The sequence below is a fragment of the Cervus canadensis genome, chromosome 23 (assembly GCF_019320065.1).
Source record: "Cervus canadensis isolate Bull #8, Minnesota chromosome 23, ASM1932006v1, whole genome shotgun sequence".
NCBI lineage: Eukaryota > Metazoa > Chordata > Mammalia > Artiodactyla > Cervidae > Cervus > Cervus canadensis.
Window position 1 is genome coordinate 13469720 of NC_057408.1, and position 142557 is coordinate 13612276.

General features: G+C 47.6%; 4 protein-coding genes and 1 non-coding gene across 5 annotated transcripts; 1 reads left to right on the forward strand and 4 right to left on the reverse strand.

The window, feature by feature from the left end:
- The first annotated feature begins 7854 nt into the window (after positions 1-7854).
- Positions 7855-20611, forward strand: LOC122425555 (gastrin releasing peptide). Its single transcript, XM_043444032.1, has 3 exons — positions 7855-8130; positions 14822-15046; positions 20409-20611. Exons 1-3 carry the CDS (start codon positions 7992-7994, stop codon positions 20444-20446), a joined length of 402 nt encoding a protein of 133 aa, XP_043299967.1. The 5' UTR covers positions 7855-7991; the 3' UTR covers positions 20447-20611.
- Positions 20612-42608: 21997 nt separating this feature from the next.
- Positions 42609-47093, reverse strand: RAX (retina and anterior neural fold homeobox). Its single transcript, XM_043443739.1, has 3 exons — positions 46805-47093; positions 46257-46513; positions 42609-43455 (listed from the first exon to the last, which is right to left on the reverse strand). Exons 1-3 carry the CDS (start codon positions 47091-47093, stop codon positions 42949-42951), a joined length of 1053 nt encoding a protein of 350 aa, XP_043299674.1. The 3' UTR covers positions 42609-42948.
- Positions 47094-65306: 18213 nt separating this feature from the next.
- Positions 65307-91402, reverse strand: CPLX4 (complexin 4). Its single transcript, XM_043444237.1, has 3 exons — positions 90422-91402; positions 81751-81838; positions 65307-65534 (listed from the first exon to the last, which is right to left on the reverse strand). The coding sequence occupies exons 1-3, from the start codon at positions 90586-90588 to the stop codon at positions 65307-65309; spliced, it is 483 nt and encodes a 160-aa protein (XP_043300172.1). The 5' UTR covers positions 90589-91402.
- Positions 91403-93835: 2433 nt separating this feature from the next.
- LMAN1 (lectin, mannose binding 1) lies at positions 93836-115823 on the reverse strand. Its single transcript, XM_043444003.1, has 13 exons — positions 115562-115823; positions 112067-112221; positions 111876-111983; positions 111065-111126; positions 110016-110115; positions 106444-106567; positions 104836-104894; positions 104288-104420; positions 102507-102700; positions 102280-102350; positions 99187-99340; positions 97344-97465; positions 93836-97049 (listed from the first exon to the last, which is right to left on the reverse strand). Exons 1-13 carry the CDS (start codon positions 115797-115799, stop codon positions 97013-97015), a joined length of 1557 nt encoding a protein of 518 aa, XP_043299938.1. The 5' UTR covers positions 115800-115823; the 3' UTR covers positions 93836-97012.
- On the reverse strand, positions 108749-108871 carry LOC122425920. Its single transcript, XR_006265069.1, has one exon. It is a non-coding gene; the product is annotated as a small nucleolar RNA SNORA26 (small nucleolar RNA).
- Positions 115824-142557: the final 26734 nt, after the last annotated feature.

Genomic DNA, 142557 nt, shown 5'->3' on the forward strand with positions numbered 1-142557 from the left:
GTGTGTTGACTGAAAATAGTTCACTCGAGTGTGTATCTGTTCCTTTGTCATCAAAAGAGCACTTTGCCTAACAGAAAGGACTGACAGTGTGCAAGATGTTTACAGTCCTTTGTGAAATTGCAGTTTATCACTGGTGTGTATCTGCCAGTTACTGTTACAAACATTACCTGTATTTTTTACTGTTAAATATTAGGTGCTGCGATAAGTGGTTTTAAGCAACTTCCAGACGGCTCATTTGAGCGGACATTGCCGTCATCACCATTGTCCGTGGGCACTCATGCCGGCAGGGGACTGCTCTCCCGTCAGGACCCAACCTCTCCCCCGTGTCCCCGGGGGGCTGTGCTGGGAGGCTCCGTGTGTGTTCTTGACCCACCAGAGCCCCTCGTCTCTGCGGTAATGTAATATGCCCGTCTGAATACCTGGGTGCCTTAGTGCTAGGCGCCATCCAAAGGAGTAAAAGAGAGATAGACAGATGTATGTTGATTTGATAACTCAAATCAGATTAAGCTAATGGAATTTCAGAGATTTTCCTGAATAATGTTTTCCTTATGAACTTGCTACTGAACTCGGTTGCAGCCCGGTCTGGCTAGAGTTGAGAGGCTCCGGCCCAGAGAAGTCGACTGGCGAGGGGGACGGTGACTGGGAGATAGCATGTGGCCCACGGGTGCAGTCAGCCCTTCACCTGGAGCCCGCAGAGTGGTTTCATGTTCATGGTCTCTCGTATGCTGTCCTTACAAATATCCCGAGGGAGAGGCAAGCCGAGGTGCGCAGCCTCTGAGGGTAGGTCCCTAGAAGGAAGAGCAGAGCTGCTCCAGCCCAGAACGGCCCCAGCCTCTGCACCATCACCGCCTGCACTGGGCCTCCCTCCTCCCTGCGGCTCAGCACTCTGCTCTCTGAAGGGTCGGGGCAGCGTCTGAAGCCTCCGAGCCTTCCAGGCACGTTTGACCTGCAGCTGGCAGCTGCTTGCACTGTAGCTTTCATTTCGCCAGAAGTGACATAGGCGTGTACCTGTGGAAATTTCTGGAAAATAGTGCCCCTTGCTCACCAGATCCTCTGGTCGGTGCTCAGCACCCCTCTCTCACTTTCCCAGGCTCAAAGGGAACACAGAGGATGCATGTGCCCTGTGTCCACAGAAGCACGGTTTATAGTGGAGAAAACACAGATGCAACCTCAGTGTCCACTGACGGATGCATAGAGAAAGATGTACTTTATGTGTGTGTGTATACAGTGGACTACTACTCAGCCATAAAAAGAGCTAAAATAACGCCATTTGTAGCAACCTGGATGGACCTAGAGATTATCATTCAAAGTGAAGTAAGGCGGACAGAGAGAGACAAATACATATGATATCACATATATCTACAAATGAAATCTATAAAAAAAAAGTGATACAAATGAACTTACTTACAAAACAGAAATAGACTCACAGACATAGAAAGCAAACTCACGTTTACCAAAGAGGAAAGGGGGGGATGGGGAGAGAGATAAATTTGGAATTTGGGACTAACAGATACACACAACTATATATAAAATAGATAACAACAAAGACCTACTGTATAGCGCAGGGAGCTATATTCAGTATGTGTCTATCCATTCAATATCTGTCTGTATCTATATAAATATGTAACTGAATCACACTGCTGTACACCCAAAACACTGTAAATCAACTATGCTCCAACGAAAAGTGAAAAAACACAAATAAAAAAATAAAGGGGACCCTCAAGGACATTGAGATCAGTGAGGACGGGAGAGGAGGGGCAGCCCTTGCCTCTGAGGAGGTGCTGCAATACAGAGGACACCCAGTGAAGAGAAGGACGGGGCGGGCATTATGAGGTCTGCAAACACGAGGGAGAGTCAGGAGGACGGGGCAGAAGAAGCGGCCCACTCGGTCCAGGTGAGGGCAGGCTGGAGAGACGTGTGTGAACTCATGCCAGGGACGAGTTTCCCAACACCAGCCGTCTCCAGAGATGATGAGGAGTGAGTTCTCCAGCACTAGAGATGTTCAGGTGCAAGGAGCACCAGGGGAGGCGGGAGCTAAGGATGAGACGCTGCGTTAGGGCAGACCCTCAGCGGGGCCAGATTCTCCAGGGGAGGCAGGAGCTAAGATGAGATGCTGGGTTAGGGCAGACCCTCAGCGGGGCGTGATTCTCCCCGCCGCAGGGACATTGCAACGTCTGCGGGCCTTTTGGCTGTCACCCCGAGACACATTAGCAGCATCCACTGAGTAGAGGCCAACTGTCCCGTAGGGCCCAGGACAGCTCCCCACAAAAAAGAATCATCTACCCCAAACCCGAACAGCACTGCGGTTGAGAAACCCTGGAGCAGGTAAGCTGGAAGGCTGGAGTCTCGGGTAATTGTCCCTGCAATCTGTCTAGAAGCTCAGAAGACCATGGAAGGAAATCAGTGGAATACCAAAAAGAACTGGAAGGAAGATTTCAAAGTCAGATGTTCAAGTAGACATCAGAAATATACTTGCAGTTTCAGACATCATGGGCTACATTTTTGGACTCTGGCCGTCCCAGCTGTAGCTAAACTAGGAGCCTGTTATTCTCCAAAAAAGCAAGTATACGTCCCCACCACCTCTGCCTACTTCCACGTACAAGTTGGCAGGCTAGGTGCACAGATCTAGAGGTGGGGTGGGCAATAGCTGAAAGCAAGCAAACAGAGGTGGTTTCACCAAAGGCCTGTAAAAATGATCCCCGATATCACCTCTAAAAGTATTTTAATATACATTTATACCTCCTGGGTGATGAAATTTACTGACCCACAAAAAACTCCTATAGCTACAAGAAACCCATCTTTGCCAGATTTATCACACTCAGAGCTTGAAACTCAGACGGCTCTGACGTCGACTCTTGACTTTGCCAGTTACCATCGGATCACTGGGCAAGTGTTTTGCTGGAAGATTTATTCCTTTTTTAAAAATTTTATTATTGGCTGTGCTGGGTCTTCATTACTGCAGGGCTTTGTTTCTCTACTTGTGATTAGCGGGGGGCTGCCTCCAGCTCCGGTGAGCGGGCCCCTCACCGGGGCAGCGTCCCCTGCCGTGGCGCACAGGCCTCAGGGAATGGGGGGCCCGGCAGTTACAGCACGTGGGTCACCAGCTGTGGCTCCCGGGCTCCAGAGCACCGGTTCAGCCGCCGTGGCGCACAGGTCCAGCCGTCCCACTGCATGTGAGATCCTCCCAGACCAGGGACCGAACCCGTGTCTCCTGCACTGGCAGATGGACACCTCACCACTGAGCCACCAGGGAAGCCCCTACTTTCATTTTAGGTTTAAGGTCTTCATTAACAAAAGAAAGCATTCGTTACATACAAATAAGCAATTTCAACTTTTAACAGAAGATTATTTAAGTTAATTTCAATATACAGTCATTAGGAAAAAAAGAAATGGAAACAGTAAAGGGAAGTAACTGTATATATACATCACCAAACTGGGCCAACCTGCGTCCAGACTTGAACAGCACTGCGAAGTCCCTCCTTACCAGCAATCTGGGGTCCCAACCGGGAGAGGGTCCTGGGTGGTGCATCCACCCCATGGGTGAGACTTCAAATTGCCGTTTTGGGGGCTCCTGCTTAAGATCCCAGTCCTCAAACTGGTATCATCATCAGTTTGTGCGCAAAATTGCAGCTCCGGTTTTACTTTAACTTTTACAATTCTGTTTGTTTCACCCTGTTAGCCATAAGATGTCTTAGATCCTGGAGGGTGGGCCAGACCTCCAAGGGTTCAAGAATTCCAAGACCCATTCCCTTTCTTATCTAAAGTACCACCTGCCTTGCTGTCCTTGCAGGCAGGTACAGAATCCGGACGGTGTCCAGGCAGGTTGGAAGTGGGTCAGAGGTCTGCTCTCCTGCTTCTGAAGCCTGAATAAGATTTCCTCCATTTTAATTTCCCTAAGAGCAAGTTATTTAACCCTCCTGTGCCTCCTCGTCTATAATGTGTTAGTCACTCTGTCGTGTCTGACTTTTTGCAACCCCATGGACTGTAAACCACCAGGCTCCTCCGTCCATGGGATTCTCCAGGCAAGATTACTGGAGTGGGTTGCCATTTCCTTCTCCAGAGGATCCTGCTGACCCAGGGATCGAACCCAGGTCTCCTGCATTGCAGGCAGACTCTTTACCGAGTGAGCCACCAAGGAAGCCATTCGTCTATAAAACAGGACAAGTAACATCCATGTCAGGGGACAGCTGTGAGGACCACACATGCACCCATACACAATGCCTGGGACACACTAGATGCTCAGTGAGGGCAGTCCTCCTTGGCGGATCAACATAGCACATGGCATTGGGTTAGGCAATGAGCGAGGAAATTACACCATCTCGACACTCACATCTAAGATAAAAATTAGCTTATCCTAATTAAAGTTCTCCATTATTATTAATTAAAACAGAGAAGCAGCTGCCCGTCAATAGAGACATGACCTCACTTGATCCTCCTAACACCCTAGGGAGGGAGATGTTGCCAAATCAATGGAGAAACCGGGATGCAGATGCTAAGTCACTGGCCTGGGTCACACAGTAGGTCCTCAGTGGCAGAGGCAGAACTGGAACACATGTGCGTACAGGACACCAGTGCCTCCCTGCCAGCCCCTCCACCAGCTGCTTTCGTAGGCTGCTTCCTCGGCTTTGGACTGGACCTGGGGCTCGAGGGGCATCTTACTGCAGCAAGACCTGCCCTCAAAGCCTTCCTAGACACCAAGGTATAAATGACCAGTGACAGCAAAACTAGCCCCTACACGTTGAACAGAGACACCCGCCCCCCGAACCTAGACTCTCCTTAGGACAAAGTTAGAGATGCATGAGCTATCTTCCGTAATTCAAAAGGCCATTCATTTAGCCCTGATGAAGCTGCAAAGATGAACTAAGAGGCGATGTTTCACTGATGTAAGCTAGAATGACATCGACTCTCTAAGGTAATACTGGTAACTTCAACCTGATTAGAAACTGTGATGGACAGACAGTCCCTATGTCTTTGATGAGTGAAAATGAGATTGAAGCAATACGGCTTGTTTCACAGCAAAAAAAAAAAAAATCAAAACCTAAACTTATGGAAGAGAATAATAATAATAAACGCCCTTAGTGAAGTCTGGGAGTCACTGAGCTAAAAAGAAACAGCAGAAGTCATGAGCTGTCAGGTATAAGCCTGTGTCTGAGCATCCGGGGAGGAGGGCCGTGGTGTGTGATGTTGGGGTGCCTGCCCCACCCGCACCTTCTGTTTAGGGAACACTCTCCTGAGCAGAGCCCTGCCATGTCTGTCACCACGTGTCCTGACCCCGATAAGAGCGCATCGGACATGGACCTGTGCTTAGTCAGTCATGTCTGACTCTGTGCGACCCCATGGACTATAGCCCACCAGACTCCTCCGTCCGTGGGGTTCTCCAGGCAAGAACACTGGAGGGGGTTGCCATGCCCTCCTCCAGGGACTGAGCTGACCTGGGGAATGACCTGCATCTCCTGTGTCTCCTAATTGCAGAGGGATTCTTTACCTGCTGAACCATTGATGAAGTCCCGGACATTGTAGACTCCCTCATCTTTAAGCTGTTGGGTGATCTAGAATCCATGTAGTGTAGCTGGGTCAAAATAATGTGCTGGGCCCATCACGTTTCTCTCTTGGAAATCAAGAGTTGGGAAACAGAGATGGAGGCAGTTTCCAGTAGAGTTGGAAGACAGGAGGCCGGGAACCCAGCCCACCTACACACACATGCAAAGCAAATGCCACTGAAATATCATGGCTGTTGGATACATCAGTCTTTTGTGGAAGTAGCTAAAGGGTTGAGATCCATTTAGAAAGATTAGATGAAATGTTCCCAAATGGGGAATTCAATGAAGGAGTACCCTAATTTGTGCCATGGTGATAAGAGGGTGCAACGCCCCACTAAGCCAAAGCAAGTGATGTATCTAAGCTGGAACCTGGGTGCAGAAAGCCTGTAGACTAGGGGTTTAGAGCAAGAGCTGAAACGAATGGAGGAGCCCAGGTGCCTCTTGGCCTGTAAAAGACCTAAGAAAGAGTGGCCTGCCTGAATTAGCTCTTTCTGTAGAACCATTCCCACATTTTATTATATTTACAGTTGCTTTCCCTTGGTCTCAAAGTGGGAAAAACTTTATTAAAAGATTCTAAAATAATCTTGATTAAACTAAGGGGAAAGGATATTTTTCTATAGCTTAATCTGGAGAGAGAAAGGTTTTAATGCCCCTCCGAAGGCACGGGGTTGCAGAAGGCATTTAGACGCGAGCATTTCTTAGGTTAGCTGTTCATTCATCACACAGTTGCTGGGCACCACTGTGTCCAGGCGCTTTGCAGGCCCGCGGGGGGACGAGACCACGTCCCTGTGTTCAGGCGAGCTCACCGCCAAGTGGGAGGCAGTGAACCTACAAATGGTCATCTGATGGTGGAACATTTGCTTCCTAATAAGCAGAGCCTGGGAGCCCAGCAGGATGGAGTCCAAACTGACGTGGGCTCCCCCCGCCTTAATTTTCACTTGGGGGCATCCCTCAGGATCCTTTTCTATTGCCTGGCTAATAATAGTGCTCTTGAAATTAGTGCTTGTTTTAACCTTCTAGCCAGACACATACACGGAAATATTCTTCCAAGCTCAAGAACACTCAGTCATGCGACATGCACATGTCATCATCTGAGACTGGCTCAGGTGCACTGGACCACCAGATAGAGAAGAATGTATGCTTTCAACTTTAATTGGTACCAACAGCCAGTATTGACACGGAACACCAGCAGGGACCCACCAGCCGGTGATTCACCAGCGCTTGGTGAGGAAGAGGCACCAGGAGCGCAGCAACACCCCCAGCTCTGGCAGCCGCATCGTGGGCAACAGCATCCTCCCCGCTTCCAGTCACTGCGGCCTGGCTACGGCGCCCACCTGCTTTGTATCCATGGCGCTGAGAATCTCTGGAGTTGAGCCGGCGGCCCTTCCTCATCTCCGAGAACAGGAGGCGCAGGGCAAAGACGCCCAGCTCTAGAGGAGTGTGTAAGCAGCAATGGAGGGACAGTTTGAGCCGTCTGGTAGGCGCAGCCCAGGGAAACCGGAATAAAAGCTTCATCCGCTACGCGGACGCTGATGAAGGGAACCAGGAGGGTAGTAAAACTGTTGTTCGTTCCCATCACATTACAAGTCTTTCCCGCTCCAGCTTCCATTGCACCTCACGGGCAGGGACAGAAAACCCAGGTGGGGTGAGGGTATTTGCTGGAGGTGGCGAGTTACGGGTGGGGTTAGGGGCGCTCTGCAGGAGGGAGGCAAAGGTCTGGAGGTTCGTGGGCTGGGACGCGAGGAGGGAGGTGGTCCCCAGAGCGGGAAAGGTTTGAGAATAAAAAGTGCTTTCCAAAAAAAAAAAAAAATTGCCAAAAAAAAAAATAATAATAAAGTGCTTTGCAATTCGGGCTCCAATCCCCTCCAGCAAAGCCCGGCCTGAAAATATCCATCCTCCGCGCTCACCCCTCTCTACGGCCCTCACTCTGCCGCGCCCCTCGCCCCCGGGGTCAGGCGGCCGCGTCCTTGCTCCCCCTTGCTGGATCCGAAGGCAGCTAGCCAGGAGGCGCCCTGGACGGGCTGGGAAAGGAGGGGTTCACTATATTGTGTTGGAGCGACCGCGTCGTGGGTGGAAAGGAGTCCAGTGTGGGGAGGCGGGCGGGTCTACGCGGGAAAGAGAGAGGTGCGCAGGATACATCCCGCCTTTTCACCCCTGGGCGGGAAGATGGGTGGTTTTCGGAGACCGCGGGCCCAGCGCCCTGGCTCTCGCCACAGGGAGACGTCAGAGCGCTCTGGGCCGCGGCGGAGGAGCCCCCCACCTCCACCCCCCCCCCCCCGCCCTCCCGGGCTTGCATATAAAGCCCCGGCGCGGCGGCGGCCGGAGCAGAGGCGGGCGGCGGCGGCGGCGGCGGCGCTCCTCCGAGCTACGGGTCTTCGGCTCGCCTCCGCGGGGAGAACGCGCTTTCCGTCAAGCCTCGCCTCGGCGCTCCGGACGCTTCCCGTAGGGACCATGCGCGGCCGCGAGGTCCCGCTCGTCCTGCTGGCGCTGGTCCTCTGCCTAGTGTCCCGGGGATCGGCCGCCCCGGTGACGGCTGGCCGAGCAACCGCGCTGGCCAAGATGTACACGCGCGGCAACCACTGGGCGGTCGGTGAGTGTCCCGCGCGCTCGAGTCCCTGCGGGGCCAGCCGGCCGCCGGCTCGCGTCTCCGCATCTCCCGCCGTTCCTGCGGCTCGGCCTTGGGGGGCTGGGTTTGCTCCGACCTTTCGACCCAAACGCCCACCCTGCCCTTCAGCATCCAGGGAGGCCGTCGGTCCTTCCCGCTGTCTTCCCTTCTCCCCAGGACACCCACCCAGCACGCAGCGCTTCCAAATCCCAGAGATAACTCTCCGCGGCATCTCCCTGCACCACCCTAATCACAACCCTGTCTGGCACGAACAATTTCAGGGATCTGGGTCCCCAGGGCGTCCCGGAGCCCTGGTCCAGCCCGGTGTCTGCGCCTTTGCGCTTCACAAAGCCACAGGTGTGGGCCCGGGGCGCGGCGCCCACCCCGCCTTTCAGATCCGTTCAGCGCTTGAATCCCACCTCGGTTTGGGGCCCGCCTGAATTTCCTCACTCTTTTTTTTTTTTTTTTTGCCTTGAAGCGATTTTCTTTTCTCTGCCCTTTTGCCTCTTTTCCCTTTTTCCATCCAGCAGGCTCTGCGCTCGGGGAATCACCCGGTCCCCACGCGGATCCCGTGTCTCTGTCCCCAGAGTCCTAATTTCCCCCGCCTCTCTCGCCCTCTAACCTCGCTCCTTCCCCCTGCCCCTCCGCCTGTAAGTCCGGCTCTCCCGGCTTGGAGATGTGCGGGTCCCGGCCTGGCACCGAGGCGGGTTGGGCGCCGGGCCGCGGAGCGCGCGCTCGCTGCCTTCCCGTGCCGCCCGGAGCGACCCCGCCGCTTCGACATCACGCCGGAGCCCTCTGCCGTGCGGAGCAGAGGCTTTGGCAAACAATGCAAAGCGTTCGGCTTGCTCGGACACCTCCCCTCTACACCACAGCCAGCTACAATAACCCAGCATTTCCCCGGAAGCCAGTCGATCCCTGGAGAGATGTCAGGCGGCGTGTTTCACGATTTCCTTAGTCATCTACTTAGGAGAGGTGGGAGGGTGTGTTGGAAAGATACCTGCTAATTCAACCCTTAGAGGCGTTACAGCATCTCTGTGTGAAGACTAGGGTGCGTTATGGGGGCGGGGGGCGTGGAGTGTGAGGTTAGAACTTCAGATGCTCAGGTCCGGTGCCTTGTGTAGGGTTCCCGCAGAGAAATGGAGAGCTCTGGGTTGCAATAGCATAGTTTTCATGACTACTTAAGGAATCATTTGCCAAGTCCTCAACCCCAGACAGGAAGGTATTTGTCATCTTTGAGGGACAGCGAAGCCCAGGAGCCGGGTATAGAAAGGAAAGATGGGGATGAGTGAAAAGCCCTGCACACCCAGAGAGAAGGAGTCTTGGAAGGTATTAAGGAAGCCAAACCTAGAATTGATACTGAACCAGCTGGGTGTGTTTGGGGGCTTCTGAAGACCTCTGGTTCCACAGGCCCTTTATGTCTTAGTGCAGAAAAGAATTCAGGGAGAGGCAAAGAGATAGATAATAAGTGATTTATTATAAAAGGCTGCTTGTGAGGTTGACAGGTTGGCCAGTGAGAAATGCTGCACCTTGAGACCTTACCGGACTACGGTTTCATGATCAAAGGAGAAACAGGGAGGGGGAGAAGAGCTTCTTTGCTTTGAGTAGAGGGTCATGCTTCCACCATCAGCTCCTCCTCCAGGTTGGGGAGGGGAGTTCTGTGGTCCCTATGTGGTCAAACTAGGTCTACAAACTGTTGTTTTTTGTGTGTCCCCAGAGCATGTCCTAAGGACCATTAACTTACCGAGCTCACTGGCAGGATGTGGCTCTCACGCCACCATTGTTTTATTGTTTAGGGACACGTCTCATACTTCTGTTGTGTGGTTTTGTTGTAAGCAAGCCTGCTTGGTTTTGTCATTAAGCAAACCTGCTCTCTTGAGTAATTGTGAACTTCCAGGAGTCTCCCATATTTTTCCTACTTACAATCCCCTAGTAGGGTTAACTATTTAATTACCTATTTTGTCCCTTTAATCTGTCCCTATCAATACTGAAAAAGGGCTCCTGGGAGTTTAGATCAAGTGGTCATTGCCTAGTCTGGCCAGCAGCCAATGGGCTGAGAAGGTGGAAACCTCCAGATTTCTAGCCTCTTTTTCCTCATACATGTTTTTGTACTAAAAAGGCTCATCGTTAGGTAACCCTTGAAGGCCAAAAGCAGGACAAGAGAGCTAGCAGGAAAGCTATAATTAAGTTGTTTCTTTTTAAAGGTTAATTTTGGGGACTTCCCTAGTGGTCCAGTGGTGAGACTCCATGCTCTCAACTTAGGAGTCCCGGGTCTGATCCCTGGTCAGGGAGCTAGATCCCATGTGTCGTAATTAAGGCCTGGTACAGCCAAATAAATACAAGTAAATAAATAAAAATAAAAATGCCCTTCTAATTTTTATTGGAGTATACTTGCTTTCCAAAGCCGCCTTAGTTTCTGCTGTGGACACAGTGAGTCAGCCGTGCGTATCCATTATCCGCTTCCTTTTGGAGCTCCTTCCTACTCAGGCCACCACGGTGCCTTAAGTGGAGTCCCCTGTGCTTCACGGCATGTTCTCATCGTTGTCTATTTTGTGCACAATATCAGCAGTGTTTCTGTGTCCATCCCAAGCTCTCAGTTCCTCCTGCCCTCTCTTTCCCTCTTGGTATCCGTATATTTGTTCCCAGCTCCAAAGAGTACTGACCAGCGGCACCCCACATTGTCTTATTTTGTGTTTGCAAACACACTCATCTTCCTTTTTCAGAGTTGTGCAGAGTTGATGAAGGGAAAGAGGGAAGTGATGTAGAGAATCACATTTGAGTTGAAAGTGACTCAACTTTTCCTGCAGTGGCAAAGAAGTTTGCTTTGGGTGGATGTGCCCTCTATTGGCCTGCAAGCATTCACAAGCATGAATAACACGCTAGGTTTTAAACTGAGCTTTCTGCTCTAAGTAAATGCCTGTCCTCCTCAATCACTGAAGACATGCAGTTTGCTTTTAATTAAAGCAAACGAAAGCCACATACCGCTGACTGTGAAGAAGCTGTCAGCCCAAATTTGCAGGTTTGTTAAGTGATTTGCTTCTTCCAGCTGAGAGGAACGTGATGTGGCCGTGGAGAGGAAGTTAACAGACTAAAAACTTAACCAGTTCTTACCTGGCTTGATGTTCATGGAAATGTTTTCTGTGTGATGAAAATACAGGTCAGCACTAATACTGGGGCCTCTCCCCTCTGTGCCCTTGAAGTGTTTCTGGCCATGGTTCTGACTCTGATGTCGAGCGTGCCATGGAAGGTTCAACTCCAAACACCAATGTCCCGCTGCAGAATGGTTTACATTCTGCAGCGGTCACTGTGAAACACGGCTGAAGTATCACTCCCCCCCCCCCCAAAAAAAGAAAGAAAAACCAGCTCTTATACTCAACACTTTCTGTCTTAATAGATATTGTCTGAAGTTAGGATAATCTTCAAGTTTGCAGTTCAAGAAAATTCTTTTCTCTTGCAAAACTGCTATTTTAGTGATATTTTTAAGTGATAAAAAAGGATAAAACCCACCTTCCCACCCCCAGCGAGGGTTTATTTTTTTCTAGTGCCTGTCTTTTGTCTCTGCTGAGATCTCCATTAATGTGATATGGACACATAACAAATGATGATGAGAGAAGAGATGGAAGTGGGCATATCATCCATGTTGTCATGGAGACGATTATTTGGTTGACGGTAGCTAGCTAAGTAGTGCATTAGGACCCAGGGGATGTGTGCTTCCCTGGGATGTTATAGGTGATGCACTTTCCTTAGAAAGGTAAAAAAGTCTGTGGTCTGGGGAAGGGAGTCTGAACACCCAGCCACCAAAATGGCAAATACTGAAATTCAGTACAGGGTCCCAGTAGCTGTGTGTAGCTATGTGCTAGGCTCACCGTGTCCGACTCTTTGCGACCCCATGAACTGTAGCCCGCCAGGCTCCTCTGTCCAGGGGATTTCCCAGGCAAGAATATTGAAGTGGGTTGCTATTTCCTCCTCCCCCCCGCCCAGGGATCGAACCTGAATCTCCTGTGTGTCCTGCATCGGCAGGCGGATTGTTTACCACTGAGCCACCCAGGAAGCCCCCAAAGTCCCAAGAGTCTACGTTAAATCACCCAAAGAATGGAGGCCTGCTTTAGCCTTCCATTTTAGAAAAGTCACAAAATTATTCAAGCATGACAAAAACAAAGTCCTTCTTTGTAAAAACATCTCCATTGTCCCTCCGCTTCAGTGCCAATAATGCCTTTCTCATTTCCAGGATCCTAACTAGATGACAGGCAATGACCAAGAGCCACGAGGTCATTATTGGGAGCATCAGATTCTAACCCTGCTTTCCCATTATCATGATTCAATTTCCTCCATATTAATAAAGCCAAGTGACTTGCTACTTCCTGGGAAGTTGTGCAACATGATCGTTTAGATGGCTGAAGGCAAGGTTATTTAGTGCATGTCCAGACACCAAGGTCACCCAGCAGATAAGTGGGGAGCCAGCCTTTCAAGACTCCAATCCCTCACTTGGGACAGTGTCCTCAATCGAGTCTTAAAATTGTGTGAAGCGTCAGGCCCTAAGCGACTTGGCAAAGCTCACACTACAATGCAGGAAAACCTCATTTTTAGGCTTCCCAATGTGCACAGAATCAATTTTTCTGAGTTACATAATGAGTCATGACATAGTGATATATGATCACCATTCCTTTTGATGACATTAGAAAGCCTTTTGTAAACTTTATCCTTATTTCCAAGCCCCACAATGATTTCTAACTGCCTTCTATTCTTAGGAAGTTCAAAGACACTTGAAAAGCCGTATAATACCGTAGAGTCGGGACTGCAAGCTGCTTTTAATCCCAGAATCTTTACTTGTACATGTGTGACCTTTGGCAAGCCTCATTTTCATCAAACTGATTGGGGTGTGGGTCAAATGAAATAGTCCAAATTTAAACATCCTGTGGACTGTAAGTCACACACACAAGCAATGAAGTCAAGGTCTGGGCTTCTCTCTTGGTAGACAGAGCTGTTAGGAAGGAGCCTCCTTCCATTTCAAGTGGTCTCGGGGTCTGTCAATACCTTTTTCATGGTCTTTGCCTTACATACTTCTAATGCCAGTCAACACTAAAGCCACAAAGAGCTCTTTCCTTGTGAACTTTAAATCAAATGCACCATAGTTTTATTAATGTGAGAAATTAAGTCTTCTGCAACCCAATTACACAGACTTCCCTGGTCACTCACTGGTAAAGAATCTACCTGCAATGCAGATTAGAGTTTGATCCCTGGGTCAGGAAGATCCCCTGGAGAAGGAAATGGCAACCCAGTATCCTTGCCTGGGAAATCCCATGGACAGAGGAGCCTGGGGGCTACAGTCCATGGGGTCACAAAAGAGTTGGACACAGCTTAGCAATTAAACAACAACAAAATCCAATTACAGAGAAATGAGGAAAATCAACCGAAGAAAGTAAATAAGATACCGTGAGTATATTTAAGCCATGGGCTAAAGTGTTAGGAATGCAGTCGTTAAATTTTATACCCCTTCTGATCCTATGGCTAACCCCATTTGCGTACATGAATTTTTATGTTTTTAGTGGTTTGGCCTCTTGCATAGCAACTTTTATTTGTTTTTTGTGGCAAATGCTCATCTCTGGAGCGACTGATAGACTTTTGTGACCATTTTAACCTCCTAGAGAAAAATCCTGCATCTTGGTGGCTGAAATGCATTGGCCAGAACTTGTCTTCAACTTATTTTTCATTACAAACTGTAATTTCTAGGTGCAATTTTAGGTTCAGTCTCAGCTAAAATTCTAAGGAAGCTTAAATGAAAAATTCCTTTGGTACAGATAAGAGGAAAGCAACACCTTTTTAATCACACAAAGAAGAGCATGGAGACTTTTCTTTTCAGGAGAAATTCAAAATTGACTGGGGAAGATGTTCAAATGCCATCCTTTAGCTGGGAATAGAATTCTACGCAGGCAGAACTGGTGATAGAATTTTAGATATGAAAAAAAAAAAAGAATTTTAGATATGGAAGGCTCCTTTGATGTCATGTGACCCAACACATTCATTTATGGTTGATAAAATTGAAGGCTGGGGTGCTATATGCCTTGAGAGAGGTCACCAGGCTAGTGAGCAGAGGGACCAGACCCAGGGCTCCTGAGTTGCGGTTCTGAATTCTGTCCATTCATTAGGGATTTTGAGCTGGGAGCAAAATCTGTCAGTTGTTTACAAACTAACTCCTCCTCCTAATAAAGTGCAATTTATATTGCATTTAGGAGGAAGAAGCACAAACACAGTTGGTGCCTTTTTTAATTTCTCGTTTATTCATTCCCCTGGGTTAAATTAGTGGCATGCTGTTTTTGGTTTTGTTGGGTATTTTTTTTTTTTTGAACCAGAGTATATGCTTATTTTATTTTTTACGAATGTGTCATTGAACATCCTTTTTTAAAATTGGGGTATAAGTGACATCCAATGTTATGTAAGTTACACGTGTACGAGATAGTGACTCATAATTTTAAAGGTTAGACTCCATTTCCAGTTATTATAAAATACTGGCTCTGTATGGTTTCTGCTTTGCTCCTGCTGCTGCTAAGTTGCCTCAGTCGTGTCCGACTCTCTGTGATCCCATGGACTGTAGCCCTCCAGCCTCCTCTGTCCCTGGGATTCTCCAGGCAAGAACACTGGAGTGGGGTGCCATTTCCTTCTCCATTCTGCTTTTGAACAGGACACTTAATGGGAAAAAAAAGAGCAGATTCCCCACAACTTCAGGAGGAGGAGAGCCTGAAGGAACAGCTGAGGGAGTACGTCCAGTGGGAAGAAGCAACAAAGACCTTGCTAAGCCTCCTACAAGCAAAGGCGGCCCAAGGCCACCAGCCACCTCCACAGGAGCCCCTGAGCTTTCACCAGCCTGCCTGGGATTCAGAGGACGTCAGCAACTTCAAAGACGCAGGTTCGAGACTCAGGGGTACAGTGAACATACCGGGGAGGTGGAGGTCGGGAGAGGTGGGCTGGGACGGGAGTGGAAGGCGCGTGGGGAAGTTGGAAGGAGGGGAAGTCTTTGCGCGGGGAAGGACAAAGCTGCTCCTCACAGCGGCTCCTGCAGGCTGACGCTGTACACACTCAGAGGACGCGTGGCCGGTCCCCACGCTAGCTTTTCTTTTCGACGTCATCAATCATCTTTCCTCCTAACACATCGAACTCCTGTTTAGGAGTTTTGGTAGCAATTGTGCGTTGGTAGGGTTTTGTAATCTACCACATCCTTCCCCAATATTTTTATCATGAGGCCGTAGATTATTTGAGTTGATTCCTGTGGAACTCTAGATATGTTTATTCATGTGTATACATTTTAAAGATTCATTTACTTGGCTGCGCTGGGTCTGAGCTGCAGCACACAGGATCTTCGATCTTCATTGCAGATCTCTTTAGTTGCAGCATGTAGGATCTCTAGGTGCAGCATGTGAACTTTTAGCCTTGGCATGGGGGTCCTAGTTCCCTGACCAGGGATCAAACTCTCGTCCCATGCATTTGAAGGCGGATTCTTAACCCCTAGGCCACCAAGGAAGTCCCAAGATATGTTTACTTTTTGATGAACACTAGTGGAAGAGCCTTTTGCAAGAGAGCAGTCTTGTTTGCTACTTCGGATGCAAGCTCGTAACCCTTCATATTTGTTTCGAATTTACCTAGTTTGAGTCTCATCCGAATATTTTAAAACTTGGTGAAAATATCTCAGGTCAACTAACTCATTCTGTATGTGATTTTACAGAGGACAGAGGAAAAGATTTATACCAAATTGGCACTGTTAGGTACAAAGACAGTAAACAAGATGAAAGAGAAAGTAAAATTTATAGGAAGAAAGCAGGGCAACTGAAAATGAGATGTCTTGCTAACTTTTAAGAAGTTTCCATGAAATTTATGACAAAAGGCAAACGTAATCATTAAAATCCTAATAATAATAGCCAAACTAACACAACATTGTAAATAAACTATACTCCAATAAAAAATTAATTAAAAAGGATAATAACCACTAGTGTTAGTAAGTATTTTCCATAATCCAAGTACTGGGTAGAAGAGCTTACCTCTACCCATTTCCTCGAGTGGATGCTCACAGCAGTCTTAGGAGGAAGAGTCAGGAAGATTCTCTTCCTCTCTCCATTTTAAAGGTGAGGATACTTGGAGACCAGCCATGTAGCCTTTCACGGGAGAAGCCAGTGCGGTCCGCCTTGGACAGTCTGCCGCCATTCGAGGAGAGGCATGGTCCTGCTGATCCTAGAAATGAAGGGTTCGGGGGGCAGTGGCAGCCTTCCCTCTTGCTGCTTCCCCCGCAGACCTTGGGGAGCCCTCGTGGTGGTTGCCCCGACTGGAGGCCCCTCGGCAGAGGCTCCGGGCTGGCGCGGCCAGGCCTTGGCTGGTCTCACAGCCTTTCTGCATCAGTCTATTGTGGGTTCTCTGTTCTAAATGCAAACAAAAAAAAGGTTATTTGTTGCATGAAGCACCTGGAGAGGAAGTCTCTTCTAAAGCCTTTATTCAGAAAGAAAATCTGGATTACATCAACCGATACAGAAATAAGTACCAACTTTGTGCAGAGCCCCGAGGGCCTGAGTCCCTGGTCCACACCGGTGTTATATAAGCTCCCGTGTCTGCTAATGAATCACGTGGCTCTGGGGGTTTTGGGGATTTGTGATTGACTTCTTGGGCCCTGGCTGGCCTGGGGCTATTCTTGGTCAAGTGCTTTGCTTCCCGTGGGTGGATATCCAATAGCAGGGCCTTCTCCGTGGTCAGAAGACTAACCGTGATCACCATGGTAAAACCCTCTAAAATAGCAAACACTGAAATGGACTTACCCTCACAGAGCATTCATAGAATACCACCCCGGCTTCCCAGGGGTCTTAGTGGTAAAGAAGCCGCCTGCCAATGCAGGAGACCCGGGAGACTTGGCTTCGATCCCTGGGTTGGGAAGAGCCCCTGGAGAAGGAAATGGCAGCCCACTCCAGTATTCTTGCCTGGAGAATCCCATGGACAGAGGAGCCTGGCGGGCTATACAGTCCGTGGGGTCGCACAGAGCTGGCCACGACTGAGCACACGGGCAGACACACCACATCCTCCCTTATTAATCCACAGTGCTTCATTTTGACTCAAGCAACAACATCTGCTTGAGTTGCTTTATTCCCCCAAACCTAGCTCTGCATAACTCTGGAATGTTTGGAAAAGTGCAACTCCTCCCTCAAGGATCAAAGTTTTTGGGCCATCTTCAGAAGGACATTCTGTAAACTTCAAAAGCAATTGCAAAAGAATAGCTCCAAAAAGGTCTTTGAGTGGCATTACTATACGATGGATTGGGTGGTCAGTTACAGAGAGTGACTGTTTTAAGGGGACAATATTTATCAATATGCAGTGTGAGCTGAAAAAGTCATCTTTTTCTAATCAGGCCCTGCTTTTCTATTACATCTCTTTATGCTTCGTTTCGTTCCTCTTTTTACAGTTTCAGAAAGCCCATCTCATTTAATTCCACCTCAGATTGAATAATTAGCTATTGCACACACTGGTCCCATTCTTTTGGATATATTTCCCAGCAGCATGAAAGACAAATTCAACAGTTAGTCTTTGCAGAGACCAAAACAGTTGATCACTTCTCTTGCTTTAGAAACTCCACCTCAATGAAAGTATGTTGATACAAAAATTGATAACATCCTACAATTATCTTACACAGAGGAAGTACCAAGAGAATCATTTTATTAGAAATCCTTATATCTCTCAGTGTTAGAAGAAGTTTAACAATTCAGCCAAGCATTATCAGAATTAACAGCAGGACTTTTCTTAAAATTAAAAACTATCCACATGCTCCCCTCTCCCATTTTAGGAATAAAGCATCAAGTCCTGTTGCCAAACCTCCCAGACCTGTAGTTGAAACTGAGCATCTTCCTATGTTTCATGACAAAGATATTTACTTGATTCAGGAAAAGATTTGTATAAAGGCGCACTGAACCTAGAATAGTATATCATGACCAACAGGATCCAGAACTTTATTAGAAATTATGGCCAGGAATTTTTCAAGGTTAAACCTGTATCTTTTAACTCTTCCCTTCTCACAAAAGTTAATGCAATTTTTACCCTATGGTTTCTATAACATGAAAGTGTTCAGCTCAGCCCCAGAATCTAATCCATAATCCTGGAGGTGGCTGTGGTTTGTCCTGAGTTTCAGTGAATGTTGAGGTTGGTCTTTGGGTTCCTTTTGTAATCTGGACCCAGTTCACTGGTTTTTTTTTTTCCTCTTCTTCTTCTTTTTTCAGCCTAGCATTTTTTCTCTTATTTGGTTGACATGGGAGAAGGGACATGGAGAATGAATTGCAAGGAGTGTTTATGGAAAGAAAGTAAACGTACAAATTTGCCCTCACTTAAAAATTTTTTTTCTTTTTAAGTCAGTACTATTTTAATTTAGTTTGGCCTCACCACGAGGCATGCAGGATCTTAGTTCCTGGACCAGGGATGGAACTTGTACCCTCTGCGTTCCAAGTGCAGAGTCCTAACCACTGCGCCACCAGGGAAGTCCCTGCCCTCACCTTTAAGGGATTGCTCTGACTGTTCCATCAGATCAGCAAAGGGAATAACTTTATTTATTAATATGTGAAATGCTCTAAAGGTAGCCAAATATCATAAAAACAACATACAATTGAGAATAACTAAAAAGCTTCTGATTACCCTGACCATTTATATGAAGGAGCAGAGAGAAGCCGGCCCCCACCTCAAGTACAGTTCCTTCCTACCCCTAACCATGGACCCTTCTCCTGCCCTCGGTTACACAATTTGTCTTTTTATTGTCACTTTACTTCCATCCTCTTGAGCCAAACTCTCAGATTCAATATTCTGAGCCAACGCCGGGGACTTCCATGCGGCTTGACCTCGGCTGACCCCGTGTGTGTGTGTATGGCTGCATCTTCAGGCAGGCTGGTGACCCTGAATAGTGCAACCTGGCCTCCTGGAGGAAAGCAAAGCTAATTGGCCTGTGTGGGAATTGAACCCCAGGCCCTGGCTTCATTATCACCTGGTCAAAACAATCGAGCCCCTGAGCAGGTAATAACTGACCTGAGAATCTCAGTAATTCCTTTATTAGGAACAAATGGCTGGTCTGGATGCTGGGGAACCTGAATTGCCGGAGAATCTGGGAAGGTGTAATAAGCTCTCGTCTGGATGAAAAGTGTTTTCTCATCTCAGTGGGTAAAGGGTGCTGTATGGGAACAAAACAAGTGGTTTAAAATCAAAGCTACTCATCCTTTCTTCAGTCTTAGCTAATTTGAACAGAAGCCACAACAAGCCAGCCACAAGCAATGTAGAATTGGCAGAAACCCACATTAGCTCCTCTTCCCAAGTTGCCCACACGACTGCCATTTACAGTCGTGGGTTTATAATGTGTAATTGTGTAATTCATGAGCTAGCTTTGACTTGTGGAAGGAGGCTTTGCCAGAGAAGCAAAGTAGCAATTAAGATTCCACATTCTCTAGCAATTCCCCCATCCAGCTGCCACTTTAGTAGCAAATTCCTGGAAATAATACATTTACATTTCCAATGTTAGTCAAACTATACCTGTGTAAATGCACTTATCTGTGAAACAGAGACAGAGTGACAAAGAGATGGGACTTGTAGTTGCCAAGGGTGGGAGGGGGTGGGGGACGGATGAATTGGGCGTCTGGGATTCGCAGAGGCAGTAAATTGTTCCACACGGAGCAGATGAACACAGGTGTATGGCACAGGGAACTGTATTCGATATCCTGTGAGAAACTATAATGGAAGAGAACAGGAAAAAAGAATGCATATATATGTGTAACTGGATCACTTTGCTAGAGTGCAGAAATTAACGCATTATAAATCAATTACGTTTCAATAAGATACATTTTTAAGAAAAGTTTCCTTAAAACTTTGTGAATATGCAGAAAACTTTGTGAAAATATATATGTGACTACATCTGTGTAGTCACATCAGGGCATAAAGTAAGCTAATGTAACAAAAAGACCTGAAAATATAGTGGCTTCCCAAAAAGAGGAAGTTAATTTCCCTCTTGGGAGACAGCTGTGGTTCTAAGGATTAATGTGTTCAGAGTCACCTGGAGGTCTTGTGAGATCGCAGATCACTGGGTCCCATTGCCAGTATTTCCAGTTCAGTAGGTCTGGGGTAGACCCAGGAATCTGCCTTTCTACCAAGCTCCCAAGTGATGGTTTGTTGGGAATGGATTTACTTTCTAGCATTAGACTTCAGCATCACTAACTCCGTCTGCTTAACTCTTTCTAATATTTTTTAACTTGGTGGACTCTTCATTGCAGGTTCTCAGCATGAAGGAATGAACCCCCAGCTGAACTGACAATGACGATAGCCGCCTCCCTCAAAGAAGCAAAACAAAACCCTTAAGAAACTGCGTTCTATGGGCATCAGTTCTACTGGATCATCAACAAATTTCCTTTGTGCAAAATACTTAACTATTCTTGTACCTTTCAACTTTGACTAAAGTCATGATTTTCAAGCAGCATCTTCTGGTTTGAACTTGTTTGCTGTGAAAAATTGTCCGTAAAGAGTCTTCTAATTAATGTTCTTTACATCTAGGCTATTAGATTCCAGTCCCCAACCTGTTGCCATTCACAATAAAAGCTTAAACACATTGTCCAAAGGGCAGGCAGTTCTCTTATTTCAGTTCCAGATAAGAGGCAGTGATTAGCACTGAGACTAACAAACAGCTTGGGACTTCCCAGTGGTTGACTCCACGCTCCCATGCAGGGAGCGTGGTTTCGATCCCTGGTTGGGGAACTAAGGCCCCATGTGCTGCAGGGCGCAAACACACACACAAACCCCAGAAAACAACAGCAAAAAGGAAACAAACAGCTTGATAATGAACTTTGGTGCTTATGGATGAAGGCGGGCTGAATTTTTAGCTTTCCCCCCTGAAAGCCACAGAATCCTTTATAGATGCCACTACTAGAAGCTCAGACTTGCTTTATTACCAGCAGATGGGCTAGGATGAACATAGAAGCTGGCCTTCTTTATCATGTAATAATTCCCATCTTCACAGTCCTTACCATGACCAGGTATTTTGTCGATGTTACTGATATTCTCCTCAAGAGTTTTGTAAGCTGAGATGACTCTTCTCACTTAACAGCCAAGGAAACAGAGAGTCAGGTCTGCTGACTTGCCCAAGGTCACACACTCAAGGGAACTGGGATTCAAACTTCTACAGTCATCAGATATTCTGTAGCATTTCAGTGTTTCTATTACCTCATTTTGAGACCCTCTGCCAGGATATTTAAGCCTAGCAAGCAGCGCCATTTCTTCAATATTCCACCACCACCCCGCAGCCAGATTTAGTCAGCTCCACAGCAGAGGGAGAAGACAGGCTTCCAAGAGCCCCTTGATTCTCTGAGAACATGGCCTGGCAGTTCACGACGCTCCCCAGTTCCATTTTTATCATGGCATTCACACATTAACAGATTTTAAAGCTTCTTGCCATATGTTTAGATTTCTTTCATTTAGATTTCAATCACATTTGAAACGGTGAGGAGATGTATCTTGCCTTTGCTTGATTATCAAAGAATCACACAAGTTGTGCTGTGTTGTGATTCTTTTAAAACTACATTGGCTCCCAGCTTATTCAGCGCCAGGGGAACCCTTCCTCTTCTTGGGATAGCCTAGGCCCCTTTTCTCAAGAACTCAGTCCTGGGCTGAGCCCACTAAAGCCTCAGGCAGCCGATGATAAGGGAAAGCGCCGTCACCAGCATTTACCCTCCAGGGGGCTTCCCTGGTGGTTCAGCTGGTAAAGAATCCGCCTGCAATGCAGGAGACCTGGGTTCAATCCCTGGTTGGGGAAGATCCCCTGGAGGCGGGCATGGCGACCCACTCCAGAATTCTTGCCTGGAGAATCCCATGCATAGAGGAGCCTGGCAGGCTACAGTCTGTAGGGCTGCAGAGTCAGACACGACTGAAGCGACTTAGCACGCACACACACAGGACACTCATAAAGATGGAAACAACCTTTCCAGACCCAGGGGACACTTCTCTAGGGGTGGCGTTTCAGGTCGGAAGAGGAAGGCAATACTTCTGGAATAACCCCATCTAGATGTCACTTGATTGGTTGTTTCATGAGAGCGGATGTGAGCCTTGTTTGGGTTGCAATTATGTTTTCCTCACCTGTCCTGACCTAGACACAGGAACTGCTCACTCAAAGGCCTTGACACTGGCAAGCTCCCCTGCGTCAAGCCTTGGTTCATCCGTCAGCGAATAGATAAAGACGACGTGGTGCATAAATACAGTGGAATATTACCTAACCTTAAAAAGAAAGAAATAATGCCACTTGCAGCAGCATGGATGGCCCTAGAGATGATCACATTAAGTGAAGTAAGTCAGAAAGAGAAAGACACATCTCGCTTATACGCGAAATCTTTAAAGATGATACAATGAACTTGTTTATAAAACAAGGTGGGGGAGTGATAAAATAAAAGTTCGGGATTAACATAGACACACTATTATATATAAAATAGATCATCAACAAGACCCATAGTACAGGGAAGTCTACTCAATACTCTGTGATAACCTACATGGAAAAAAGAATCTGAAAAATAACAGATAGACGTATATGTGTAACGGAATCACTTTGCCATACACCTGAAACCAAGCAACACTGTAAATCAACTATCGTCCAGCAAAAAATAAAAATTAAAAAAGAAAGCTCAGAATCCCGTTCGTGAAAAGATAATACATTTCTTGAACCCTTGTTTTGCAAGTGGAATCCTATCCCCTATCTGTGAGTGCCTGCTGAGTCGGGGATATTTCAGCTGCAGGGAACGGCATCCGCTTTGAGTTGCCTAAGGAGGAAAGGAAAGCTCTGTGAGCAGACAGTGAGCGGGGAAGCCCGGAGCTCAAGGCTGGACTTGCGCGTTCAGGGCTCAAAGCCACGTCTCCGACAGGTCGATGGGACAGTTGCCCCTGCAGCCTCCAACAGAACCACCGGAGTCAGCGCTGTCTGCCCCTCCCCGTGCCCACAGCACTGGGCACCCCCAACTCTCTTCTGCCCTCGGCTTGCTTCTGAATCCAGAGTTGTGATGTCTGTGTCTGACTGGCAGAACCTAGATCACATGTCTGAATCTGGCAGTGGGGGAAGCTGGGAAATGTAGTTACGAAGGTTCTGCTTTGGGAATATGGGACGAATGTTGTGAGACCTGAACATGGGTCCTTGCCATCTGCGTCTGCAGGGATGAGCTTCACCGGCTGCTGCAGTGGTTGGCTTCAACACACCCTGAAGGAGTGAAGGCGGATCAGGAGGGAGGCGCTCTGGGCTCTGGGAAGACGGGCAGGACAGGCCTTCAGGTAGTTACTGACAGATGTTTCCAGGACAGGGTTTTATGAGCTCGGTTTCTTGCTCATACCTGGAAAAGCACTAAAATCATCAACGGACGCATCTGCTCTTCGTGACCAGAGGCCACCTTCTTGTGACCAGCGGCCACCTTCTGCCAAAACCTATGCTTGACTGTCCTTAACTCCCTTCCCCAAAACCACACATCCTCCAGGCTTCCTCCTACCCCTTCGGAGCAGCTCCTGGAGATATCTGAGCACTGTCCTCAGCGCTGGAGTCCCCATTCTGCCCCCAAATAAAGCTTAACTCACAACTCTCACATTACACCTTCCCCCCCTCCCCAGTCCACAGACCCTATCAAAGAGGAGACAGTGTGTTCGAAAGTTGTGGTCAGGCTTCCCTGATGGTCCAGGGGTTAAGACTCTGCTCTTCCACTGCACGGGGCACGGACTCAATCCCTGCTTGCTAAGTTCCACGTGCCATGGGGTGCAGCCCAAGAGGGGAAAAAAAAAGGAAAATACATAAATAATAAGAAATAAAAGATGTGGTCAGCTCCAGGTTACAGATGTCCCCTGCCCCTTGCAGTTCTCAAAGAAGAGTTTCCTCTTTGATTTCTGCCCGTTCTTATTCTAAAGAACGATTCAGCCCCAGCCTGGGACTCTGGGGAAGGAACAGGCTTCTGACTACTCCCAGCACCACACAGGCTGGGTGTGTGCGTGCCCACAGCGAGGAGAGAGGGTGGCTTTTAAGAGGTGACAGTATGTAGGCCTCCTTGCAGCAAAGCAGGATAATTCAGAGGAAGAATCCAGAAGGGAAGAAAGCAATAACTGCCTTCAAATCTGTTCTTTTAAAAACCACAGTCTTTTTTTTCCTATGTGCCACAGGGCGGGTTGCTGTGGGTGATTCAGCAGTCTTTGCTTACGATCAGAGGCTCAGCCACTCACTAAGCAGACACTTCACGCCGCGCAGCACGATTTCTAGCCCCCCAACACCCACCTTTCCATTCCTCTTGGGGTGTTTGGTCACCACAGGCATTCTAACCTAGCTCGGATGCATAGGAGTGGTCTAAGCAAAAGATGGGGTTTACATAACTCATTTCCTCAACTACAGGCTGCCTCATCAGAGATTATGAGACAGCCCTTCAAGGGAGACCCACAATGACAAACTATCGCTATTCCCAAAGCAGAAAGACCAGGTGCATAATGCTACAATGGATGTGAGAATAAAGGTATCTCTACGAGATGTGGATTTCATTTCCTCTGGGTTCCCACAAGTGGGATTGCTGGTAGTTCTAACCGTAGCCCTGCCTCTCTTTGCCCTGTGATCAGACTCATTAAACTAAGCAGTGAATAATGAATGAATGAGTCCACGTGACTCTAGATGGGAAAGAGACTATGTTGTAGACCTCCAGGAATGGCCACTGTGCCCATTAGGATACCTTTGGCTGTTAGTAAAAGAAAACCCTCAACTCAAATTGGCATAAAAGATCCGATTTATTATCTCATATACTAGAACACCAGAGGGAGGTAGGATTCAAGGTTGTTGCGTTCAGTTTAATTCAGTGACTCAACAATACCCTCAAGGAAAATTGTCTTCCTATCTTCCCACTCTGACACCAGGGTTCAGATTTATCCTTGAGCTGACGACTCCCATGGTCACTAGCTGGCTGCTGGAGTTCCAGCTGTCACATCCAGACAAGACAACATTTCAAAGAAGAGAGGCCATCTCTTTTTAGGCCTCACCTTATTAATAGTGAAAAGTCCTTTCCCAGAGGTCTCTAAATCTCTCGCACCTCAGTGACCAGCTGGGTCACATGCTTGCCCTAATCCTACCACTAATGAAGATGACCAGACCACTGCAGCTGACCTCGCCGATTAGGATTTATCCACGAGTCATGTGGAAGGAGGGGCAGGAACCTAAGCAAAGTCAAGACTCCCTCAGTGAGGACGTGGGAGGAATTTTCAACAGTGTTTGCAATGGGCATGAACCTCATTTCCTTTGACCGCACACAACCCTGGTTCCAGCCAGACAGCAAGTTCAAAAATTAGTCACTGCTGGGTGTTATTCTGTTCTCGGATGCTCATGGAAAGTCCTTCTGATGGTCTTAGGGCCACGAGTCCTTTAGGGCGACAGTCTGTTCCTCTTGTTGCAACACCGGGCTGTGATTGCAGTTGACAGGATGCCCCTCACTTCTGACCCAGCTTTTCTCATCCTTTCTCCTTCCTTGCTTTGCAAGATGAGTGCAATCAACATAACAGCTCCTCTGATACACAGAAATGGAAAGGACATCGAGAGCTTGAAATGGTACTCCCTGCGGCCTGGCAATTTTCCCAAGATGCCTCAGCTACAGATGGCCTCAAAGAAGAGGCTGGGGAGTGAACTTGATTTTGGAAAAAACAAAACCAAACAAATAAAAATGCGTAGACTTGAGAGAACATCCCCGCTTGCCCCCACACCCTACTCCCACTTAACTCCTGGGGACGGATGGAGAAAAGAAACGTGAATAATGTGAAACACAATTTATTAATAACTTAGCAGTCATGAACTGGCGGCCTCCTGGTTTGGATGTTTGCCTGGGGAGTGTCTTAAAAATGAAAATTAGGGATTTCCCTGTTGTTCAGTGGCTAAGACTCCATGCCCCCAATGCAGGGAGCCCAGGTTCAATCCCTGGTCAGGGAACTAGATCCTACATCCCTAAACTGAAGATCCCACATGCCACAAGGAAGACTGAAGATCTCGATTGCCACAACCAGGACCCAGTGCAGCTAAATAAGTGAATAAAAGAAAATAAGACAAAATAATGACAATCGGTCACAGATATTTCAACATCAAGGGATTTCACCTACAAATCCAGATTGCAAGCCTTTGCAAAATCAGAGGATCTGCCACCGGGCCTGCTTTCCCAGAAGACAACCAGTGCTGCCGCGGCCGCACAGCAGGGAGGGGCCCACATTGTCCACTTTGCCACAGTCCCCACCGCGCCCTAGGGCCACCCAGCCCCTTCATTTGTTTACATCATCTGCCCGACCACCCATAGTGAGGGCCGAGAGGACACGCACCTGCCAGTCCATCATTCCTCTTCTGACGCGCGACACACGGCGTGCTATTCGGCATTTCAGGTCCCCGGTGAAAAAGCACCTCCTGCTGGCTCAGACGGTGAAGACTCTGCCTACAGCGCCAGAGACCCGGGTTCCTCTGGAGGAGGGAATGGCAACCCACCCCAGTATTCTAGCCTGGAGAATCCCAAGGACAGAGGAGCCTGCTGGGCTACAGTCCACGGGATCACAGCGGACAGGACTGAGCGAGTAACAACACTACACTACAGTGAAGAAGCAAGCGGCCTAGGGAAAGGGAACCACGTGTCCTCAATGTGTTAGCCGCATAGCCCAGGCCAGGAAGCCCTGCCAAGGTCAGGGGGTCGCCGAGGGAAACAGGCTGTCTTTGCCCCCTTCTCCTGCCCGACCCTCTCCTCGGATGAGACCCTTCCTTCTCATCCCCACTCAGCCCCGAGAGGAAGCCGTCCCGGGACGAGCCTTCGTCTGCCTCTCCACCCTCCAGACACACAGCTGACTGCGTAGGCCCCGCTCCTGGTCCTATCTCTGCCCCTCCCGGCACCGACTTTCCCGCATCACTTCCTGTATCGTCACTGGGGTCACTATGGCACCGTCTTCACCACTGGGGCCACTTCTTCACTTTCCCATGAACTGCTTCCCTCTGGCCTTCCCACACTTGGGGGGAGGTTATGTCTTCGACATTTCCTCTCCCAGGGCGGGCAGATACCAATTTAGCATATATAGAGGCCAGACTTGGAGCAGCTTGCCTGGCGTTCCAGTGGTTAAGACTCCATGCTTCCAATGCAAGGGGTGTGGGTTCGATCCCTGGTCTGAGAACTAAGATCCCATATGCCAAGCAGAATGGCCAGGAAAATAAATAAATAAGTAAGTCAAACTTGGAAGTTCTGAATAGGTTATAGATGATCTCACACCAATCACATGCAGACTAGTAACGTGTGGTGTATAATTCCCGGTCTCCTGTCCTACAGGTGGATTCTTTACCAACTGAGCTGCAAGCGAAGCCCAAGAGCTAGCTCAAGGGCACCTAGTTTGTAAATTGGAAAAAAAAAAAAAAACAAAACAGAATAAAACCCATCCTTTAAACTCTAAGGCAAGTTCTAGTTTTTATATCACATCTGCCTCCTGCAAATACTTCAGAGTCAAAATGGTAATTCCCCTCCTGGGACAGTTAACGTCTGTTTTCCTAGGAAGGAAGTGAATAAATGGAACAATTCTTAATCTGCTTTCTCTTCTCTGAACTTTAAGTATCATCAGCATCTCAGCCATTAGTGGGTGGCCGAAAAGGTCACTGAGCTTCAAAGTATCTCCTGACCAGATAGATGTCTTATACACCTAAACGCTACTGTTAATTCTTTGGGCTGGCCATTGTACCCCCAGAAATTGACTCTTAGAATGTAAATATTTCTAGGTGGGTGATATATTAAGATATTTAAGTCATAAATACCTTGGCATTAAATACCAGGTATTAGAAACTAACCTGAGAGGAAGTCCTATAGTATATAATGTCTAGTGGTAGCACTAAGCTTATTATCTATCTGTGTGATTTGAAAGGATACCAGAAAGAAGATCGCTTGTATCAATATTTTTTACTCCACAGGCATCTGAAGTTCTACCCTTAGTATAATTTTTTAATTAAATTTGAATTAAGAATTGCTCTACTTCAGTATTGACAGCAGTATTGTGCTACGATCATCCACCCTGCTAGGAGACTGAAACTTGATTATCTCAACCACTAAAAAGAGAGGAAATTATGTAATGTGATAGAGGTGCTAAATATCACTCATATCACAATATGCTAATTGACACCTTGTACATCTTCAGCATACTCAGTGTTATATGTCAAACACATTCAATTAAAAGAATTTCCCTGCTTCAGGGCTCATTTCATTATAACATCAAAGTATTTCCTCGTGAAAGTGATAAGAGGTTAAGGCATTCATGCTTTGAATAACTTGATTTAGAACTAATTTCCTTCCAGGCTAAATGATGGAGGAGCATGAGAAATTTGAAAGCATAACCTTTCTCAGCTTTAGTGACAGGAGGGTCCCCTGGGTTGGGCTGACCTGCGTGGGAGGGAGTCTGCGTGGAAAAGCAAGGGTTTTCCATCACAAGGAGAGTGTGAGGCCCACGGACTTGGGAGGACTCAGAACGGAAGACTGCTACTTGGCTGAGGAAACGCCCTTCTCATTGTAGACGGCTCTGAGAAGGGAGGGTTCTACTGGAAAACTGTTGGTGCCCAATCAGAAGGTATGCAGATGACACCACCCTAATGGAAGACAATGAAGAGGAACTAAAAAGCCTCTTGATGAAGGTGAAAGAGTGAAAAAGCTCACCGAAAACTCAACATTCAAAAAACTAAGATCATAGCATCTGGTCCTACCACTTCATGGCAAATGCATGGGAGAAAAATGGAAATAGTGACAGACTTTATTTTTTTCGGCTCCAAAATTACTGCAGATGGTGACTGCAACCATGAAATTAACAGATTGCTACTTGGAAGAAAAGCTATGATAAACCTAGACAGCATATTAAAAAGCAGAGATATCACTTCCAACAAAGGTCCGTCTAGTCAAGGCTATGGTTTTCCCAGTAGTCATGTATGGATGTGAGAGTTGGACTATAAGGAAAGCTGAGCACTGAAGAATTGATGCTTTTGAACTGTGGTGTTGGAGAAGACTCTTGAGAGTCCCTTGGACTGCAAGGACATCCAACCAGTCCATCCTAAAGGAGATCAGTCCTGAGTGTTCATTGGAAGGACTGATGCTGAAGTTGAAACTCCAATACTTTGGCCACCTGATGTGAAGAATTGACTCACTGGAAAATACCCTGATCCTGGGAAAGACTGAGGGAAGCAGGAGAAGGGGACGACAGAGGATGAGATGGTTGGATGGCATCACCGCCTCAGTGGACATGAGTTTGAGTAAGCTCAAGGAGTTGGTGAAGGACAGGGAAGCCTGGCGTGCTGCAGTCCATGGGGTCGCAGAGTCAGAGGCGACTTGGCGGCCAATCAGAAGGTGAAGTTCCCAAGATGACCACCGGGTGTCGCCATCAGCCAAATTACGAAGCACTCTCTTCGCTGAGTCAGAATGTTGTAGCTGGGAGGATTTTCCAGTTCCTCTGGTATAATATTTTGAATTGTTTTGTTTCACTTCACTTCATTTCCTTTTAATTTAGTTTTTGTTTTTAGGCCATGGCTGTGAAAGCCCAGAATCTCAGTCACGAGGCCACCAGGGAACTCCTTGTTCTAATAACCCTTTTATTTCACAGCGGGGGACGCGTGGTTTCCTGTTCAAGCTGTCAAGGTCAGGTGTTGGAGCAGAGGGTCTCTAGTACCCGGGAAGTCCCTGCGGGAAGGAAACAGGTGGGTGTGAGACGCAGGTGGAGCCTTGACGGCAGAAAGAGAAGTCCAGGTTTGAAACTGCGAAACTACCGGGGTGAAAAGGCGGTGGCTGAACTGGGGTTCCTGTGACCTCCTGAGAAGGAATCCAGTCATCTCTCTATGACGGTAATCTGAAAGAAAACTCCTCACCCCACGTGCAACAAAATACAGAAAAGACAGGAGGAGCTGCTGATAGAGTCTGCGGACAAAGTCTTGCCTGAGCAAGGTTTTGGGGCAAGGGTCAGGCAGTCCCATTTACTGCAGGCTTGTTTGCTCTGAAAAAGGGCCTGGAGTCGGCAGGGGGAAGGAGTGGGATTTCAGAAATACAACAGGACAGACTGACCCCGGGAAATAAGAGGACAACAGGCAGGGGAGACCGAGGAGAGAAGCCTTGAACTAGGGACAGAAGGCTGCGTGGAGAGAAGAGGTGATTGAGACAGAGGACAGTCGGTGAAAGAGCAGGACCAGGTCCACCCTGCAGCCTCCCTGGGCCCTGAGGTCGCGCTATCCTCACACCTGCCCCTCCCCAGCCTCACCTCCCTGACCTACCACTGCAGAAAATTTTTTCCCAGCCAGGCGTCACAGAGTGAATTTCAGCCATGGTTCTCTTTCCCAGCAGAGCTGGCATTTTAGGACGGCCACTCCTTTTGAAGAAAAGGTGTGGTCCAGGGACTTCCTGAGACCATCCAGTGGTTAAGACTCTGCTTCCCCTGCAGGCGGCGTGGGCTCCAGCCCTGGTCGGGGAACTAGAATCCTACATGTGACGTGGTCTGGCCCCGTAAAAAGGTGTTGTCTGCTTTGAACAACAGCATAGAGGGGCGTCTGGGGAGAGCGAGAAGTTGGCAAGGTCAGTTGTCCAGAGCAGAGGGTCTCTACCACCCAGGAGTGAGACACGTGGGTGGAGCCTTGAAGGCAGAAGAAGTGGGTGGATGTATTGAGTGCTTAGGACAGTAGTAGCTCATTATCTGTTAGCTGAATTGCTACGTCTTACTGACTTTGAAGAGGCTCCTTGGCAAGGGAGCATCACGGCATTTAGGAAAATTCTTCCAGTGTGAGTACCTACCTGAAATGGATGGAAGCTGCAAGAGCCTGGTGGGAATACTTTTACCAAAAAAAAAAGCTTTATTGAGATATAATTCACATACCATACAATTCACCCATTTAAAGTGCCCCATCCAATAGTTTTTAGTATGTTCAAAGACATATGCAATCATTCGTCACCACAGCTGAGTTTAGAACACTTTCATCACCTCAAGAAGAAACCCCATACCCTTAATCTCCCACCGCGTCCCCATTCCCCCTGCCTCCCAACACACAGCGACCATGATTCTGTTTTCTGTCTCTATAGATTTCCCTTTTCCGAATTTCATCTGAATATCCATCTACACGGTATGTGGGTCTTTGTGTCCGGCTTCTTTCACTTCACATAATGTGTTCAAGGTCTTCCCACGTTGAAGTGTGTATCGGTACCCCATTCTTTTTATGGCTGAATAATACTTCATTTCACATATTAACATTTACCACATTGTGTATTAATTCATTTTTTGATGAGCATTTGGGTTGTCTCCACTTTTTAGCTGTTATGAAAAATGCATGTTATAAATATTCATGTGCAGGTTTCTGTGTGGATATGTTTTCCTTTGTCTTGGCTAGAATTGATGGTTCCTATGGCAACTTTGTGTTTAATCATTTGAAGAGCCAGATGGTTTTCCAAAGTGACTGCACCACTTTACATTCCACCAGCCATGTGTGTTGGGTTCTGGTTTCTCCACTTTGTCACCAACATTTCTTGCTGCTGACTTTCTGATTATAGTCATCCTAATGTCAGGGAAGTGGGATCTCATGGCTTTACTTTTCATTTCCCTGATGGCTCGTTACATGAAGTATTTTTTCTCTACTGTTTTTCTCCTCTCTACTGTATTCATTCCCATTCGAATCTTTCCTGTCTCCTCCTTTTTGCTCACTTCAGGTTTAGTTCGATCTTTTTTCCCGTGTGCCAGGATAGAAGGTTAGGTTCTTGATCTGCGATCTTCTTTTCTAATAGAGCCAGCACTGACAGCTGTAAAATTCCCCCTAGGCGCTGCTTCAGTTGGATCCCGTAAGCTGTGGTATGCTGCATCTTCATTTTCACTCATCTGAAAGCATTTTCTGTGGGGGAAGATATCCCGGGTAGAAGGAAGAACTTGGGTAAAGGCACAGAGGTAGGAAAGCGTGGGTCAAGTTTGGTGGACAGTTTGGCAATAGCAGAGGGTGTGTGCAGAAGAGTCTGAGTGACGGAGGAAGGTAAGCTGAAGCTATCTTTAGTGAAGCACTAAAGCCTTCATCCAGAATAGACTTCAGAGCCTCAGTTGCCATTTCTAGGACTGTTGTGTTATTTCTTTCTTCCTAGATGTGGAGTGAGTGGCTTTCTGAAGGTGCAAAAAACAGCTGGGGAAAAGTTTAGAAGGAGGGACAGGCATGGGGTCAATACAAACAGAGAAATAGGGTCAGTGCAATCCTGCGCTGACCTCCCAGTCCTGGAGAAGTGACCGGTTGGGGTCCGGCCACCACCGCGATCTCTTCCCAGGCAGCAGGAAACGCTGATGGGGTTTCCCCATAGCTGCACCCCGTCCCCCCGCAGGAAGCAGAAATTGTATATCCTTGCTTCATCACTGGCTAAGTGTTAAGTTTTAAAAATAATAACCTTCTGGTTGCTCATCCTCTCCCTTTGGAAACTCTTTCTTCAGCTTCCATGTCACGACACTTGCCTGAGCTTCCTTCCCCCACTCCCTGCCTCCTCCAACACTGCCCACGAAGCCGGAGCCGCCAAGGCGCTGACGTCAGTCTCCTCTGCTCACGCCACAGTCCCCCTCTCTCTGCAATCTCGTCTCAAGTCTGCCCAGGGCTTCGATTATCACCTGTACCCTGATCTTGAGCTCAAATAGCAGCCAGCTCTCTGCTCTAAGCTCCAAGCCAGTACCAAGAGTTGCCTACCCAGTCTGTCCACGCCAACTCATTTGATCAAGACTAAGCTCACAGTCTCCTCATTCAACCTCAGACCCGGCCTCCTTGCTACCGGAAGAGGCGCTCACGCTGTCCTCCCTTCGTCACCGCAGTAGCCTTCTAACTGGTCTTCTAGAACTCTCTCTTGCCTCCTTCCCAGTTCTTCATACTGCAGACAGGATGATTTACTTGACATGACCTTGTCACCGCCTATAGCAGACATTAGTTACTTTTTGGCTGTCCAGAGCAGCTGAACACACTTCCTGTGTTGGAAAATTCCCTTCCTTATGAATCCTGGTTGGACACAGACCCTACCTCCTAAGACCGTTTTTACTCGTAGAGACTCTCACTTCTCTGGGTTGTCCTTTGGCCTCTGCCCGACCAGCCTTGTTCTGTGAGCCTCACACTGGCCCTGGTCCCTTCTCCTCTGCACACACCCTGCCCTCCCCTCCCCTCTTGCCTGGCTAACTTGTTTTCCCTTCAGAGCTCCGCCTGAGTGTCCCTTCTTCAGAGAAATCTTCTGTGACTTCGCGGGCTGGGGCAGATTCTTTGCTGTAAGCCCTACGGGATGGGGAGCTTTCTCTGGGAATCACGTATCTGTGTGCTAGTTACTGTGCATCAGTTTGGGTGCCCCCATCAGGTCGGGCACTGAATATGCAGGTAAATCAGACAGCTGCCCTTCAAGGACCCCACGGTCTTCCTGGGGGCCACGGGCATCACCACGGGATGAGTGCTGGCACAGTGCTCAAGACCCCACCGGCAAAGTGCCCTGGGGGGACAGCAACAAGGAGCCGACTGCTGCAGGCTCACAGGCTGGCTGCCTGGAGGCAGCGGCACCTGAGCCTGGTCCTGAAGGGGTCTGGCAGAAAGGGGAGGGTGAGAAGCCCTTCCAGGCAGAAGGAATGTGCACACCCAAAGCCAGGAGGTGGAAAAGCACATGGCAGACCAATGAAATGCAGAGTGCACGGTGTCCCTTGAGCAGAGGATGAGGAGGGAAGGGGAGTGAGGAGAAGGACCTGCAAAGATGGGTTGGGTCAGACTCAGAAGCTCATCAGGTGCTCCCATGAGCCATAAGGAACTGTTTTAAGCACCTAATTCTGCCTACAGTGTGAAGGACAGATTGAAAGAATTGAGGGACAGGGAGACAATATGGAGGATGTATCTTTATCTTTATTATATTTGGACTGCAGGGAGATCCAACCAGTCCATCCTAAAGGAAATCAATCCTGAATATTCATTGGAAGGACTTATGGTGAAGCTGAAGCTCCAATACTTTGGCCACCTGATGCTAAGAGCCAACTCATTGAAAAAGACCCTGATGTTGGGGAAGATTGAAGGCAGGAGGAGAAGGGGATGACAGAGGACAAGATGGTTGGATGGCATCACTGACTCAATGGACATGAGTTTGAGCAAGCTCCGGGAGATGGTGAAGGACAGGGAGGCCTGGCATGCTGCAGTCCATGGGGTCACAAAGAGTCAGACACGACTGAGTGACTGAGCAATCTTTATAGCTCAGAATCTTTATAGCTCCAGAATTTAGCAAAAGGAGAACTCGATAAATATAATAAACAAGTCAATGAAGAAATAACCCAGTAAGTGTGATGGGTAGATGAATCAATGAGTAAATAATCATAAAATGGGACCATATGTGGTAAGTACCGTGAGAAGCACTGCACGCCACGGGAGGCCATGCACCATGGTGAGAGTCGATAAAGCCCTGAGCTAGAGAACTTGCTGAGAGAGACAGGGCTAGGTGAATTTAGGAGACATTCTGAAGTAAAATCCACGGGGCTGAGTAGTTAACCACATACCAGCATTGAAGGAAAGGAATGGATGAATGAAGGGTAGGTTTGGCTTCCCTTGTGGCTCAGCTGGTAAAGAATCTGCCTGCAATGTGGGAGACCGGGGTTCAATCCCTGGGTTGGGAAGATCCCCTGGAGAAGGGAAAGGCCGCCCACTCCAGTATTCTGGCCTGGAGAAGTCCAGGGACTGTATAGTCCTTGGGGTCACAAAGAGTTGGACACAACTAAGCAGCTTTCACTTTCACTAAAGTGGAGTGCCCAGGTGGCAGTCCAGAGCTGGCCTGGTGTGCCAGCCTCAGGGAAGTATCACATACGGTCCCTTCAATCCTGTTATTCAACATCCTCACCACATGCCCTCATGACATGGTCCAAGATGGGGGCTCCAGCATCACGCCTGCCTTGTAGCCAGCAGACTGCAGGAAAGAGACAAGTGTAGGGCATGCTGGTGACTTTAAATATATATACATAATTTTTTGGCTGTGGTAGGCCTTTGTTATGGCGCACGGGCTTTCTCTGGCTGCAGTGAGCAGGGGGTACGCTCGAGTTGTGGTGGGCGGGCTTCTTTTGTGGGGGCCTCTGTTGTCGGGGAGGACGGGCTCCAGGCGTGCGGGCTCCCGTAGTTGCCACACGTGGGCTCAGCGGTCGTGGTGCCAGGGCTCAGTTGCTCCATGGCCGGTGGGAATCGTCCCAGACCAGGGGCTGAGCCAGGGTCCCCTGCATTGCAGAGCGGATTCTGAACCCCTGGACCACCAGGGAAGCCCTGCTTGTGACTTTTAAGAACTTACTTCCTAAAATTGTTTTCTCTTACATAACATTGGTCATTATTTAATCATAGCTAATTTAAGGGAGGGTTGGGTGATGCCTTTGTTCTGAGCAGCTAAAATTTGGAAGATGTATGGCTAAGAAATAAGATTTCATTTTATTTGAGAAATAAGATTTTAAAAAACTGGAAAATAGCTTGCCTCAAGGGGTCAAGAACAATTTCCATCATAGCCATTGGAGGACTATGAATGCAGAAAGAGAGGAGACTTCTAAGAAGGTTTTTAGAACGCTTCAGAGTAAGGGCAAATGTTTTATTTGGAACATATCTATTTTGGGGTGGCCTGTGGAACCTCAGGTGGAAAACCAGGAGGCATTGGAGAACGTGTGTACAGTTTCATTCTCATTTCCTCTACCTAAGCTATGCTCCTTGAGGATGGTGACTCTGGGTTATCCATCCTGACATGTCCACCATGCCTTGCAAGTTTCAGGAATGGACAAAGATGGCAGGAAAATTAAGATGGTGAAAAAGACTAACGGCTAATTTTTAAATGACAAATGGGAAAACTACAGAACCCAGCTACTGTAAGCCCTAGAAAGAGCTTTCTCAGGCCACTCTGAACAGGAAAGGTAGCCTGTACACACTTCATTCAGAACCTACTAACGTAAACACACGGACACACTCATACCATGGACAGAGCAGACGAGCGCTGCTTTTAAAACAGAACATTCCATTTCGGGAGTCTATGGTGGGGTGATGAGGGATAAAGGGAGATTTAGGAGATCTAGCTTCACAAGGGGACCTGTCCAAGGTCACATGACTAGGCAATGTCACAGCCATGACTGGACCAGAGACCTCAGGACTTCCAGGCCGAGGGAAGATGTTGTACCTGCCCTTAAGAAGATGACCCACCAGGCTAAAGGAACCACATTCTAGAGATACACACAGTGGCTTGAAAACAAGCACGCCAAGGGGGAAGTCATGACAGGCTTTCCTTGTCAGATGTGAGCATTCCTGATGAGCAAAATAGTCCAAGAGAATCCCCCGCCAGACCCTTTAGTCTACATGGATGATTCTAGCATGAACTTCCAGGATGATTCACAGATACCAGCTGGCGCCATCTATTAACAAGTTTCAGGTGAACGGCGAAGGGACTCAGCCAGATATATGCACGAATCCATCGCAGTGTATACATGACCTTCCCAAAGCCCCCAACGAGTCCTTCCCCTGATGGTAACCATGGATTCGTTTTCTATATCTGGGAGTCACTTTCTGTATTGTGGGTAAGTCCATTTGTATCATTTCTTTTTAGATTCCACATATAAGGAATGTCATATGATACTTCTCCTTTAAAAAAAGAGATGGCCCTCCTATGGTAAGGGAACCCAGCCCTCGGTGAGTCTTCCAGGGCTGTGAGAGACTGGGGCCAAGGACCTGGATGATTTAATCCGGTTTTTACCAAGGGTGTTTACAGTGAGCAATTAAGGCACAGTTAAGGAATTAATCACTAATGAGTCATTAACTCTGCCCACTATTGTAGCATTAATGAGCTGAGACCAGATTATTAGAGCCCGTTCCCAATTAAGGGGACGATGCAGAGCAGAAAGCGCAGCACCGGCCTCTTGAACAGTCGGTGAGCCCGGCCTCCCCTTTCCAAGGCAGGTCAGGACGCAGGCTGAGCCCCCAGGGCTTGCGCTGGCTGGGCAGAGGAAAGGCCAGTTTTTCATTAATATTACCTTCCCCAAAAGTCTTTTTTTTTTTTTTTTGATGGCCTCCTGGAGGCTTCAGTTCCACTAACGTAGTAAAGGTCTGTGGGCCGAAAGGAGCGCGTGGACCTGAGACAGAACCACGCGGGGCCAGGCTGGGGCTGGGGGCGTGAAACACTACAGCCCATGCTAAAGGGGTGCATCAGAGGCCCGAGATCCTGCAGTCCATCAGCTGTGTGAGGGACGCGGGAGGAGCCTGGGGGCGGCCCTTCATTCCCTAACTGGGGGTACACAGAGGGCTCTCTGCAAAACTTTCAAGTAACTGATAAACTGAGTGAAAAAGCTGGCATAAAGCTCAACATTCAGAAAGCTAAGATCATGGCATCCAGTCCCATCACTTCATGGGGAATAGATGGGGAAACAGTGGAAACAGTGTCAGACTTTACTTTTGGGAGCTCCAAAATCACTGCAGATGGTGACTGCAGCCATGAAATTAAAAGACGCTTGCTCCTTGGAAGAAAAGCTATGACCAACCTAGACAGCATATTAAAAAGCAGAGACATTGCTTTGCCGACAGAGGCCCGTCTAGTCAAAGCTATGGTTTTTCCAGTAGTCATGTATGGATGTGAGAATTGGACTATAAAGAAAGTTGAGCACTGAAGAATTGATGCTTTTGAACTGTGGTGTTGGAGAAGACTCTTGAGAGTCCCTTGGACTGCAAGGAGATCCAACCAGTCCATCCTAGAGGAAATCAGTCCTGAATATTCATTGGAAGAACTGATGTTGAAGCTGAAACTCCAATAGTTTGGCTACCTGATGTGGAGAGCTGACTCACTGGAAAAGACCCTGATGCTGGGAAAGATCGAAGGCAGGAGGAGAAGGGGACGATGGCACATGAGGTGGTTGGATGACATTACTGACTCAATGGACATAAGTCTGAGTAAACTCTGGGAGCTGGTGATGGACAGGGAGGCCTGGCATGCTGCAGTCCATGGGGTCGCAAAGAGTCGGATACGACTGAGTGACTGAACTGAAGTGATGAACTTGGCCTAGAGAACCAAGCATGAGGACTTCCCCGCACCCCCTCGTGGGGGCAGGGATCATCTCCCTTCGTGTAACATTTCCCATCTCCCCAGAAATTAGCTATACATTTAAAATAAGTGAATAAGGGCTTCCCTGCTGGCTCAGCTGGACAATGCAGGAGACCCCAGTTCCATCTCTGGGTTGGGAAGATCCCCTGGAGGAGGGGGTGGCAGCCCATTCCAGTATTCTTGCCTAGGAAACCCCACGGACAAAGTCTGAGCCTGGTGGGCTACAGTCCATGGGGTCGCAAAGAGTCGGACACGACTTAGCAACTGAGCTGGAGCAATCACATATAATGCGGCACTAGTTGGTAAAGAACCCGTCTACCCATGCAGGAGACTTAAGAGACCTGGGTTCAGTCCCTGGGTTGGGAAGATCCCCTGGAGAAGGGAATGGCTATCCACTCTAGTATTCCTGCCAGGAGAATCCCATGGACAGAGGATCCTGACGGGGTACAGTCCATGGGGTCGCAGAGAGTCGGACACGACTGAGCGACTGACACGTCACAATAAGTGGATACAGCGGGGCCGCCCCAGTCCAGGGGCTGACCTCTGGCCGAAGCCCGCCCCACCCCAAGGGCTCTCTCCTAGTCCTCCCACCCCGTTTCACCCTCCCCCTCCCCGCCCCCTCCCGGCAGCACGGAAGGGAGCTCGGGCCAGCGGGAGGCAGGACCGGGTTCCGAGAGCGGCAAGCCCACGGCGGAGGAACAGCTGGACCCACGGCGGAGGAACAGCTGGACCCACGGCGGAGGAACAGCTGGAACGGGCCTCGGGCCACAGCGCAGGCGGGGGCCGAGCGAGGAAGACCCCGCGCGGCTGCGGCCGTCTCTGGACGCCGGGGCTCCGGAGACTGGCGACCCGCACAGGCGGAGCCCTCGGTGCCCCGGCGCCCCCGAGGGAGAGAAAAGGCGCCACCAGCAGTCTGGAGCCACTCCGCCGGGGACAGAGGCGCCACGCTCACGGGCGGGAAGAGACGCCTCCAAAAGGGAGATAGGCGGAAACGGAAGTGTCCCCAGCGCGGCGGGCGTGGCTGACCGAGTCTGGGCCAGCCGGGCGGCCGGCTCGGCGCGGGCAGGGCTCTGGGCATCAGCCGCGGTCCTCGCGGAGCGGCCGCCGCTCCCCGGGCTGCGCCGGGCCCCGCCCTCCCTGCGGAGCCGTCCAATCCGAGGCGCCCTTCCCCGCCCCGCCCCCGCAGCCCGCCCAGTCAGAGGCGCCCTCCCCACCCCGCCCCCGGCAGCCCATCCAATCCGAGGCGCTCTTCCCCGCCCCGCCCCCGCGGCCCCACAGCCCGGCGCTGGGGGCTCATATCCCGGCTCCCGGGAGCCGAGGGCCGCGGTCCCGACTGTCCCACCCTCACTCCCCAGCCCGCTGCGGGTCAGACCCTCCTTCCTTCGAGGGAGTCCCCCAGGCCGCCCCCAGACTGCCTGGATCCGAGCTGGCCTGAACCAAGGCCTGCTTAGAGCCCACACTGCCTTTTCTCCCCGATCCCCGTGAAACCAGTGCCAACAGTTTCCTGTCCCCCGGCGGTGCACACACGGTAGCATCGTCTGGACCAATCCCGCAGCCTCATCGTGGAAGAGGCAAGGGCCACTTCCCAAGGGCTGCAGGTTTACTGGGGGCGGGGGGGGAGGGGGGTTTCCCCAGAGTCCCAGAAAGGCGGGTGCCCGTCCTCCAAATCACAGCCAGGAGAGTCCAGTTTCGGAAGCTGGGGCCCTTCCTTGGCCGCCGCCTCCGCAAACTGCTTTCCATAGCTGTGAACTTGCGCGGCGGCCCCAGGTATTTCTGGATCGTCTGGGGTTTTAACGCTCTTTACCGCAAGCCATTCTCACGTCTAGCCTGAGTAAAGTACCCGCTGCCCGCCTCACCTGCACCCCTCCTCCGGGAGCTGGGAGCTTGACTCACTGCGGGCCCTGAGAGCCGCCCTGGTCGGCGGCCCGTAGGACTGCAGGGGGAGGGGCCTCGCCTCGCCCACATCTCCCCCAGGAAGCCCAGGAAGGCACTCACAGCTAGCATCCATTCCTCAGCATCTCAGTTCCCAGTGTAGCCTAATGAACTGTTCGTGGGAACTGGAATTAAGGAGTCCTTATTCAGCAAATATTTCCTAAACATGCGATATGATCGTGAACTGAGAGGACTTCTAGTTATTCCAGCTTCAAGGCTTACAAGCAGAGTTGATTGGTGCAACCTCTCCAATACCTCAGTCTCCTCATTCATAAAATGGGGCTAGTTGAATCTTCCTGGTAGAGTCCTTGTGAGGCGTCACTGAGATGAAAACCAGTTAGAAGAGTGCAGGCACATAGTAAGCTTTCAATCCTGATTAGCTATTAGGATTTTGATCATTCTCCAGGGACTTGTTCCTGAAATCCAGATATAGTTCAGTCTGTTGGTCCCTAAAGAGATGGTTTAGAATATTTATTCTCAGAGTAAAAGAAGAGAGGAAAATGATGGAAAGCTGCATATGAAAAAAAAAGGAAGGAAAATGGCAGAGAGGAGACAGAATGAGTAATGGAAATGACCTAAAGAAATCAAAGTAGATGCTACTGTCGAGATAGGTCAGAGGTGCCCAGGCCTAAGGTGAAAGAGTGCAGAGTAAGTGTGGTACTCACCTGGGGCCACTGAATTTGGAAGTTTTCTGAATAAATTATTCCCCAGTGAGGATGAAAGAGAAAAGGATCCAGCTTGGATCCTTCCTCATTGAAGGATGAAAGAGAAAACAGGCCAAAGTGAAAGAAATTACTTATTTATCCTGAGTTAACCTATTTTTTTCCCTGCGGATAGCTGATATCACTTGGGCCACTCCATTCATTTCTCTTATTAGAGAAAAGCATTAAATGTATTACTCCCTACCTTCTGGGAAAGGGGCTTCCCAGGTGTCTCAGTGGTAAACAATCCGTCAGCCAATGCAGGAGACGCAGGTTTGATGCTCCAGGGTTTGACCCTCCAGAGTCAGGAAGATCCTCTGGAGGAGGAAATGACAACTCACTCCATTATACTCGCCAGGGAAATCCCATGGACAGAGGTGTCTGGGTAGACGGCCCTGGGGTCACAAAAGAGTTGGATATGACCTAGAGACTAAATAGCAACAACAACCGCTTGGGTAAAACAACCCACTCAATAAATTCTTACTGACCAGCTTACTATGTTAGGCTCCAGAGGAGGGCCTAAGGGTACACAGGCCTGTTATGCCGCAGACTCTAAGGACCCACAGGGCAAGGACTGGGTCCTGTGATGACGCTTCCTCTATTTCCAGCCCCAACAGTCCTCCTTTTCCCGGGTAGGTTTCAGGAACCCAAGGGCCGCACAGGGGTACTCTGGATCAGAGAAGTGGGATCACAAAGTATATTGCCTCCTGCCAGGTCGCCGGGAGTTTACACCATGCGGTAAACGACCCATCTTTCCCATTTCCCAGGGAGGCCCGGCTCGTCGCAGGAGGAAAGGGGGCTGGGGTGGTTCACTAACGTGCTAACGACCCTCAGACAGTACTCCGCGAGTGCCCCGCGAGATGCTCACGCCCTAGAGACTTCCGAATTCCTCCCCCAGTCCCGGGGACGGCGCCAAAGAACTGCAATCCTGTCCATGACGCGCCCGCGAGGACGTGCGCTCCGGGTCGCGGCGCAAAGCCCGACGCGCGCCACGCCAAACAGCTGGGCTGGGGGGAGCCGAGCCGTCCAGGGAGGAGAGACTGAGACGCGGAGCTTACGAACGTCGGTCTGCTCCAGCCTCCGGAGCACTAATGCCATCAACCCTGGGTAGCAGGGGCTGGCCCCGAGTTGGTGACCTGGACACCTGGTGATCTGAAAGGCGTCTGGGGCCGCTGCGGGCTGGAAAGAGGGAGGCGGGGCCGCCAGGAGCTTCGGGAAGTTCAGCTCTTACCCTGGGAAGATGGTGTGGTTGGATGCTTCCTATTGGAGTCAGTCCTTCCAAGTAGCGGCTGCAGCCCGGCTATTGGAGTATCGAGGGGCTGGGAACGCACAGGCAGCTGAGACTTCGGCTCCAAGCACCCAGAACCCCGCACGCTCGTAGGGGCCCGTCGCGCCAGGAGAGGGGCGCTCCGGTCTAGGGCGCCGCGGGGTCGTGGACGCGGGCGCATCCTGGCGGCAGCGCAGGGTCCGTGAGGATGCGCGGCGGGGAGGCGGGGGGCATTCCGGCTCCTCCTCCGCTGTCTGCTTTCCTGCAACCCCGGATCCATCACCCGAGCACGCCCCCCCCCCCCGAACACGCATTCATACACATAGCTTCGTCCGCGCCCCCGCAGTCCTGAGAGCGCTGAACCAGAGTCAAACCAAAACAGGTCAATCTTTAATTCTCCCCGCCCCCCTCAATTCTTTGAAGCTACTTATTACAAATAGTCCCTCAAATTTTCTCCGTCTCCCCTTCCTCCCAGTTGTTCTTCATCGGGTTGCCACGCCGCCCTGGAGGGGCCGAGGTCAGAGGCTTTGGGTTCCTTGAACCTGGCGGCTCCGGGGCCCGCCGGGTGGTGGTAACGTGGCCACCTGTCTCCGTCCAGCAGCGAGGCCAGGGGTCCGTGGGGACGTGGGGGGGTGGCCAGAGGCCCTCGACTGGCCTGAGAGTCAGCCCTCCGGGGTGAGCCAGGCGCAGAAGCCCGACCCGGACCCGGATCTTCCGGTGGTGCTGGGCAGGAGGGGCCGAGCCCGGGGGACCAGGGAGAAGGGGTGCGCGCGCCTGCGGCTCGGGGTCGGCTCCCGGGACGGCGTCTGGCCCGACCGGGTCCCTGGGGCCCCTAGAGGGCCTGCCACGGCTTCCCGATGGCCTGGATGTGCTCCTTGGCCTTCAGGCGCAGCGCCGCGATGCTGCTGTTGCGCGGGTCCGCCTCGTCCAGCGGGAACTTGTCCCCGAAGCCGGGCCCGCACGGGTAGGCGGGCGGCGGCGGCGGCGGCCCGAGGGGCTGCAGGCCGGGGCCGAGCGGCGGGGAGTTCAGGAAGGGCGGCGGCGGCGGAGGCGGCGTGTAGCTGGCGGGCAGGCTCTGCGCCGGCGGCCCAAAGCCCGGTAGGCTCTGCAGCGCCGTGGCGCCCCCGGCCGGGAGCGGCGGCCCGAGCCACGACTCGAGCGGCAGGGCGCCCCCCGCCGGCCCGCCGCCGCCGCCCGCCGTGCCCGCCCCGAGGGGCGCCAGGGCCGCGGCGGGCGGAGAGCGGCTGAAGGAGAGCAGGGGCGAGTCCTGGAGCTTCATGGACGACACCTCCAGCTTCTCCTGCCGCCGCCACTTGGCGCGTCGGTTCTGGAACCACACCTGCGGAAGGCAGCAGAGCGCCGTCGGGGTGCGGAGGGCGCAGGACTCCCCGCCCGCGAGGAAAGCCGGGGCTCCACGGCTCCCGCTGCGCCTCTCATCCCCCGACCCCTGCTGCACACCCGCGGTGCCCTTCTGTTCTGTCCCGTCTGCCCAAGGCTACCCTCCTCCCTCGCGCGCTCTGAGACTCTGTCCCACCCGGTCGTCCGGGGTGGTTCCAGCTATCCTTGTTTCACCTCACCCCTAGCTGTGGTAGTTTCCACCTCGTGGCACCAAACAGGCGGGGGGAAAATGAAGTTAACCCCGGAGCCGGACCGTGGGGCGTGGGAAACCCGATCTCACCAAGTTTCTGCGACTGCTGGCTGGCGCCCCATGCTGACACTTCGCTTTGGACCCGGCTTCCTCCCCGCGTGGCGCGGCTCACAGTGCCTATCTACCTCTGCCTCCGTTATAAACATAGGTATAAACGAAGGCTCGAAGTACTCCAACTGGCAACACTGGCTGTCAAAATGGACCTGTCTCCCCGTTCCTGGTTACGGTAACTGACAGGACAAACTGGGTTGATTTTCTTATCCCCGGCATACTTAAATATGCATGTTGCTGCTCTCCTAAGATTTTCATTTTTACTTGATATCTGACTCGTATTTCTGATGTTTCTTAAAAGTGGCTTTCGAGGATTACAATAGTTCAAGTTTAATAGTCTACTTTTATTGTATGGAGTTAGTTTTGACATGATCCTAAGATGAATTCAATGAGTTCAAGTTTTTCTTTTTGTTTTAGAGAGTCCATGCCAAGAGTGAAGTCTCTTTTTTTAAAGAGTGAAGTCTCTTAATGCTGAAACTTCCCTTCTGATTTGATAAAAAGCACAGGAGGGGGCATAATTAAGGCTTCACTACCGAGGTACCCCCCCACCCCGAAAAAAAACAGAACACAGAGAATTGGTCTAGTTTAATGCAGAATCTAGGAGGAACTTTGGCCAAACTGGGGGCCTCAGCATTGAATTTATGAAGGAAAATGGGGGGAAAGTTGACACCTCAAAAGGGAGACAGCAGTTCTGAGTTAATAATGAGAGGGACTCCCTAGGAAAACTGAGGGGAAAAAAACACCCAACACCTGAGCAGAGCAGGGCAACTGTCTGCAAGGCTGGGATTCGGTGGGTGGGAGGGGGAGGGAGAGAAAGAACAGAAAATGCAGATTCCCTGGGCCCCTTTCTGTAAATGATTCATCTGTGTATCTCAGGCCAGAATTTCCCCAGAAACATTAGATATATAAGCACTGGCACATCTCACTGCCCCCCCACCCCAAATCCCACTCCATCCCCTAAAATATCAACTATAGGCTTTAGGTCCAGTATCCAGAGTTCAAGGGCTAAAGCCTGGGGTAGTCCGCTCTCCTGCTCTCTGCTCCCTCAACACAGTGGGGACCCTGTCTAGTCCCCCCCCCCCATCTGATGACATCATAGCCATGTGTTAAGCACACACCATATGCTGGGCCACTGTGCTGGCCCCCTGATACAGAGAAGTCAGACACTGTTCTCAAGAAGCACATATCTTAAACAAGAAGCAAACATCCCCGAGCAAGTTGAGAGGGAAGGAACAAGTAAAGGAGAAGGAGGGTGGGACAGCGGTGTGAAGACAGCCCTTGAGTGGGCTGGGCCTGTATCCCAGAGAGGCACTGGGGGGCTTTGCCCTTTCCTTTTTCTTCATTTTTCACTTGTTTTCTTCCCTTCTCCCCACCCCACCCTCCCTCCCTGTAAAGCAGGTGCTGACATGTCCACCCCTTCCGTGAAACCCCTGCAGCTCCTCTGCCCCGAATTAGGAGAAATGGAACTGTCCCTGCCCATTAGTGCTAAGTCACATTAGGGAACTATGTTTTCAAACCATGACATTAACCCATTAGTTTAACCCCTTTAACTAAGCAGAAAAGACAAAAGTAAGAGTCTGTCTGCTTTTACTTTTTAAGACAAGGCTAAAAGCCCCAAACGTCTGAGTTTCCTCCCTTCCTGGAAATCCAAGTCATTAGACACACACAGAAGTCCCATCTCAGCCCCTCGGCCTTACAGATACGGCGAAATTTGTTCCCAATGTCTCCCTTTCAGGCCTCTCCCAATTTGGAAATCCTCCCAGATTTTTCACAGATGACTAGCAAATATTTAAGGCTTTCAAATATTTTAATGATCAGGGATTAAAGATAATTCAGCCTTAATTAAAGCAAAAACCCCTTTAAATAAAAAAGAAAAGGGCCTCCGCGGCAGCGGGAAGTTTGGCTGGAGGTGCCCCAGAGAAGCAAAAGTCAGTTTCTTAAACAAATCCTCCGAAAGTTTCAACTGCGAGGCGCCAGGCTCCCGTAAGAAGACAGGGTTTTCGCTTTCAAGGAGGTGCGCGCCGTTAGCGAATAGGGAGGCATCTGGGGCCTCAATCCGGTTACACTGGAGCCGCTTCCTACACTCCCTCTCCACTCAGGGTTTCCCTGACCACCCCCCCCTCACCCCGTCCCCAAGCCCCCTCCCCAGTCCAGGATGCTGTCGCCTCTCCATCTCATCAGCCATTCCCAACTCCTCTCTTTGGTTTAGAAGGAGGGGACCCCAAAGGGGAGATGCTACTATGAACTCGAACAGACCGTCCAAGGGCCGGTGCGCGGGGCGCACGGAAAATCTGTGACGCTCCCGGGGGGCTCTGGGAGAGCCAAGTCGAGGAGGGCCCACGGGGAAAGTGCCATAAACGCGAGGTCCCCCGGGGATTTTGGGGAGCGCCGGCCGCAGCCTGAGCCACCCGCCCTCCCCGGGGCCGGTCTGCGCGCTTTACCTGGACTCGGACCTCGGGTAAGTTGACTTTGCCCGCCAGCTCCTCGCGACTGTACACGTCGGGGTAGTGCGACTTCTCGAACGCGCGCTCCAGTTCGTGCAGCTGGTACGTGGTGAAGGTCGTCCGGTTCCGCCGATGCTTCTTTTTGGGCTGCTCCTCCTCCGACAGCTTCGAGTCGCCGGGGGCGGACGGTCCTCCAGGCAGCCCAGGGCTCGGCCGAGCCTCCCCGGTCTCCTTGGGGCAGTAGGGGCGGGGGGCTGGGACGAGGAGACCCCCGACGGTCAGAGACACTTGCTCGGGGTACCCGGGGGCCACCCTGCCTCCCTACAAGGGCTCCGAGCTGGCCCAAGGAGGAGGGGGGTGAGGGCTGCGAGGGGTCCCTAAGCTTTTCCAGAGAGCAGGTGGGAAGCCCTTGCTATGCACACAGCCCCAGCCCCGCTCCCAGATGCTTTAATAACAGCGAAGGCAGGGGCTCTCTCCTCTTCTCGCAGAGCTCCTGAGTCTGGGAGCCCTAAGAGGGTCTCGGGGCAGCCGGGGTGTGCACTCACCTTCGTACTCCGGGGCTGGCGCCGGGGCGGGCGGTGGGGACGGTTCGGCGCCTCCGGCAGGCGCCTTGGGGCCGGCGGGCCGCGCGCCCAGCCTCCTATCTCGTTCCTTGGTGCCCCGGGCGGCCCGCTCCTCCGGGAAGGAGCCGAGGACCCCGTCGTCCTTAGTAAATCCCAGGATGGCTTCGATGCTGTGCAGCCGTGAGGTGCTCCCGCCGGGGCTGCGGAGCAGGTGGCCGGCGAGCGAGAAGCTGCCGTCGGCCATGGCTGGGGCGCAGCCCGGCAGGTGCATGGGGGGCGCCGGGGCCGGGAGGACGCGGCCCGCGCTCTCGGCTTCGCCGCCGGCCCAGAAGACCGCGAGCAGAGGCTCGAAGTCGGCTCCCCCGGGGGCGGCCGTCCAGCCCGAGGGGGACCGAACCGCGGCCAAGAGCTGCGAGCGCCGCCAGCCCCGCCTGTGCGCACTAGAGGCGGGTGAGCGCCGGGTCCGCGGGCGCCTGGGCCCCGGCTGGAGTTGGAGCTCCGCCCGCGGGTGGCCGGGACTCGGGGTGCTAAGGCTGGGAGCGCGCCCGCCCCGGCTCCTCCCCTCGCCCGCACCGTCCTCTGCCCTGGCCCCTCCCTGCAGCGGGGCGGGTCCTTCCCCGGTCCGTCCTCGGGGTCCTCACCCCCCCCAGCCCCGGCGGCGCGCGCTCGGAACCTTCCCCCTCCCCTCTCTCCGTCCACCGTCCACAAGCTGGAGGCCCGCGGTGGCCTGTTTGACGGGCCCGGGCGCCCGGCTCCGGCTCCGAGGGCCCGCTTCGCCTAGGCCTGCCCCCGTGGGGCCGACGCCCTCCGTCCCACCTACCCCGGAGGCTCACCTGCCTCCTTCAGCCCCCTCCCCTTCTCCAGACCCGCCTTCCCCCAGGCTCCCGTCCTCCGCTGGACTGAGCGCCTGCGGCGACCCTTGAAAGACCGGGAGAAGGAAGGCTACCCGGCTTTACGGCGTCGGAAGTCTGTCCACGCTCCTTAACTTTGAATTTCCCCCTCTCTCTCCCTCTGTATGTCCCCCCGCCTGCGCTCCTCTTTCTCCGTAGTTCGAAGCCTCGGGTTTCAGGTTGATTGTGTTTGACTTAACCGCTTCTCCCTGTCCCCTCGGATCGCGCGCCCGCAGCTCCCTGACGACGGCGCCCGCTCCATGGGCGGTGGGGCCATCCGCGTCCCCAGGCCCGGCGACCTCCCGGGCCCACCGCCCAGCCCAAGGCTCGGGGGCACCGAGTCCGACGCGCGGCCGGCCTCCGGCCGGTGGGAGACTCGTCTGGGTGTTTGTCCCTCTGTTTGTCCTGAGGGACCCCTCCCCACCGAACACTGTTCCAGGCCGAGATGACCCCACCTCAGGCTGAGGACGGAAGGACCTTCCCCCCGGGGCAAGGTCTCGCCTCTCTGCGGGCTCCGGCCGCCGTCAATCGCATTTCTTTCCCCTTTGGGGACTCCACGAGGCTGCCATGGCTCAGAGTGGCTTCCACAGGCCAAGTGGAAAGATGATTTGTGCGGATGAACTTCCCCCACCCCCTTCTCCCAGTGCTATGAACAACACTGCTCACACCTGATGCTAGATCCGAGGAAGCACCTTCATTGAAATGCTGGCAGGAAGTGTGAACCAAAACGCTTTCCTAATAAAAGCCTAAGGACCTAGAGATTCTTTTCCTTTTGTTTCCTAGTTGTGCTGACTGCGTAAGTTTAAGGTGTGAAGCATAATGATTTGAGACATATACACATACATACATAAATGATTACTGGTTTAGTTAACATCCACCATCTCATACAGATAGAAACCTGAGATTTTTAAAATTCCTTTGCAGAGGCCCTCTGATCTCCAGGTCGACGCGTCTCCCCTGCCCCCATGTTGACTGACTTCATCTTGCACTAAGATGGGCACTTACTGCGTCCCTACTGAGAGGGGACACTGATGTGCGCCTCCTTGACATCACAAAAGAAAGAAGAGCCTGGGGCCCATGGCCTCAAGGGCTTTAACTTCCAGTAAGAGAGCAAGACAAAGGAGGTTGCTGCTGGTCAGTCGCTAAGTCGCTCAGTCGTGTCCGACTCTTTGCCACCCCAGGGACTGCAGCACGCCAGGCTTCCCTGTCCCTCACTATCTCCCGGAGTTTTCTCAAATTCATGTCCCTTGAGTTGGTGATGCTATCTAAGCATTTCATCCTCTGCTGACAACAAGAGAAAAACTCAAATCTTAGGATCCTCCACCTTTAAATTAATGTTAGAAGGACATTTAAAAGGGCACGTGACAATGTTAAGGATCTTTAAATGGCAATGGTTATTTCTCCAAAATGGGCACATGGGAGGGATTCAGTCCACTAATCTCTGTTTTTAATAAAACTATAAAAAGGTAAATTAAAATAGCAAACATATGAGTTTGCAGTAGGTAGACTTGAGCTACTGATTTATGTGAGAAACTTTTTTTTTAAAGCTACATTAATGAAGATCAATACACACTTTACAGTTTTGCATATCACTTTATGGCTTGCAGCACATTCTTCATACCATCCTAGCCTCATAACCCTGTGAGGTGAGCTGGAAAAATATATTTACTCCCATTTTACAGAAGAGAAGACTGAGGCTCTAAATGATACAGCCCTTAAGTGGCGCAGACAGGACCAGAACTCAGACTCGCTGGCTCCTTATCCAGTGCTGTCTGGCTGTCCCTCATTTGTAATCATTACGGCAGAGTGTGATATTTTTGAACAGATTCAAGATGCATCTTAGTATGCAGTCTGTCTTTAATCCTCTCTGGACCCTGAATCCTGTGTACAAGACACTGAGGCAGAGGCAGCTTAGTTCCTCAAAGAGATGCAGTCGAGCCTGTAGACAGTGGCCTTTGGGCGCCGGTGTCCAGGAGGAAGGACAGACCCTCGGGAGGGCCCTGCCCCAGGGCAGGAGAAGCCTTCGGCCAGCCTCCTTCAGCTCTTCTAGGCTGTCCAAAGCACCCTCCCTGAAAACGGGCTGGTGGCACCCACACGGTCCCCCACCCAGTTACAAAGAGCCGGGGGCGGGGTGGGGGGAGGGGGGGGCGGAGCGACGACCCCTTAGTGATCCGAAGGCAGCCGTAGGGATAATCGGTTGCTATCTGTTGTTTCCCCTATGAGTATACTTTTTACGTCAACTTCCCCAATGTTACATTGATCTCTGTAACCACCGCTAAACAAAGATTGGCAGCGTTTTCTTAAGCTCCTGCCCACACGCTAAGGGGCTTACCGGCCTTGTTTTCCAAAGTTAATTCCCTCTGGAACTGCCCCGCACTCCGCAATAGGTGCAGGTGAGGTTAGCTTCTATTTACAGTTCGTTTCAGAGTTTATTTCAGAGAAAAGCAGAAAGGACTTCAACAGCCACTGGCAAGGGACCAGGGGGAGACAGGGCAAGGCAGGACGAGGGGAGGCTGGGCCTTCTTTTGTGCGTGGCATAAAGAGCTAGTCAGCGCCATTGTGGGCACAGTGCAGGGTCCTCCAAGCAATCAGCCGGGGGCCATTGTTAGGGGCTAATCTACATGTGTGTTTCCCAAGAACTCGATTAGGGAAGATGAATGGACTCGGCCATGTCCCTAATTCTTCTGGCCCCAAGCTGCATTTTTCCAGCAGTTTTGCCTGCTGGTAATCAGCCCAGCTTCAGCAAAAGTAAGGAGCCTGGCTTCTGAACTCCACTTTTGTTTAATTCATTAATTCATTAGGTAGATCAAAGAAAACCCCCCTCCTCCGCACCCTCCCCCACTCCTTGTGGACTGAATCTTATGCTGCTGAACCCCTTCAGTCTTGGTGTGGTTTGGGGAAACCTTTCCGGAAGTAAGGAGAAAGAGGGTCGTTAGGACTTAGGGGGTGTCTGAGAGTCGGAGGCTGGGCCTGATGTGGGGTAGGTAATCTAGAACGATAATCGCAGTTGGGAGATTTTGAGGAGAGAGGGGCTAGGGACTGGCAAGCTTGCAGAAAACAAAGTCCAAACAAAGTCCAAACGCCAGCAATTGTGGTGGCTCTTCACCTTTGATGTGTAAGGGGGTCTCCTTTCTGGGTGGACCACTTTGCCCACAACACTCCTGAGGAAATGGGTGTTTACAGAGAGACTTTTATGTGCGCTGGGTGGCACGGGGCATACTCGCAAAGTGAGCTCATGGCATTGGAATCTAGTAATCTCACCTTGAAGAGGTGTTTCAAGTTCTGGTGGATTAAGTGCCTGTTGGAGGACCTGCGGGTTATGACTCCATAAAGTGTATAAAACCAACTCAATATCTTCATGGAGACTATCCCCTTAGTAGATACCTTTTAATTCTGGAATAAGTCCATCTGTCTCATACCACACCGTCTCCTCCTGCAAGCTGATACATGTTCATTTGGGCAAAGCAACTTAACTTTAGTTATACCCAAAGCAAAATTCAATGCATATAATCATTGAAAACACACGCGCATGCACACACAGACACACTGGAGTTCAACGAATTCAGTCATCAAAAATTAAAATTTATTCAATATTGTCAAGTAATTAGCCTCCAACTAATAAAAATAAATGGGGAAAAAAAGCAGTGTTGACAGTGAAAAAAAAAAGTTAAAATTTATGTATACATGGCACATTATTTATTGAACACTAGCTATATGCCAGTGGACACTCTTCTGAGTCCTTTATGTAGATTACCTGTTTAGTTCTCACAATAACCCTGTGAGGTAGACACTATTATTATCTCCACTTTCCAGATGAGGAACCTGAGACACTGGGGACAAGTCACTTGCCAGAGGTTTACAGCTGGTTTCGGGTGGAGCTAGGACTTGAACCCTGGTGCTTTTTCAGGAATATCCATCTAATCACTTCATGTACCACCTCCCACATTTGTGCGTGCTAAGTCGCTTCAGTCATGTTTGACTCTTTGCGACCCTATGGACTGTAGCCCACCAGGCTTCTCTGTCCATGGGATTCTCCAGGCAAGAATACTGGAGCGGGTTTCCATGCCCTCCTCCAGGGGATCTCCCCGACCCAAGGACCAAACCCACATCTCTTACACCTCCTGCATTGGCAGGCAGGTTCTTTACTGCCTAGCAGGCTCCAGTCCATAGGGCCGCAAAGAGTCAGACATGACTGATGCAACTTAGCACGCACACATACATTCTCCTCTATACTGTCTATTACTGTATGTCATCCGTACAATATACAAGCTGCTGACAGTCATTCCCAAAAAATCAACAGCAAAACTCACTTGTTAATACTGACATATTGAGTCCAGAGATAAAATATCCTATCTCTCACTATCAGATCTTCCCAACTGATGAAACATTTCCCTACTTGAAGCGTCACAGAAGGTATATCAGGAAAATGTTCTTGGAGTTCTTATCACAAATTCCATTTTTTATAAGTAGACAATCCCTCACCACTTCCACAAAACTGGCCCAAATGATCAACACACTTCCTAAATTCCAGTTTATTAGCCAATATGACCACCTAAATCCTCTCTACTCTTTTCAGGCTACATTGAAATAAGTGTTTGGAATTCCCTGGTGATCCAGTGGTTAGGACTGTGGGTTTCCACTTCAGAGAACATGGGTTCAACCCCAGTTTGGGGAACTAAGATCCTACAAGGTGAGCAGTGCAGCGAAAAAAAAAAAAAGTGTTGATATAAGTGTATTGCAGTGAATAAAAATCCTATAACATAATTGTGGCTAAAATACATAAGCCAATGAAGAGACGGGCCTCACAGGCATGTCTGGCTGAATTGAGTGCCCTGTTGGAAGAACAGATGAAAACAGACATCTCATCTACTAACAAAAATGAAACATAGCCCAGTTGGGGACAGTTGTGTTTCCCAGCAGCAGGCTCCATTTGAAAGTCTTCCTCTGATGTAGGAACAGGGACCACAGCTCTCTGCACACCATCCAGTAATTAGCAAGAAGTCTGTCCTCTTTGGCACTCCCCTTGCTTCCCAATTACATTATTTTGGGAACAACAATACTTAAAACTAACCTCTGGTTTAGTTTTCTGTTATCTCAGAGGACCACGAGCTTCCCAGATGGCTCAGTGATAAAGAATGTGCCTGCGATTCGGGAGACCTGGGTTTGATCCCTGGGTGGGGAAGATCCCCTGGAAGACAGCATGGCAACCCACTGCAATATTCTTGCCTGGAGAATCCCGTGGACAGAGGAGCCTGGCGGGCTACCATGAGGTCACAAGGAGCTGGACACGACTTAGTGACTGAGCGCAGGCTTAGGAATTAGAAGACGGAGCTTGGTGTCTGCTCATTTGCTTCTAGCTGCCATTTTTCCTTACTGGGTGTGGAAACGTGGATCCAGAGAAGTTGAGTGATTCACCCTAATGAGACAGAGCGTCTGCATGGAGCTGGGCTGGAGGCCAGGCTCCAGGCTCCCCGACTCCAGCAGGCCGCTGTGGCTTTGCCATCGCCCCTCGGCTCGCAGGACCCGTCACTGGGTGCCCCACGCTTGTGCACAGACCTGGTCCACGCTTGAATCCCGGAGGAATATGTTTGTTGTGCACACGCAATGAAGCTGCTCCTCAGGATACTCCCCAGTCACTTGTCAACAGTTACCTCTGCCCTGAGCTTGCTTTTGCAGCCGGTGCAAATCCGGGTGGCCTTTGTGGAGGAGAAAAGCGCCCTTGGCAACAGATTTGCAGGGCCTTTGGGCAAACAACTGATATCCCGACCCACTGTTGCCTTAGAACCAGCTCTCCCTGGCTTGTGCTCGGAAGGTTAGCACCTCTCACCAGCTCTGAGTTCCTATCAGTGGCTTGAATCAGCCATAGTGGGAGTATTTTTACAACCCAAATTAGCAAACACTGCAAAATCAGAGCATTCTTAACTCTCAATGTCCTTTACTGTTTTTTTTTTAATTTGATTTTTATTTTTTTTTCATTTATTTTTATTAGTTGGAGGCTATGTTTTTAAAATATTGACTAGCATATCAATACTCCTACTTCATTCAAGAGTGAAAAAATCAGAGAGTGTCATTACTTCTAAAAAGTAAAATATGACCTCTTGGGCAAGAGATGGTCACCTTTTTGCCCCAAAAGTGGGACATTTACATCATTATCTCATAATAAGTAAATAAAGGGAAACTTGGATTTCTGCCAAAGAAATGGGCCTTTTTTTTTTTCAAATTGTTAGAAGCAAAGCAAAGCTATATTCAGATAATTCCTCTTTACTTGTTTTCTAATTAAACTAATTGAATTCAGAGTGTCTAGGGGAGGCACAAGAGACATTTATCTCAAGGGGATGATGGTCTTGAAGCCCATCAATCCTCTTAGGTGCTAAGAAGGCAAATCTGAGGATGCCCGCTTTGCAGCAGCCTTGACCTAACTGCCGCCCAGAGTTTGCTCGTCTCCAGGGTTCTTCTCTTCAGAATTTTTGTTTCCTTTATTTCTGGCTGTGCTGTGCCTTTGTTGCTGTGCCCAGGCTTTCTACCGTCTTGGAGAGCAGGGGCTGCTCTCCAGTTCCCGGGCTTCTCTTAGCAGTGGCTTCTCTTGTTGCCGAGCAAGGGCTCTAAGAGCACGCGGGCTCAGTACTTGTGGTACATGGGCTTAGTTGCCCCGAGATACATAGAATCTTCCCAGACCAGGGATCGAACCCATGTCCCCAACATCGGCAGGCCGATTCTTAACCACTGGACCCGCAGGAAAGTCCTCTCCTCCCCTTTTTGAAAGGGCAGTGATCAGGGAGTCAGTCCTCATTTCCTCTCCCAGCGCCCTGTCAGGGCAGCATTGTTATAGGCCTGTCTGTCTCTCCCCCAGTTTCCGGACGGCCTCCTGGAGTACTTCCGGCCACTCTCCCATCTGCTCCCACTTGCTCACTGAGCCGCAGCCTCACTGGCCTTTTCTCTTGAGAACGCCCAAGCCCCTTGCTGCCTCAGGGCCTTTGCACTGACCCCACTCACTGTCTGCAATGCCCTCTCTCACACGTTCCGTGATTCTTCTTCCTCATTTTATTGGTCTCACAGCACCTCCCACTCTCCAAAACTGCCTTCCTCTTTATTGATTTCTTTGCTACCTGTCTCCCCTCATTAGAACCTATGCTGCATGAGAAAGGGGACCTTGTTTTCAGATCGCTAGCTTTTAGAACATGTGTGACGCACAGTGGTGGTTGATTTAATGAATAACTGGGAGGAACTCTGTTTCACTGACGAGGACACAGATTTAGTAAATTGTCTCACTTCACACAGCTGTTAATGAGTATGGGTATACTTTCTCCACCCCCCCCCCCACATTCTTTTATTCAGTCCTTTGGAGCTTTTCTAAAATATTAATTATTTCCCAGACTTTTGGAAACGTCAAACTGTTTCGCTTGTCCTTCCCAAGTAGTCCATAGAAAGCATTTGATCGCTTTCAAAAGTCAGTTCAGTGCACTCCGGTCTTGTTAGCATCAGCGCTGGCTGGGGCTGCCTGCTCCGCCTTTGATGTGAACGTTCATCAAACCGGGGGCCTGGGCTCCACGCAACGAACGCCACTGCCCACTGCCGTCTGCGAGAGCCCGCCCTGCGCCGTCCTCTCTTATCGGGGTGCACCATCTCAGGGAACGCCGTTCTTTCCTGCAGAGGAGCTCCTCTGTCTCTGCGGCAGGCTATTAGCTTTTACAGTTGACTGCAACTTTATGGACATTTGTTTGTCAATTTTTATTGTACTTTCTCCTTTGACCCTTTAAGCCCTAAAAATGCTGATCTTATGTCCTAACCAATCTAATTAGCCCCTTTTAACCACAAGGGGTTAAAAGATGCTTTCAAAGGGGTTTTCAAGATGCTCCCCATAAGTCATCTTTAGTCAAATGTCAGGAGCTTGCCACACTTACTGAAGGGTAGATGTGTTATAAGTTAAAGGAATGAAAGTTAAAGAAACACAACTTGGAAATCTTTTAAGATCTCTAAAATGACCTAAGAAAACAAGCAAGCATCACTGTGTTTATTTATATTATCCTTCTATAGCTCAAGGGCTTAGACACCATCTAGGAATGATGTATTCAGTTTATGGACAGAATTTCGACAGTATAGAGTTTTCCAAGGACAGTGGCTCTGGGTAAAGTGCCATCCAAATGCTAAACTTGGGTCCATGTGGATTTGTTATACTTGTATTTCTACTTTTGACTAGATTTGTAATTTTTCCATAGTAAGAGTTTTTTAGGAGGCAAAAAATTTTCACAATTTCTGAATCTGAGTTTAATTTATATGACATCTTAAGAATTAGTAAACTAAAATGGACAGGAATGGGTGAATTTAAATCAGATGACCATTATATCTACTACTGTGGGCAAGAATCCCTTAGAAGAAATGGAGTAACCCTCACAGTTAACAAGAGTCTGAAATGCAGTACTTGGGTGCAATCTCAAAAACAACAGAATGATCTCTGTTCATTTCCAAGGCAAACCATTCAATATCATGGTAATCCAAGTCTATGCCCAAACCACTAATGCTGCAGAAGTTGAAGTTGAATGGTTCTATGAAGACCTACAAGACCTTCTAGAACTAACACCCAAAAAAGATGTTCTTTTCATCATAGGGGACTGGAATACAAAAGTAGGAAGTCAAGAAACACCTGGAGTAACAGGCAAATTTGGCTTTGGAGTACAGAATGAAGCAGGGCAAGGCTAATAGAGTTTTGCCAAGAGAACGCACTGGTCATAGCAAACACCCTCTTCCAACAACACAGGAGAAGACTCTACACATGGACATCACCAGATGGTCAATATTGAAATCAGATTGACTGTATTCCATGTCTTGGCTATTGTAAATAGTGCTGTTATGAGCATTAGAATGCATTAACTTTTCTATTTTAGTTGCATTAAAAGATGTGAAGTTCTTGTAGAAAGTTTCGTCTTTTGTGGGAGTGATATTTATATATTGTTCAATGCTCTGAACTCTTAAATGAAAGTCCTACATATGAACATAAGAGTATGAAGCAAATATCTGTTCTCTATTTGAACACTTAGGCAGAGAAAGTGAAAGATTAAAGTGTGGACAATACTTTGCTTCACTTGTTTGTTTCAGCCTTTCTTCCTGTCATACATTTTTCACTAGAGTTGCCAAAAGGAGAGAAGTTTGCACATTCTGCCCCAGAATATGATTATAAATATAAAATATATATTTAGAGAAATTTAAAACATATAATAAAGTTGAAGGATTATAAACATCATGTACCCACCACCTAGATTTTAAAATTAATATTTCGCTATATTGTTCTATTATATCTCTCCATCTACCCATCACTGATCTATCAATCAATCTCTTGGTTTTGTTTGCTTGTTCCTTTTGGTATTTCTTAAAGTAAGCTGCAGGTCTCAGTGCATTTTATCCCCAAATACACAGTTGCGAGTATATCGTTGGCTAGAGTTCAATAGTTTTTTAAGGATTCTCTTTTTCTTTTTCAGTAAAACATACATATGGTGAAATGTATACATCTAATGTACTATTTAATGAATTTCACAAAGATGTATACCTTAATATGCTTTTTGTAGCAAATCCCTATCAAGACAGTGTGCGTTATAATCACCCCAGAAAATTCCTGCCTGCCCCTTCCTGGTCAGTGCTCACCACCATTCCTGTGCAGACAAACACTTTGCTGGTATTTTTCACCATTGACTAGTTTACCTCTTCAAGAACTTAATAGAAATGGAGTTGCATTCGCACGTACTTTGCACAAGACGTCTTTCATTCAGCTTGATGTTTTTGAGATGGATCTATGTTGTTTTCTGTATCAGAGGCTCTTCATTCTTGCTACTGAGTTGTGGGAATATTTCATGGCTGTTTACCCATTCGCCTGTTAATGGACCCCTGGACTCTTTCTACTTCCCAGCTGTTATGAATAAAGCTGCTGTCAACATTTGTGGACACATCTTTTTTGAGGACATGTACTTTCAAATCCTGCGAGCGGAACGCTAGGTCAGAGGTAGTTTGGCTGACTATGTTATTTTTATATGAAACTTCCAGAACTTTCCCCAAAATTTGTTGTGTTAGTTAATACTCCCTTGCAATAATATATGAGCAGTCCAGTTACAACACATCCAACCAACACTTGTCGTTGTCAGTTTTTAAATTTTTAAACACTTTACTGGTAAAATGTCACTTTGTTTAAAAAAAAAAAAAAAAGGAGAAAAAAGGAATTCCCTGGCAGTCCAGTGGTTAGGACTCTGCATGTCCACGGCAGGGGGTAAGGTTTGACCCCTGGTTATGAAACTAAGATCCCACAAGCCATGCAGTGTGGCCAAAGGGAAAGAAAGAAGAAAGAAAAGGTCATTTTGTGGTTGTTTTTAATTTTCATTTTCATGACAGCTGGAGTGGGCACCTTTTCATTTGCTCAACCATTGGTGTATCTTCCTTGCTCAGTTATTTTGCCTTTCTTTTCTTGTTTTTAAAATTCTAATTATTTTGTTGCAAGAGTTTAAATATATATTTCTACAAATTATATAATTTATACCTGACAGAAGACTGGAATCTAAGCTATGTATGTAATCTATATAAAATACATTAAACTATATATTTACATGTAATTAGATCTGAAAAAAAGACACATATTTCTCCCAGATTCCTGTCTTTCATCAGATACACATTTTGAAAATATTTTCTCCCAGTCTGTCACTTAAATAAAGCTTGTTTATAAAGCTAACTTGTTTATGATATATTATCCTTTTTCTGTATTGCTGAATTTGATTTGTTATTAGTTGCTGAGGATATTTTTTTAATCTCTATTCATCAGGGATATTGGCCTTCTTATAATGTTTTGGTCAGAATTTAGAGTCAGGGTATTTGCCTAATTAATTTGCTTGGAAGAAGCCCCTCCTCTCATATTTTCTTTCTTCCCTGATATCTCAGCAGGTAAAGAATCTGCCTGCAAGGCAGGAGACACAGGAGACTTGGGTCTGATCCCTGGGTTGGGAAGATCCCCTGGAGAAGGGAATGGCATCTCACTCCAGTATTCTTGCCTGGAGAATTCCATGGACAGAGGAGCCTGGCTATAGTCCATGGGGCCGCAAGGAGTTGGACACGCCTGAGGATGAGCTTGGTCAGGGACTCACCTGCTAAATTTAGGGCCGAGATTTAGACCAGGCAGCCCAGCTCCCAGTCCATGCCCTCCACTCCTGTTTCCTGAGAGGGTCTCTGTAAGGCTGATGTTGCTTCTTCCTTGAATATTTGATGGCATTTACCAGTAAAGTCACATGGGCCTGAATTTTTCTTTGTGGATAGAATTTTGAGAATTATTTCTATTTCTTTAATAAACATGGAGTTATTCATCATGTGTCAGTGAGGTGTGTTGTGTCAACGATTTGTCAAGTTTGCAAAGTTGTCGAATTTATTGGCACAAAATTCTCCATAATAATCTCTTATTAAACTTTTGTTTTGTTTTCTGCTTATTAAACTTCCCTGATAGCTCAGTTGGTAAAGAATCTGCCTGCAATGCAGGAGACCCCGGTTCGATTCCTGGGTCAGGAAGATCCCCTGGAGAGGGGATAGGCTACCCACTCCAGTATTCTTGGGCTTCCCTGGTAGCTCAGCTGGTAAAGAATCTACATGCAATGCGCAAGGCCTAGGTTCAGTCCCTGGAATGGGAAGACCCCCTGGAGAAAGGAAAAGCTACCTGCTCCAGTATTCTGGCCTGGAGAATCCCATGGACTACACAGTCCATGGGATTGCAAAGAATCAGACACGACTGAGTGGCTTTCGCTTTCACTTTCTTGGGTTTCCCAGGTGGCGCTAGTGGTAAAGAACCCGCCTGCCGATGCAAGGGATGTAAGAGATTTGGGTTCAATCCCTGGGTTGGGAAGATCCCCTGGAGGAGGGCATGGCAACCTACTCCAGTGTTCTTGTCTGGAGAATCCCAAGGACAGAGGAGCCTGGTGGGCTACAGTCCATGGGGTCGCAGAGTTGGACACTACTGAAGCGACGTAACATGCACTCTAACTTTTTATTAATATCTGGAGGGTCTGTAGTGTATCCCTTTTGTTTCTCATGTTGGTATCTGTGTTCACTCTTTCCTCCCCCTTAAGCAGTCTTTCTAGCATTTGTCAACTTTGTTGCTCCTTTAAAAAAAAAAAAACTTTTGAGTTTATTTTTTTCTATTTTTTTGTTTTTTTTTTATGGCATTGATTTGTGCCCTTTATTATTTCCTCCTTTCTACTTATTTGGTGAGTAATGTTTTTTAAAGAGTATTTTTGTTTGTTTTTTTTTGTTTGTTTAGCTGTTAGTGAACTTAGCTGGATGCAAACTACAAACTGTTTCTCTCGGATGGGCAGTGACAGAATTCTTAGTTCAGTTAAGAAACAGTTAACTGGGCTGCTTGCAGTCAGCCTAACACATGCATAGGTCAGGGATTAGCCAGTATCTACATAGATTTCCTGGTGGCTCAGATGGTAAAGAATCTGCCTGCAGTTCAGGAGAACTGGGTTCAATCCCTAGGTCAGGAAGATCCCCTGCACAAGGGAATGACAACCCACTCCAGTATTCTTGCCTGGAGAAGTCCATGGACAGAGGAGCCTGTTGGGCCACAGTCCATGGTGTCGAAAGAGTCGGACATGACTGAGCAACTGACGCTGACTAATTACACAGATTTCAGAATTGCCCCCTTAGGTCTCTCTCCCTTCTGGGAATCGCTCTTCTATCCCAGACTCCGCTGGTTCTTGGAGCCCTTACGGCTGCAGCCAATACGCCTGCACGTTTCCTGAGTTTTAACTAACTTGGCTTGAGTGGGGCGAGCCGGCAGTAGTAACCTATAAAGAAAACAAAAACTCACGCATGCTTTGTTTTCCTTCCGAGTGTAGACCTGATTCCCCTCCAGGGCAGACCTGCTTTGGGCTATTCTTTGGTGCCTGCAGGCTGTTGTTTCTCTGTGCTTTGCCCAGAGCTTGCAGTTCTTTCCAGGGGGAGGTTTAATTCCGTAGGAAAGTGTCCTGTCATCAGAAGCTGTGATCACGTCTAGTCTCACTCCTCTCCCTGTCTCTGACGGTTCTGTTTGTAAGCGGTGATCTAGCAGGTAGACAAAGAGCGGAGATGAAGTGCTCATACGCCTCACAGACTGGATTAGTTGGTCTCCGAATGGCTGAGATCCCTGTGTCAATATTCCTTCAAAAGAAGACCGCCTGTTTCATTACACTGGAAAGGTGCATATCTAATTGAGGACTAAACTAACTCCTGGAAAATTGGAAAGTCCATCTCATTTGTCTTCTACCTCTCCCCAGAGTCACCTCGGTTCCTTCTGCCTGGCTAGAAATACTCCCTGGACCCCTACATTTTCTCTCCATGGGCAATCCTCTGTGTTCTTGATCCCTTTCCTTTGTAGTAGCTACAAAAACTCTGTCCCCTGTCCACCCAGGGGCCTGCTGTCCTTTTGCTCAGCTGGAGTTAGTAAAGAAAGCCAGGTCTGCGACAGTGATCATGGGCCAATCTGCTGTGTTTCACAAGATAAATCTGCATTGGATATTGACCATCCTTGAAAGCATTGCATGAATCAGAGAATGTAAAGTAACCCAGCCTCTCCATCTTTACTCTTGGGAAAATGAACTTGAAGATGAACTTCCAGAGGCAATCAATGACTGGGTCAAGGTCACGCACTGGCAGAATTGGTGCTGGAATCCTAATTCCCGACTATCAGTTGGCTCAAACATCAAGTCCAGAGGCCAGGTGTGGACAGCGATAGCACCAGAGCCTCCTGCAAGGCTGGCTTCACCTGGGGACAGAGACGGTGAGGGCAGGATTGCCCGGTGGGTTAACAGTGTTGACACTGTGTGGTGAGAACTGAGGAAAGAACTGAAGTCATCTTCACGGGAAATGAGGAAACTGAGTGGGGGCATCAGCAGGGGCCTGAGTGGGACCCGAGGCTCAGCTGCGGAGCGTCATACAAGAGCCAGGGCCAAGGGGTCGGAGGTGCTGCCGATATCAGCTTAAGACACGGAAGGATTTCCTAACAATCAAAGGTGTCCACAAACCCACAGACGGAAGGGCTGGTGGCTGAATTCCCTTGCAGCAGCCGAAGGTGAATTCAGCACCACTGGGCTTCCCTGATATCTCAAAAGGTTAAGAATCCGCCTGCAATGCAGGAGACCCCGGTGTGATTCCTGGGTCAGGAAGCCCCGCTGGAGAAGGGATAGGCTACCCACTCCAGTATTCCTGGGCTTCCCTGGGCTCAGCTGGTAAAGAATCCGCCTGCAGTGCAGGAGACCTGGGTTCGATCCCTGGGTTGAAAAGATGCTCTGGAGAAGGGAACGGCTACCCACTCCAGTATTCTGGCCTGGAGAATACCACGGACTGTACAGTCCATGAGGTCTCAAAGAGTCGGACACGAGTGAGTCACTTTCGCCATCTACCTCAGGGAGCTTTCAGATTAGGCTCCACTGGGCTATTGTAGAAGGGATCCCTTTACCATATGGGAGTCTAGAATAGATTCCTTCTGGCCCTTTATAGTTGTTGGATTCTGTGTTTTGTGTCTGTCCCGTGGTATAGACACGTCTACCTTCTAGAAGGAAGAATGCCTTCTGAATGCCCTGATACATGCCCTTCCCTGCCCCGCCACCCCCTGCGCCCCGCCCCCCACGCACGTGACGCCGTCCTGATGGGCTGGTAGTGCCTGGTGTGCTGCGGTGTGGTGGGATCTGCCCTGGCGTGGGGCTCTGTGGTGTGTTGTCAAATGAGAGGAATCAGATAACCGTGGCCAGAGTCCTCTACGGTTATGCAACTCCAAACGGTATTGGAGCAGTGTGGGTTGTCAAGATGAACCGCCAGGTTAGTGACTTTCTGAGCAGTACTGGCTGCATCTTTCACAAGAAAGCAAGTCTTGTACATCATCCTGCAACTGGTCTGTGGAATAATTTGGAAGGCATGGTATTTTATGTCATAACAAAGTAGGTGAAAGAGGGTCTCATGCATCTCCTGTTCATCTCATCCGCTCCAATTAAACGGCAGAGTCAGGTTGGACGAAAAGGAAAGTTTTTTTTATTGGCCGTGCTACACAGCATGCGGCATCTTTTTTAAAAATGGTATTTACATTTTATTTTTAAAATATTTATTTATTTGGCTGCGCAGGGTCTTATCTGTGGCACCTGGGATCTCTGCTGCAGGATTTGGGACCAAGTTCCCAGACCAGGGATCAAACTTGTGCCCCCTGAAGTGGAAGCTCGAAGTCTTAACCATTGGACCATCAGGGAAGTCCCTGAAAATAAGTCTTATTCTTTATTTGTGGTTTTTAAAATTATGAATATTTCAAACAAGTCATAACTCACATGCCAGTTCTGATAAAAGATGAGCATGGTTTTAAAATATGTTCATGGTATCTGGTGCTCATGGATACCACAGTCTGAATTTGTGTCCCTCCTGCCAAAATTCATATATTGAGTCCTAAAACTCAAGGAAATGGTGTTAAGATGTAGGACTTCATGCTTACGTCATGAGGCTGGAGCCCTGGTGTATGAGATTTTGTTGTTCAGATGCTCAGTTGTGTCCGACTTTGCGAGTTGGACCCCATATACTGCAGCACGCCAGGCCTCCCTGTCCATCACCAACTCCCAGAGCTTACTCAAACTCATGTCCATCGAGTCGGTGATGCCATCCAACCATCTCATCCTCTGTCATCCCCTTCTCCTCCTGCCCTCAAACTTTCTCAGCATCAGGGTCTTTTCTAATGAGTCGCTCTTTGCATCAGGTGGCCAAAGTATTGGAGCTTTAGCATCAGTCCTTCCAATGAATATTCAGGGCACTGAATATATTAGTGTATTCTCGGTGTATGAGATTAACGTTCTTATAAAAGAGACCCCGCTCTCTCAGCTCCTTTGCCCCTTCCACCACGTGAGGATAAAGTGAGAATGCTATAAATCACCCAGTCTATTGGTGTCTTATTACAACAGCCTGAATGGACTAAGCCGACGTGAAGGCTAATTACCCTCAAACATTGTACCAGTATTCTCCCAGGAACTTCCAAGAGGGGCTACACTTTGCCAAGGACCATGGGTTCTCGACCCCTAGTAATTCATTTTATTAACATGTTTTCATAACATGAAACTTTTTCTTATATATCACATTCATTCAGGAACTCTGCATAGAGAACAGGTTAGCCCCTAACTTTTGGGTCTTAGTTCCCTTTCCTCTGATGGAGCAATTCTTCTTGATAAAATTGGTCTTTGGGAATTATTTTTTCTGTAACATTCACTGAAAAAACAGTATTTGGGAGTTCCCTGCCAGTCCAGTGGTTAGGACTTCCTGCCGGGGTTCAGTCGGGAAGATCTTGCAAGCCGCATGGCAGGGCCAAAAAAAAAAAAAAAAAACAAAACCCTAGAATTTTGTTTTGTTTGAGTTTGGTTTGGTTAAACAGCTCTAAGTGCTTCAGAGGTAAATGTTCTAAATCTTCTGGGTCATTTCCTTTGAAAGAGAGCAAATGTTAGGCAAAAAAAGAAAAAAAATCCAGGTATACAGTCATTCCTGGATGTCTGCCAAGGATTCTAGGACCTGCCGCGTACAGAGAATTCGAGGATGCTTAAGTCCCTTGTATAAACCGGCATAGGAGAGTCATCCCTCCGTATCCCCGGGTCCGGGGTCTGTGGATATGGAGGGCTGACTGCAGCCTGGAGGACTGTGGCAGAGAAGGACAGCATAGTTTGCTGGAAGCTAGTGTGAGGGAGTGGGGTGAGTGAGGGACAGGAAAGAAAAAGCAGGAGAGGTGGGGAGAGGGACCAGAGGGGAGGAGAGGATGGGAGAGAGACACGCACCCGGGCGGATTTAATATCTCAGTCTGTTTGTCCACCCTCACGGTCCCCATGCTGTTACCAAGGTCAGACAAGAGGAGCTGACACGGAATACTGGACCAGTGCTAGCCGCTCCAGGTGCCCCCCTCGGCCCCCCACGGCCCCCCACGGCCCCCCATGGCCCCCCACCCCACCTCTGAGCCGCCCCTCTCCCCAACCTCCCACCTCCACCCAAATCCATTCTTCCCACCCTTCTGGAAGGGTGATGGTGGTGCAAACACCGGTCAGGTCCCCTCTCTGCCTCCTCTCTCGTCTCCTACCCCATCCCAGCCCCTCTGCTTCATGTAAGCATCCATGAGAAGCATCAAAGACACCCTGGAGACAGAGGTGGTGTGATCTCTGATGGCCCTTGAGCCTGCAGTCTGGGCTCCGGGGGGCACCCTGACCTTCCACATCTTTCTCTGAAGGGACCTGGAGTCCTGCTAACGGTTGGACAGGATCAGGACCTTGTCCTGTCAGCAGAAAGTCGGAGGTGAAATACCGTTTGCTTTTGTTTCTTCCCGGCCGTCCTGCAGACCTTTAAGCAGATGTATGTTCTGCTTCATTCACAGCTGAAAAGTTCAGGCTTCCTCATATTTACAACTAAAAGGACAGTGTGATTCCTGCTGTCAGGGGCGCTACCAGGAACATTTAGAACAACCGAGGTGTCATCTATGTGTTGGTGGCGAGTTTTCATCACGTTCACTACGATCACGCCGACGCTGTTGGAAGCGCTCCTCAGGGGAGCGGTCAGCGCCGCCTTGACCGGCCTCCTCCGCTCCCGCCGCCTCACATCACGGCGCACTTCTGCTCCGCCGTCTGCTTGATCTCCGAGAAGGTGGCCTGGGCTTTCTCTTTGATGGCGTCCAAGTCCATGTTCTGAAGGTTCTGTAGCTGCCCGAGGATAGAATCCTTGTCTTCCTCCTCTTCTTGATCTTCATCTACCATCTTCCGGAGGTCTTCGGGCAAATCCACGTCGTCTCCAGCCATCTGGATTTGGTTCTCATCCATCTCACTCTGTGCGGAAAAACAAACATGGAGACAGAGGAAAAGCCTTCTGAAACCAACCAACCGGCCGACCCTGACCACGGCAGGGAGCTCGAGGCCTGCTGAGAAGGGATGCAGGGAAGGACACACTTGGCCTTCTCGCGGCAGAACCTGGGTCTGGGGCCAGCTGCGGAGGCCGGACGTCCCAGCTGAGATGCCCCATCTCTCTGCACTTGGGTCTCAGAAGCTTCTAGCACAGTGGTTCTCAAAGGGTGAGGAGCTTCGTTGCTGGTCCAGGGGTTAAGAATTTGCCTGCCGATGCCGGGGGCTCTGGTCTGGGAAGAGCCCACACGCGTGTCACGACTATGGAGCCCTTGCTCTAGAACCAGTGCTCACAGCAAGACAGGGCACCGCGGTGGACGCCTTCACACCACAAGCAAAAGGACCTCCGCTCGCCACAACCAGAGAAGACCCACGCAGAGCAAGGGAGGCCCAGCGTAGTCAAAAGTAACTCAGTAATTAAAAACATGGAGGCGTGGTCGCTGCACCAGGCAGTATTGGCATCATTCGGGAAGGTGTTAGAAGCACAAATTCTCGACTCACCCCAGACCTACTGGATCAGAAACTCCAGGCTGGGGTCCAGCAATCTGCATTTTCAGACTCCCTGTCTGTTCTGCTGATACCCGAGAAGCTTGACCAACTCTGCCTCAGGTCCCCTCTGCACGCTTTGTTTTCTATCAGCCCCGGGCTATGACTCAGTGGCCCAAGCTGAGCCCTCTCTGGGGTCCGGGGGCGTTGGGCTCACAGGGCCGGACCGGGCTGTCTCCGTTCAGCCATCACTCTTTAGGGGCAACTTCCAGTTAACCATCACCCCTTCCCTCCATTCTACCAGATACAGAAGCAGCTCAAACTCAGCTTTACGTCCTTGAGCCCTGGAAACAAGTCTGGCGCACACCACCTGCTTATTGAGTGAATCATTGACTCCAGGACTCCAACTCAGCACTCCCGGGCTAGCCTTGCTTGCTGCTACTGCCTTGCAATTTTCACCTGTGGTCCTGGGTGTCGCTGTTCTGCAGTCTCTTAGTTCCTGCTGCCTGGCCTCTGAATATGCCTTTACCCTCAGGCTGCAGAGTCCTTTGTTTTGTAACAGAGAGGACTCTACAGAACAAATTTCTCTGAGAAAGACAAGAGTCCTTTCATTTCTTAGATGGCTGCTCTCAGATATGATGTTCTGAGATCAGGTTGTAACATGGGGCAAACTGGGCTTTGGGGGACACAGAAGATCAAACAGGGGCTTCCCCAGTGGCTCAGATGATAAAGAATCCACCTGCCAATGCAGGAGACCCAGGTTTGATCCCTGGGTCAGGAAGATGCCCTGGAGAAGGAAATGGCAACCCACTCCAGTGTTCTTGTCTGGAGAATCCCATGGACAGAGGAGCCTGGTGGGCTGCAGTCCATGGGGTCACAGAGAGATGGACACGACTGAGTGCCTAACACAGAGACACACACATGGTCATGGAGCTTGGAGGCTCACCTTCCAACATGGAACGTCTATGTTACCCGCCCCGCCCTGCCCGGAGTTCCCTCTCCATGTTCACTTCTGTGCTGTCTCTCCCCTCCTCGGAACGCAGACTTCTGACGCCAAGGGGAGGGAAGCCTCTGGGGGCGCGGCCCTCACCCTGACTCTCCCTGGACGGCCTGGGAAGGAGGGCTCTCAGTGTCACCTTCCCAGGTGACAGAAGCTTCCCATGCGCTTGGCCAGGCCTTGGCCCCTCAAAGCGCTTAACGGATCAATTAGTTCCCCATCAAACTGGTGTGGGGATTAATTAGTTAGTTAATCCCCAGGGGCTCCCGGCCAAGCCTCCGTTTCTATTTATTTTGTATCCACCTGCCCTCGAGGGTGCCTCCCTTATGGACGGTTCTCTGGGCCTTTTTGAAGGAAGCGGGGGAAAAGCAGGGGGCAGCCTGGATTCTCAGCCCACCTAAATGCCGGGCCCCTGCCCACTTGAAATAAAACGTATGTAATCTGTAAAGGCATTCCTGGTAATTCCAGCATCCACACCCTCCAGGTGGTAAGAACATCTCTGTACTTGTCACCAGGTTCGAACCTGGACAGGCTGGGGGGACAGGCGGCTGGAGGGGCCAGGGGGCCAGCCCGCTGGTGTCCTGAGAGACCCAATGCACTCAGGAGGGTGCTCCTCTGACCCCTGTTCTCCAGGCCACTCAGCATGCAGCTTCTGCAGTTGTGGGCTGACTTGGGTTTATTTTCACCTCCTTCCCCTGGCCCTTGTGGCTCAGCTGGTAAAGAATCCACCTGCAAGTCAGGAGACCTGGGTTCGATCCCTGGGTTGGGAAGATCCCCTGGAGAAGGGAAAGGCTACCCACTCCAGTATATTCTAACCTGGAGAATTCCATGGACTGTAGAGTCCATGGGGTTGGAAAGGGTCAGACATGACTGAGTGACTTTCACTTTCACTTCCCCTGACCCAGGGAAGGAAGAGCTGAGGGTCCACTGTGCCTCCCAATTCACAGAGGGGATCCTGATCGCCCCAACGTCTACCCTAGCGGTTCTCAAAGTGGGCTCCCGAGGCTGGTCGCAGCGGCATCCCCCGGAACCTTGTTAGACACGCGGGTTCTTGGTCCTCGCCCTGACCTGCTGATTCAGAAGCCGTGGGGCCGGGCTGAGCCCTCTGTGGTTTAGCGAGCCCTCCTGGTGATTCTGCTGCTTGTCAAAGTTTAAGAAGCCCCACCCCACCTCTCTTGAAGACAGTGGGCTGTAACTCACTCATCTCTACGTCTCAGAACCCAACGAGTGACTGGCATGTTGTCACAGACAGGGCTCCAGGAGCCTGTTGTCAGGGATGACGCTTGAACGTGCAGGCCCTTTTGACTGCAAACAAGCTCTCATTTCATAGCTACTGACACGTTTACCTTCCCACTCCCACGAGGGCTGCCTAGAGGTCAAGGGCTGGCTTGAAGATTGGACACCTGAGCGTGACAGTTACCTCCACCACGTACAAGCTGTGTGACGTGGGCACCTAACACCCCCTCTCTGAACTATTTCCTTATTTATAAATTGGGTTTATGTTATTTGCCTCCTTGCTAGCTCAGATGGTAAAGAATCTGCCTGCAGCGCAGGAGACCAGGGTTCGATCCCTGGGTCAGGAAAACGCCCTGGAGAAGGGAATGGCAACCCAGCTCCACTATTCTTGCCTGGAGAATCCCATGGACGGGGGAGCCGGGTGGGCTACAATCCATTGGGTCGAAAGGAGCCACTCACGACCGGGTGATGAACCAACATAACTCTCATAATTCTATAGAAGATGAATTAAATGATGACTGAATAATTTGGAATATATTAAACAATTAAAGGTGGCCTTCCTAAATGACCCTCAGAGGTAAAGCTGGGTTGGGGGGGACTTGCCCTGAAAGGCCTTGGCCCTGCACGTGGTGCTCAATCCCATCAGAAGGAGGCCTTGCTCCCCCACCCCTTACCTCTGGCCTGGGAGTGTCCCTACCTACCTTCACTCCAGAGCCTCGGCTTTCCTAGCAAACTGGGCCTGTTCATTTCCCTTTCAGCACTAGATGCTCAATTCTGGGATAAAATGACTCAGAGCACCCAGCTCCCCTCACCCCTTGTCAGGCCTGACCTAAGCTTGTGGGGCACAGAGGGTGAAGACTGACCGAGGTCCCCGGCTCACGATCTGCACTTCTGTTTGCCCCCCATTCCCTGTTTCCACCCACCCGTGGGAATCTTGTGTATATGGTTCCCAGCCTGGGGCTTCCCAGATACTGGTAAAGAACCCCCCTACCGATGCAAGAGACATAAGAGACACGGTTTGATCCCTGGGTCAGGAAGATCCCCCCCTGGAGGAGGAAATGGCAACCCACTCCAGTATTCTTGCTAGGAAATGCCATGGACAGAGGAGCCTGGTGGGCTACTGTCCGCGGGGTCGGGGAAGAGTCGGACACGGCTGGGGTTTTACTTCCCCCACCAGGGATCATCACCCCTGGGCCCCCTGCAGTGGGAGCCTAGAGTCCTAACCCCTGGACCCCCAGGGAAGTCCCTGGCTTCTTATCCCTTGTGAAGAAACGTGGCTGGAGCAGGTACACAGGAGAAGCCTCCGAAGTATGGGGCCCAACTCCCCCGGGGGTCCAGGGGTTCGGAATCCGGCTGCCAACGCAGGGGACACGAGTTTGGTCCATGCTCCGGGAAGATCCCACTTGCCTCGGAGCGCCACAGCGCCTGAGCCCGTGCTTGAGAGCCGGCGCGCGGCCTCGAGAGAGGTCCCTGCAATGAGAAGGCCTCGCGCCACGCCAGGGCTGCCCCTGCTCACCGCAGCTCGAGAGAGTGAAGCAACGAAGACCCAGTGCGTCCATCGATACGTAAATAAATAAAGTTTAAAGCCTGGGCCCAGGGCAAGTGGCTCTGGCTGTCCAGTCTACAGGCAGCGCCGGGAGTGGTCCACGGCCGTGGTCAGCGTCCTACGGTCACTGTCCTTCTAGAAGGACAACGCTACTGACTGCCCATCACCACTGCTCCCAGGCATGATTCCAGCCCTGGAATCAGTCTTCCCGGACTGCAGCCTGGGCCCCGGGCGCCTGACAGCCAGGCAGGGCCGGTGAGTGGCTGGAGGACCAACCGAAGCTCCTGGACTCCTGGACTCGTGAGCACTGGACCCCAAGCAAGTGGGCTCGGACCTCGGACAGGCCAGGAGTTAGGGCTCCCTGTGTCAATCGCTGCAGCCAACCCAGACCCCTAGCCCGCAGAGGCGGCCGTGACCGTGGGAAGGCTGGGGTTTGGAGCCGGTAGACCTGGTTCTGTCCTCCGCCCACCACAGGACCTTGGGCAAGTCACCTTACACGTCTGTGCCCGCCAGGAGGAGCCCTCGAACGAGATACATTGTGAAACAGCCTTGTAAGCCTCTCAGCTCGGGACAAATAGTCACTGTGCTTGTGAATATTTTGGAGGAAAAAAGGCAGCAGGACATGAAGATCCTGCTGAAAAGATTCCTGGGAGAAAGAAGGAATGGACAGTGAGACAAGAGGGTGGGAGGGTATCAGCCCTTAAGAGAAAGATCAGGACAGAGCAAGCAGTTAAGGCCTGCCCAGGGGCTTCCCGGGTGGCTCAGTGGGAAAGAATCCACCTGCCAATACGGGAGGAGACACAGGAGTCGTGGGTTCGATCCCTGGGTCAGGAAGATTCCCTGGGGAAAGAAGTGGCAACTGCTCCAGTGTTCTTGCCTGGAGAACCCCGTGGACAGAGGAGCCTGGCGGGTTATAGTCCACGGGGTCAGGAAGAATTGGACACGACTTAGCAACTAAACCACCGCCACCACCAGCATTCTTGCGTGGAAAATTCCATGGACAGAGGAGCCTGGAGGGCTACAGAGGGGCTACAGTCCATGCAGTCACAAAGAGTTGGACCCGACTGAGTGACTGAGCGTGCACTCACGCACATGCGATTCATACACTGGACCCCTTGCTTGACAAACTGCCCTGCTGAGAGGGACTCCTCTGCAATCCAAGCAATGGGTGTCTTGTCCTGACTTTGCTGCTGCAGGTTGGGAACGCCAGGAATATTTTGACAGAATTCATGTGTCGAGGAAAGGCGTCAATGCCTCACCACACGCCATGATCCCAAGTGCAGGTACAGTTGATATGAACCAGCCCCAGGGAGGGAGCGGAAGTCTGATGCTGAGAAGCCCTGGCAGGTGAATGAATGAATGAATGAGGAGGGCGTGAAGTGAGCTAGCATATACAGAGGAACGCACAGGCTACCTTCATTTCTCAGGGTCCTGTTTCAGAAGTCTTCTCATTTCTAGAAATCTCATCAATATGGGATATTGTTTAATGCAGTTAAGAACTAATTATTTTTAGGCTGGCTGACCAGAATCAGTCTTAATCTCTTGCCTTTTAACCAGATTTATAATCCTAATTGCCAGTGCTGAATGCCCCATTATTTAAATCACCGCCTCCTGCCATTATTACTCCTCTGACTGCTTCTGACCTTTTGCTGAAGGGTAAGCATGATCCTGGATTCAGACTTCCTTCTTCCTCATCTTGGCAAACTGGTCCTCATCTGGTATCAAAATGGAAATACGGTGATCAACTATTTCACATGGTTATATCGCCAAAAAGTTGAGTGTTCCCACGTAGAGTCCAGTCAGTCAAGCTCGATATGCAGACACATACCGGAGCGATATGGACGTGAGTGTGAGCAAGCTCCGGGAGACGGTGAAGGACGGGGAAGCCTGGTGTGCGGCAGTCCACGGGGTTGCAAACAGTCGGACACGACTGAGCGACCCAACAAGAAGAAGAAGAAGATACAATTTTGGACTTCGCAGGTGGCTCAGTGGTAAAGAATCTACCTGCCAAGCAGGAGATGCAGGTTTGCTTCCTGGGTCGGGAAGATCCCCTGGAGGAGGAAATGGCAACATACTCCAGTGTTCTTGCCTGGAAAATCCCATGGACAGAGGAGCCTGGTGGGCTACAGTCCATGGGGTCGCAAAGAGTCGGACACAACTTAGAGACCAAACCACCACCACTACCCCGAGATTTTATTTTGGTTTCAGTTTGTTTCTTTGTTTTTGGACTTTAGGACACCGAATAGCTGGGCTGCTAGCTTTCTTTCACTTGGGCCAGTTGAGCTACTATTTGATGTTATATCTGTTTCTGAGGCTCAACAATGTCAGCAGTCACCTGTCTTCACTGTCCTGTGACAAGTGAGGCCGTCACACTGGCCCCTAGGCAAGGTGAAGTATTTCCTGGCTCCCGTCCTGCTAGAGTTTACAAGTTGCTGAGGGGGTGGGGGTGTAGACCAAACAGTACAGCCAGTCAACAAACACCTCTACAGAGAGGAAAATGGGCTGGGCCTGCTTTGCTGAACGTGAGGCGGAGTTTGGGCTGGACTGGGAAGGAGGAGGGTGTGAGGCCCTTGGCCGCCAGGTTCCAGTGGACACAGTCATCCTTGCTCTGATCAGATGCTGCTGAAGGACTGAGTTTATGTTTTCTCCCCTGGTCTGTGGTTCTCAACCTTCTCCGTGCCTCTGAAATACGAGGAGCAGGTCTCACCCCCTCCGTGCCTCTGAAATACGAGGAGCAGGTCTCACCCCCAGATTTGGCTCTAGTGATCTGTGGCAGGGGCTTCCCCGGTGCCTCAGCAGTAAAGAATTCGCCTGCGATGCAGGAGATCCAGGTTCGATTCCTGGATGGGGAAGATCCCCTGGAGGGGGAAATGGTGACCCACTCCAGTATTCTTGCCAGGAAAGTCCCACGAACAGAGGAGCATGGTGGGCTACAGTCCATGGGGTCGCAAAAGAGTTGGACATGACCGAGCATGCACTCAGGCACAATCTGTGGCAGGAACCCAGGCAACAAAATTTTTAAAAAGCTTTCCTGAGACTTCCCTGGCAGTCCAGTGGTTAAGAGCTCACCTTCCAATGCACGGGGTGCCAGTTCGACCCCTGGTTGGGGAATTAAGATTCTCCATGCCTCACCACCAAACAGAACACAGAAACAATATTGTAACACGTTCGATAAAGACTTTAAAAGATGGTCCACCTCAAAAAAAAAGTGTGTGTTTTTAAAAAAATTTTTTTAAATTAGAAGCTTCCCTGGATGAATTCTAACGCGTGAGAGGTGTTGAGACCCTGCCAGGGCTTGCTAGCGTCAGCATCTGCTACACGGCGTGGTCTGTCCCTCTTCAGCTCCTGGAGGAGCCCTCAGCACTCGAGAGCGAGACAGAGGCTGCGACTCTGAAAAGAGCCGCCAGTCTCTGATGAGGACTGAGAGTGCGCACAGGGGGTTCTCGAGGTTGGAGCCTTCCCCCACCTGGGCATCTCACACTGCTCTCCTGTCTGCAGGCCTTCCGGGGGACTCGAGAGCTCCTAGCGGCCACCTGTCCAAGCCTCTCCTCTACAGACGCGGAAACCGAGGTCCTGGGAGGTGAAGAGGCTCGCGCAGGTCCTTCTGCTTGTTAGGGGAGGAGAGCCCAGCCCTGCTGCTGGGTCTGGTAGGAAAACCCGGCTGGTGAGTCAGATCAGCCTGGGGCCGTGTGACCTCGGGAATTCCAGCACCCTCTCTGAGCTGCTGTTCTTACCCGAGCAGGGGAAACGAGGTCTCCCGCCCTTCCAGGGTGGCCGTGAGGATTGAGAAGGTGGCACATCCCAACCTGATGCCTGTCTCTCCCCTTCCCAGGTCCCCCAGGACCTTCAGCTCTTCCCAGGGCAGGAGCAGAAGCAGCCAATTGGACCGGGGCAGCAGGGGAGGGGCGGGAAGGGACGGCGCCTAGCGGGCCCCGGAGGGCCTCCGAGCTGCCGCCAGAAACAGCTGCTTGAAAGAGGACGGTTTTAGTGCCTGGGACCCTGCGGGGCAGCCCCAAGAGCGCCTGGTCTGAAGAAGGCAGGCAGAGAGGCTCACAGAGTCGTCTCTGCCTGTAAGAGGCAGCTTTAAGTCTCAGTTTTAACGATGCCCTCAATGTAGTATGTTGAAAGAAGCCCTACTGCTAGATCTTCTTCTGTCTTCATCTTTGTTCAAAGCGAGCGATGCCCTTAACACAGCAGACAAACACCAGGTGTAACCAAAGCCTATGGCTCAGCGGGGGACGACATTATTTTTCAATGACTAACCTAGATTGACAATTCCGTTAATAGGATTAGCGCTCATTGTGGAGCTGTTTTCTCTTATTAATTTGGCTTGACTTACATATACATTTTGAATTGGCTAGGAAAGGGGGGGGGCGCACCTTGGTTTTTAGAAAAGAAAAAAACTCGTGGCTTTATTTATAAGTATGACTTCCTCTGCTTGAAAAAATATGACATCCTAATTATGAGCTAAAGTAACCTTTGTATTTTTATACGGAATCATAATGTCGAATCCAGACTTGTTCTTTTCGTGAAAACTGATTGTAGTTTAACTCTTGTGGCAGACGGATTCCTTCTGCTGATTTTGATATTTTGTTCTTTGGGTGTGCTTTTGTTTTTCTTTTTTCCTGACTAACACTGATCACTCAGCAAGCCTTTTTGTTGGGGGTGTTTATGTGTGTGTCTATGTGTATGTGTGTGGCAGGTGCATATGTATGTGTATGTGTGTGTAGTATGTGCATATGTCTGCGTGTGCAGTAGGTTCGTATGTATGTGTGTGCATGTGTGTCTCTGTGTAGCATGTGCATATGTATGTGTGTGTGTGCATATGTATGTGTGTGCAGTAGGTGCGTATGTATGTGTGTGCATGTGTGTCTCTGTATAGTATGTGCATATGTATGTGTGTGCAGTAGGTGCGTATGTATGTGTGTGTATGTGTGTCTCTGTGTAGCATGTGCATATGTGTGTGTGTGCATGTGTGTGTATATGTACAGCCCCTCCATGTCAGACACCACGCAAGGCCCCAAGGACAAAGACAAAAACCTCAGCCGCTTTGTGAACAAGCACACGACCCAGCAGGTGAGAGTATTCAGGATGGAAAGACGACGCAGGAGACATGCACCCAGGCGTTATGGGAGCACCGGGGAGGCGTAGAGGAGGGAGGTCACGGAAGGTTCTGGAAGAAGCAGCACTAGAGCAACGACTTCCAGGAAGGAAAGGGGTCACGGGGAGCAGGGTGTAGGGGACGTGAGGTGGGAGGAGGAGATAGTCCAGGAGAGGGGCCCCAAGAGGTGAGGCTGGGAAGTTAGAGGCCACCTCATGGTGTGCAGGCCAGGAGACTAGACTCTACTCTAAAAAGTCATGCTAAGCCTTCTTTTTTTTTTTTTAAATGGGGAAGAACAGAATCTGTTTCCATCTTGGAAACCTTACTCTGCAATTTTGAGGGAAGCAAAACACAATAAAAAAACTACTTAAGATGTATTGTAAATTGCAACCCACCCCAGTGCTCTCGCCTAGAGAATCCCATGGACAGAGGAGCCTGGCGGGCTACAGTCCACCGGGTTGCAAAGCGTTGGACACGACTGCAGAGACTTAATGCACACACAAGAGGTATTGTCGTCACGTTGCTGAGAGGTGCTGAGCCCTGCACCTGGGGGTGAGTTGAGAAGGATTTAGGAGGTGGAATGACGGTCGCCTGCTGATTGCTCTGTGCAGGGCTGGAGGAGGAGGGACCAGGCAAGGGTGAGCCTGGGGGCGGTGCGGGCTGGGGGCCCCGGGGGAGATGGAGCCTGCGGGAGCAGGGCTGGGAGGGGGTCGGGGTCTTTCTGGGTCTGAGCTGGAGGCGCCCGAGGAGACGTGGGTGTGATGGTGACCTTTAGGGAGAAGGCGTAGACAGGAGGCAGAGGCTGGAGGGTCAGCAGCACACATCTAGGTAGCAGCTGAAGGCCACGGGAGATGCCGCCATTCGGGGAGAACGTGACGGCGAGGGGGACAAAGAGGAAGCACCAGGGATGTTCAGAAACCTGGGGGCAGACGGGGGAGGTAACCCTGGAAAGAGAGGAGAGAGAGGTTAAGGAGCAGAATGAGGAGGGTGGCACTGAGAGGCTGAGAGAGGGAGGGCTTCAAGGAGGAAGCGCCGAGCGAGGGAGGAAGGCTCTGCCCCGGGGAGGGCTGCTCCAGGAACGGGGCCCAGAGGAGACAGCGGGACCGTCTACTGTAGCGAGACGGACCTCAGAGCATCTTCAGGAGGAAGGCTCTGCCCCGGGGAGGGCTGCTCCAGGAAGAGGGCCCAGAGGAGACAGCGGGACCGTCTACTGTAGCGAGACCGACCTCAGAGCATCTTCAGGAGGAAGGCTCTGCCCCGGGGAGGGCTGCTCCAGGAAGAGGGCCCAGAGGAGACAGCGGGACTGTCTACTGCAGCAAGACTAACCTCAGAGCCTCTTCAGGAGGAAGGCTTCGGCAGAGCAGCGGGAACCACTCATTTAGGAAGATGCCCAGAAAGCCACCTTCACTCAAAGTGCTGCTCGCTTAGTTGGAAGAGACCTGACCTCCTTTACAATGGAGAGGCCAGTGGGGAGAAAGTGCTGGAGACCCAGGACAGGATGCTGAGTGGGACGGGACCCAAGTCTAACAGGAGCACCGTGGGTTACTTCAGGCCGTTGGAGTCCCCTGATTACTGGCATTTGAAAGGCAGAGGAAACCGACGTACACGTGGACACAAACGTCCTGTGATGACCTGGGCGGGGGGATGAGATGGGGGTGGTGGGAGGCTCTTGAGGGCGGGGACATGGCGAGTATACTCTTCTCCATACATGTCCGGTTATTGCGATTTGATGACCGCACTCTTTCGACTCCTGCGATGACTGCAATGAACAGCGGGCGTCAGAAGATGAGGGTACGACCCACGAGGGTGTCCTGATGGAAAACCCGGAGGGGAGGCGTGTGCTGTTTGGCAGAAGTCAGGTCGCCACGGCTCGTTTCAGAGACCGAATTTCCCTTCCCCCATCAGCGGTCGACTAGAACTCCTTTTCGCAGGAAACACTGGCCAAATGACTGCTTTCGAAAATACAGTTCTAATTCCAGAATGTGACGGAGTTATCCTCATCAGACCCGACAGCTCCTGGGAAGACATTTCCCTCAAATCTGCTCTCATTGGGCCTGGGCGAGGGTTCGGGCCCAGGACCGCCTCCTGCTGGTTATGTAACCGCTGGGAGTGACCCCGGGGAACCGTGAATGAGGCCCCCAGGGGTCCCGCCTCGTTAGCGGGGAGCACCCGGTGAGCGTGTCCAACCCCCTGTGGGCTGTTCACACTGTTAGTCGGGCTGTTTACCCAACATGGATTTTATGAGATGGCCGGACCGAGGATTCTGCAAACCCCCAGGGGAGGGAACGTTGTTCTCGGGGGCTGGGTAAGGCCCTGGTGAGCTGCGCTCTCTGCCCGGCTCTGTTTAGACGTGTTAGGCCGCTGTGTTCGGGTCTCAAGATCTCATTAGTGCAGTAATCAGGAAGGCAAGTCCCGAGAAGGGGCTGCGGGGAACGACTCGAGAACCTGTTGCTCCGTCCCCGCGCTGGCCCAGGCCGCCCTGAGCCGGTCTGGGCTGCTGCGAGGGCCCAGTCCTGACACGCTGGCCCTCATCCCTTCCGCTCTGGTTCACCGAACGCATCTCCATGGCCTTGGCCTTTCCCCACTGCGGTGACGCCCACGGGCCACTGCCTGGCTTTCCTCGCAGGGCTCCTTATGGGAACATCTAGGAGAGGAAAACCCACCACCTATATTCCCGTTGTGGTTTTCGGAAGGTTCTTTCTAAAGGTTCCACTATGCAGACTCTTCTGAATACTCAAAGGAAGCCCTACGAGCTAACCGATGTTTCCATGCCAGCCTGCAGCCCCACCCCCAAAGAGGCTGACTTGATACAAAGACTTTCAAGGCCTGGGAAATGCCTCTCCGCCACAGCCATCATTTCCTCAAAGTCGTCTGCTCCTGCAGCTGAAAATTCCAATTCCTTCAACGCTTCCTCAATGACAGCCAGCCGTTTCAAGATTTCTCGGCCAGCATCCCGGTGGCTGCGGAGACAGCAGCTGGGCCCCCTGCCGTGCCCACCCTCGGCCCGCGGGGACGTGGCCCCCTCCTGCCTCCCGACAGCTGCCCCAGCAGGGCCCAGCGGCCTTTCCACGCGCCGCTTTCCACGGCCTTTCCACAGCGGCCACTGCAGAGCAGTACGCGCTGTGTGATCCTTAATATCAGCAGAGTGGACTTCAAAAAACAAGCCCCTTCCGGAAATCGCTCCTGGCCACCCACACTGACCCTCCTAGAGCATGCAGTCCCTGGGGAAGAACTGAGACCCTCTGAAGGGCGGTTCTGCTGGGGCGGCCTGGGGGCATCACGGCTTCGTCCGGGACCCCGGGGTGCCGGAAGGAGCTGGGTTCCTGCCCCCGCACACGGGCGGCGGCTGTTAACTGCGAGTCCCTCGCCCAGCCAGGATCTGGCTTAGGCAGGAGCTGCCGCCCTGCAGCTGGTCTCGGCCTGGGGAACAGGTCTGCCGCCCCTTGCCCCTGTCTAGCCTAGGGCGCTGTTGAGGGCCTGCTGCCTCCTGCAGCTCGGAAGGGTGGGCAGCAGGGGACAGGGAGCCTGTGAAGGCCTCTTAAGGTGGAGGCGGTGCGGCAGGCTGCCCTCCAAGCCCAAGGCCTGCACAGAGGCAGGGGCGTCGGTCACGGCTGGGGAGAACTGGACTGAACGGAATATGACCTGGCCGATCTTTGATGGCATTCTTCCTATTAATTCCTGTTTTCAAAATGCATTCATTCATTTTATTTTGGGCTGTGTGAGGTCTTCGATGCTTTGCATGAATGTTCTCTAGCTGCGGCAACAGGAGCTACTCTTTGAGGCCACGGGCGGGCTTCTCCCTGTGGTGGCTTCTCTTGTTGAGTCCACAGCATGTGGGATCTTCCCCAACCAGGGCTCGAACCTGGGTCCTGTGCGCTGGCGGGAAGATTCTTATCCACTGCCCCACCAGGGAAGTCCTAGTTACCATTTTTACAAACAGTGCACATGGGGTTAGATAGAATTTCCAGGTGCTGACGAAAAAAGCAGGCCGTTGTATTATTGGGACTTTTCACGCCATGGGCAAATTCTTGAAGCATCACGTAGAGAATTCACTTTGACACCATCCAGGCACTCTTAGGGAGGCCCCCACCTGAAAGTAAACTCCACGGCGCAGGATGACGTGGGGAACGCTTTCAGGCGACGCTACCGCTGTTTACTCGGGTTGTACCGGAGTTTTGTCTGTGCTCACGGTCTCCCGTCAAGCCATCAGCTGACAGACCAGCGGGGAAAGCGATGGGCCTGGGTCTCTGGAGGACAGATTCTGAGATGCTTCGCTGAAATAGGAGCAGGGCACGTTGTCCTGGAAGGGCCAGGGCAGTTTTAAACCACGTGGAATTCCGAACGGCTCTAAAACTTCCAGGATGCCTCACTTCCAGCATGTGAAGAGTGGAAAGAGCAGAGACCTTGGGGCCAGGGGGCGCTGTGTTCAAATCCCTTTGTGGGTAGTGTGCTCTTTTTCAGGGCTGAGAGGCCTGAGTTCCAATCCTGGTTCCATCACTGCGCAGCTGCGGGGTTTTGCAAAGTCCCTGAGCACCCCCACCCCACCCAAACTTGGCTGCGGTTTTCTCATGTCTGAAGTGAGGCCATGGCTTAGACTCTCAGACAAACTCAAAGGTCTCTTTCGGGGTCTATGAAAAAATCGGGTGGGGGTCTCATATGTGTGGTGCATTGGAGCCAGCTATAGAAAAATGGGTTCATGGGCATTAGTAACCCATGCAACTAAGTTACTGGGCTCCACTGTTCACGGTGTATCAGCTTCTCATGGTCCTGCCTCCTCTCGGTGGCTTTGGAGAGCAGTAGCTAGATGTGGTGGAGAAGGAAATGGTACCCCACTCCAGCGTTCTTGCCTGGAGAATCCCAGGGACGGGGGAGCCTGGTGGGCTGCCGTCTATGGGGTCGCACAGAGTCGGACACAACTGAAGCGACTTAGCAGCAGCAGCTAGACATGGGGCTAGTGGTAACAAACCTGTTTGCCAATGGAGAAGGCATAAGCTTCATGGGCTCAATCCCTGGGTCAGGAAGATCCCCTGGAGGAGGGCTTGGCAATCCACTCCAGTATTCTTGCCTGGAGAATGCCATGCACAGAGGAGCCTGGTGGGCTACAGTCCATAGGGCTGCAAAGAGCTGGACACGACTGAAGAGACTTGGCAGGCGGGCAGCCTGTGCTGAGTAGGGTCACTGTCCCTCCAGGGAGGATGTGAATCTATACATCACGTGGCTCTAATTCTCCCCTCTTTCCTTAGTTTCTGTTGGAAAGGCTCTTGTGTGAAAGAAACAAGCCAAGCTTAGAGATTTGGGAATTATTTTTTTTTCTCTGAAGAGTATCAACCCATTTTGCAAATGAGGTTGTCCACCCCTGAGGATCTGGGTGAGCAAGACCACGGGCTCACCATTAAAAAAACAACCAAAGGGCAGATATTTTCAGTTTAAAGGAAAGAAAGTGAAGTTTCTCAGTCGTGACTCTTAGCGACCCCATGGACTGTAGCCTGCCAGGCTCCTCCATCCATGGGATTCTCCAGGCAAGAGTACTGGAGTGGGTTGCCATGTCCTTCTCCAGGGGATCCTCCCGACCCAGGGATCCAACCTGGGTCTCCCGCACTGCAGGCAGGCTCTTTACTGACCGAGCCCCCAGGAAGCCCTACTGCTTTCGGCTGAGAGGCCGGCGGTTCCTGCGCTGTTTGCTCACCTCGGCGTGCCCCTTGCTGTCATTGTCGAGAAATGAGACTTCTGTCACAGAGGTAACAACAGCAGTAAGAGCGATCGCCCACGGAGCTCTTTCCACTAGTCGGGCACTCGATTTGTCTTATTATTTCAGACGAAGACTCAGGAAGCACGTGTCGCTGCCCCCAAGGTATAGATGAGGAAAAGGAGGCCGAGATGTATTAAGAAGCCATCTGAGATTGCCGATGTCAGAGCCAGGATTCAAATCCAGCTCTCCTTACATCCTCACCAAACCACGGAACAGTTGTCAAAAATATATCCTCAATAACAACATCCTGAGAATGCCCCATCTTTCTGGAAGACACACAGCCAGCTGATGGGGTGTCTGTGTGCATCTGTGTGCGTGTCCCTTACTCTCTTTCTGCCTCTGTTTCCTCTAAGAACACACCTTATAAGACTGTGGTGAGGATGAATTAATTTATCCATGCGAAGAACTTAAGAGCAGGGCCTGGCACTTAGAGCTCAGTAAACGTCAGCTGGGATGATGGCTATTCTCATCGTGCAGGTACGGATACTCTATAGTCTTTAAATAAATTTACATAAACAGGTATCACTCCATTTCCTTGAGAGGAAATGGAAGTTCATAGAGGTTAAGTGCCTGGAATCTAGTTTTTATGAACTAATTCAATGCTCTTCTCACTATATCAAATACCTCAATTACAATTAAGCGAAAGTCACTCAGTTGTGTCCGACTCTTTGTGACCTCATGGACTATAGAGTCCATGGAATTCTCCAGGCCAGAATACTGGAGTCGGTTGCCTTTCCCTTCTCCAGGGGATCTTCTCCCCAACCCAGGGATTGAACCCCGGTCTCCTGCACTGCAGGCGGATTCTTTACCAGCTGTGTCACCAGGGAAGCCCCAGTTATGATTAAGACATATAAATATATATTTATATACATATTTATGCATAGTTACATTTGTTATACATACACACACACACACACACACACACACACACACACGCAGACTTCAGAGTGTGACCCTTGCTGATAATCCAACACTCTGCATTTCTTATTATGTAAAAAATGACTGTCTGTTTATTGTGTTGAGTCTCACCTTTGGGAGTCTGTACTTTTCTCTGAGGTGAACTCTGAGGCACGCCCTCTCGGCCTTTTTCTGTGTAAATGCAGCGTCTCTTTCCATCCTGAAAGTGAAAGAATCAGAATAAAGGATCAGAGGACCTGAGACCACTGGCTGCTCCAGCCCCCTGCTCAGAGGAGCCAGACACTGGGACACACCCTCTGAGTGTTTTCCTACATCCCCAAGCGTCTGCCTCTCCGTCTGGAATTGCACGCTCACGACTGAGTACAGACCTGACTTCCCAAAGACACGTCGGTTCTGCGAACCTCTCTGTGATGCAGCGTGGGGGAGGCAGGGGGACCGCCCTGGTGGGGAGCTGACCTCACTGTGTCCCTCTCCCCCCTCCTGGGAGCACAGGTGTCCGGGTCACCTGGGGCGCCTGCCTACCATGCAGCTTCCCAGCCCGTCTGCATCATGGAGAGAGGCTGTGTTTTCAAAATCATTTCGTTTCTTATTTTATTATACTTTTTAGGGGCTGACACATTTAGTGCTTCTGAAATGATCGGTGTATAAGCTGATAACAGAGGATGCAGAGTATTACTTTGGGGACGTAAGTTTTATTTATTTCTAGAATTTAAAACATTGAAATATAGTTGCTGTACAATATTATGTGTCACAGGTATGCAATAGAGCAATTTATGACTTTTATTTAAGAAAGTTTTTTGAGCTGTGTCGCTCAGCGTAGGAAATCTTAGTTCCCCAACCAGGGATTGAACCTGGGCCCCTTGCAGGGGAAGTTTAGAGTCCTAAGTGTTGGACTGCCAGGGAATTCTTCCTCCCTCTTTTTTCCCCACAATTTTTATAGGTTATCTTCCATTTATAATGATCATAATTCATATTGGCTGTGTTCCCTATTTTGTACAATATATCCTTATAGCTTATTTTATACATAATAATTTGTACTTGGGACAGAAGTTTTAAATTCTACAGAACACTTATTTTTATGGAACAAAAATGTTTGGAGCAAACCCTTAGCACCTCCTTCCGTTTCCTTTCCTGACGTCCTTTTAGAAACCCTTACGTGGACTTTCCACATGTCTATTTAAGGCCAGGTTCGGTCTCCACCGATGCTGCCTTGATTCTGCAAGATTCTCAAGGTGAAAGTCGTAATTCTGTGTTTTAAAGGATGTTCTTCTCCAGATCTTTGCAGAGCTGTGTTTCTGCAAAACAGTTACACTCAGTGACTGAGAGTTTGAGATTCAGTCGTTATTCAATTCATTTAATTCCATCAATAAACGGGGATCAGAATTCTGAGCTACAATAATGTGGAATTTTTAAAAAAAGAAAAAAGCACTTGCAATCCTTGACAGCTGAACAGGGACATGTAAAATATAAATGACAGGGAATCCAACTGCGAAAAGTTCTCTCTGTGACCCTGCCAAAGAGACGTGCTCTGGAAACGGCGCCTTAGTCCAGGGAGAAACACCTGCTCCTCCCTTCCCGTTGTCAGCATCTATAAGCCAGGTCGTGCAGACTTCTTCCAGTGTCTCTCATCACCACGCCTTCCATTCTGACCACCGCAGCCTCATGAATGTCCGTCACTCCATACCGTATCTCATGCAGATTCTTATCTTCATACCATGACTTATGCAGTGATTTTAAAAATAGGTTTCTAGTCCCGAATTATCAAAAAGAGCTGGAAGGAGTGGTGTACTGGCTGACGTATCACGACCAGCTTTCTGGGGAAGAAGCTCTGTAGCACCTGCCATGTTCCATGGTGCCAGTACTTCCACTGAAGTGGACTGCAAACTATTAATATCAACTTGATGTCACCGATATTGGGGAGAAACTGGCGAGAGACACATGCGATTAACTTTGATGGGTCACTGCAGGATGCCGTGGGTCAGCTCAGCACACCACTGGCTGGAAGATCCATTTTTCTCAACCACTGTTTAAATCAGGCTACTCTCAGATGCGGCAGTCTCCTTTACTGCGTACCATGGAGACAGCCCACATGCTTTGCCCACATTTCTCTACAACTTGGGCCACTTGATTAGAGACCGCATTGGCTATTTAAATGATCTCCCTGCTTCCATCATGGCCCTACCATCGAGAAGTGACGTTTTTAACAAACGGCCTAAGTGATTCTTACACAAGCCAAACAGAGATGCAGCATCCAGGATGGGGGCCGTTTGGTGGCAGGCAGGATTTGGGGATTTAATATAAAGCTATTTCCCTTCATTGTCAACCCTCTAAGTCCCAACTTAGGTCAGCCATCCCTTCCCTGGGTGAAGGGATCACTCACACAAGATACGGTGTGGATTTTCAGAATGCTCTGTGGACGGCCTAATTGGACTTGTGATTTGCTGTTGGAAGTGGGCTCCCTTGTCCTTGATGATCCAGAGAGAAGTAGACACCTTTGAGGATGTCGGTGAGGCTCACTTGAACCACCTCCTCTCCTAGCTGCCCAGGGAAGCACATTGTTAGAGGCTGCTTTTATATACAGGCTTCCCTGCTGGCTCAGTGGTGAAGAATCCACCTGCCATTGCAGGAGACGTGGGTTCGATCCCTGGGTTGAGAAGAACATCTGGAGGAGGGCATGGCTACCCACCCCTGTACTCTTGCCTGGAGAATCCCATGGACAGAGGAGCCTGGGGGCTGCCGTCCATCGGGTCGCCATGAGTCAGACGGGACTGAGCGACTCAACGACGATATCAGGAAGCTTTGTATACGTGGCCCTGCCCGCTAGCTGCACAGGACTAGACCAAGTTGAGTAAGTGGAATTTCTTCTCTGAGAATTTGTGTTTGGGATGGAGTAAGTCAGAGACTCGCAGTGTGGCTGGATCTATTCACAGGTGAGCTCGGAGGACGTCTGCTGACCACCCTCACGGGTGGTTCGGGTAACAGAGGAGCAGAGGGCTGACTGCCCTGAAAGGACAAAGCGGCCTCACGGAGGCGGACGGGGTGGCCAGGGATCGAATGAGGGCCCGTGACTGCCAGTGATGCTCTGGTCCTGGTTCAGCCCACAAGGCCTGGGGGCATGTCTGCAACGGGTCTGGTGAAGCGTCTTTGCAAGAAGCATGTTAGTTGCTCAGTCGTTTCCGACTTTTTGTTACCCTGTGATCTGTCCATGGGATTTTCCAGGCAAGAACACTGGAGTGGGTTGCCATCCCCTTCTCCAGGGAATCTTCCCAACCCAGGGATCCAACCTGAGTCTCCTGCATTGCGGGTGGATTCTCTGCCGCTGAACTACCTCCATGCTATGCTAATTTGCTCAGTCGTGTCCGACTCTTTGCAATCCTATGGACTGTAGCCCACTGGGTTCCTCTGTTCATGGAATTCTCCAGGCAAGAATGCTGGAGTGGGTAGCCATGCCCTCCTCCCTGAACTACATGATTTGCCTTAAAATAAATACCTTATTTTCAGGTGGCTCCATTGGTTTCTATTTCTTAACTCCAGGTTCTGGAATCATCTTAACCATTACACAGAAGCCTGGCTGAAGGAAGAGTTGGCTCTGAAGGCGTCACATTAAACGGCTCATCATGGGGCCCTGGCTTTGGACACTCTCTGAACTCATTTCCCTCGGCAAAAAGTCGGGCCTGGAGGAGGCATGAGAAAACCCTGGGCTGAGTCTCCTCTTTTAGGGAAAGAGAACTTGCTGAAGAGCTCAGAGACCCAGGGGCATGGGCAGAAGCCAATCTCCCCCCAACACCGATACTTTACTATAAAAAGATTCAAGTGTACAGAAAAGTTGAAACAACTTTACAGTTGACATGCATATACTCACCATTTATATTCTACTATTGGCATCTTCCTATACATTTTAGAAAATGCCACTTACCTAGCCCTCTCTCTCTCTCTCTCCATTCATTTATCCATCATATTTTCTGATGCATTTCAAAGCTGTTGACATCAGTACTCTCTTCCCCCAAACACTTCAATGTGCATACCACAACACCAATTACGTATCTGTTTATTTGTTGTTGTTGTCCAGTAGCTAAGTTGTGTCCAACTCTTTGCAACCCCGTGGACTGTGGCATGCCAGGCTGTCCTTCACCATCTCCCAGAGCTTGCTCAAACTCATGTCCCTTGAGTCGGTGATGCCATCCAACCATCTCATCCTCTGTCATCCACTTCTTCTGCCCTCAATCTCTGCCAGCATCAGGATCTTTTTCAGTGAGTCAGCTCTTCTCATCAGGTGGCCAAAGTATTGGGGCTCCTTTTCTTTTGAATCAAAATGTTGCATGCTATTAAATGCACAGACCTTAAATGGACTGTGATGGTTAACTTCGTGTGTCAGCTCAACTGGGACACAGGGTGTCCTGATTAAACATCATATCTGAGTGTGTCTGGGAGGCTGTTTCTAGGTGAGATGAGCATTGGAATCAGTGGGCGGTGGACGGAGCGAAACAGAAGGGCCTCCTCGGTGTGTGTGTGTGTGTGGAGGGGGGCAGCGCTCATGGAATCCACGGAGGGTTTGAATCAACAAAAGGGCCTCCTGCCGGCCTGCCTGCCTGCTGAGCTGAGACAGCAATCTCCTCTTGCTCTGAGAACCCTCCAGTTCTCAGAACCGCACCACCGACTTGCCTGGGTTGCAGAGGGCAGATGGTGGGACTTCCCGGCTTCCACAGCCACGTGAACACTGGCTCCTTGTGATAAATCTCGTCTGTATCTGTGTGCACACACATGTATTTTTTTCTCTTCTCTCGGTTCTGCTCTTGCTGTGTAAACCCAACCTCTATTAAGGTGTAAAAGTCATTACTATCACCTGAGAAAATACCCCCATCCCGCGCTCAATCAACGCCTGCTCCCAGCCCCAGAGGCCACCACTGCCTTCTTCCCAGCATAGGTTGGGTGTGCCTGTTCTAGATCTTCATACAAATGTAACCACACACTATGCATTCTTATGTGTAATTCTTCTTTCACTATGCGTAAAAAAACCGTGGGGATTTATCCAGCTTGTTTTACTTACCAGGGGTTTGTTCCTTTTCATTACTGAGTGTGTTCTACTGTGTGACGACATTTCGTTTTTTCATTCATTCTATTGATGAACACTTGGATTATTTCCTGGTTTGGGCTCCTGTGAATGAAGCTGCTGGGAACATTTTTGTACAAGTCTTTTTGTGGACGTATGTATTTCTATAGTTGCAGTGCACGTTTTTAACTTTGATAATGTCTAATTCCTCATTTCAAAATTTCATGGTCACTGGTTTCAGGGTCATAAGAAATTTCTGCCTACTTCCAAGATGCAAAGATATTCTCTGTTTCTTTTTTTTTCCTGGATGCTTTATAATTTTCGTTTTTATGCTTAAGTCTGTGATGCACATCAAAGTTCAAGCTACAAGTGATGCCATGGCAGTTGCTGTATCATTACTGAGGGGACATTTTCATATAATGGAGAGAAATGGAGGAACAAACAGGTTGTTTTATTTAGAACTTTCCAAATATTCTATTTAGGTATAGACCTCTTTCAGTACTAACATTACCAATATGGCGGGGGGTGGGGGTGGTGGAATCTGAACATGGAAATAAAGCAAAAATGAATGTGCCATGGAGTGTACTGTTGAGTAGTATTTGATTTATTATTAGTAAAGTCAATCCCACAACTTTTCTAAAATGATGAGGACAAGTTAAGGAGGCTTTTATTTGCTAATATTCATTCTAATTATTATATATATTATGATGTGTGTAGCTGTCTCTAGATATAGCTTGTGTGAACCATTTTTGATGCCTACTAATTTTTTCATTTTAATAGTTGCTCCAATTTATACATTTCAAATTTTTTTTCTATTGAAGTATAATTGATTTACAATGTGTTAGTTTTGGGTGTACATCAAAGTGATTCTGCTTTATATATACGTGTGTGTGTGTGTTCTCAGTCATGTCTGACCCTTTTGTGACCCCATGAACTATAGCCCACCAGGCTCCTCTGTCCATGGAATTTTCCAGGCAAGAATACTGGAGTGGGTTACCATTTCCTCTTCTAGGGGATCTTTCCAAGCCAGGGATTGAACCAGAGTCTCTTGAGTTTCCTCCACTTGCAGATGGATTCTTTACCACTGTGCCATCTGGGGAGCCCTTTATATATATTCTTTTTCAGATTCTTTCCCCTTATAGGTTATTACAAAATACTGAGCATAGTCCCCCGATGTCTGCCTCTTTATATTGTATTCTAGGTGATGAAGCTCTTGGAAACTCAAGCAGTGGACTGAAGTCCTGCCTCTTGCTGTGTAAGCAGATGAGCCTCACTGTCCTGCTACTATCGCTTTAGTTGGGTGATCAACCAATGTATCACACACACAGACACAAACACACACAGACACACAGACACAGACACACAGACACAGACACACACACATACACACATACGCACACACAGACACATAGACACACACACACAGACACACACACACACATACACATATACACAGACACACACACACATACACACACACACAGAGACACACATACACAAACACACACACAGACACACACAGACACACACAGACACAGACACACACACAGACACACACACATACACACACAGACACACACACACACACACAGACACAGACACACATACACACAGACACACACACACACACACACATACACACAGACACACAGAGACACACACACAGACACACACAAACACACACAGAGACACACACACACACACAGACACACACACACATACACACACAATACACCACACACACACATACACATATACACAGACACACACACACACAGACACACACGCAGACACACACACACATACACACACATACACCAGACACACACACACATACACACACACACATACACAGACACACACAGAGACACACATACACAAGCACACACAGAGACACACACATACACACAGACACACACATACACACACAGACACACAGACACACACACACAGACACATACACACACACATACACACAGAGACACACACACATACACACACAAACACACACAGAGACACACACAGACACACACAGAGACACACACAGACACAGACACACATAGACACACACACACACAGACAGACACACACATACATAAACACATACATCCACACACACATACACAGAGCTGAGTAGTTGGTGTACAACTGACTGATGATACCATTTGACTATTTTGGTTTCTGATCTGTCCAGATATAAAATTAGGTAAAACTATGACATTAGTTAATCAAACAGATGCCGTATTTGTGACCAGATTTATTACTGGGACACATTAAGTGATATTTTAATATCAGATGTGTAGTCTATATTTGTGACCATTTTCTTTTTATCGGTCCCCTTTGAGCTGAGAACATTGGATGCTATTTTTCTGCTTCTGCTTCTTTTTAACATGCCATAGGCAAAACTGGCCAGTATTCAAGGAATGCTGCCTTTTTTTGTGTATTATTTTAGCACCCACATTATTTTTGCAGTTGCATCAAAAAAAAAAAAAAACAAAACAGACCTTAAATTTACTGCAGAGCCAAGCACCATTCTAGGTAGTTTTATAGCCACAGTTGCTTTCAGGAAAAAATACAACAGACAAGGTTCCCACTAAATGGAAGCTTTAAGCTTCCTTAGTTTCCTCCGGGTCATCAACCCTTTCACCTTTAACCATTTCAGCAATAAGACATAGGCAATTGTCATGTAATTATTAGCAAAACAGCCACAGTGGCACACAAAAAAAAAAACCCAAAAAACTTTCGTAACGTATCGTGAACTTTTAACTTCAAGACTGATGCTTCAATACTTAGTTGATTTGATTATTAAAACTCTTAAATTCTACCTTAAACTTAAAAAAACTAAATATAGACTACACTCAGTCATCAGTAGTGAAAAATTGGTAATATTCACATTCCATAATACCCAACTGAAATGTTAGTAATGTTTTATTACATTTTATATAGCCAGAAGAATGTCCTTATGTTTTGGAGGTATATAGGTAAAGTATCCAGGGGTAAAGTATCAGGATGTCTGTAATTTACTTTAAAAATGCTTCTCTGTACTTATCTATCAATCAATCATCTATCCTCCAACCAACGAATTATCTGTAAGCAAACATGACAGAACAACTGTCAATTTTATGCCGTAGGTATACACGGCCATTCATTATACTGTTCTACTCTCCTATATCTTTACATTTTTCATAATAGGCAGTCCACATAACTATTCAGACTCTTTGAGAAGCCAAGTCTTACGATGTGATTGTCATGTTGTATTTTCCAGGCTTTCTTCCCTCTGCACATGTAAGTTCAAGAAGATTGTACTCTGTGCTCTTTAAGGCCCCTTCCAGGTGCAAAGTCTGAATTCCCATCATTTGAAAGCTTTCTACATTCACCTAACAGGGTGAATTTCCTGATGGCTGTAAAAATATTCAGGCGCCCAGTTTTTCATTTGAACACCTGAGGTCAATTACAATGTGCCCGGATCAGAAAGTTTCAGCTGCTTTTAAGGATGACATGTAGATTTGTTTCTAGCATCTTTCATTTCCATTCATACAAATGAGGTAAGAGTAGCTGTTGATGCTAGGAACTGGTTCACTGTTGAGCAGAACAGACTTCCCTGAGCTTGGAGGCAGATGGCATAGGAAAGGCATCTGAAGGGCGGAGAGGGGGAGAGCCGGGCGCCGTGGACAGCGTGGCCACAAGGAGCCTCTTTCTGCTCTAGCAGGGACCCGAGCTGCGAGTACTCACTTTTCCTCGATTATCTGCTTCTGGTACTCCTCATACTCCTCTCGACTCATGCCTTGAGCAGCTGCGGGGTCAGATGCTCCTCCTTCTTCTTTTTTTTCTTCAGACCCGCCACCGAGTCCTAAATTCTTCACCTGGTTACTTATCATAGTTTTCATAAGGAAAGCCATTGTGTCTGCCCTCAGAGAAAGAAAACCAAGCACTCCGAGAAAACTCAAAAGAAAACAAACAAATCACAAAATCTCCAAGTATTTTCAGTGATAGCAACACGTTGAAAAGCAAAGGACTCTGCGCAGCCTCATCTATTCAAGGGCATAATGATAGCGAGGAGTGGTTTGTGGGCTCTAAGCTGGATTAAAGAGGTGAACTCCTTAGCAGAGAGGCAGATGGCTCCGATTACCAAGGCATGCAATCAGATGCAGCCAACTACTTTCTGAATTAGTACACTAAGCTAATTTCAGAGGGGGAAAAAAGAATCCTTCACATTATCCATCCCTCTCCCATTTCTAAGGTTTAAATTATAAGTGCAGCAGGGCTTCATCAAGGGTTGTTTCAACTAAATGAATCGGAGGTGACTGATTATATGACTGTGGTGGAAGTTCCAAATTCCAGGCCATGAGAGCAACATCCTGTTGAGAACTGAGTCCAGTGAGATGCAAAACCTAAAATGCTTTATTTAGCAAAAATAATCCTTTGATCCATCATTTTATCTCATTGGCCTCTCAGGACTATGTAAGGATTTGTGTTTTGGTTTGCTTGAATCCTATGCTGTTTCAGTGGTTCCTGGGTCCTGGACATAAATACCCAACCAGGCAAGTGTGAAGGGCAAGCCAGAGGGTCCTTCACGTACACCTGGAAGATTAGCCTAGCTTGCTCCTGCTCTGAAAGGTTATACTTCTGCATGGAGACAATGCGCCGGACTCTTGCAAAGCTCTGACCCAGAAGGTGAGAACATGGGTGAGTCGGCCTCGGTGGGTATTGGTATTTTCCTCTCCCCTGGTGGCTCATATGGTAAAGTGTCTGCCTGCAATGCAGGACACCCGGGTCCCTTCTCTGGGTCAAGAAGGTCCCCTGGAGAAGGGAGTGGCTACCCACTCCAGGATTCCTGCCTGAATTCCATGGACAGAGGAAGCTGGCGGGCTGCAGTCCATGGGGTTGCAGAGTCGGATACCACTGAGTGACAACACTTTCACACGTTTTTCCTCTTACAAGCAGTCACTTCCCGGGTGCTCTGTCTAAACTCACTGGTGTACTTGGAGAAAACTTTCGACAGAGTTTAGTAATAGCAGATTCTCAACGGCTGTGGTTTCCTCCAGGTCAAGGGAGGAATTTGAGCATGGCTCAGACTTTAATCTACCTTAGTATCTTTCTAATTAAAGCACTCCAAGAGCAGGTGGGGAGGAGGGGAGAGAGACAGCCTGTTTGTAAGCTAGGCTTATTATTTTATCCACAGGCATGAGCCCTTGCAGGAAATAGATGACTCTCCCTCAGATTGCACACAACCACATACACTGGATCTTTGCCTAAAATGCTTGCTTTATGTATTTTAAGATCTGCTTTTCACTTTACTAACCTAATATGTTGCTAAAATGGTCTCAGTTTAAAAAGTTAACATTTAGGGTGAAATAAGAAACTTTTCTTGGTCTTCTTTGATCGAGAATGTACTTTCACACTTAATTCCACTTCCACTTTTAAAGATGTGTTGCTTGGGACTTAATACATTCAAGCCATGACCCCTAAATTATTATTTATAATAAACTGCATTTCATCTCCATTGAGAAGCCTTACTAGTAAAGCATCATAGAACTTTACATAAAGGAGAAGCCACAGTTTGTTTCTGTCTGCTATCTTCCTGGTTTAACACAACTCTCCTTACAGGTGTTTTAAAACATTAAAAGACACTTTTTATTTCTCAAAGAAAAGGACCATCTCTAAAAGCAAAACAATAAAGATAAAAATCTATGTTATTCTGTTAAATTATTATATTATAAAATGATTACAATCCCATTTGACTAGGAATTAGGAAATCGCAACAGTGAGGGTCTCGGTTCTGAACCCCAAAGCCAGACTGCGAGGCGATCTCTCCCTAAGCAGTCCTTTGTGTGTGTGTGATGGGGGGAGGGGGTGCTGGGCATCACAGAAACTCCTGGGTGATGACCACACCAGGGTGACAAACGAATGCTCCCTGGGATTGTTTACAAAATCAGATCTTTCATTGCTTTCCCGTAAGATAATTCCCTTGAAAAGACCACCGTGTCTTTAAAAACTTATTTAGTTTATTCCAATGGCCTTTCCACTTGGCCATCCAGTGGAATCTTCCAGAAAGGGAAAATAAACACCCCAGGTGAAATGGGAAAACGAGGTGTTAACCTTCCAAAGCCTTCTCATCTACCTGAATAAAATCCTAAATCCTTGCGATGGCCAGGTCCCCAGGGCCCCAGTGGTGTCTAGCTCCCGCCACCCCTCCCCCAGCAGGCTCACTGACCGAGGGGTTTGGTTTCTTCTCATTTCTTTCAAAGCTATGTAATTTCTTTTTTTAAAATTAATTTTTTTTAATTGAAGGATAACTGCTTTACAAACTGTGTTGGTTTCTGCCAAACATCAACATGAATCAGTCATACTCAAACCTATCTAGTTTCTTTTACATTGAAAGTTGCTCAGTCGTGTCCGACTCTTTGTGGCCCCATGGACTGTCCATGGGATTCTCCAGGCCAGAATACTGGAGTGGGTAGCCTTTTCCTTCTCCAGGGGATCTTCCCAACCCAGGGATCGAACCCAGGTCTCCTGCATCACAGGCGGATTCTCTACCGGCTGAGCCACAAGGAAAGCCCTCTTCTGCGTGCTCAGGGCAGAAGGGCCCATTACCTTAGTTTCCGTTTCCTGAAACCACTTATAAAGACCACCTTTTACAAGCTGCCAACCCTGAGAGGGTATTATGAGGAAAATGAAGGCCATCTTTAGGAAGTGGCAAAGCCAAGATTTCAAACCCAGATTTGTCTGACACTGAAGCTGTACTCTCCTTTTTCAGAGCACACAGACCCTCAGAACTGGAATTACTTGGTTAAGTGTTACTTACCAAAAAGAAGAAAAGATTAAAAAAAAACCAAAAACTGCCATTAGTAACGACTAAAAGTTCTAGTTTAGCCACACTTTTACCAATATTTGGTTACTGAAGATGAAAATATCCAATGTATTAATTATTTTGTATTTTTCATTACCAGCAAGGGTAAGCATATATCCACAGCAGTTTTAAATTCTCTTTTTATGCTTCCGTGTATTGACTCTGCAGGTGGTAGGCGCCCTAGGGCAGAACGCAAAGCATGTAACACATGAAATACTATCACAGATCAGGGCCTTCTTGGGAAATAACCTACTTGGGAAATAACTTATTATCTGAGACCAATGAAGGAAAAAGTAAGTCTACTAAAATATTTCTTTATTTGAGTAAGGTCAATGTCATCTTTTGAATTCCAGCTAGCATCAAATTAACAATCAGGAAAAAAACTCGACAAAATGTCACCTAATTGAAATTAACAATGGATAGAAAACCTTTTTAAACTTTAAAAGAATATATTACACAGGCAACATACAGATCTAAAAAGTTGCAAGTGGTGATTTTACATTAGATCTTATAAATAAAAAAATCCCCAATATAATCATTTGTTCACTATCTCCCTGCAATAAACACATGGACAGGAAAAAGATAATCACATCTTAATATTCACAACTGTCATTTCTGTTCTTTACAAAGACTGTGTCTCTGCAATGCAGCGGGTCAGGCAATCCCTTATTCAAGTAATTTTTGTTTTCCCCAAGTTATCAAAAGTACAATTGTCTGAGATAAAATGTCACAAAAGCCACAATCAGGAAAGGCAAAACGCTTTAGCAGGCAGACTCAAAGATGGGGGTTTTCATGGCTTGACCATGATCTGAAGATGATTTTGTAAGAGCTGCCAACCAAAGTACCGAGGGCCACAGGCAGCAATCTGGGTTTAGTTTGTAGCTGCTGATAAACCAAGAGTTTTGGTGAAAAGAACGTTAAGTAATACATTCTAAGTATAAAGAATCACTGCATATTTGTTAATGTCGCTGGCAATGAAAATACTATGTTAGCTCTCAGCTCAGCTGTAAAGCTACACAAACCTCTGTTTCTTTCCCCACCCCTCACCTCAGTGGTTCTTCACAGCAGCACACTCAGAATCGCCTGAGGCGCCTGCCGAAAAACGATTCTCCGCAGGTCCCACTGCTGAGTTCCGATGCAGGTGGTTGGGAATGGCGCTCTGGAATCTGTGTTCTTAGCAAGCGCTTCAGGACTCAGATGGTTCACAGACCACACTCTGAGAAACACTACTGTCTCTTTAAAACATGACAGAACATTGTGCCCTCATAGTAAAGGTTCAAGCTGAATAAAACATTCAAACAATCAGAACACAAAAAGTACATTAAATAAGAGTATTAACCATTATACAATTGCATGTCTTTTTTAAAGTGGCAGAAGCACAAAGATTTACAGTAAAATTGTAAAATCAACTTTGTTTTAATCCAAGGCACGTGTAAAATACTTGCTGGTGTGAGAGAAGTTAATTCAATTCTATAAAACAGTACAGAAATGAGAGAATCCTGGCAGTGATTGATTTTCCCACATAGCAAACACATTTTTTAAAAAACAGAAATAAACTACTTGAAGTCAGTGATTTTGAGGAAAACAAACCAAATTTCCAACAATAATAACTTGTATGAACCGTCTTACTGAGTGATTTTTTTTAAGCAAAAGGAAAGGAAGAAAGATTTACGCGTGTGTTCTTTTGTCCTAGCTGCCTTCACTTGTATTAGAAATGATCGGAACAATTCCTCTTGAATTTTAGCCTGGAAAATGTACACTGCAGAGATCTACTATTCCTTTAAGTTCAGGCACACGTGGCTCTGGGTTTTTGTAATACTGGATATTCTGCAGCTTTTCATCTCAAGAGGATAGATATCCAAGTCTCACAGTCTACAACTGAAACATTCTTCTGAAGGTATTAATTTTTTTTTCATGGAATAAGAGTAAATTCTGTCATGATGATGTCTCTGAAATATGAATTTCAACATGTTAACACTACAAGAAAAAAAATACCTGTGGAGCAGTTCTGTGTTGAAGTGGTTGTCAGTGTGTGAGTGGTCAATAGAGTATTCTTGCTCAGTGTTCCGGGATAAACGCTTCCGTAAAAGCATGCTAGGACTGTCTGCATGTGCGGCTCTAGTTAGCGACTGCTCTAACGCAGACTCCTTCAGTCTCTGTGTGGGTTTCAGGCAGTCAGTCCAATCAGCAAATAACAACTCACAGCAAATTTCTGAAAGCTGTGAAGAATTAAACAGTACTATTTATAAAACAGTACTATTCTCAGTTCTATGACAAATGAAAGGCATCATTTCAGCTAGCTAGACAAGGGAAAGTAAAAGAGTATTTTGAAGTCTACATCAGCTATGAAAACTAAATTAAATGTCATTTACAGACAGTTTCTATAACACCTAGAACTATGTACAGACTACAGCAACTCCTTCCAGCCTGGCATTTCAAGGTTACGCTTACCAACACGTGCTTCACAATGCCCTTAGTTCTGGCATTAAAACAAATCAGAATTAACACCATTTTTCAGATTTTGCTTTCAGAAACTTTAACACTGCTTCTGCTCCTGCCTTCTGGATTTCGACTAATATGCAGCGTCAGAAACACCGAGCCGCATGGAGGGATGTAAATCTGAAAGTGGTAGGTGCTGTGACCTTAAAATGTCCCCAGAACATGCCATCTGAGGTGAATTTAGATACAAAAGCAGAATGATTTTTGTAATGTTGAACTGACTCTGTTGGAACACAGACAATCAAGAATATGAGCAATCATGAAACGAACATCTCACCAGGCAAAAGACCCGTAAAAACCATTATCAGAGGAAAGTTCTCACCTCAATGGTTTTTCAGGCAAAGAGCAGCTCTTAATTCTCCCCCCAAATTTCCTTTAAAAGTGAAATACATCATTGATGATCAGAAGGGGAAAAAAAATGCTTCAATAAACATATTGAATCCTATTACCCAGATCCTAACACTCAGACAAAATATTTTTTGATTTCAAAGGGAGCTGTATTAGGTTCAAGGACTGTAGCACTGAGTCTTGGAGCAAGAAATTCTGGCCTCTTAAAAAAAAAAGACTTTGGTTACAAAATAAACATGATGGGTAGGTAGCTCTCAGACCTCATACTCTGGGGGCAGGAGGGCAAGGGCGTTTATGCTAAAGACAGAAGCCTCCAACACCGGAGACTTACAGGTCACTTTCATATATGGGATAGGTTCCGCCTTTCTGGTCTTTAACCCTCTGATTTATCAGTATTCTGTGCAGTGGCTGTATTCTACTGGCCAGAAATTCACTGAAATTTAAATAGATTTATGTACTATGCACAAATTTACACGTGGTTGTCTTTAAGGTTTATTCTTAAGTCAATGTTTAAACCAGTTATTTTATACAAAATAATTTAGACTAAAAAGCAATTTAAATACTTAAATTCCATCAAAAAGATATTTTGTACATACATACATGATGTACACATATGAAAATGGCGGTCAAAAGAATTTTTTGGCAGCTGCTTCTTGCTGAGTCCTAAGGAAAAAGAGAGACAAAAAAAAGACCCTGTGAAATTCTGTACCCTTTATAGTGGAATGAAACAGGACTGCTTAAAATTAAAAATGCCTTTTGAAGTATGAAATACATGAAGATACACATGTCCCACACATGCACTCCCATGGGAACTGAAATATTCTTGACATAACATTTGCTTTGTATGAACCTAATTTTATAGGTATTCAAAGTTCCATTATAGATACAGATAACTTTATTGAACATTTCAAATTAAACAGATACAGAAAAATGCTGGATCAACTTTCAGAGACTTACCTGTACATGATATAACCGATAAATAACACCGTCTGTACCACAACGAATATCACGAAGTGCAGTGTAGATAAACACGATGGAAATGGCGGGAGTTCTGGACATTTCGGTCTTTCATTTGATGGCTGTGAGGGAAAAAAATTCTATTGTAATTAGTCAAACCAGTATTTCAGAAAAGGAAATAAATGTGAAATCTTTATAAAATTCATGGTATAGACTCAAATACGTTCATTTTTTCACCCCATAAACATCCTCTTCATTTTCACAACCAAACTTCCTGAAAGAGCAGGTGACGGTGGAGGACCCCTCTTGTGCCCTCGGTCACCGACCTCCCGCCATCATCCAGCTCCTCCCCCGTGACAGTGACCTCCCGCCATCATCCGGCTCCTCCCCCGTGACAGTGACCGTGCCGTCAGCGCCCCCGAGGGTCACGGAGCCCACCCCGGGACACCCCCGGTCACCCCGGCTGCAGTAACTCCCAATGGCAGCCCCGTCCCCTTCGGCGGGCTTCCGGTTCAGACAACTAAGCTCGGCTGCCCTCCACTCACCTGCCCAACAGGAACGGCCCCTTCTCAGCGCTCATCCACCCCAACCTCCTACGTTCAACATCACTGATTAGTTTTTTGGGAAAACATTTCTTTTCCCATTTACACGAGCATTCCTTCTATTATAAAGTGGAAGTGAAAGGCTCAGTCGTGTCCAACTCTTTGCGACCCCATGGACTGTAGCCTACCAGGCTCCTCTGTCCATGGGGATCTCCCCACGTAGGAGGTTGGGGTGGATGAGCGCTGAGAAAGGACCATTCATAAGCAAGTATCAAAAACTAAAATCTGGGGACAAAGATTTCATCAAGGTAACCAGACAAAACAGCTTCAAAGATTAGTTGTTCTCAATACGTTCCCATCGCAGGACAAGGCTCTTCACAGTGTACTTACTACCCACAGCATTAACCTGGCCATTGTAACAAAAGCTGAATTTGGGGGGAAATAACCTCAAACAGAATTTAGGGAGTAGATGACAATGCTTTGGGAGGGAGGTAAAATGGTCAACGAGAAAACTACTGAACCATGTTTAAAAAACCGGAAGGGGAAGAGGCAAACGCTATAACCATTTGTAGATTTCACACGGGTTTTCAAAGCCAATAAATAAGAAAAAACGTACAAGCTCCAGAGGCCTGTTTTCTAATATTGCTTCTTACTTGTGTTAAACTTCAAAAATATGCTACCTATCTTTAACATTTACTGCCTCTCTCCAAAGATGTAGGTGGGACCTACACTAACAAAAAAAACAAAAACAAAAACAAAAAACCCAAACTAATAAAGCAAATAAAACAAAACTTAAAAAAAAGAACCAAGTACAACAGGAAAGTAGCTAGAAAAAAGAAAAATCTTGCCTAAAAAAAGCTGCTCTAAGTCAGCCAGTTTTAGATCTGCACTTCCTAAACAGCCTAGAGAAACATGAATTACCCAGGGCCTGTCTGTCTCACCAATGGGTGCGTCAAGAAACAGCTGCCTTTTTCAAAGCTGTTTAAGGGTATCATTTCTGATAACAAGAGATGTTTCTTAAAAGAGAACTTCTAGGAAAAAAAAAAACGTCTGAGGTTGGGATGGCCCCAGTAACTGGAATAGCAATTTATCTTTTTAAACAATTCTATTCAGTGGGCAATGGAAGCGTGATGTGGAACACGTAGACATCTGGGTCATAATGGAGTCATTCTACCCCGAATATTAAAAGTGAGCATTGGCATCAGTTTAGAAGTTAAAATATTTTCAGTAGAATGTACGTTTGTCCTTCCCAAAAGCAGACTGTGATAATTAATCACAGATGAGCAGAAAGGAGAGCTGACCATGCTTCGCTGCGCTAAGCTGTCGATGTCCCGCTTGACGATGTGCAGGTGCTCCTTGATGTCGTTGAAGTGCTGGGTGGTCTCGTACACGCCCGCCGCCGGCCCCGGGTGCGCGATGCCACTGACCAGTCTGACCGTCTCACTCATGGAGTTCCTGAGACAGAAAGGCCTGTTAGACAGCAGAATCACTAGAAGGATGATTTTTACAGTCACAGATTTCAAAGGGATAGACACATTTCTACGCTCAATGCAACAGAACATTAAAAAAAAACAAGTATTTTAAAAAATTGTCTTCAAAATTGGAAAATAACTTATAAAAACTACATTATTATGCCTTCATCTTTTACTAAGGGCTGTCTAAGCACAGAGAATACTAAATAATTTGTGTTAAAACCAATACTATAAATCGAAGTGAAGAGGAACTAAAGTGAACAGGAACAAAAAGAGCCTCTTGATGAGGGTGAAAGAGGAGAGTGAAAAAGCTCAACATTTAAAAAACTAAGATGATAGTATCTGGTGCCATCACTTCATGCAAAATAGAAGGGGAAAAAGTGGAAACAATGACAGATTTTATTTTCTTGGGCTCCAAAATCACTGTGGATGGTGACTGCAAGCATGAAATTAAAAGACGCTTGCTCCTTGGAAGGAAAGCTATGACTAACCCAGACAGTGTATTAAAAAGGAGACACATTACTTTGCTAACAAAGGTGAGTACAGTCGAAATTATGATTTTTCCAGTAGTCATGTACAAATTTGAGAGCTGGATCATAAAGAAGGCTGAGCACTGGAGAATTGATGCTTTTGAACTGTGGTGTTGTAGAAAACTCTTGAGAGTCCCTTGGACAGAAAGGAGATGAAACCAATCAATCCTAAAGGAAATCAACCCTGAATATTCACTGGAAGGACTGATGCTGAAGCTGAAGCTCCAATACTTTGGCCACCTGATGCAAAGAGCTGACTCAGTGGAAAAGACCTTGATGCTGGGAAAGACTGAAGGCAGGAGGAGAAGGGGACGACAGAGGATGAGATGGTTGGATGGCATCACCGACTCGATGGACATGAGTTTGAGCAAACTGTACATGAGTTTGAAATACTGTAAGGCTAGAGGCAAAAGGAGCTTCACATAAACCCATCAGTAAATATGTTTCCTATAGGGATATGGTTTAATACTTTGAAGTCACTCTATATAAACTTTATGCACACTAAAACTGAACCAATAAGTGAACACATTGTAGAGACTAAGAACCAGGTTCCTCCTTGCTGGAGAGAGGATGCTCAAGCTGGGACAGGAGGAAGGCTAACATCAGCCCTGCAGTGTCTGGTCCAGTCTAACCAAAATCCAGTGTCTGGATGATCTCCTGGTTTCTTAATACAAGAGGAGTGTAAGGGATACAAATATACTCAAAGTATCTTTCCCCAAATATATGTTTATTAACCACCAAGGGAAACTGGGAAGAAACTACAATATACAAATGATCACAGCCAACGTCACCAGCAGTAAGACATATCAACATCATGAACATGATGCACCGCTGTATTCTCGTTAAAAAGTGCAGAACTTCCATCTGATCCTGAGGAAGTATCAGACAAACCCAAACCGATGAACCAAACTGGCCCAATGAACTGATCAATGCTCTTAAAAACTGCCATGGTCATAAAAGACAAGGAGAGATAAACTATTTCAGACTGCAGAGGTCAACAGAGAAAACTAAATGCAATGTGCAATCCTGGATGGGATCTTCGAATGAAAAAGGCATTGGTAGAAAACTGGTGAAATTTGAGTAGGCTTATTAGTTCAGTTAATAGTACCAAACCAACATCAAATTCTTTGTTCTGACAATTGTACCGTGGCTACATAACATGGTAACATCAGGAAGTGAAGTGAGGGATACACTGGATATATATGATGGATATATGTCCTTTATTTTCTGCAATGTCTAAAATTAGATCAAAACATTTTAAAAAAATGTTATACTGATCTGGTTTCTACTTCTAAAATAATCTAACTATTCATTTAGCATTGTACATGTTTTAATCATGAGTTCAAAAAACTTTTTGAAAAAGATTTTTCAAATATACCAAACAGTACAACTGAAAGAAATACAAATTTGCAGCTAGCTTTAACTTGTAGGTGTTAAATGCTATCACCCTCTGCTTAACCTCGTTCAGTTTAATTTTCCAGTTCCGAAGAACTCACCTTAACATTCTAGCTTGTCAAGGGTTGTACTGGCTGGGACAGTTCTCTAATGTGTTAGCCTATGACATGTGGCATGCTGGCTGTTTCTCTGCTTCAGGCATTGAATGCTGTGAATCATCTGGGAAGGGAACCCTTTTAAAAACCCTACCATTCAGCGTTACAAGGACACAGTGTCTCCGCAGCAACTCTCTGCCCAGTCTCTCTTACAGCACAATACAGAATGAAAAGAGGCACTCACACGAAGCACCCTTCCTTCACGCTGGCTTCGTTCCATCGCAGAGAAGCCCCTGCATCAGGTATGCCTGTCTCACAGCCCTGTAATACTGGGCATGCTTATTCCTCTAGTTAGTTCCCAGGACTGTTATGTATTGTATTACCCATATTCTTTTTATTTTGTTGTTGTTTAGTTGCTAAGTCGTGTCCGCCTCTTTTGTGACCCCAGGACTATAGCCCGCCAGGCTCCTCTGTCCATGGGATTCTCCGGGTAAGAACACTGGAGTGGGCTGCCGTGTCCTTCTCCAGGGGATCTTCCCGACCCAGGGACTGAGCCCGAGTCTCCTGCACTGGCAGGCGCATTCTTTACCACTGAGCTGCCTGGGAAGTTCTTCTGGATTTTACAAATGCACAAATGCTATCAAACAACTGTGACTAACATTTTTTCTCTCCCCTTGAAAATGATAAAGCTTTCTTTTCTAGCTGGGAACAATTAAAAGATTTAGACATGTTCGCTATATATGAAAAGTCCCTACTCTACACTCCCCTACTTAGAAATAATCCAGAACGTGATTCTTACTCATGGAGGAGCTTACAGCAGGGACATGCCTGCACATCTAGAGAAGTCCTGGGTTCAGGATAAAGGTATCACACAGCACTCAGACAGGACTTTGTGTACTTACTTCATTTCGTTTACTTGTCTCAGAATCTCATGCTGAGTGTTCACAACAGTATCCAGTTCTTGCTGAAAGGTCTGGAGGAAAAACACAAGATGACCAGCCAGCCCGAGAGCCCCGACTCCAGCGAGCACACCGTGTAACACCCAGACAGCTTCTGCCTCCTTCCTGCCGCTCCTCCACCCCAGGCTCCTCCCCTCACCAAGGCACCTCCGCAGACCTGGCAAGCTCACCTGTCCCGGCTGCCCCGGGGCTCCGGCTCCTCTCTTAGCGATCTCCTCTGTCAGGGAAGAGACGTATCTTCTCTGTTCATCAAGAATCATATCCAACTGTCGGTTTAACTGCTTGATTTCAAGATGAATACGATTCTGTCCTTCAAAGATCTGTCTCAGCTCACGGTCTCCTACGCTCTCAAATATTTCATCCGCTGAAAAAGTAATCACAAATCAAAAATCATCATAAGAGTCACCCACACATAACGTGGTTTTCGAATTACTGTAAGTGACCAAGTTCCAACCTCCACTAAACGAAGAACACAGTTGTTACGGTCCTTCCTGTGTCACAAACATGCATGTAACTGATTCAACCCTGATTCAATTACTAATTGTTTTCGCCACCTCTGATGGCTGATTATTTATAACTTAGGTCTGAATTTTTTCATCTAAAAATTATTTTCCCTTTTAAATAGACTGTGTGATTCTATTTACAGGGGTTGGCAGAACTAATCTAATTTCTTAATAGGAATCAGAATAGTGGCTGTCTCTGTGGAAAGGTGGCTGACTTGATCTGGGGCAATAAAAATATTCTATACACTCATCTGAGTGGTGGTTAAAATTTGTCAAAATTCATCAAACTATTCTCTTAAAATCTGTGCATTTTACTCACATAAAAGACTAAGAAACGGAGCTGAAAAGTTTTAATTTCCCTTTTATTTCTGACCATGCTGAAACCATATAACTGCAAACACTTACTACAACAAGCTTCAGGATATACTTAAAAATCATATGTGATATGTAAAAAAAAAAAAAAAATCCAAGGAAAAAACAGAATTTATTTTTCATTTTTATCTTCATTAAATCTGAATAACACTGTTACTCATTTAGATTAACACACTACTTAGTTCAAAAGCTAGCCCCAGGCTTTATTAAGTATGTCTGCTTAGTCAGTAAGCCACGTTCGACCCTGTGTGACCCCATGAACTGCAGCCTACCAGGCTCCTCTGTCCACAGTGTTTCCCAGGCAAGAATCCTGGAGTGGGCTGCCCTTTCCTTCTCCAGGGGATCTCCCCGACCCAGGGATCGAACCCGCATCTCCTGCACCGGCAGGCAGACTCTTTACCGCTGAGCCACCAGGAAGCCCTTGTTAATTAATTACAGCCTTGATCATCTGTGCTGATGGGAAACTGAGATCATAAAAGCTCGCAGATCATAGAGTCATTCTACTTGGCATTATCTTGTTTGTGACATGGAGCCCATGTAAGTTCTCAGTTACACTAGTTTAGACTAATATTTCAAAATTTTCAACCTTTAATGTCCAGAATTCTGAGTAATAAGGGCAGATATTCACTTCACATTACTCTCCCAAGTCTCAACAGTTTTCAAATACTAGCTTTGTATCAACTAAGGTAAGTGTGTGCCACTAAAAAGGAAAGAAACCCACCCCGGACAGTTGGATTCAGCAAGCGTGTACTGAGTCTCAACTACCGCGCCAGCACGACCGCTGTCTGCGGGCCCGGGGGGGACACAGCGGGGCACGCGGGGAGCCTGCAGTCCGAGGGCTCCCTGTTCGTCCTTCACCCGGCCCTCCCGGCTGCCCGCTTCTCTAGGCGACACTCTTCCGGGTGAAAGCATCGATCTCCAAGCCCTTTAGAGATTGCAGACTGGCTTAAAAGTCATTTCCAGGAAGTACTTAGAGTGTGACAGATAAGTGAGCACAGGTAAGATGAATGAAGCGCTGGGGACTCAAAAGGGCCGCGACCATCGCTGCAGCGGAGGCCGGCTCGGCTCCAACTTACTAGGATGCCCTTGAAGGTCGGGGTGGTCCTTCTGGAATTCCTCTTTTTTTTTATCCAGCTCTTGTTGAAAGTGCTCAAATTCCTCCTGGTACTTTTCTTTCTCTTTTTCAGAAATTTCTTTATCGACTGTAGGCTTGTTTGGAGTTTAAGAATAGATCATTAAAAAAAAAAAATTAAAAAGTAAGAAAGTGATAAGCCTCGATATATGTTCTTTTTTCTCATTTTAACTACTCCACCACTAGGTGAAAGGTTAATTTCCTCTTGTTATTAATACTATGACAAAAAATAATAATAGCCACTACCATTTACTGAGTGCCTGCCAGAAGTGCACTGCCTTTAATGCTTACAACGTCAAGGTGGCCAGCACAAGCATCTGTTTTACTAGCGAAGGAATGGCATGTACGGAGCTTAAGCAACTCACACAGGTCGTAACAGCAATCATTAGTAGAAACTAGATCTGAGCCCGAGTTCATCTGCTCAAGTTTGCAGCTATGAGGCAACACCACTAAATTACAAGTGAGCTTTCTGAGAAAAATAAGTGTACTCACTGGCTCTTTCCCAGGCTCGGTCAGTTGGAAAGTCAGAAAAGAAAGAACATCATGGTCATCTACAAATTAAAGGAAAAAAAAAACCAAAAAACTGAAAAACCTCCACAGTTGATCATTTTTATGGTTGTGAATTTACAGACATATCTTTCTTTAAAATAATGAAAATTAGCTCTAATTTCGTAAAGGCAATGGTGCTCTGTGAGCTTAGAGACAAAAGTTCATCTGAAAGACTTACACTAGAACTAAGCAAGAATTTACTTTCTTAAACCCTAAACCAGAACATCTAACGTGTTTACCAGGTTAACGTGTTCAACGTGTTATGGATGTTTAATACCCGATAAAGGGAATGAACAAAGTGTCAATGCAAGCGCAAACTCCTACTCCCGGCATTAAGATCCTCCTTTATTTTCCCACAAATCTCCTCATGGACCGTGTCCCAGTCGTGTGAGACAGAAGCCTGTCCTTCAGGTATTTCCTGTTCCCATCTGTTTCTGAACCTTTCTTACACACTCACCACCCTGAGCCTTACTTTCCTGTTTTAAACAGGACACTGCTCTGTCCTGGCCTACTGGGAGACCCGATTTATCCATGTTGTCCTGGTGTTACTAAGAGCATCTCCTTTCACTACCAAAGCATCTCAATTAGATAATATGATTACTCTTCTGTACCTCTTTTGTATTTGTTTCCCTCATACAGCAGATACTAGCAATTTTATTTCACCTGAAATTGTTCATTTCAAGCTGGCTGAGCTAAAAACAGCTCACAGATCAAATGTGGAGCTACCATACTCATCCTGGCTAGTGTCACACCCACAAACGAGACATGAAAATCAACTGCGGCAATCTCTTTGCTTTCTGCTACTTTTATGGAGATTAGATACATAGCCAGATTAAAGAGGAAACTGAAACACCACAGGGTGGGTTGGGTAATGTTAGAAGTCACGCAGTGTTAATAGAGCCCTGGACCCAAGGGGCAGAAATCCAACCTAGTCCTGCCTGGGTCTGATTTATTGGCCACATGATCTTTAGAAAGCCCTTAAATCCAAGATTTGGCAAAGCCACCTAAAAATAGAGTAAATATGATCTATCCTCACTCTCTCTCCCCGCTTCCCGGTGCTATTGAAATGATAAATTCACATAATTGGAAATAATAAGACTACTATACAAAACGAACACAAGATGGTATTAACATCTAACGGTAAGTTCATTTATCACCACATATGAAAAAGATACGGTAAGTACATCTTTAAAGTTCAGTCCTCAGTAATATTTCCTCAGGCAACCAAATTCATTTAAATGTGCTGTGACAACTCTCAGGGTCCTAAAACACTAGGCGATCAACCTTTTAAATATGTCTCCTTCACTATAAAATACTGCACCCAGACTGCTGCTCTGATGTACATAATTGTATGTGGCCCCCAGCCAGCTGTAAGCCTACAGAAGAGTGAGCAGCCCCAAGAGACCAAAGGCCTGGCCCTACTGATCATGGGAAGGTTGTAACTTGTCTCAAAAGGTTAAAAGTAAACAAAGCTACCCATTTCCAAACTACACGATTCCTAGTAAGATTCAGTTCACAAACTCTTAATGTTAGAAGACGGCGAGGTCTTACCTGCAAGACCTCCAGTGGCAGCAGATATTCCAAAATGCCCCTGGGCGGGGATGATCATATTTTCCACTTTGGCGCAAAATTCATAATCGTTTTTATCTGGTGTGAAGCCATTATTGATCATTACCTAGAAAGACACATTGCAGGTTAGAGCTTTTACAAAGATCTTGTAAAATGAATCTCACGCAGTCGGCTTACGACGATTTCATCTTTGTACCTGGTCTAATCACTGTCAAAGGGCCATCAGCTTCAAATCGTAATGCTGTACACCTCAAACTTAGAGAGTGCTGTGTGTCAATTACATTTCAATAAAACTGGAAGAAAAAATAAGCACTAGAGGAGAAAAAAAACACTTAAGAGAGTCTCAGAGAGACGGATCATTACAGAAAGAAGTCTTGAACTAGTATGTTCAAGAAGCAGCACGCCTCTGCCAGGCCGAGGACAGGAGGGCGCATCACAGGAAGTGACCGCAGCCAAGGGCCGGGACCACCGAGCCACAGCCGGCTGTCCTGCCAAGGCGCTCCAAGACGGATTCTTCAGGACGCTGGCTCTACAGACATTCACAGACGCTAGGGGAAAGAGCACCCCACGGTCCAGTAAGCCTGAAGAATGAGCGGCGTAACAGAGGCTTCTTTATTCCAGGACTTCCCACAATCTTGACTCTGCTCGATGCACAGTCCCACCGACCTTATCTGACTGGGGAACTATTTTGTGGGCACCTGCTGCAGGATGACTGCTATCGTTTCGGGAACTGCTGGCAGGGCTGACGGCCTCTCTGTGTGGGGCTGTACACGCACCCTCCCTGGGACCTGTGAATTCAAGTGTTGGGTCTGCACTTGCCACGGCTGGTGTCAGGGCTCCGCCACGTGAAGGTACGCGTGACCCAGTGATGTCCCCGATGAAACTGCACAGCGCGCACTATGTGTAACAACTCCAGTGGAACGCAAATCTAAGTCAGTCATAACAGACTGGACACTTGCCTCGATTCTGAGGTCTCCAAATCAGTTTGGAATTTAAGACTGAGCCAGTACAAAGTTTCCCAAATGACTGTCTTTTTCTGAGTTTACACAAAGGAGTGCAAGGCTAGCTCATGATTCAGGGAAAAGAAAAACGTAAGCAAGGTATCCTTTACTTATAAGTATCATATGACCAGATACTGACAGCACCTTTAAAAAAGCAGAGTTCACGTGGTACCAGCGACCTTAGTTATCCTAACCGCCTGCCAGGTCCTGTCCACCTAAACATTACCTCAAACCCAATTCATCTACATGGCTCAGACAGCAAAGAATCTGCCTGCAATGCAGGAGACCTGGGGCTTGATCCCTGGTTCAGGAAGATCTTCTTGATAAGGGAATGGCTACCCACTCGAGTATTCTTGCCTGGAGAATTCCAAGGACAGAGGAGCCTGGCAGGCTACAGTTCATGGGGTTGCAAACAGTTGGACACAAGTGAACAAATGCGTGACTAACACTTTCACTTTCTTCTTTCATGCTCATTGCAGCATTCTTTGCAACAGACTAGATATAGAAGCAACTGAAATAATCAACAGATGAATGGATAAAGATGTGGTAGGTATGAACCATACAAGAAAATACTGCTCAGCCATAAAAAAGAATGAAATCTTGCCATCTGCAACAACACAGGAGGGCCTAGAGGGTGTTATGCTAGGGAGAGCAGACCAAGACCAGTGCTTCAGGATTTCACAGAACAAAACAGAAACACAGTTACAGATGCAGAGAACTGGGCTGCCAGAGGGGAGGGGGCTGGGGGGGAGGAGAGAAGTAGGGCAGGGAGATTAACAGGGAGAACCTCTAGTTGCTAAACAGTCACAGGTATGAGATACAGTCGGGGAAACAGCCAGGAATCATGAGATACCTTTGTACAGTGCCAGATAACCAGATTCCCACCGCCATCATTTTGCAATGTACAGAAATGGCAAATCATTACGCTGTATACCAGGAGCTGACATAGTGTTTGTTACAGGTCAATTTCACTCCAAAAACAAACAAAATCATAGCATTGGATTTACGGATACCAGCAGTAGGGGGGTGGGGGTGGAGAAGTGGATGAAGACAGTCAAAAAGAATAAACTCCCAGTTATAAGATAAACAAGCACTAAGGATGCAATGTACAATGTGGAAAGTACAGTGAACACGGCTGGATGTTACACCTCAAAGTGCTTAGAAGAGTAAATACTAAGGATTCTTAGTGTAAAAAACTTTTTTTTTTTTGTCAAGTTTAAATTTAATGACTTTGGTATTAACTATACACATACTAGTAAGTGCTAAGACTTAAAATCTTCCGGTTCAGTTGTGACTCCAGACAGGATCCAGAGAGGAGTTCTAAAAATCTCTTCTCTGGGTTTTATGAAGACTTTCTTTACCCTCCTGTGTTAGCCTCTTAAGGCACTGCGTCAGCCTTAAAAAGGCACTGGAAAGGGCAATAAAAAACTCTTTTTTGACACTACTATTTATTTTTTTTTAAACATGTGTAGCCTTATCTTAGTTTGGAAATCATGCACAAAATATGATCTAATAGAAAATTTTAACCTAATAAAAAAAATGAACACTCTCAGGCTGAATTTTTTCAAGGAAAAAAATATTTTCTATTGTCTTTCACTTTCTACCTACATGAGATGATAGATATTCACTGAACTCATAAGTGCACTCATCACCTCGTGGTATATGTAAGTCAAATCATGCTACACACTTCCAACTTCTACAATGCTGTGTCAATTCTATCTCAACGGAACTGGAAGGAAAAAAAGGGAGAAACCACATGTAAAGGACCAAGCCACACTAAGAGTCCCACTAAGAGTCAGTCTAAATCTCCCTGCTTCTTGTTTCTCCCACAAACACCGTTAGAAGACCACCGCTGCCTCGGTCACCGTCCTGAACCGGGACCTGCTCACTCCACACTCCTGCTAAAACCCTGCGTGCGGTTCCTTACAGGACGCACTGCACCAGGCGGCTGAGGCTCGCTGCTGCCAACCTTCCCAGCTTACCTTCCACAGCTCCCCTCGCCTGCAGCCAGACCAACTACTGGCCTTTCTCAAATGTTTCAACAGTTCTGACGCCTGTTTGCTCTGCCTGGAATATGCACCCCACCTAGGAGCCTCCTCCTCCTCCCTCCAGGTGCAGCCCCACTGAGAAGCCGCTCCTGACCGTCACCGCCCTCCCGGCAGAGTCACAGGGCTCTGCCCTCTGGGTCCCCAGTGGTCTCCCTGTTGCAGTGCTGATCACACAGCGTAGTTAACACGACATGAGCGTGGTGTTCATAAGGTCGCCTCCATCAGACAAGCTCTTTGGAGAAAATGACCTTGATCTCATTCATATTTGCGCGGCACACAGCAATACGCCTAGACATTCACTGACTAAATGCAAACCTGCTGTCAAGTTTGACAGCACACGACACGTGACAACGTGTGACACGTAAACCGAGCTTTGAAGCCACTTCTCACAGAGCAGCGCTGATGAGCTTGTGAACAACACCCAATTTAAAACGCGCTAGTTTCCATCGGCAGAAGCACACGAGAGGACTGGCCATCGGACTGTCTCTACGAGCACGTTACTTACTGTCAGGGTTTTCTGGTAGTACGTGATCTTTGCCCGGACAGGATAGGGTTTGTTACGAAAGTCCCTCTGGCAACTTGATAAAGCTTGGTTAGCACCATCACTATAGCGTGAGGGAAAGGAAGACAAGAAATTTAGGGAAGTTTCCTGGTATTTTAAAAACTCACTATTTAAAACAATTAATGTCCAGCAACATCAAAACCTGTATCAAGTTATGACAAAGTTTGGGGTATCTGAAGTTATCTATGCAGAAGACACCAAGTTGACACGTGAGTTTTCCCTGAGACTCGGGTCAGGAGTCTGGACGAGGAGCCAATGTTAGCGTGGCTGCAGATTTTTCCTCTGCAGAGTCAGAGTCACATACGGAGCTTTAAAAAAATGCAGACTCCTCAACTCTGCCCTCAAAGCTGAAGCAGAATCACAAGGGAGAGGCCTTGGACTGCTAGTTTAAATCGCTCAATAGGTGGTCATGATGAAGTATCAGAGTTAAACATCACTAAGGCAGGAAAGTAATTTTTCTTGCATTTTACAGACTGGCTGAAAGGTAATGCCCCCACAACCATGTGAAAATTAAAAATGTACAAGCCTAATTCACACACATTATAAATACACTAAACTCTCAAAAGCTCTGTAACCCACTGAAAATCTTCTCAATACAGCAATACCAGGACTGAACAAGGAGGCATAAATTGCTTACTCATTAGGGTGGTTAAGGTTCCAAACTTTATTTTTTAAAGATCCCTTTGAATAAAGATGAAAAAACATGACTATTGCATCACTGAGAGTCAGGAATGTTTCATATATCTTTGAAGGTATATACAATTTTAGGTTAACAACAACACATTATTATGTTTGAAGTGGAGGTAGTCCACAGAAGGAACTTTACAACAATACCAGAGTAAAATAAGACCTTCCCATTAAGTTACAAAAACACCTCAAGGAAAAGAATAATCTTTTTCATCTAGAAAATGTTCAGATTTGAAACAATATATTTTATAAGGTTTCCAAAAAGAAACTAAAAATTGGAATACTTGTAAAAAAAATACACTTACTTTTGATGATCATAATGGATTTGTCCATTGTTGCCTATAATCAGTATTGCAGGATTATTTTTCTAAAAATAAGGAGAATGTATTTGTTTTAAAATCCTTACATCAAAGAAGTACAGATTATTCTGGGTGTGCTATAAATTCTCTAACACCTCTAAAACACCTAGGATACTGTGAGCATGGAACTAGTGTGGGATTTACGGGAACTTAGTAGCAGGAGAATTAACACGGCCCTAACACCGAAGGAGTCCATTGTTAAGACTCTCCTGTTAAACTGCTACTTAAGACCTCTGATAACCCACAGACTAGCAGCAGAAACAATGACCACAGTCTTAGGGCTGCTAAAGCACAAGTTAACGTTTCCAGCTCATAAGTACATTTTGTCCTTAACTGTTCTGGAGAAATCAGGCTGATCAAAGAGAGTGATTACCAGGTATAAAAAGGTATCAGTAAGTGAGCTAATAGTAGCAATGCACAGGTTTTCATGAAAAAAGCAGTAACAATCTGAATCACTACTGGTCTCACTGTCTGCATCTAAAGGACTCAAGCTGATCCTCAAAATCATTAAGCATAAACAAGGTCCGGGGGAGGTGGGTCCTGAAAAGTTCTCAGACTTAAGGTTCCATTGTCACCTCAAGTTGGAATAAGAAAAACCATGAACTTCTAGCTTTCCATTTATAAATTCCCAGCTATATAAAGATTCAAGTCCTCTGCTATAAAGCTGACAAAAGTGTCAAATAAACTATATTGTTCACAGACTAACTTTGTTAGCAAATACATTTAAAGTGGGTAACAGTCCTGAAAAACACCATACCTTTCCATCATTGTCAAAAGAATCAAAAAATATTCCTACACCATTCCACATATCAGCTGATCCAAACACAGGCCCCTCCAAGCCTTGATTCTCCGTATACCAAACTGCCTGTAAATATATAACAGGGAACATTTAGAGACTAGTGGTATATGCATCTATGTAAATTTTCCAAGTTAAAGAAATTACCATACCAGGCCATCAGCTCCAATGCGACCTCTTCCAGTCACTCGAAACGTCACCTCAAGTTCCCAATTCTCAAAGGCTGCTTTTGTCTTTGTCCACACTGATCCTCTTTGGCTTTTTAAAGATGGTGCTATTCGGATTTGATCCGAACTTGGAATAGCATCTAGAATAGCAATCAGGGAAGAAAAGCTTTATGTTATAATTAGATAAAACTCAATGAATCATCAACAAACTGTTATATATACCTAAAGAGATCTAACTTTAATTCAGTCGCCTGTACAGTAATTTGTTAGGGAAAAATTCCATGCTGACAATTTCAACTTTTAAATTTTAGGGGTGTTTAATACCCCTCTATCTTTGAAAAACGTGATATCTCTGCAAAAAACAAACAACAAACCTTAAAGCTGCAACTAACCACTAAAAATTCAAGGGGTAGGAGGGAAGAAATTACAGCTTGAAAGGCAAATCAACTATTTGATTCTTATGATAATCTTTCTCAAATACCTCAGAAATTCATATATTTCCTTTTTTAAAACTTTGGTGTATTTTTTTTACCAGTGTACAAATGTTAGAAAGCTCAAATAGTGTGAAAAGCACATACCACTAGGAATCAAGAGACCTATTCCTAGTCTCACTTCAGCTGTGTGCCTTTGAGCAAATAATTCTCTTACTCTCTTGGGTTCACCATATATTCACCTGTAAAATGAAGGGGCTGGGCTCAATCATTTATATACACCCCAAAAGTTACATGCAGAATTCTGAGCATGTATACTTTCTTCTGGAGAGACGGTCAACTGAATTTCCAGTCAACATACAGTTCTTCAGCATCAGGAGATTCTCAGAGAGAACAGGGACACGATGGTCTGTGTCTCCATCCACTTACTAGCTGTTTGCTCGTAGGCAAGTCACTCCATTTCTCCAGCAACTTCACAGGCATGTAAGTGCTTATATAAGCGCATGTAAATATTTCAATAAATGTTAGCTATTCCTATTACTGGACTGTGCTCATTCATTCAGTTGTGTCTGACTCTTTGCTGCTCCATGGACTGCAGCCCTCCAGGCTCCTCTGTCCATGGGATTTTCCAGGCAAGAATGCTGGAGTGGGTTGCCATTTCCTCCTCCGGGGGATCTTTTCCACCCAGGGATCAAACATGTCTCTTGCATCTCCTGCACTGGCAGGCGGATTCTTCACCACTGTGTCACCTTATTGGACGAGTAATTATCAAAGCGCCTACGAGTCTAACTGAACAACCGGAGCACACCTTCCTGGAAGTGAACCAGTTCTGACATCCTGACGTCCACGCTGGGACATAAGCCTATTGTCTCTTTACAGGTAGGAAAACTGACAGGAAAGACAAGCTGAGATCCTTTAGAGAGTTTAGCTGCCATCTGCCACCATCACCTGCAGAACGTAAACGTCCGGCGCAGTCCTCTCAGAAAAAGCACCTGACAGAGAGCCAGAAGAGCCGGATCTGAGTCCTATCCTACCGACACTAGCTACGCAACCTTTGCCAAGAATTTTTACCTTTCTGAATGTTAGGTGTTTCACCTATAAAACAGCCAGCACCTGCCTGACCTACTAGGGATCTAATCAGAGCATGAAGAAGGTGAAAGAGCTCTGACCGCTCCAAAGGCTGACAACTTGCTGTTATCATTTTTGCCCTTATGGACCTGAGGATGTGTACTGACAGTACAAAAGGACATTAGAGTTAAGAAAAAGAAACACCATAGATTTGGTCTTAATTTGAGGATGATGTAAGGGGATATGTTTAAACTAAATCTTAATAATGGATCTCAGGGCAAAATGAAAAGGGAAAAATGATGAATGGAGTTAAGGAAAACTGTGAGACGGTAAAAATCACAGTGATAAAGCAAGAGATATCCAGAGCGATGATTCCCAGAGTCAACAGAAAAGTCACTGCTAAAATTCTGAACTCCTTATTTCAAATTCAATCTAGCCATACAATTTTCATTCACCCAGGTATGTGGTATTATGTGGTATTTCTCCAGCAGAAAAGCTTAGTTGGTTATAGGTTCTGAAAAGAAGGTCAATGTAACTAATTTTAGCAGTTGATTTAACATTCCTAATTGGCTGATGTATGTGGTGTGAGTGAGAGAAAAAGTGTAAGAACAAGACAATGGAGAAATGCAGAAGTGAAAAACGTAACACGTTTATCACCACTATTGAAAAACTCAGCATCATTTCAAGAAGAACAAAATTCCCCCACACTTGTGTTTGGGACACCTGCGCCAGCTCTGTTACTAACAAGGCTAGGTTGGTAACAAATGCCCGGGGACAGGCTTTTGAGGAGCGGGTATACAGTAACCCTGCGCAGTGAAAGAATAATTGCACTCTCCTCCACATACTTAATGACTTGGTCATTAAGTCTAACTGAAATTTCTACCTTTTAATTATACATTAATTTCAAGGACATAGCTCTTCCTAAAAGTGTACTTTGTAAAGCAGGGATTACTTTCTAGAAATGAAACATTTTGTTTCAAGTGCTGGACAATCTAAAAGAATGCATGCAAGCCTTACATGAAGGACCGCTCATGACACTCAAAGATGGAATTCACACTGCCAGTGCTTCCCACCCCATAGAAAGGCATTTGCCACTTGTTTCAAAGGTTGCATCTGATGGTCACTGAGCAGTTTACAGAAGCCAACTGCCACGTTTTAGGCGGCCGTGACACATCAGCTCTGGTACAGATAGGTTTTCTCTCACTTGTGTGAGCAGGGAGCAAGGTTCTCTTACCACGGCCGGGGCTTCACAGCGCCACATACACAAGATGAATAAAACACTGGGCACAGGGTATTTCAATCTCCCATGCCAAAAAAAAAAAAACACCACTAAACATGAAACAGCTGTACATAGTGCTAGTTTTTAGACTCAAGTTCTCAATCGATACCTCGCATCCCTTCTTCTATTAAATGAAGCTAACTATAAACGACATAATGTGCTAATGCAAGAGAAAAAATCAAAGAGCACACGACGTCCCTGAGAAAGGCAAATTTAAGGTACAAGTTCCAGCGGGGTGAGAAGCATGTCCTCCGACATGAAGACTTCGAGATCGCTCTAAAGCCAACACGGGCCATCCCTGCAGCCGTCAGGGGACACCGGGCACTCAAGTGGAGCATCAACCTCGGCCGACCCCGGGGGGGAGCAGGGGCGCAGGTCCAGGCTGGGGCCGATCGGAGCGGGGGGACGGGGGCGCGGGACGTCTCCCCGGAGCCGCGGCGCTGGGGTGAAACGCGACGCCTCGAAACGAGCTCAAGTGAGCGCAGCAAGAAAGGAAGAGCCCCGAGACCGAACACAAGGAGCGCGGGGCATCGGAAGGGAGCACGGCAGGAGGGGGGGTGGGGAGGGGGGACGGGGTGCGGATCGGGGGCCAGCGGATCTGGGCTGGCCCGCGCGCCCAGGGCGCGGAGGAGCGCGGAGAGCACGGAGGGGCCCGGGCCGCCCGCTCGTCCCGCTCACTGCCCGCCCGCCCGCCCCGCTTACTGCCCGCGTGGGCCCAGAAGGGCACGCTCCCGTCGCTCTGCACCAGGTGCGGCCCCTTGAAGCTGTACTTGTACTCGAAGCGGCGATGCGGCGGCGCGGCCGGGTTGTCCGTGGCGCCCGCCGCCCCGGGGCCGCCTCCCGCGCCGTCGCCGCCAGCGGAACGGCAGACGCACAGCAGCAGAACGTAGAGCAGCGGCCGCGCCGCGGCCCGGGGACCCCGCCGCCTGGACCCCGCCATCTTGGACTCTGGGAGAAGGCGGCCGGCGCGAGCGGGCGGGGCGGGCGCCGCGGACGGCCAACAGGGCGTTCGCTGATTGGCGGAGCCCCGGGGGCAAGGGTGAACCCCGCCCCGCCTCCACGATCCGGGCGGCCGCAGGACGCCGAGCATCGTTGGGCGGGGCCGCGGGGGCGGGGCGGGGCCACGGGAGAGTGCAGGACCACAGGGAGGGGGCGGGACCACAGGGGGAGGGCGGGACCACGGGGTGGGGGGGGTGCCGAGACTACGGGGTGGGGCTACTGGAGGGGCGGGACCACGGAGGGGGCGGGGCCGAGGGAGGGTGCAGGACCACAGGGAGAGGGCGGGACCACGGGGAGGGGCGGTACCATGGGGAGGGGGCGGAACCACGGGGAGGGGCGGGGCCAGGCCGCGAGGTCCGCGCACACGCCTCTGGTCTTCTAGGGTGAGCGAGGGACTCTAGCATTTTCTTACCGCGTGCCGTGAAGGGTTGGAGGTGCACGAAGGCTACCTGTGAGACGCTGCCTTCTGCCTTTTAACATATCTTAGAACTCTGGAGCCCTGACACCTGTGGAACCCAGCGCATCAATCCTCCCCTGGCCATACTAAATCCTTACAGCGTTAGTTAGGAGAAAGGCCTTCCTTTTGATGTGATACCAGTTGTTCAGTTTCTGGTGTTCAGCACGTGAACTTCGTAGACACAGGTCTTTCTGGCATTAAGGCATAATCGCGAGTATTACTGGACCTAACCTACTGAGCTCCACCAGGCCGTGTTAGGGCATTTTAAACCGGCAACCAGCAATCCACGGGCCTGGAGAGACCTAGCATCTTTTGGTTGGTGTTGATTCAGGCCTGAATTTATCACTCAGCCATTACCTTTCTCAAAATCTAATTCCAATAGCTTTCCAAATTTTGAAACCGTAGCAATAATGCATTCAAATAAAACTGAGTGTATGATAGGAAGGATTAGGAGCTGCGAAGGGAGGGAGCCACAGAAACTGGACATTTGAGATAGTATTGGTGTTTGAGTCAACAAGTAAGTTCTGCATTTTAAAGGGGAATCTTGGGGCTTCCCTGGTGGCTCAGTGGTAAGGAATCCGCGTGAGGAGACACAGGTTCGATCCCTGGTCTGTGAAGACTGCATATGCTGCAGAAAAACTAAGCCCCTACATGGTAACTACTGAGCCTGATCCTGTGCCCTGGGGCCCAGGAGGAAGAGAAGCTGCAATCCAGAAGCCAGTGCACCACAACTAGAGAATCACCCCTGCTCACCGCAACTAGAGAGAAGCCCCTGCAGCAAGGAAGACCCAGCACAGTCAAACATAAATACATAAAAAATAAAGGGGAACCTTCTTTTCCTTATCTAGAAAAAATATTGTCAAAATACTGATGATCATCCAGAGTTTTGTTTTTCATAAATGTGTCTTAATGAATTTTTAAAAAATCTGTGAACAAGCAGTATGATTTTTTTTTCCTCCGTCTAAACAACAGACATTTATTTCTCAGCTGTGGAGGCTGGGAATTCCAAGGTCAAGGTGCTACTGATTCAGGTATGGGGGGGCACCTGCTTCCTGGTTCATGGAAGGTGAGAATAAGCAGTATGATTTAAATAGTTTATTTCATGAGCTCTAAATGTGGGCTGTGAGTACCACCGGGCCCTTGGAACAGCATGCCCACAATATTTTATTTTTCATTGACCTTCCAACTTATCTCCAGATTCATGGCCCATTCTTACTAAATCTCTTTTGCTCAATTAAATCAAATCTTTAAGTTGAACATGAATGTACAGTTCTCCACTCTTCAGTTTCCAGATGGAACTAATGTAAGTACATTCTCATTACCACCTCAGCAACAGCAAGAACAAAACACTTACTGTCTGTGTAGTATGTGTGGGTCATTGCCCCGGGCTCTCCAGGGTTTTCAGTTCATAGATTAATAATTTTTTCTTCAATTCTTTCATCTCTGTGGGAACAAACTCTATTTCTTTCATAAAGAATCAATAAATATTTGTTAAAGAAATGCTGATGTTAATCTTTATGGCAAACCCTTAAGGAATACTTGCTATATGCCAGGAATTGCACTGAGGGCTGTGCACATATTATTTATTTTATTTAAAAATCTTTTATTGAAATACAGTTACGTACAATATTATATAAGTTGCAGGTGTACAATATAGTGATTCACAATTTTTAAAGATTATACTTCATTTATAGTTGTTATAAGTATATATAAGTATATAACATTGAATATATAAGTAAGTATTGATTATATTCCCTGTGTTAAACAGTACATCATTCTAGCTTATTTTATATAGCATGTTAGCTTATTGAAATACTTGTTTCTCCAGCCTGCTGGGTATCTAGTGAGAGGTAGGTGGAAATATTTAAGGAAGGAGTCACTTACCAAATAGAAAGCTACAGCCTCATGAGATAAAGGCTTTGCTTTTCCGTTTTTGTCCTCCTTTCTGCCTGAAACGTGTGTGCAGTGTGGGAGCAGCAGATCTTGTGGCCACTAAGAATGATGGCCCAGGAAGTCAGAGGTGTCCCATTTTTAACGATTTTCATGAGCCCCTCTGGCAGGAGATGTCTGCCTATTTCCCGTCTTCTACCTTCAGAGAAAAGCCTCAGTGGTTTAAGCCGCTGTTTCCTGTTTGGTTACCTGCAGTCCCGCTAACCTAGTGCACATGTATTGAGAGCTGCTGTGTATCAGGCATGGGTCTGGGTGGTAAACACAGCTGTAGCTGTGAGCTGTGCTCAGACCTGTCTGACTTTTTGTGACCCCATGGACTGAAGCCCACCAGGCTCCTCTGTCCCTAGGATTTTCCAGGCAAGAGCACTGGAGTGGGTTGCCGTTTCCTCCTCCAGGGGATCTTCCCGACCCAGGGTTCAAACCCAGGTCTCCTGTGTCTCCTGCACTGGCAGGCAGAGTCTTTACAGACGGAGCCACCTGGGGATTAACCCAGTGTTTTCATTTATTCTGCTCTACCTGTTTCATGTCTAAGAAACAGCTCTCTTTTTCAACTTCAATGACTCTGTTCCCCGAAATAACGTATTGGACATCTTAAAAGCTCTTCTCCAAATTTTCATCAATTATAAATCAGTGATGACAAAGGCTTTGGAGTCAACCAGCTGGGGGTGGCTGCTGGCCTTCCCACTGCATGGTCTTGGGCAAGATGGTTAGCCTGTCTGAAGCTTGGTTTCCTCATCTAGATAGGGAGATTAATAATAGTACCTCTGCCATTTTATATTTTACATTTTAGAAAGAATTTAATACCTGGAACCAATAAGCTCTCAGTAAACATGAGCTATTCTGGTTAACATCTTTCCCCTCCTCCACTAACAGCAAAGAGAAGCCTAACTCAGCCCCACCAAATCAGTCACATCATGGTTGCATTCATCAGAACACACAGTGCCTCTCTTCTTCCCCGCTCTTCTTTTCTCCTTAAGGTAAGAAAATGCACCCCAAGGGCAGTCAGATTTGAACAGTGAGCGCTGAGGAACTGGTGACTCCACAGTGTCGACAGCATAGGCTGCCCGACGTATTTTAGGTATGTAGCACACAGTGTATGAATAGCCTCCGGGTCATGCCGCAGATTTGAAAAGAGCAGAACCAATGTGATTGATTTGGTCTATTTTAATTGTATTACAAATGCTATAGTAGTTAGTGCTAAAGAATTCGCCAATTATTGATATAATCAAGTTTGCAATTTAATTTCTTCATGGTTACCTTCAGGCTGATGAATAAAATATAGGTAAGGACTGTTCTGGATGCAGTTTCGGTGGGGACAGTTAAGGGAGAATGATGCTGTGTTTGGCACAGGACATGTTGGCATCAGTTTTCTGTGTACTACTGTGTGAAATTTGGTTCAGGTGTCCATAACCTATCAAATAGTATTTGTCTTAAGCAGTCAGTGTATGTGAGGATACTTTTCTTGGTCCTGTGATGTTTAAATAGACTAATTTACCCCTTTCCAACTTCTAAAATATATTTTTAAATCTGGAATTTTACCCAAATGTGAGATTTTGGTAAAATGTACATAACATCTTGGTAAGTGTAAAATGAAGCCTGGCACCTGAAAGAAGATATGTTGTTCACTATAAACCTGAACTGTTAAACTCTTCTTCTTTTTTTAAAAATTAACTTTTCTTTTTATATGACTCTTTATACTTCTGCTGGGACAAAACATTACCTTTCATTCCTTGACAAATTCCAGGTACCGTTAAGGGCGGTGGGGGGAAGGGGAAGAAAAAGTAGGCAGGAGAACAGAAAGCAAAAGAAGAAAGAACTGGAGAGGGGAGGAAAATGTTTTTATCTGAACTATGACCTCCTGCACCACCTTTTCAAAATTCATTTATTGTAGTTAAATTATACTTCAGTAAAGTTAATTTTTTTTTTTTTTGCTATACAATAGGTTTTTGTTGGTTATGCATTTTAAATACAGCAGTGTGTACATGACCTTCCCAAAGTCGTTAACTATCCCTCCCCCCACCACTCCCGGCAATCATGAGTTCATTTTCCAAGTCTGTGAGTCTCTTTATTCTGCACCATATTTGACCACAAAATAAATATTTGTAATTGATTTCCCAGTGCAAAATGACAAAGGCCAGTCAAAGAGAGGTTAAGCAAAACATTTAAACTGGGAGTCAAAGTTCGATGTAAGGAAAGGGGACGCTCACACAGGGAATAATCGCACCCTCCACTATGTATCAAAGAAGAATTGAACCAGAGCTTTTAGGATTTTTTTTCTCCATGCCCTAGAGGTAAAGTCTTCTGCGTCCATTTGGAATGCTGGAGTGTATTCAATATGGAAACTGAAGGAAATCTCAGTGACATGTGAGGCATTAATAAAAATTCGTCAGCTACTGGCTAGCTCAGTAAATAATGGATTCTTTGTGTAATTCTTTAAACATGTGGCACCTATGGCAAGATGACGCTGGAAAGAGAATACTTTCTCAACAATAAATCTCCAGCAACGCAAATCTCCCACCAGACCAAAAACTGCTTTAAGCAGTTGAGGTCAGAGTGGGGAGCTCTTCCTCTCCCCTCTCCAAAATAGCAAGCATATAGTAAAACCATATTATTTCAAACTCTGCACTTTATACAACATTAAATTGCAGGTGAATTAAAAATCTACATGTGAGGGCCTCCCCGGTGGTCCAGGGGTTAAGAATCCGCTGCTAATCCAGGGGACACAGGTTCGATCCCTGGTCCAGGAAGATCCCACATGTCTTGGGGCCGTGAACTCATGCTCCACAAGTACTGAGCCAGAGCTCTCGAGCCCGTGAGCCGCCACGACTGAGCCCCGTGCCCGCAGGCCGCGCTCTGCAGCGGGAGGAGCCTCCACGGTGAGAAGCCCTAGGACCACAGCGAGAGAGCCACAGCCAGAGAAAGTGCGCAGCAGTGAGCACCAGCACAGTCAAAAATAAAGAGATCTTAAACAAAATCTGTATGTGAAAAAGTAAAATCTTTTATAAGAAAATAGAAGTGAATATACTTATGACTTCAGTGTAGGGAAATACTTCTTTCAAACAAACACAAAAGCTTGACTCATAAAGAAGAAAGATTGATAAGCTCACCTACTGAAAATTCACACAAGAAAACTCTTGTTCAACAAAAGACGCACTAAACAAAGTGGGAGAAAACATCACACACAGGAAGAATACAATTTCTACGCATAAATCTGGCAAAGGATCAATATCCAGAAAGGAAAGAGAGCTCCTTGAAATCCATAAGAAAGCATACAACCCAATTTAGAAAAAAAGATTACAATAGACCATTTCCTCAAAAGGAAATCTGAAATGCCAGGAAATAAATGTTAAGATGTTATTCCCAACTAATGTGAATTAAGTCAGAAAAATTGAAATTAAAGCAATGGGATATCATTTCCTAGTCATCAGACTAGTGAAAATTTACAAGTATGATAATATCAAATATTGGCTAGTATATAGAAAAATGGGAACTCTCAAATATTCCTCTCACAAAAGGCACATATTCTTTTTTTTTTTCAATTTTTTGGCTGAGCCACGTGGCATGTGGGATCTTAGTTCCCTGACCAATGACTCAAACCCGTGCCCCCTGCATCGGAAGGGCAGTGTCTTAACCACTGGACAGTCAGGGAAATCCCCAAAGGCACAGTTCTTGTTAGTAAAGAGTCAGGGGTACAAACTATGGTCTATGAGACATTTCAGTCACTTTAGAATTCCTTATGATAATCCTCATTCTTGCTTAAGCTAGCTGGAAAGGATTTCACTTGATTCCAGCAAAAATGGTGCTAAGACTACGGTTACTTAGTTCTTTGCTTGCATTAATGGATTGACTATTTGTGGAACCTCATAATGACTTTGAATAAATTGTATTTGATAAGAGTAATGAAGATGCTATTGTCTTCTTGCTTCCTTTATGTGGTCATTCATTCATGCATGCTTGCGTTGATTCGTATTCATTCATCAAACATAATTGAGTGCTCTACTATACTAGAGGCAAAGTAGGAGGAATACAGCTTCCTGGGATATTTCAGGTTAATCTTTAAAACATTATTATAACATTTTAATAAATGGGATGCTTCCAGCTGCAGGAACAAAAAAAAAAAAACACCTCAATGTGAAGTGGCTGAAACAGTAGGGAAGCCTGTTGTCAGACAGAGCTGTAGTTAGAGGTGGGGAGTAGGGCTGGGTGCAGGAAGGTCCAGGCAGACTCTGCTCTGCATTGGAAATGTCCATGGTTCTACCTGGTGTTGACTTTCCTGTCCTCAGGCTTCTCTCGAAGTTCTAAGATGGCTGTACCTTCCTCATGTTCCATGAAAGATAGAAAATCTCTCTTCCAACCTCGGAATAAAATTTCTGCCCTTCACTTGATGGGGTCAGGTTACATGTCCATCTTTGGAACGTTAATGGTAGCCAGGGAAAAGCCATGCACTGACTCAGTTATGGTACAGAGCATGGGATCACCAGGTTTGGTTAAGCACGTGCCTGTGTGCTAAGTCACTTCAGTCGTGTCCGACTCTTTGGGACCCCATGGACTGTAGCCCACCAGGCTCCTCTGTCCATGGAATTCTCCAGGCAAGAATACTGGAGTGGGTTACCATTTCCTTCTCCAGGGGATCTTCTTGACCCAGGGATCGAACCCGCATCTCTTATGTCTCCTGCATTGGTTGGCGGCTTCTTTACCACTAGTACCACCTGGGAAGCCCCCCTGGTTAAGAACAGTGGTTCTCAAACTTCAGGGGGATTCAGAATCACCTGGGGAGCCTCACCCCAACATTTCTAGTTAACATCGTAGGTTGAGGATAGGATAAAGAATTTGCATTGCTAACAAGTTCTAGGTGATGCTAACGCTGTTTGTCTACACATTGAGAATCACTGGCTTAGGCAAATCATGATCTATCCTAGGAGATAAAGATGGGGCCGGCCCCCCACTCACATGAGCTGTGTGTGTGTGAATATCTAGCCAAAGTGGGGGGGCGGGGCGGGATCAGTTCAGAAGGTTGACATGAAAGATCAGAAGGCAACCAACAGTGTCTCCTACACATGTTTAAGCAAGAACATGATACTGTCTTATAGATTTTATTGATTATTAAAGAGGCAAAGTGTAAGAGTGATCTAAGTTAGGAGGACATGAAACCATAATTATAAGAACAAAGAGTTTTCAGTTCAAGATTAGACTGTAATTGAAATAATCAGGTTTTGATTAACAGTGATACAAGATGTTAGGTTTCTAAGGCAGGTCGTCATGGAGCTGGATCAAGTCTTTGTGTAGGACAGGTGCTCTCCTTTCTGGGTCCCTTCTCCTCTTGGCTTATGGAATCATTCTTTTCTCCGAACACCCAGTGGGTAACTGTTAGAGCAGGGCTACAAAGTGATTTGTTTAAATTCTTCTCAGGATACTTTTAATGGGGGTACCTTTTTATAGGTGAGGATGTGATAATGGAATGCTTAATTCCCTGTTTGTTTTTTTAAATCGGTTGTATCTGCACCTATTACCCAAAGTGTGTAAAAAAAATAAAGAGGTGTTTTCCCAAAGTGTGCTTAAATATCACTAGTGTCAGGAGACACTGTTAGGTACGAAGGGAATAAGAATTCTATTCAATATAAGCAAGTAAGTTTAGGAGACTTGAATTTTTTAAAGTGCAAAAAAGCTCATAAAAGCTCTCTACTGGTGAAGCCCAGTTAATTTTGATTTAAATAAACATTTCCAAAGGTGATTTGATTACAGAATCCTTTTTGCACAGCACTTAGTAATACACTGCAGGCTTTCTATCATCTGGAACAGCCCTCACGGAATGTTGAACAAGACTTACTTTTAAAAAAGGGTTATTTTGAAGTATAATTGATTTACAATAGTGTGTTAATTTCTGCTGTTCAGCAAAGTGATTCAGTTATGTGCTCATGTGTGTGCGTGCTCGGTCGCGTCCGACTCTTTGAGACCCCATGGAGTGAAGTCCACCAGGCTCCTCTGTCCATGGGATTTCCCAGGCAAGAATACTGGAGTGGGTTGCCATTTCCTCCTCCAGGGGATCTTCCTGACCCAGGGATCAAACTCTGGTCTCCTGCGTTGGCAGGTGGATTCTTTACCACTAAGCCACCAATTCAATTAAATGTATATATACACATATACATATATATGTATGTTCTTTTTAAAATTCTTTTCCATTATGGTCTATCACAGGATATTTTCTCTTAATTTAGTTTTAATTTTTTAATTGACGGATAATTGCTTTACAGAATTTTGTGGTTTTCTGTCATACATCAACAAGAACCCTATCACAGGGTATTGAATATAGTTCTCTGTGCTCTACAGAAAGACTTTGTTTATTCATTCTCTATATATTAGTTTGTGTTGGCTAATCCCAAACTCCCGATCCATCCGTATTCCACCCTCTTCCCCCTTGGCAACCACAAGTCTTGAGCAAAACTACTTAAAAACACTGTCAGGAAAAAAAAAAACAAAAACTCAGTTTCCATGAGTAACCGCTCCAAGCTTCACCAGACCTCTCTAAAAGCAAATCATTTTGACGGCTAACTGAAGGGTACCATAGTCAAAGTCAATTTCCTGGTTTTTCAGACTTACCATGATAAAGCTATAGGCAGATGTAATGAAATGATTCTCATATGACCTTTATAATAATTCTTATTTTGACTACTACAGTTGAACAAAGTGAGGGTGATGTCTTATACACAATAGATGCTTAAATATGTTTAAAGATGGTACACAGCTGAGGAGTATAACCACGGACACACAAAGCTTTATATGTAATCAGTCAAGCATTCTGATTGACTAGGATTTTAGCAGTTTGCGGACAACTCCTTCAGGAATCTGAATGAGTTACTTGAGGTACCAAACCATCAATGAGGTTTATTTCTAATTCAATTCAGTTGAATTTCCTAAACACTTTTTGGATGGATGCCTGTGAGGTTCCAGACTATAGTATTTTGAGTTTGATACTTTAATGTTGAGGATTACTAATACTATTTAAGATTATAAGACAGGTTTTTAATCTTCTGGAATGACACTCAATAATATTAACCAACTGCCCTTTTTCATTTTATTAACTCAGTTTACTGGAAGTATATTTATATCTCATAATGTATCTAATTTGTATAACACATAGGCCCAGTGTCTTGATGGAAGGACTGCCAAAAGTGTGGATATCCTTAACTTGCCAGGGATAATGAGAAATAAAGACTAAAGAATATTTTAATCATATAATGGCATGAGAATATTTGTTTAATGAAAAAACAAAAAATAAATGTTTCAGACCTTAAAAAAATTTAATTACAGCCTGAATGAATAAAAACCTAGCAATGTTAAATGTATGCTTTCATGACAAATCTCATTTAATACCTGTATTTGCGCATATTTTACTTGGGGAAGAGCCATGTGAAAGGCAATGTTATTAGGTGCATCCGAAGAGTTCCTCCTTCCCCCTAATCTCCCTTTGATGCCTGTCTAATGTTAGGGAAGATACTCTAGGGTCTCAACTTTCTCCCCGCTAAAATGTTTACTTTCTTTTTTCTTTAAATAGTTTCTTCCATTTCCTTGTTTGTCCGTAATTGGTCTGTGAAGCCTTGACCTTGTGTAAACGCATAGAGCAAAAATCTGCAATTATGATAAAAAAAAAATATGAACTTAAATTGAAAGCAGTTGGTTATGAAAGACAAATAGGTTCAGGCTCCAGGACCAGAATGAATCTGCTCAATATTGACATAGTGAATTGTCCCAAGGAGATTAAACCCCAGCTCGAAAAGCAGGCAGGGGAGCCGTGAGTGACAGGGCTTTATGGGGGGGCAGTGCCCCCCAGGGGGAGAGTTCATCTTCTTCCTCAAAGAGACGCCTTCAGGGATCATGTCACTTGAATTCCCTGTGAATTCAGTGTCATCTTAGCTTGACCAGCTCTGGAAGAACGTATTAACCTCCGCTTGTGATTTTCAGAAAACCATTCTAATTTAGCAAGTAATTAAGGGTCACATGCAGGATAAAGAGCTAGATAATCTTGGATTACCCACAGGAAGCTTTGTCTCCAAGGCAACCCCCAATGGAGGGGCTGTTAATTCGAAGGCCAGTCGGTTAATGAACTGGGAATGGTGACTGGCTCTTAGACCCGTCACTCGAACCAGGGAAATGAAAATAACAATTATATTGCTATTGAATGATTCAGTGATGGAAAATAAATGCTTCAAAGGCTGGCCCAGGCAAAGCATTTCGAGAAAGGATATGATTGTCACCGTCCTGCTAGAGCGAGCCTACGGATCTAAAATTAGTCTTGAATTCGAGCTATGCCCATCTTTCTTTATGAATTTTAGCCTTGCCTCCAGCGGAATCCTCTGGTTTCAGTACTCTCTATGACCTAATTACCCCACAGCCTTGTTTTTCCAGAGGGGCAGCCTTAGTAACCAGACCAGGCTGGGAGAGTGGCCCCAGAGACCTTTGGGAGAAGAGACAAAAATGGCATTGTCCATCAGTCTTTGATATCTCACACTGGGCTAAAAAAATAAGATGAGGCTGCACAGATAAGCACCCTAAGAGGATTTTCAGGCCAGGTTGGGAAAGGTGGAAGCGGAACGTGCAGCTGATCTAATGAGAGAAGCTGGGGTACGATGAGAAAGACAGACACAGGCTGCCCCACTCAGAGAGGTCGGACGGACACGGTGGAAAATGCAAGCGCCTTCGCTGCTTCCTTAAGGGCTTCTCTCTCTCTCTCTTTTTTCCCCCAATGGCCAAGTTTAGGTCTTACATTCTCTATGAAACTTTCTACAACTCTTGAGCCCTTATTTACTCCCCTGTTCTGAAAGCTCACTGAGCCGTACTTCACACTCAACTGTATGCTCTCTTTCAGGGCTTAGGAACTGTCTCACCTGCCCTGGGTCTCTTGGTTTGTAAGTCATGGCATTGGGTTGGCCAAAACATTCGTTCGAAACCCGAACGAACGTTTTGGCCACCCGGTGAATATATTCAATATTCTAAAAACCTTTATTGAGATTCTAGTGTGAAGTGGGCACTGTGCCAGATGCTGGTGACACAGAGATGAGTAAAATGTGGTTTCTGGCAGCAGGCGCTCACAGGAGTGAAGGAGGCAGGTAAGTGAGCAGAAACGGGTCCCAAACTCCGAGAGAGATGTCAGCGCAGCTGGACACACATCTGGTGCCGCAGAGTCTTGGATGTTCAGTCACAAGGAGAGCTAGAAACAAGGAAGGTGATGTATCACCAAGGCCAATGGTGTGGCCGATGACAACACCTGCACGAAAGGATCTGGGGACACACTGGCAGGGCAAGCTTTGCGTTCATACTCACCAAGTTAGAAAGAGATGAAAAGCAGAAAGCAGTGAACTTCTGGGCTAAGGCAGAAAAGGGTAAGGAGCAGGAAAGAGATTTCGGCGAAGATTTACTCCAACCTCCTTACTAGGAAAATAAGACCTGTATGACGTGTTTTGGGATCTGATGACATCTACATCATTTAGAGCTAGTTCTTCCATCAGGGCAGATTTGAGTGCGTGAGAGAAGAAAGTGAACCCACACTGATCAGGTGTAGGTGACAGGAAACGGAGAGCGAGAATTCACTTTAAATGTGACACTAAATTGAAAAAGGACGGATTTCCTAATCATCGGGAGCTAGTGTTAGGATTCCATGTGCTCAGTCGCTTCAGTCACGTCCGACTCTTTTGCACCCCCATGGACTGTGGCCCGCCAGGCTCCTCTGTCCATGGGATTCTCCAAGCAAGAATACTGAAGTGGGTTGACATTTACTTCTCCAGAGGATCTTCCTGACCCAGGGATCAAACCCTTGTCTCTTATGTCTTCTGCATTGGCAGGTGGGTTCTTTGCCACTAGCGCCACCTGGGAAGCCCTAGGATTCCCTGAAACAGATGTAAAAGCTGATGGGATTTATGATGATTGGATGTTTACTTAGGAAGTTGTTTTAATGATGAAAGAATGAAGGGCCAGTTTTGACAAAAACTGAGAAAAACAAAAAGAAACCTATGAATATCTCCATATGTGTGGCTGAGTCCATTTGGTGTCTGCCTGGAGTTGTCACAATACTGTTAATCGGCTGTACTCCAATATAAAATAAAAACATAAAAAAGGCAATCTATGGGAATTTCCTGGCAGTCCAAAGGTTAGGACTTGGTGTTTTCACTGCCGGGGCCCAGGTTCAATCCCTGGTAGGGGGACTAAGATCCTGCAAGCCACGTGACGTGTCCCCCACACCTCAAAAATGGAAAACTATCTGAGAATAAAACTCAGAATGCTCTGGGGGAGGTGAGACTCAAGTCAGATCGCTAAGAGACAAGCAGGACCCCAAAGAAGTGACAAAGAAATCTGGAGTCTTCAGGCCCAAAGGCATGAAGGGAAAACAAGATGTCAGCTCCACCCCGGGAAATGGAGAGTACTTCGTTATGCTGTGAAGCACTCGGGTGGGAAAAGGTGCCACTTTATTCGAGCGGGCACGGGAAGCTCAGACTGGAAAGAGATGACTCAGCAGAGACGCTCACACATCCGTGTGTGGTTACAAAGGGAAATGGAACGGGCGGAGGTAAGGGGGCGTCTTGCTTTCCTTTCTCCGTGTATTTATATAAACAGATACAAAAGTAGTGGGATAGGGAGGGAAGCAGACTCGAGAGCAGAGACCGTGAACGAGCCAGTTGGGGGGTACAGTGGGCACTCTGCACTCGTGGGCTCCACATCCTCCGACTCAGCCAACTGCAGATCAAAACAGTTTGGGGAAAAATTCCAGAACATTCCAAGAAAGCAAACTATGATTCGCTGCTTGCTGGCAACTATTTACGTAGCATTTGCATTGAATTGGGTATTACAAGTAATCTAGAGATAATTTAAAGTGTATAGGAGGGTGTGCATGCCGTTTGATACAAATGACTTGGGCATCCTTGGATTTTAATGTCTTTGGGCATCCTGGTATCAATCCCCCTTGGATTCCTAGGGGCTGCTCTAGAGAAAAGTTGAAGCTATTTGTCTGTTTAAATAATATGCAAATATGTAGGAAGGTGCTCTATGCCTGTAATTACTGTAATAATTTATATTACCTGCTCTCGGTTAAATTTCCAGTGTGCATAAGAAAAGAAAGAAAGAGAAGTCACTCAGTTGTGTCCGACTCTGCAGCCCCATGAACTGTAGCCTATCAGCTCCTCCGTCAATGCGGTTTTCCAGGCAAGAATACTGGAGTGGGCTGCCATTTCCTTCTCCAGGAGATCTTCCCAACCCAGGGATCAAACCCAGGTCTCCCGCATTGCAGGCAGATGCTTTACCGTCTGAGCCACAGGGAAGCCAATGTGCTTAAAAACAGAGAGCTGTGCAAGAAAGGCCTAAAACTGTAGCCAACCTGTTCATTCATGCAATAAACATTGACCCGTATGTGTGAGCGCAGCTCCAAGCACTGGGGAGAGAGCAGAGAACCAGGCAGAGGAGACCGTGATCTTTCAGGGTTTTGCACACTAGTCCTTGGAGAGAGACAGTAAACCGATGAATGGTTTTTTAAAAAAGATTTCAAATCGTGATGCTGATAAATACTGCAAAACAGACGAACACAAAACAAACAGAAATGAGTTTGCGAGTATGACTGGGTGGGCCAGGCGACCCGATGCTTTAGGTAGCGGGCACTGTGAGGGCTTCCCTATGGGAGGGACGTCTGATCCGAGCCCTGAGGGACAGAGAGGCAGCGAGTGAGGTCAGGGAGGGGCGGGGTGTCCCAGGGAACAGAAATCAGAAAGTCCCTGGGGCGAGAAAGGAAGCCCAGAATGACTGGGGAACGGTCAGAAGTTAGAGGGCGGTGGAGAGAGAGCTAGAAGGACTGTGGGGGTTTTCCGAACATGGGGAGTCCTTTGAATTTCACCCTGTTAATAATTGCAGGGAGGCCTGGCTGCAGTCCATGGGGTCGCAAAGAGTTGGACACAACTAAGCCGCTGCACTGAACTGGGTAATCGCAAATGGGTGGCTGGAGTTTCCAGCAGATGTCTGCTGTATCTTTCTCTGTTATCTTTCCCAATAAATGAATCTCATGGACCCAGAGTTATCTGGGAGTCTGTTAGAAATACAGGATCTCAGATCCCACCCCAGACCGGCTGAATCAGAGTCTTATTTTATCAAGATCCAAGTGATGCATATGTATGTGAAACTGTGAGAAGCACTGCTACAATCGTATTTGTGTTTTTTAAAGACTGATAGAAAGCCTACTGAGATGGTTATAATTTTCTTAAAAAAAGGAAAGTGTTGGTGAGAATGTGGAGAAATTGGAACCCTTAGACATTGCTGGTGGGAATGCAAAATGGTGCAGCCACGTTGGAAAACATTGTGACTGTTTCTCGATAACTTAAACATAAGCTACTGTGACTCAGGAATTCCACTCCTGGGTAAATGCCCCAAAGAGCTGAGAATGGGAATTTGAAGGAAACTTGTACATGAATCTTCATAGTGGCACTAGTCACAGGAGCCAAAAAAGGGAAACCACCCAAGTGTCCTTTAACTGATGATGGATAAACAAAATGTGGTCTATCCATACAGCGGGATATCAGCCAGCCGTAAAAGGGACAACGCGTGGATGGGTGCTACCGCATGGATGCCCCTTGCAAACCTGCTGAGTGAAAGAAGGCAGACACTCTGGGTCACGTACTGTGTGACTCCATTTAGATGAAATACCCAAAGTCGGCAAATCCATACAGATAGAAGCAGATGGGTGGTTGCCAGAGGGAGGGGAGAGGGTGAATAGAGAGTGGCTGGTTCCTGGGGACAGAGTTTCTTTTAGGGGTGATGAATGTCCAGGAACAGAGTGGTGATGGCTGTGCTGGGATGCATGCAAAATTGCTCCAGCCGTGCCCGACTCTTTGTGACCTCATGGTCTGTAGCGCGCCAGGCTCCTCTGTCCATGGGATTCTCCAGGCAAGAACACCGGAGCGGGTAGCTCCAGGGGATCTTCCTGGCCCAGGGATGGAACCCGCATCTCTTATGTCTCCTGCACTGGCTGGCAGGTTCTTCACCGTGAGCACCGTCTGGAAAGCCCTGGAGATGACTTACAACATTGTAAACGCACTGAACGCCACTGATGGTGACTTTTAGGTTACGTGTATTGTACCACAGTCTAAAAAAGACTTTCAAGTCAAGAGTGGATAACATAACACACCAAACGGTATTTCCTCAAGGGACACTTCTGTCTTTAGTGGGTGGTCGCCAGTTGTATTTTAATTTTGTAATATTTTGTTAATGACCTGGATACTAACACTTTAAAATGCACGAACATCTCTTTGAGAAAACACCAAGCTAATAGACCTGTTGAAAGCTAAACGTAACACGAACTTGGCTACATTAGGCTGGAGTCAAGTAGAATTCGATGCAGTGAGAGCAAGCAGGGTAACTAGACTGTCACTAAAGGCAGGAAGGTGAGAAATGGTACAAGAGGTGACTATTGAGAGGTCCGAGAGCACAGTCAGAGGGAGCTCTCTGGACAACATGTCAAGTTCAATAACTGGGCTCGGGTGTCTGGGAACTGAAGATCACAAAGTAACCACTGGGTTCCCTTGCCATTCAGTTCAGCATCTCTGGGACACGTTCTCAGATTGTGCTTCCAACTCTGGGGTTCGCGCCTGGTCAGTTGGGGAAAAGAGAGAACCATGAATTGGTCAGATTCAGATTATGAACAGCTATGAAGAGACGTTATCGCCTGTTGTTCATCTGCGCCTCTTCCTCCTTCCAGCTTCCGTCCAGTCTCCTGGCCACCTGTGCACGGGCGCTCAGTCGTGTCTGACTCTTTGCCACCCCGTGGACTGTAGGCTGCCAGGATCCTCTGTCCATGGGGTTTTCTAGGCAAGGATACTGGAGTGGGTTGCCATTTCCTTCTCCAGAGGAGCTTCCCAACCCAGGGACAGAACTCATGTCTCCTGGCCACCTGTGCACGGGCGCTCAGTCGTGTCTGACTCTTTGCGACCCCGTGGACTGTAGGCTGCCAGGATCCTCTGTCCATGGGGTTTTCTAGGCAAGGATACTGGAGTGGGTTGCCATTTCCTTCTCCAGAGGAGCTTCCCAACCCAGGGATAGAACTCATGTCTCTGGCATCTCCTGCGTTGGCAGGCGAGTTCTTTACCAGCTGAGCCATCGGGGAAGCACCTACCACTACCCTATGTCCTGGAAGGCAGTAAACCCTGAGAGCTCTGGGTCTGGGATGGTCTTGAATCACGCCACCATGTTATCGTGTGTGATACCCAGCAAGTCACTTAACCCTTTGTGCCTCTGTCTTCTCATGAGTGAAATGGGGATAATGATCCAGAGATCTGAAGATTAACTGAGTGAATACAGGGAGGAGATACGGAACAGTGCTTGGAACCTAGGAGTCCCCCAGTCCCTTTAGCTGCTATTCTGATTACTGTGCTGGGCACGGGGGCTATGGAGAGAGTAAGGTGTCCTCCCCATATGGCAGAGCCTCTGTCTGCTGGGGAGTTGGCTATAACATGACTGAGTGCCTGGCGAACACGAAGGAAGAGGTGGGCACACAGCGCTTTTGGTCCCATAAGGACTTTAATTCTGCCCCAGAGGGAGTGTGAGCATCTGAGTAGAAAAGGAGAAGAATGACTGTCATCATAGTCAAAGGGACCCAAATGTGCAGACAAGAGATCTCCAAAACCCAGCTCCCTCGAGGCGCCAAGCCTGGTTGGGTGCAGCTGACACGGGGCGTGAGGGAGGGATACTCAGCAGACGTGCTGGAACGGCAGCTCTCCCAGCTTCTGGTTGCCGGCAGTCCTCGGCATTTCCTGGCTTGTGGATGCATCGCCCCAGTTTCTGTCTCTGTGTTCACGTGGCCGCCTGCCCTCTATGTCTCGTGTCTGAATTGTCTTCTCTTTCTAAGGACGCCGGCTTCCCTGGTGGCTCAGACAGGAAAGAATCTGCCTTCAGTGCGGGAGACCTGGGTCGGGAAGATCCCCTGGAGAAGGGAATGGCAACCCACTCCAGTGTTCTTGCCTGGAAAATCCCATGGACAGAGGAGCCTGGCGGGCTGCAGTCCATGGAGTTTAAAAAGAGTCGAACACGACTTAGTGAACAAAACAGCAGCAACAGTTCTTACAAGAGCAGGAGAAATGCTTGATTCTTTCTTTTTTTTCTTTAAACTAGTTTCAAACTTAATAGTTCCCAGGGGTCCTCGAAAAATGACCTGTATCTTTGTGTTGTTACTAGCTGTCACTATTTTTCTGTTTGTTCTCATTTTGAGCTCATGGCGTTGAACGTAGTTGAGGCATTTCATTTTATTGTTAACGTATTTGATGTGTTTTCATCCACTTCAGTTGCTATCCTTAATCATGCTGTAATCACTCCAGGGGGAGCCTCTTCAAGTTGCCTCCTGAGTCCTGTTGATCCAACCCCAGTAATCTTTGTTTTTTTCTTTTTTAATTAAAAAAAAAAAAAAACAATTTGGGGGCTGCACCGTGCAGCATGCAGGATTCTAGTTCCCTGACCAGGGATCGAACCGTGCCCGCTGTAATGGAAGCTCAGAGCCTTAACCACTGAACTGCCGGGGGAGTCCCAGTTTTCTTGCTTTCTAATAAGACTTTTTCAGAGAAGGCAATGGCACCCCACTCCAGTACTCTTGCCTGGAAAATCCCATGGACAGAGGAGCCTGGTAGGCTGCAGTCCATGAGGTCGCTAAGAGTCGGACACGACTGAGCGACTTCACTTTCACGCATTGGAGAAGGAAATGGCAACCCACTGCAGTGTTCTTGCCTGGAGAATCCCAGGGACGGGGGAGCCTCGTGGGCTCCCATCTATGGGGTCGCACAGGGTCGGACACGACTAAAGTGACTTAGCAATAAGATTTTTTTAACTTTTCCAATCAGAGTCTTAATTAGCATTTCTTTTATTAGTAGTAATGGACAGAAACTTTTCATGTATTTCACTGGGTATATGTTAAGTTTGCAGCGGACCAGTAGATGGGCCAGCCAAGTGGTGAGGGTGTTCTTAAGAGCGCATTGAATTATAAACCAGAAGTCCTCTTCTCTCATCTGGCCACTGGCATGACCTGTAAGAAACTCACTTATCTTCCAGGGTCATTTCTTCCTTATCAAATCGGGGTGGTTGGTGGTGCCTCCACAGTCTTTAAATTTTCTTCTCAATCTAAAATGCTGAGATCCTAATTCCTGGCTCTCACGTGCCCCAGAATTCACATAATGATGTTTATCCAATAAAATCAAGTCAGTAATTATATAACGAAGTTCAGTTTGATTTTCTGTGTCTGGGCAAGTTATTTTACCAAATTCATTTGTCAAACAAACAAAAACACAAGGGTTAGATTACATGTTCTGATTTCTTAAAGTATCGTGAACAAGGATGGTCCCAGAGTTGGTAGAGGCTGCACTGACCGGCCCTCTGCTTGCTCTTTCAGAAGCTGCAGCCAACTGGCAAATAGCTGGTCCGCCTCCTGCTGCAGCATCTGGCGAGGCTCCAGGATTGCCGCGCCCCCCCCCCCCCCGCCCGCCGCCCCCGGGTGCAGGCTGCTCATTAACTCATCAGAAGCTGCTTTGACGGCCGCTGTGGGGGATGCTCTGCTGTCTGCAGCTCAGGGGTTCTTGCCCAAGCACCTGCCTTAGCATCACCTGGAGACCCTGGTGAACAGCTTGTCCTCAGCACCCACCTACTCTGGCATCACACACAGTGCTTTTTCCTCCATAGTGTTGATCACAGCATCAGGAATCAAAGCTTTCCTTTCGAAAACCTTTGTGTGACGCCGGCCTCCCGCGCTGGACAGCAAGCTCCGTGGGGGCAGGCTGGGTCAGACTTTGCTTCCCTCTGTATCCTCAGCTCTCAGCTCGGGGTAGGGCGCTTTGCAATCATCCCAGCATTTGCTGGATGCTGAATGCGTGGTGACCAAATAAATCTGTTTCTTTTTGTTTTTAAATCCTGGAATGCCCTTCCATGTTATTGTGGAAACAAAATCTAGGCACCTGAAAAGAATAAACATTCAAGATAATATCTGATTAATGAGAACAAACACTAAATACTATCGGAATTTTAATAGTGGCAGAATTCACTTCAACTGGAGCAGTGTTGTCCAGATTTGTATTGTCCTGATTAAATAGTAACACCAGTTGGTCATTACCTTCAAATGTACTTGTTCAGAAAGAATTATACTGTAACTGTTTTTAACCTAGTGATCTATGATGTAAACTCAAAAAAGACTTCTGTCTGAAAGGCAGCAAATGTTCCAAAGATTCTAAAGAAATACACACTCACAAACCCAGACATTGATGTATATGGAACTCAGTTTCACGGAGAGCCACCCAGACCCACAGATGTACAAACTGTCCATGTAAAATGAGAAAAGAATTTTCCCCCAAACTGGGGCTGATATGTGGGTCTTTGTTGTTGTTTAGTTACTAAGTTGTGTCTGAATCTTTTGCGACCCCACAGATTGTACCCCGCCAGGCTCCTCTGTCCATGGGATTCTCCAGGCAAGGATGCTGTAGTGAGTTGCCATTTCCTTCTCTAGGGGATCTTCCCGACCCAGGGATCGAACACGGGTCTCCTGCATTGGCAGGCAGATTCTTGACCACTGAGCCAGCAGGGCAGCAATATATAGGCCCAGGTGTCGGCATGTGTGTGTAAATGCAAAGGAGGAGCTTCAGAGAGGGAGGCCGGCCGGCTCCTCGTCCCGTGGGCTGCATGCTATCCCGGAGAAAAAGAAGCGCTGAGCTCAGAAGCACTGAGGTCTTAAGTCCGGAATTTAATGCCACTCGTGGTAACCTGGGAGACTGTGAGCTCATCTTCACTGCAGAACGGTGGTACAGACGGGTCTTTCGGGGCCGTGACCCTCAGATTCTCCTGAGGGACGCTGTCTCACCCACCCAGGGCCGAGATGCTGGCAGGCTGCCCTCTCGGCCCAGGGATGACACAGTTGATGTTTGTTTGAAGTATCCCCTCACCCTGAAACCAGACACTTCCTTAGCTTTCAAACCAAACATCCCGTCTCCTCCCTTGCCCGTCCTCTCTGCCGTCTGAGACGGTGCTTGCCAGGTTGTCCTCTTTCTCAGTCCTCTTGTGTCGGCTCTAAATGTCTGACTCCTGGCTGCAATGCCAGTGACTGTCTCAAGCCCTTGACATGCATCAGCTCATTTCCTGAAGACGCAGTGCAGCCCCGCGAGGTCTGCACGTGTGTTCACAGGCCGACTCGAGGCGCGCCACTTTCATGTGAATTTGGTTGATGGGCTCTTAGTGTGGCTGGATTTTACATGAAGGCAGCGTGTTTGGAAAAGGCAACTTAGACACAAGAATACTTGGGAGTGGAAGACACACGGTGGGGTCAACGGCCCTAAGGTCAGTTACACTGTGTCAGGAAATCACCCTTCGAGAAGTGTCTGACAGCAGCGTGAGACCATGTATAAAGTGCTAAATCCCTTGGCCTACTTTATAAGTCCTCCGAGGGATGGGGGAAGCCTGTGAAAGCCACACGCTCGATGTTTACCTCTGAGTCTCCACCGCACCCTTCCTTTCCACGGGGTCCTGTGAGAACAGGGGCTGGCAAGCCAGGTGTGGCGCCCTCAGGAAGGGGTTTCTGGAAGGACGCCTGCTTCCTCAGCATCGTCACGTTTCACTGTGCCTGCGACGCGATTTAGAACTGAGATGAAGGGTCCTCTCTGCACTCAGGAGAAAGGACGAGTCTCGAACAAAGGGCTCAGGAAAAGCTTTCGTTTGGAGAGGAGGGACCCAGGTCAGTGTGACGCAGGCCCGCCTCCCTGCAAGTCTCTCTCTACAGTTTTGAAAGCCAGTCAGAGTGGGAACGTAAAGGGTTGAGCCTGAATTCAGGCTCATGATGAGAATTAAAGACCAGGAAGAGCCATCCTCTGTTAGCTAACCCATGAAGATGCTTTGGAAAGAATTTTTATAGAAAACATCTTGGTTGCTCCCCTTTCCTTCCCATCAAACCTTTGCCTTTCACCCTCCCAGAGCCACATAGATGACAGTTTTATTTTTTGTCAAGCTACACTTTATAAGTTTTCTTTCATTTTTTTTTTTTTTTTGGTCTCATTAACTCCACTCCCCCAGTCTCCCCAGATTTTCCAATGATTAAAGTAGTGGGCTTTTAAAAAAGGCCTCCAATTAGCACCTCATCAGCTCCAATTAGAGGAGACAAAAGCCGTGTAAAGATAACTCAATGAGAGGGGCCTGCAGAGCCGCATGTAATCACTTAAGACAAGCATCAAGAATTCTCTTTGCTAACTCTGCGGGGCCTATTCACCTTTCTTTCTTCCCTTTGGATGCATTTAAGACTGTTTTGCTGGGAAGACAGGCCTCCCAGGAGTCTCATAATTCCTCATTCAGAGGCTACCTGTTTACAACTCGCAGAGCCCAAGGACCTAAACAATCCCATATTGTCTGCCTACTGCTTCCTCAAACCTCGGCAGCCCTAATGGCCGGTTCTCTGTGACCGCGCCATCGGTTAAAGGCTGGCTTTATACTCACTGAGGGCGAGCCTTGTACTGTCTCCTAATTATACGGGAGGGCAACAATGTATTTTTTTTTTCAATGAGAGTTCTTTGGAGCAGTTAATTTGGTGCCTGTACTAAATGCCCCCAAACATTAATTAGGGTGGAAGGAACCCTAATTTCCTCTGCAGCTTTCAGCTTTCCCCTCTACTTACTTCCCTTGTATTCACATAGGCCTGGATGAGTCTCCATAATGAAATTACCTCATTAATGCCTTTATTCTTCACAGTAACTCATTCAAAACCGACCATTTAGCTTTAATTTAATGCTGTCAAAAGGAAAAAGGTGCATTCATGGCTTTGATTAGCAAAAAATTTCCCCCCCCTAAGGGGCGGACAGATTTAAATTATGAAGATGGTAAGTAGTAAGTTATAATTGGGCACAAGCAGTACTTCAGGGAAGCTTAAATGCTTTCAAAGCCGGGCCCGGTCGGTCTGCAGACTATTAACTGTGTCCACTGCCTTGTTCTCGCTATTTGAATTGATGGCAACTTAACTATAAAAAAGAAAATGGGGTTTAATTTTTGTTTAATACACAGTGGGGCTGTATTTACCCACACAGCAATCGCTTTTCCATGAGCTCAGCCTTTGTTCGCCTAATAATTTATTATCTGCGCTTTCTAACATGAGTTTTGAAGGCGCCGGGCATGTCCCTGTTTCTAGGCGAAAAATAAACCCTTAGGTGCACAGACTGAGCAAGCGGGTTGTTGACCTAACACCTTGGCTAGGTGTTCATCCGAGAGCTTCGATGATAAGTTTCATAGTCATTTAAAAAGTTACAGCGCTTTGGGTATTTGACCTTTAAAAAAACTGGTTTCTTGATGTTTCCTTAATTGATGCAATGATCCTGTGAAGTAAGATTTAAATATGAAGTGCCTGGTGAAAAAGCAGAGGTGTGGGCAGAAGCCACTATACTGCAAGTTTGGGGTAACACGAGATACTTTGATTTTGAGGGCAGAGCTGCTTTTCTGTAATGTCCAGAGCATCACAGATGTTTACACTGGCTCCATCTCAATTTGCATATAAAGAAGACTGTTTAGCTAATCAGGCAATACTATCCTAGCTGGAAACTAATATATTTATGTTCTATCTATCACATAAACACACGGCTTGTTGTATGTCAGTGAATCATGAATGGATGGAGAGGATCTTTCTGGCTGCAGAGTGGTGTTCAGTCGTTAAACAAAGCCCAGAGAGAGACTGGGGGCCTCAAGCAATCAGTCAGTCAGTTCAGTTCATTCAGTCGCTCAGTCGTGTCCAATTCTTTGCGGCCCCATGGCCTGCAGCACGCCAGGCCTCCCTGTCCATCACCAACTCCCAGAGCTTGCGCAAACTCATGTCCATCGAGTCGGTGATGCCATCCAACCTCCTCACCCTCTGTCGTCCCCTTCTCCTCCTGCCCCCAATCCCTCCCAGCATCAGGGTCTTTTTCAATGAGTCAGCTCTTCGCATCAGGTGGCCAAAGTACTGGAGTTTCAGCTTCAGCATCAGTCCTTCCAATGAACACCCAGGACTGATCTCCTTCAGGATGGACTGGTTGGATCTCCTTGCAGTCCAAGGGACTCTCGAGTCTTCTCCAACACCACAGTTCAAAAGCATCAATTATTCCTGCTTTGCGGCACTGGCAAGAATACTGGAGTGGGTTGCCATTTCCTTCTCCAAGGGATCTTCCTGATCCAGGAATTGAACCCAGGTCTTCTGCATTGCAGGCGGATTCTTTACTGAACGAGCTAGGAGGGAAACCCATGGGGCTTATATCCATTTTAATAAGGGGTGGGAGGGGAAACTTTGGGGAAAACAAATGACTGCTTAGAAATAGGGCAGAGGGAGAGGGAGAAAGGGAAGTGAAGAAAAGCAAATGACTTTTTAGAAAGATAAATGGGCCCTTGGGAGAATAGATAGGAAAAATGATAGTTTTGTTTGGATGGTATCACAGACTCAAAGTACAAGAGCTTGAGCAAACTCTGGGAGATGGTGAAGGACAGGGAAGCCTGGTGTGCTGCAGTCCATGGGGTTGCAGAGTCGGACACAAGTAGAAAACAGAACAACATGATAGTTTTGTGGTGGTGTTTGTTTGGGTGTGGTGCCTTCTCTTGCCCAAGAAGAGATTAGATTTGCTTTAGGGGAGAGAATTTATGACAATCGAGTGCTTTTAGGTAGATAAGGAGCTTCAGAAAGTTGAATGCTTTCAGTTCAAAATAATTTTTATGCCTTGGGGTTTATTCTGGACTCTTTAATAAGGAAAAGATGGTGGATTGATAATAACTGTTTACTGAACCAATCTAAATGCCTTCCATACCTTGGAATAGCCCCAAGATGCATCAATTCATTTATTTTTGCATTAATTCATATATTTAATATTTATGTTTTATAAGATATTTTAAGTGACAACTATTTTAAAACTTCTTGGTGGCTTCCCTGGTGGCCCAGACAGTAAAGAGGCAAATGCAGGAGCCCAGGGTTTGATCCCGGGGTTGGGATGATCCCCTGGAGTAGGAAATGGCAACCCATTCCAGTATTCTTGCCTGAAGAAGTCCATGGGCAGAGTAGCCTGGCCGACTGCAGTCCATGGGGTTGCAGAGAGTTGGACACGACTGAGTGACTGACACTTCTCCCTTCACTTTCATTTTAAAACCATCAAATATTAAGCATGCCATTATAACACTTTACACTTTTCTGAACTTTTCAGATTATACAGTTTGGGGACAACAAACATTAAATACAAGTAGTTCTGATCTTGTAGAAAATACCAAGGATGGGGAAAAATTTTATTTTCTATATCAAGTCTATGAAACTCTCTCAGAATAATTTACACATAGTTAACCCTTTCTTTGCTGTCATAGCCAAGCATATTATTTGTAAAAAGAAAAATAAAAATTCCTTTCATCAGCAAAGTGAAATAAATATTTCCTGGAATTAATATAATATTTGTTGTCTTAATGGAACAATCCATCATAGCAGTGTGAGAACCAATATTTCTCTGGCCTTCAGTTATAATTCACTGGGCTTGGTCATTGTTGAAACAGCCTCTGTGTGTTCTTAATTAATACCCCATTTTCCTTATTTTGGCCATGCTATATGGCTTGAAGGCTCTTAGTTCCCTGACCTGGGATTAAACCCAGGCCCTTAGCAGTGAGAGCATGGAGTCCTAACCACTGGACAACCAGGGAATTCCTAAGACCCTGTTGTCTTGATTCACAAATATGAAACACTCAGGTTTTGGAATAGATAGGCAAACACCAGATCTTTTAGGCTAACTTCTCAGGGCGAGTTTCGTCAGTGTTAACTGCTGAGATTTTTTTTACTTAAGTTAGCAGAGTTGTTTATATAAAACAGACAACCAGTAGCCTGCCGTGTAGCACAGGGAAGTCTACTCAACACCCTGTGACGGTCTGTGTGGGAGAACAGTCTAAGAAGAGAGTGGGCATATGTATAGGTAAACTGGTTCACCTTGCCGTACACCTGAAACTAACATGACGTTGTAAACCAACTGTATTCAATAAAAATTAAGAAAAAAGTATCAGCAGAGCGGCCGCTCCTTCCTCTCCTCTTTTATACAAGGGGGCATCGTGATCAGTAAAATAGGAACAGAAGTCAGGCAGCACATCTGCTTGGAATCAAAGAGCTGTGTTGTTCTTGTTTAGTTGCTAAGTCGTGTCTGACTCTTGCGACTCCACAGACTGTAGCCCACCAGGCTCCTCTGTCCATGGAATTTCCCAGGCAAGAATACTGGAGTGGGTTGCCATTCCCTCCTCCAGGGGATCTTCCCGACCCGGGGATCGAAGGTGGGTCTCCTGCATTGGCAGGCAGATCCTTTACCACCAAGCCACCCAAACAGCTACTTAGGAGGTGCTTACGCGTTTTTGTAAATTCTTTAGACAGATTTAAAGTACCGGTGGTGTGAGCTTGCGAGTACATCAGAGCCGTGAACTTCAAGCAAGACATTTGAAAACATAGGTTAGACAGACCCAGCACCCTAGGATGTGGCCTCCTCCAGCTCTGAATACCGTGTCACCATATCGTTCCTTTAAACACAATCTGCCTTGCTTGCTGTTCGTTTACGTCTGTGAACGATCTCCTCTAACAGACTAAGCTCCCAGAGGGGAAGAGTCATTTTATTCACATTTTGTTTTGTTACCACATCCTGCTCTGCAGTTAGTCAGTTCAGTCGCTCAGTCGTGTCCGACTCTTTGCGACCCCATGGACTGCAGCACGCCAGGCCTCCCTGTCCACCACCAACTCCCAGAGCTTACTCAAATTCATGTCCATCGAGTCAGTGATGCCATCGAACCACCTCATCCTGTGTTGTCCCCTTCTCCTCCCGCCTTCAGTCTTTCCCAGCATCAGGGTCTTTTTCAATGAGTCAGTTCTTTGCATCAGGTGGCCAAAGTATCGGAGTTTCAGCTCTAACATCAGTCCTTCCAATGAATATTCAGGACTGATCTCCTTTAGGATGGACTGGTTGGATCTCCTTGCAGTCCAAGGGACTCTCAAGAGTCTTCTCCAACACCACAGTTCAAAAGCATCAGTTCTTCCTGCTCTGCGGTGCTGGCCAAATTTATGTCCATTTCACAGCCACCACTCTTGTTTTTATTATTATTATTGGAGTTGAATTTCCTTGCAACATCGTGTTGGTTTCTGCTGTCCCGCAGCCTGAGTCGGCTGTGAGTACTCGCACATCCCCTCTCTTCTGAGCCCCTCCCCGCCCCACCCCTCGAAGTCATCACGGAGCAGCAGGCTGAGCTCCCTGTGTTACACCGCAGCTTCCCACTAGCTGTCTGTTTGGTACATGGTAGT

What these genes read in the sequence shown, in the direction of transcription:
- LOC122425555 (XM_043444032.1), top strand. Translation starts at nt 7,992, where the DNA reads ATGCGCGGCCGCGAGGTCCCGCTCGTCCTGCTGGCGCTGGTCCTCTGC. An exon ending in CGGCAACCACTGGGCGGTCG is followed by an intron (nt 8,131 to 14,821) that starts GTGAGTGTCCCG and finishes GCTTTTGAACAG; the next exon opens with GACACTTAATGGGAAAAAAA. An exon ending in CAGCAACTTCAAAGACGCAG is followed by an intron (nt 15,047 to 20,408) that starts GTTCGAGACTCA and finishes TCTTCATTGCAG; the next exon opens with GTTCTCAGCATGAAGGAATG.
- RAX (XM_043443739.1), bottom strand. Translation starts at nt 47,093, where the DNA reads ATGCACCTGCCGGGCTGCGCCCCAGCCATGGCCGACGGCAGCTTCTCG. An exon ending in GCCAGCCCCGGAGTACGAAG is followed by an intron (nt 46,514 to 46,804) that starts GTGAGTGCACAC and finishes TCCTCGTCCCAG; the next exon opens with CCCCCCGCCCCTACTGCCCC. An exon ending in TACCCGAGGTCCGAGTCCAG is followed by an intron (nt 43,456 to 46,256) that starts GTAAAGCGCGCA and finishes TGCCTTCCGCAG; the next exon opens with GTGTGGTTCCAGAACCGACG.
- CPLX4 (XM_043444237.1), bottom strand. Translation starts at nt 90,588, where the DNA reads ATGGCTTTCCTTATGAAAACTATGATAAGTAACCAGGTGAAGAATTTA. An exon ending in AAGCAGATAATCGAGGAAAA is followed by an intron (nt 81,839 to 90,421) that starts GTGAGTACTCGC and finishes TTTCACTTTCAG; the next exon opens with GATGGAAAGAGACGCTGCAT. An exon ending in AAAAGTACAGACTCCCAAAG is followed by an intron (nt 65,535 to 81,750) that starts GTGAGACTCAAC and finishes TTTTCCGCACAG; the next exon opens with AGTGAGATGGATGAGAACCA.
- LMAN1 (XM_043444003.1), bottom strand. Translation starts at nt 115,799, where the DNA reads ATGGCGGGGTCCAGGCGGCGGGGTCCCCGGGCCGCGGCGCGGCCGCTG. An exon ending in CTTTTGACAATGATGGAAAG is followed by an intron (nt 111,127 to 111,875) that starts GTATGGTGTTTT and finishes CCTTATTTTTAG; the next exon opens with AAAAATAATCCTGCAATACT. An exon ending in AGACAAGTAAACGAAATGAA is followed by an intron (nt 99,341 to 102,279) that starts GTAAGTACACAA and finishes TTTCTGTCTCAG; the next exon opens with GAACTCCATGAGTGAGACGG.